At 35.7% G+C, this 144,179-nt stretch overlaps 4 protein-coding genes across 8 annotated transcripts in view; 2 read left to right on the top strand and 2 right to left on the bottom strand.

Moving 5' to 3' along the window:
* LOC113233842 (WW domain-binding protein 11) overlaps positions 1–27,292 on the top strand; it is a 191,685-nt gene extending 164,393 nt beyond the window's left edge. The window contains exon 5 of the mRNA XM_026469059.1: positions 25,700–27,292. Within this exon, the coding sequence (XP_026324844.1) occupies positions 25,707–26,603 (897 nt within the window). The 5' untranslated portion in view covers positions 25,700–25,706 and the 3' untranslated portion in view covers positions 26,604–27,292. The remainder of the gene's footprint in view (positions 1–25,699) is intronic.
* A 5,281-nt stretch (positions 27,293–32,573) lies between these two features.
* Positions 32,574–64,885, top strand: LOC113233735 (protein CLEC16A homolog). Of its 4 annotated transcripts, none has more exons than XM_026468922.1 (17): positions 32,574–32,960; positions 33,489–33,628; positions 36,250–36,398; positions 38,079–38,221; positions 39,029–39,115; positions 39,440–40,500; positions 41,149–41,151; positions 42,965–43,183; positions 45,824–46,010; positions 46,725–46,851; positions 48,065–48,221; positions 55,720–55,880; positions 58,388–58,546; positions 59,632–59,773; positions 59,938–60,037; positions 60,918–61,050; positions 61,686–61,802. In XM_026468922.1, the coding sequence occupies exons 1-17, from the start codon at positions 32,758–32,760 to the stop codon at positions 61,716–61,718; spliced, it is 3,204 nt and encodes a 1,067-aa protein (XP_026324707.1). In that variant the 5' UTR covers positions 32,574–32,757; the 3' UTR covers positions 61,719–61,802. The 4 variants fall into 4 exon arrangements, with proteins under 4 accessions (XP_026324707.1, XP_026324704.1, XP_026324705.1 ...); XM_026468919.1 differs by lacking the exon at positions 61,686–61,802 and adding an exon at positions 62,606–64,885 and having other exon boundaries at positions 32,578–32,960; XM_026468921.1 differs by lacking the exon at positions 61,686–61,802 and adding an exon at positions 62,606–64,885 and having other exon boundaries at positions 32,580–32,960; positions 48,083–48,221.
* Positions 64,886–77,235: 12,350 nt separating this feature from the next.
* On the bottom strand, positions 77,236–138,625 carry LOC113233742. 2 transcript variants are annotated; one of them, XM_026468930.1, is made up of 7 exons: positions 138,495–138,625; positions 137,749–137,953; positions 81,079–81,234; positions 80,418–80,570; positions 79,604–79,743; positions 78,772–78,985; positions 77,236–78,608 (listed from the first exon to the last, which is right to left on the bottom strand). In XM_026468930.1, the coding sequence occupies exons 1-7, from the start codon at positions 138,534–138,536 to the stop codon at positions 78,472–78,474; spliced, it is 1,047 nt and encodes a 348-aa protein (XP_026324715.1). In that variant the 5' UTR covers positions 138,537–138,625; the 3' UTR covers positions 77,236–78,471. The 2 variants fall into 2 exon arrangements, with proteins under 2 accessions (XP_026324715.1, XP_026324716.1); XM_026468931.1 differs by lacking the exon at positions 138,495–138,625 and having other exon boundaries at positions 137,749–137,846.
* LOC113233741 (glycerophosphodiester phosphodiesterase GDPD6-like) lies at positions 96,533–98,573 on the bottom strand. The gene is made up of 2 exons (XM_026468929.1): positions 98,561–98,573; positions 96,533–98,338 (listed from the first exon to the last, which is right to left on the bottom strand). Exon 2 carries the CDS (start codon positions 98,315–98,317, stop codon positions 97,196–97,198), a length of 1,122 nt encoding a protein of 373 aa, XP_026324714.1. The 5' UTR covers positions 98,318–98,338; positions 98,561–98,573; the 3' UTR covers positions 96,533–97,195.
* Positions 138,626–144,179: the final 5,554 nt, after the last annotated feature.

Below are 144,179 nucleotides of genomic sequence, written 5' to 3'. Positions count from 1 at the left end.
ATTAGGACGTCTCGGCGGCGGTTAGTTTTTCCACATTGACCCGGCCAAGCATAGAACCCAAGTTGGTGTGCAAGCCACCTTACAATGGAGGTTGTCAAAACGCCTCTAAAACGTCTCCTACTCATACGCCAGAGTAAAAAAGAAAACAATTAAAATACAGTTATAATTCCAAAATATTCACGAACTACAACACTCAAATTACGAGCAACCTGCTTTCTGGGATTATATCCGATGTATCTTTAATTGTCGGTAATTTTTGTTTTACCGTTGTAAATAACAATTTCATAGATAAACACTGAATTTTATACGCATTCCACTTTATCAACAAAAACGTAACACTCAACAGCTCTCAAGCTATCGATAAAATTGATCACTATAATTTTTGTTTTAAGTTGAGAATTATCGACATACTGGATTTTTTTGCTTCACTGTTATCGTCCTAAAACGGTGGGTGTGTGGTATAGGTGTTTTTTGCTCACGATCCGAAATTAACCGATTATATGACCAGCTCATTATGCGTAATCAAAACTTTATCTGTAACAAGTGCCAATCATTGAGTGTCAATGATCTCTAGTTATTTTGATATTAAATTTAAAGTTCATTATTATTGGTATTTTCCGTTAAACAGTTATTTAAAGTTTTATGTATATAGTTTCGAGACTTGGTTTTTATAATTATGATTAATTACATATTATTTCCTGTGCAGAGATGTACAGAGTTTTTTTTAATTACCCGAAACCACTTTATTAAGTTTCAATGAACTTGAATACACTCATTAATTATTTTATTGGCTTAGGTTTTCAATCCATTTGTTCGTCATCCGAAACTTGACCACTTTTTCGCATGCATGTTTGTTTTTGGTAATTTAATTACTAGAAATCTCTTTTCTTGATTTTCTTATCATTAAGTCAAACAAAATTAAATTTTGAGTGAAGAAAAACTTTTACACATTCCTTATAGTTGACCCTACGGTAAAAAAGCCGTTAAAACCAAAAAACAAAGATCTGTAAGCAAACGCACAGAGAAAGACTGCCATGCAGAGGTCCTGGGTTCGATTCCCGGGCCGGTAGAAATATTTATATGGCATACATTTATTTCTCTCATGGCTTACGGTGAAATTTGTGGTTGTCTACCTATGTGTGTGCACTAGGGAAACCCTGTATCGCGGTTGCCATGGAACCGCGATACAGGGTTTCCCTAGTGCGGGGCTATGAGTGTGTGCGTTGTTATTATTATTATTGGCTGCGGACTTGATCATAGCTCAGTTGGTAGAGCGGTCGCCCTAGATTGGCATACAGAAAGGTTCGAGTCCAGTCAGATCTAACCAATTTTTCTTTGTGTTCGACCTTTGTATTAATAATTATAAGAAAGTAATAATACAGAAATAACGACACAAATAACTAAATGCTATGGTAGGTATATTTAAACATCATAATATTCATAACAATCAATATTATAATTTTAATTTTAGTTTTCCCGTACAAAGTAAGACAAAAAATTGTTCAACCAATTTATTTCCATGTGGGTTGTATATAAGACATCGAGTATATAACCAGAAATAGAGACGAAATAAGGGTCATCTATACCTGGCAACTCAACAGGCAAATGGGCCTTAGATCACTTTTAAATGCAACTCTTGTTTGTACTGATGTAACAAATTAGAAAGCTGAAATAGTACAGTGCTAACAACTGACCTGTGTGTACGTCTCCGTATATTCCAAAAATATTCTGTATTTCTTGTAATAAAGTTAATATGAATGACATTTCGTCGCTAATTAAATATTAAATATGTAATTTTAAAATTTTGGTCCATTATAGCAAAGCTCAAGTTAAACTGGTCGATTTGAAGTGAAACAATTGACAAACAGTAATGATTTAGCAGCATAATTTTCTATTAAATTAAATGACATTTTGTTTCTATTTCTGGTCATATATTCGATGATATAAGATCAATGAATGTAATAAATAATATCACCAAAAAGTTAATGTCAGCTACTAGTTGCATTTTTAATTAGAGATAACAAACTGACATCGACTGCTGTCACTTTGAAAAATAGGTTGTCATATTTATTTAATAGTAATAATGAGTATGATTCACTTACCAATTTACTTACTGAAACGTATCAGTAAAAAAAGATGTTCGAGATTTTTTTCTATTAATCTGCTAATCAATATGTCATTTACATTTATTCCGTACACACTTTTTTTCTGTTGCGGTCTACAATCTTTTTTTCTGTTATTAAATTTTTGATTTTCTTTGAAATTATTACTTAGAAATTGTAAAAGAGGTATAGCTTGCCTTGATGAATTTAATTTGCATTGAGTGAATGACGTCGATTCTTTAGGACAACGTTATTTTGTTATTTCATAAATAATTAAGAACTTTGTATTTTAGATCATTGTCAGGAACACACTGAACGTCAGGTTATTTGTTATGGTAAAGGAATATTTATTTCTCATAAGAATTACATATTCTATTACTGAGAATCTTAACTATAAAATAAATTAAGCGCACAAACATAAAAAGCTAAAAAAATATATGTAGGTAGACAAAAATACAAGCGAACACAGATGTACGGCGGCAAAACGTACTAGATACGGCAACGACCCGTGAATGTTTTTATTACCTCTAATAAAAATCCATCTGTCTGTTACGTTTTACACCTAAACCGCTGAACCAATATTGATAAATATTCACTTATAGAGATAGATGGGTGAAGGACATAGGTTACTTTGTGCCACGAAAAATAAAACCTTAATGAGGTGAAATAGGAAATGAAATTTCTATGGAGAACCAATAAACCTGTGAAAATTAGTGCAGTACAGTAGGTTATTTGAAGTATTTAGTAGCGCTCATTGAGTAGAGCTCCTTGTGAAAGAGTTCGTCTAGGGAAGTACTGCCACCTTGCCTATTTCTGCCGCCAAGCAGTGATGTGAGTATGTTGGTGAAATTAAAAGCACATGCGACTTTTCAACTTATAATAACGCACACACTCAACATAGCCCCGCACTAGGGAAACCCTGTGTCGCGGGTGCCATGGACACACACATAGACAACCACAAATTACACCCAAACTCACGAGAGAAATAAATGTAGGTCATACAAATATTTCGCCCGGCCCGGGAATCGAACCTGGGACCTCTGCGTGGCAGTCCGGCATGGTAACCGTTCGGCCACGGAGGCAGTTATGCCTCACTTATGCCTCAGGGTGATGGGCAAAGTGACAGTGCCCCTCAGATCTTTGCGATTTAAGCTCTGAGTGGCACTGCAACTGTTACGGACATGCGTGTCGCTTACCATCAGGCACACGACTTGTTCGTGCACGTTTACCATCAGTTAATATCATAAAAAAAACTTTTACGCAGACGAAGTCGCGGGCGTCAGTTACTTTGCAATAAACTGTTAATAAACCTATATAACTATTTTCCATATACCCCATGATATCTATTTAAAAAAACTCTGGTCCATAGACATTAAATAAAAATCTTAAACACTTAATTTTCACAAAAACTGTTACGAAAAGTTGTTACTTCTATGTTTGTTAAAAGTTCAAGTGCTTTAGCTGAAACCTTTGACATACAAAAGCCACATGTCAATAATGTGTACTATATGAAACAAATTATGCAAGTATTTGTTTTTTTTTTTCACATTCATGACCCCGCACTAGAGAAACCTGTATCGCAGTTGTCATGGACACACACATAGACAAATCACAACCAAACTCACGAGATAGATAAATGTAGGCCATACAAATATTTCTCCTGGCCCGGGAATCCAACCCGGGACCTCTGCGTGCCAGTCCAGCATGGTAACCGTTCGGCCATGGAGGCAGTGTATTATGTGAAAATTTATAACTCCTATTTAAGCAGGAAAGTTTACGACTTCGAATTTCGTTCGTAAAATCCTTAAAACTCTATTTTTCTTTGTATCCTGAAAAGTTGACATTTTGCAGATGTTGTCTTATTACACCAAGGTATTATGGAGTTAACCCCGTCCAACTTGCATACAAAAGCCAGTCTTTTGCCAACAAAATCAAATATATTATGACTAATTTTTAGTAGCAGAAGGGCTCCTTGTGAAAGAGTTCGTCCAGGGTAGTACTGCCACCTTATCTATTTCTGCCACCAAGCAGTTATGTCAATATTACTGTGTTCCGGTTTCGAAGGCTAAGAATACTGGTGAAATAACAAGCACATGAGACTTATCAACATACGTCTCAGGGTGTCGGGCGCAGTGGCAGTGCCTCTCAAATCTTTGCGATTTAAAGCTCTCAGTGGCACTACAACTCTTATGGACAGGCATATAGCGTACCATCAGGCGTACGACTTGTTTGTCCCGTCACTTGATATTATAAAAAAAAGACTTATAAAAATTACATATTACGTGAGACTCAGAGAAATACGTTATTGTCCAAGATCTTTACCTACGGATCCAACTTGACCTATTAATTCTACGTTCTAAAGTCTACGTTCGGTTTTAGCTCGGTTTTAGGTAAACAATGTAACCATTACTTAATTTTACGGATAGTCAAAACTACCTTCACATGTTTCCATGACGCAATGAATCGTAGTTAATAAATATAGATTAGGCATTTTGTAATTAGTAGGAGTACATTAAAATGATTTCTGCTTATCACCAGTTGTCACGAGCCACAAAAAGGTGGGGACACAGTCAAACAACAGTTTATATTTTTTGTTTTTCTTTTTTTGTTACATTTTAATCTTTACTTACTGATTGATCTTGGCCAATCAATGTCGGATTATCTTTAGTACTCGTGCACAAAATAATTAATTGGATTTATTTTTTTGTACTACGTTATACTACATCAATCGAAAAGTGATGTGTGTAAAGGTACGGTATGTTTAGTCAGAGTTGTACAAACACACTGTTATAATTCTTTGCTGGAAATTGTATTTCTGTTGTTCATAAGAAAGGATTTTTCTTAATATCCGATCTCCTGATTTTTATTTATAATATCAGGTGTCATGACGCACAAGTCGTGCGTTTATTTATGCATAACAGTTGCAGTGACACTCACAGCTTTAAATCACAAAGATCTGAGTGGCACTGCCACTGCGCCTGTCACCTTAAGACATAAGTTGTCAAGTCCCTTGTGCCTATAATTCACCAGCATCCTCACTTCTAAACAGGAACGCAGTAATGTTCACAATACTGCTTGGCGGCAGAAATAGGTAAGGTGGGCAGTATTTCCCTGGACGAACTCTTTCACAAGGCAATCTACTGCTACTAAAATGTTCTGATGTTTTATATTAACAACTATAATAAACTAGTGTAGTAATTTCACAAAATATAATTGAATATTATGGCAGCATAACCTCGTTAGTTGTTAAGGGGTAACAAAAAGCTGCAACCATTACATTTTTATTTTTGACTTTCTTAGAAAAAATCCATTCCGCTGCTACATAGAAGAAATACTAAAAAAAACACTAAATGTGTGGTAGCGAAGAATGATACCTACTAGAATTATATCTAAAAGGAGAGTTTATAAGAGGTTAGAAGTTAGAAAATGAGCACTACCGAGGCTAAATTTTCCTTATTCCTGAAAGCCACTTCATATGCCCTTGGACAAACCCAAAGCATCAATTATGACTTGCGAGTTCTGAGTATTATTTTATGAACATGGATTTCGCGAAATCAAAAATTGAAAATCAAGTCATTGAGCGCTCCTTTTTTAAATCAAATTAATAAGTTAATGAAAGGGTTAAGTGGGTAATTTTCAAAATATCCAGTCATTAACGGTAGTTTTAAGAAATTTCTCAACTTTTGATTCTCTGTGCATTTACAATAAAGATAAAGAAAGATTTTAATTCTTATAAAGCTAACTTGTGATTGACTAGAGCGCTGGACTTTTAGCGCTTTTAGAACTTTAAAAAGTTTTAAAAGTTTGTTTAAGGAAGTACTGTCACTTTACCTATTTCTGCCGACAAGCAGTAATGTGAGCATTACTGCGTTTCTGTTGTTTCTGTGCTGGTGAAATTATGGGCACATGGGACTTGTCAACTTATGTCTCGCGGTGACGGGCACAGTGGCAGTGCCTGCTCAGATATTTGTGATTGAAAGCTCTGAGTAACATTGCAACTGCCATGAACAGGCGTGTCGCTTATCACCAGGCGCACGACTTGTTCGTCCCGTTACTTGGTATCATAAATAAAAACCTTATACTCTCCTTTAACATAAATAACGTAACTTATATTTTGACTGAAAAAAAATACATGGTTCTATTCAGAATTTCGTATTGTATGTTGTGAGGTAAAAAAATAATTTTCGTCGAAATTGTGTTACGTCCATTATTGTTGTAAAGAAATGATATGTGAGAGTGATAAAATTATGTATCAGTGATACATCAACTTACACAACTAAAATGAGTTACAAATTTACTAAAAGACTTTTAAGTCTTTTAATTTTATTCTCACTGCTTTAATAACTATTGAGTCGTTCCTAATAGGCTTTATTGCAATATTTAACTGTATTGCAATAGGCGCCACGCCACTTGGAGTAAAGATTTTACAGTAGAAAATACAGTATTGGAATAAGGTGCCACGCCATCGCCACCCCGATTATTCATAGAACAAGTACGCCATTCAATTAAGGTTATCTACCGGTCACATTTCTCACTCGGATGACCAACTGTGCTTTCTCACTAGTACCAGGGGCAAAATTGGCCCATTACAAGGCACGCAGTGTCACTGTTGTCACACGTGTTTCTCACGGCTTGATTTATGAAGTAAACACTAGATGTAGGCTTCACTGATGAAGATGTAGAGTCTTCTAGGTCTTGTACGTTCTTTATAATTATGTATTCTTGGAGATAATTATGTCAATTATATACGGTCGACTGTATAAATGCTGGATTTTGTTTTTTGTATTTATATAATAAGCTTCTTTATTATACAGTATGAACTTAACGTTACTCTGAATAAATAAAAGGAATTGAATATTATTTCTTTATTTTAGGATTTCAATTCTATATTGTTACTAACAAGCTTTTACGCTACGAACAGGTATTTTCATGTTTTATGAGAGATCTTGTGTGTATAACGATTGCCACGCTATCACTGCTATGGCGATGTTTGAAGGCGTGTTTGAACGCGTTTTCTTACCAAATCTGCCCCCTTTTTCTATATCTCTGGATTCTTACCGTATATCTAATTTGATACATTGTATATAGTTTAATCTCGTAATTGCAATGTTATAAACATAGACCTGATTAAGGCGGGCCTACAGTAAGTTGTAATCATTCTCTCACTTCATGCGTCATAAAATTATAAATAAAGTAAAACTACTTTAACAGTATGATAATAGAGTAGGTTGCGTATAATAAGATTTTCTAGAACGACGCTATAAACGATAAACACATTTACAACTAGTGGTTAAACAAATAATTATTTTACTGTTGCAATAAATTTGCAATCTGTATTGTGTATCCATCAATGCATATATATGGTTGCGTTGGTTTTGATTTATAGTTTAATTATTTTTAGATTCTATATTTTTCCTTTGTTTACTTTGTTTTTTTTATTTATAATTTTCGTTAAATATATTTTATATGACCATATTTACTGAAGGCGAAGGCCTAGTGACTTAACAGGGTTCCTTAGTTCACCCCAGCACCACATATTAAAGTGTACAAATCATGAGGTTCATTGTTCTGTTCTGCTGTAGCAATTTTGTGGTGGAAATAAAGAAATTTATTGTTATTGTTAATATCTATCTATTTTAGATTCTCGTCTCTCCCATAGCCTAAAAGATTAATTTTGAATTTTTAAATGGGAAAGGCGTAATTAATGGCTCAGTCAGCCGGGGTCAGGGACTCAGGTTCAAGAACCGGCGAACATTACGTTAACTCGTTTGCGGACAAAACAATTGAGACTATTTCAGTGGAGGCCACATCCCACTTAATGATGATCTCGTGCGCCTATTCAGCTTTCATGTGACTCTCGTCATGCGGGATGGTAAAGTTATTATTATTATAATGTTTCAAACATTCGCGGTCAATTTGAAAATATTTGGTAGCAGGTAGAGGTACTTTTCGTCCGTAGTTCGTCCAGGAAAATACTGCCACCTTACCTATTTCTCCCGCCGTAATGTGAGCATTACTGAGTTCCGGTTTTGAAGGGAAGGGGTGCTGGTGAAATTACGTGCACGTGGGTCTTGTCAACATATGTCTCAGGGTGACGGGCGCAGTGGCTGTGCCCCTCAGAGCTTTAAATCATAAAGCTCTGAGGGGCCACTGCAACTGTTATGGACACGCGTGTCTCTTAACATCATGCTTGGTATCATAAAAAAGTAATCACATGAAACGAAATTATTACTTGAGATGAAATTTCGTATATAGCTACGGTGTTTTTGCAAATTTTCTTGATGCCTATCTTGATCGAACGATCACAAAACAATTCATTGTCGCTCACAGACGTAAGGTACAGTTTTAACATACATGAATTATTTGCATCACAACATAGATTATGAAATTATAAATCGGACTATGTAAAAAAGCTGTTAGTTACGACCAATCGTGCTTGAAGGCACGATATATAGAAAGTATCGATTATCCAGCCTGTCGCTATACGGTACAAACATAAAGTATCACTAAAACATCAAGACATAAATAATCTTCAAGTGAGAACGCAGAGTAGCAATCAGCGCGAGTTTATGGAGCCTACACAGCCTTGCATTGCTACTGCAGATGACAGGGCTGGTATACAAGCGAAAAAAAATAATTAAAAAATTACATTTTGTAAAGAATGAGTTGATATTTAATGCTAGGTTGAATTAACCGTTTTGAAATGGGTGCATAAGTTAGCTTTTAATATCATTAAAAAACCTTTCGACACACCATAAATAGGCAAACGATGTTGTATGGATGTTTGATTTTCGCTTGGTTTGTTTGTATGTTCCGTGTATTAAAATTCATGCATTGAAATCGATAACGTCACTAAACGAAAAAGTCAACTTTTGGAAAATGGTCGTTCAAGCTTCCGTAACTAAGTCTAAATTTGAAAAAAACGCGGGTTTTCTTTTCGTGGCGGTGTCGTTTTGAATATGCAATATATTACCAATTAAGGAGAACCTTTCAAAGTACCGTATACGAAGAAACTCAGCTTTCAAAAGTCTTATATAGTTTGTTTAAGATATTGATATATCATGGAATACTCAAGCCACAGTTTAAGATAAAATTACTAAGCCGAAAATACAATTCCCTGAAAAACTGCGATGCGCTAGTTAGTGAAATCAGTCAGGAGAGAGAGACAATATCCGAAAAATTGCGCATTAAATCTTCAACTATACAGTTCTATTTATTCATCTCGTATCTACCTAATACGACGGTTTGTACCGGAAAAGTAAGCGGCCAGTTGTACTTCTGTATTTGAATTAAAAACCATTCGATATTTAAATCGGCACCAATCACACGGTCCTGATGGAAACTGGTTTCCGCCACCCATAAACAATAGCGGTAGTGAGAGAATATCGATAATATCGCAAATACGTTGCCCCTCGTTCAACAAAAGTTCTCAATTCTTCTGTCTGTGATTGCGTTAACTCTCCTTACCATTTACTTTAGAACACAAGACACGTAGAACTATACAGGGCGGTAGTAGCCATCAGTAAGATACGACTTTACCTAGTTACTAATATTACTCATTCAATCGATAACAAAAATTATTCACTCAGTCAACCCTATTAGCAGAGACACAAGACCAATGTTATATGAGTAATTGATTAAGTCCGTCCAGCTCTGACAGACACATTTATCTAGCAGATACGATTTGAGTCGAACAAAAACCATATCCAATGGTAAACAAGGAGTTATTGTCCTTAACAAATGCAAAAAACGTAGACTGAATTAACTGTAGTGCTATGTGTGTCAATGGACTTTTAACTTAAGTAGTTTGGTGGACGATTTGCCTATTGCTTAGGGCGTAGTCACACTAACTGCATTCACAATCGCAGCTTGAATGCAGTGTGTTTTCGCACTTACTCGTGTATCGTCTGCACCGGATTATTTGAATACGTATCGGGTATAATAACGATTGATGAAAATGACCACAAAAAAGGCTATAAAACTCACATTTTATTTTACAACATACAAAATCAAAAATGTTTATAACAAAAACAATAAATGAATAATAAAAAGCTATGGACTCCCTAGTATTTCGCGATTGGTACACATTGGAAATGACACTTTTTGTTTCGGATGTAAATTGCGTATGCATACGATATGTTTTAAATAATATCAACGTTTCGAGACCTTTTTTTCGACCATGAGACATATGCAGGTCCCAAGTGACGGGACGAACAAGTCGTGCGCCTGATGGTAAGCTACACACCTGTCTATAACAGTTGAAGTGCCATTCTGAGCTTGAAATCGCAAAGATCTGTGGGGCACTGCCACTGCGCCGATCGCCTTGAGACATAAGTTGACAAGTCCCATGTGCCTGTTATTTCACCAACACCCTTACCTTTTAAAACCGAAACACGATAATGCTGACATTACTGCTTGGCGGCAGGAATAGGTAAGGTGGCAGTACTTCCGTGGACGAACTCTTTCACAAGGAAATCTACTGCTACTAAAATTGTTAAATTTACTTCCTGAAAGTGGCTCGAAAATGTTTTGCTGGCGCTCGAAAAAATGCTGCCACTGCTACATAGTTATAAATACTAACCCTATTATCTTTGTACTTACGGAACTACTTACTTTATTTCTCTAATCTACCGATATCGCAGGAATAAAGTGAGTAAGTAGGTACGTATTCAATTATTTACACTGTCCTAGTTCCTTAAAATCAATTTCCTTTACACCTTTCGTCTTATAATTTTATTTACCGCTTTGGTCTGCGTGACCGGTCCCTAAAGCAGAGTCTAATTTACGATAAACGATTATAAACCGACTCACATCGTCGACGTAGTAGTTGGGTGTAAACGAACCCTGTTTAAATCCCATTACGCTATCATTATGTGTTTATACATCCGTCTGATCTGATGAGGCGTCAAAAATAATTTGCAAATTAAAATTCAAAAATAATTTTGATTTGCAAATTATTTTTAAGAGTACCTAGGTACTCTTGCACTAGTGCACTTAAATGTCACAGAGTCTTTATGTACCGACGAAAAATAAAATCAATCAAGGCTAATTTCATATTTTAGTGCCTTAAAATATATAATATACACTCTCCGCACTAAAAAAATTGAGCTTTTATGTTTCTTTCAAAATAAATAATGTTTTTTAAAGCAAGCATCACTAATAGTCGACTAATAAAACCACGCATGACTAATAGTCGGACACTGTAAATTTATATGAGACTGGTATCATGGCTGTGGCATCACAGTACATTTACTCAAATATTTTATATGCCCGTAAAAATATACATAATTTCAATAAGAAAGAAGATATCCATAATATTAACCTTAGAGCTAAGTCCAAACTCATGGTACCACGATTTCGTTTAACCAAGGTAAACATCTATTTTTTGGGGAACTGTATACGTTTTTACAATAAGATTCCGGAGCATATATTAAGTTTATTATTTCCTAAGTTTAAAAACTACATTAAAAATATTTTGATCGAAAAATCATATTACAAAATAGAAGACTACATGTTAGATAAAGATGTATGGAAAGACGACATGGCTCCAGAATCCACACAAATTTGATTCAAAGTGTATTCCATAGCATTTAAGTTTATTTGAAAAGAGCAATCCCTAGAGTTTCTTGCTCGTTCTTCTCAGGGAGGTCAGCGTAGTGAACGAGCAGTAGCTTAAATGTGACGTTTTCAAGTATAAATTTATTTTACCTATGGAATAAATAATCTTTGACTTTGACATTGGCTTATGAAATTTCAAAGACAAAGTCATAACAAACTACATATTTATATAAGATATAATTTCGCAGATCTAAATAAATTTATTGTTAAGTATTTATGTAATGTAATTGAATGTAGGGGGTGCTGGTGAAATTTCAGGCACATGGGATTTGTCAACTTTATGTCTCAGGCGCAGTTCCAGTGCCCCTCAGATCTTTGCGATTTAAAGCTCTGAGTGGCACTGTAACTCTCGTGGATAGGCATGTCACTTACCACCAGGCCCACGACGTGTTCGTCCCATCACTTGATAATTTAAAATTTTAAAAAAGAAGTTATGAACTAGGTATTTATTATTATTATATTAGTATTAGGCACATGAACATCATATATATGTATTTGACTATCAATAAAAATTAGACTGATTCATTTGACAATTACAGACGTACAAAACATTCGCTATACACTGCACCATGTACATAATAATATATATTCAATTTCACGACAACAACACTACCATAATTACTCAATGGTTTAGAAATAATTTTCTTTGATAATATATTTTTTACATAAATTGAAAATTAAAAACAAAAGCGAAAATACAAATAAATTAATACACATTTAAATACACATACTATATTCTGTAATACTACTTACTACTGTTATTTGTATTATTATATTATAAATGTGAAGTTAGCTTGTCCCTACATACAGACAAAGGGTCAGCAAACATAACCGCTTCACATGTACTTCTCAAATCAGTGTAGGTAAAGTCGTTCGAAGAATCTTTAAATCTCTATCCTGAAAAGTTGTCATTTTTCATGTGTGGCCTTATTATACTAAGGGTGCGAAATATTGTTCAAATATTAAAGTTTTAAATAGTTATAATATTGCAAAATAAGATGTACTCTAGAATTGAAACAAAGTTTAGTTATGTAATTATGTGTAGGGATACCTCTTACTGATTATGATTTCTTAAAATGTAAAACGTACATGTGTCGGAATGTAGCATGCTCCTCGGAGAAGCATAAACAGGACAATGACAGTCGACACCCTTTATATGGCCACCAAATTCCCCGAATTCGCCTCAAAGGTCGTAATAGCTTCCTGCGCACCACAAAAGCTACGAGTGGCCATACAACTGCCACTAGGTGTGCATTGTGAAAGCGGAAAAACCCCCCACCACCTGGTTTTATCATACCTCAAGAGCAATTATCACCAGGTTGCGATCTGCGGTGGTCCGTGTGGAAGTCCTTAAATCGTCTTCGTGTGTCGCTAGTGGGACGCTGCAGAGACACGATGTGTAAATGGGGTTTCTGGGATGCTGGTCTAACCCAATGTGACTGCAGTGCCCCAACATAGTTCATGCAGCACTTACTTGTGCGTCCTGATACCTGTACGAGGGAAGATCTCTACGCGGCCACGGACAGCGTAATGAAGGTAGCAACGTACTATTCAGGGTCAATATAGTCCTAAAATAAAAGAAGTATCGACACGATAATAATCTCAGTACAGAATACTAAAAAAACCGACTTCAAAAGTACGTGGAATTACGTCTATTTTCTAAGTTTTATTGAAATGAAAAACAGGAGATAATAAAAATCGGTTCTCGCTACTCAAAATATATTGAGAGAAAAACGCCTTGAATTGGAGAATAGCAAAAAAAAATTAAAATAATTGCTCCTTAAATAAAATTTAGGCGCTATTTATAAAAATTAATGTTCATGCGTGATCAGCAGATCCCTTAGAGGTGGATGATTTTCTTTAAAATGAAATGCGACCACTATGGAGGTACCCTCTTTCCAACAAAAAAGAAAATCGTGAAAATCGGTTCACAAATACCGGAGTTATCGCGTAACATACATACAAAAAAAACATGCAGTCGAATTGAGAACCTCCTCCTTTTTTGAAGTCGGTTAAGAAGAAGAAAATATAAAAGTAAGTTATGTTATTACAGTTGAAGGTGGAACTTTCCTTACGATTGCAAAAAAGAGACTGAAGCACAGACTTAATTAAAATACCAAGACGTTACAATACACTTAAGACGGAAGATTGAAAATCGTTTGAAATTCACGCTTCGCGCATTATTGAATTTAATCGGAGGTGTCGAAACGTGGTGTGAAAAGGCTTAATGCCAACGATTTTATAATTCGACATAACGTTACTTAATTTAACTAGACGAGGCGTATTATAGTTTTATTACCATAAAAACATCGTATAGATTAATAGATAGACAATCATTTTAAATTAATGGATTGTAATAATGATTGCTTCTTTTAATGTTACAAGTTTGTAGACAGGTAGTAAAATAAGTACAGATACATTAAGTGGTTTAAAATACGCTTAATATTATCCACACAAGATTCGTTTAGACGTGATTGTCGTTATATTGAATTACATGAAAAGCAATAAACATTCAATATAAACTATGTTTAGGGTCTTGTAAAATATACCAATAGATATTTTCAATAGATATCGGCAAATCAGTGAAATTTGAATGAATGCATGAATGAAATATTCTTTAATGGACATTAATTAATTACAGAAAAGTACAGTAATGTAAGAATCACATAGTAAGCTAATGTACTACAGGCGGCCTTATTGCTAAGTAGCAATTTCTTCCAGGCAACTTTAGGACAGAAATTTATAAGTTGGCAAGTGCAACCAATGAATATCTCCTAATGAAATTATTTTAAATAAATACACTACTCATAAATAAAGTAAATATAATAAATATTAAATGCATACATTATTAGAACGTAGACATAAATAATCATATATAATAATAAAATTACTGGTATATTTCTGTTGGATAATAAAAAAAAATAGTAATAATAATTAAAAAATAACAAAACAAGATTATACCTAACACTATACAACAAAGAATAAAATCAAGGGAACGGAGAACGGAGAGACTCTTGCTATATAAAATAAATATAACTCCAAGAGAAAATGCATATTCCATCGTTGTAGAACTTCTTTACATGTTTTCAAGTTTCAGTCAGGTCGTTATAAGGTATTATAGTCAATGTCACAATACAGTCGTAATCCATAATAAGCGGTATATAGTTGCATATTAATTAAAATAAAAGAAGTGTGAGGTAATAGCACACCGTTCTGTGTAATTTTCATGTGCAATAGAATTTATAAACGGTAGAAATGTTTCTGGTACACTGATTTAATGGAGAGTGCATTGAAATAATGAATATCTTTTTTTTTCGTAGACCGATTATCTTGGAATTTTTTTATTCGAAATGAACTACAGCTCGCTGTGTGAATAATTTCTATTTTGCAAAGCAAATTGTCGCTTCCGTAGTTTTTAGCAGCTCCTTGTGAAAGAGTTTATCGTACCACCTTACCTATTTCTGCCGCCAAGCCGTAATGTTAGCATTACTACGTTCTGGTTTTGAAGGGTATGGGCGCTGGTGAAATTACAGGCACTTGGCACTTGTCAACTTATGTCTCAGGGTGACGGGCGCAGTGACAGTGCCTGTTATGGACAGGCTACACAGTTTACGATCAGGCGCACGACTTGTTCGTGCCGTCACTTGATATTAAAAAAAAATCGCCACTGTACATGCATTGTATTGTAGTTGTGAAGTCAATCAATCGCGATTGGGACAAACTGACTATTTCTAGTGCTGTCCGACTGCATCTACAGTTAGCAATCACAACGTACAAGTACAAGTTGACATTTTGTATATACCGTATACTTTAACAGAAGTAGCTGCCTTCTGGTCACCGGCTTTAACGAAGTAAACAGAAATATCTAAAGAAATTCATTACAATGTATTACGTCTAGGAACTTAGTTTCGCTATTTTTCTAGTGTGCCGGCGATGCTACACTGTCAAAGTCTGCTATCAAGGTTTAATAACCGTCTGTGTAACAACAATACACTTACTAACTATGTATATCTTTAGTTTTATATTAAGTATAAGTAAATATCATTTTAATTTAGTCGGTTCACAAAACTGGATACAAATTCTTAAGTTAAATACAAGCGATCGGTTAACATTATAAGACGACAAGAGTGTATCCTTCTAGATGTGAACATAACATTTCGTATTTAAAACAAACAAAAAAATGCTTAAACAAAATTATTCTAATTTAAAATTTACATCTACTATTTATAAAAAAAAGACACTCAAGACTCATCGTGCAATCAGCACATAAGACATTGTCTTATTGAGTTCCTAGGTAAAACCATAGAACCAGAGAACGTATGTCAAAATCAAATGTGATAGCATTAGAAGAAGAGCACATGCGATACACAGAACTGTGCTGACTGATCATATATATAAAATTAAAAATATATCACATAACACAAAACGTGAATTAATGAAACCCTGCCGATTAATACGATACAGACAAATTTACGTAGGTACAGCCTCAGTAGAAAATGAAAGGTTTCATAAATAACTTCAACAATACCCCATTTATTAAACTTAATTTTTCTTAAACTACTTTAATAACCAGCAAACAGGGCAGCTAAAAAAGAAACAAAACGGTCCTATTTATCAAAGTGCATCATGATAAAAAGAGGCGCCTCAATAAAATTTGCCAATTAAAAAGATGCGCTGGCGCACGCCGACGTAAAAGGCAAAGCTAATTGTGATCGGTGGCTTGGACTATTCTAATGAGAATTTTTCTCTAAAAATGGAAGCAATAATCGAAGATAAATAAAATCGACGTTGTGGAATCGATGTAAATTTTAATCGATTTAAGATAAATAATCGGGGAAAAAGATAGAATAGGTCTTAATCAACATAATTTTCCTTGAATACCTATAATGGATTCAATGTAGGTACTTAAGAAAAATGCCGTAGATCCGTACCTATTCAGGCTACTTTCCTTTATTATATAAAAATATGAATAGATACTCTTTATTTATAAAATTTATGAAATCACTCGTTAAGAATGTTCAAGTAACAATATTCAAGTTCTTGTGTTTTAAAACTCAAGAACCATGTTAAATTAAAAAAAATCCTTATTATCAAAATTCAGTATCTGACACTTTTTTTGCACGTAACTTCGTAAGATAACTCTTGAAGAGTTACTTAGTAAAATGAGCCCCCTTTACATTGGCGGCAATTCTAGACATCGTGTGTAATATAGACCTACTACCTACCTACTATAACCTACTTTATGCAGTAACTTTTGCGTGAAACCATTAATTGCAATTCTTTAAACAGCTACATATTGAAAAATAAAAGAATATTTCAACGCCATTACCATTTCAATGGTAAGAAATAGTATAGGTTAATAGCTTGCGTTTTTTTGTTATTTATATCGAAGTATTCAATTTATCCCACTGGACCAATTTAAATTATGACTATTACCTAGTTTTTCCGGGGAACTACGAGAGGTTGATATCAGTCTATCAGATAAATCAAAATGGTGATGAAGTCAAAATTTGCACCAATATTAATAAGAAAAGATGGCACGCGAGCCATTTATTTTGAGATAACATAATAAAAGTTTATCGTGTATTTAACAACTGCACATCACACGAGTACCGCTTCGTTACAAAATGGAGCATTGAAAATTGTAAGGCTTAAAGTAAAGATAAAGGAAATATAGTACAAGACACAGGTTGATCCCACAAAGACGGTGGAGCGATGTCCACGAGGCATTGTCAAAAAAATCGTCTCTTTTATCATGACAGTGTTATCAAGTTGCAAGAGTGCCAGTCGTGAGTGTTTCAGTCGTGGGGTCTGTTGATGCTTATGAGGTGCTGGAGACTATCCTACAAATGGCTTTCTAGTCCGTCTTTCTGTCGAACTTTTGAAAGATTCTGGTGGAAGTTTTGACAACCGAAACAGTGGTGTATACGGCAATATTTAGGAAAGACAGAATATCATTGCTGCCGCAGCTTCTTTCGCTTTACTCGGTTAGCCAGCTACAAGCGCTTATCTTCTTCTTCTTCATACACTATAGTGTACATAAGCGAAGATAAGCATTATAATACTTGCCATCACGGTAAATGGATTTACCAACAGGCGTAAGGTACCCGCTGATAGTTGCCTAGGCTGCGCCACACCTTTAGTAAAGGTATGTTTTTGGGCACCATCTTAGGTGCTTATTAATTCTGATAATTAAAAGTCTTTCTTTAAGTACGAATATTAAGGTTTATTATAACGGAGAGATGAATTAGAAAAGAACAGGTACCAGTATAAAATGTTCTTTAAAAATAAGTTTTCTTTTAAAGATTCGTAGTGTAATGTACATTCTATACATTAGATGTAGATCCAATGATATTAAATGGCTTGCAAACCATATAAGGAGAAAGACAGACCAATAGTATTTATATGCCGTCTTTCCGACTTCGCGTTGTCGTTTAGACCATTGTTTCTACTTAGTAGAAAGAGTGATTTCATCGGCAACACTAAATTGGAAATACATAATATAATTGCTATGGGCCTGTCTTTCATCTTACCTAGTTGGCTGGCAGTACTTTGTTAAATTATGCGTTCTACCTCCTATAAAGTTTCCATGCCTACTACATGAACGCAAACCTGTGAATGGGGTAAAGAACCGACCTTGTGCATTCAGCAACCTGATTATATTATTTTATTTTACTTATATGGTCTGTGCAATGACGGCATTATGACTCGACTAATACATATTTATAACTCGATAATAGCATGTTAAATTGTATAAATAGTTGTCTATTAGTTAGGTACAGGAGGCATTTAAGTCCCACCTTTATTTAAAATAAAATATTGTTACACTCAACGAGGCTATCGAGATAAACTCCTTTAATATAAAAGCCTCGGTTATTTAAGTATATTCACAAATAGGTAAATTTAAAAACAAATGAGCAAACAATTGAAATATTCAATATTTATAATTTTTTTATAAAACAATATTTATAAAACCGTTTTGGGCCTTATTAAATAATATTGGGGTATTAAGGTCCGCAATAGAAATAAACTTTCTAAAATAGACGATTAAAAAGATTTCAACTTTGCACATTATACATTACGTTTAGTTCACATCAGAGAAATTTATTTATTTTGTAGAAAAATACTGTTTGAATCGTATAAAAATTAAAGAAAATTATTAAACTAAACATGTGTAAAATACTCTATTTTCCGGAAAATATGAAGCTAAAAACAACATAAAACGTTCTTTGGTTACAGCTCTACCTGCATAAAGTGAGCCTGAAAAATAAATCAAAACGTCGTCTTTATTGCTTGACCTTGCTTGTCTTGACCGGTGAAGACTACAAAAAAAAGTAATTAAATGAACTATTTAATGGTTTCGATAGTATGAATTTCCAAATAGCATTAGATATTATTGTTTTTTTTAAACTGGGTCATTAAATCTCATACTTTAAATATGGGCCTTAATACCCACTACAACAGCGTGCCTTGTAATCCATAGTCATTGCTGTAGTACAAGTTTTAGAAATACCAAACATATTTAATGTAAAAATAGATATATAATTATTATATTCTTACATTTCAGTTAGAGCTCCATATTTTGTGATCTCACTTAACGTGATCACAAAATATCGAGTAACTTATACGTTGTGTAAAAATACTGAAGAGACTTGAATTTTGATGAAAACTGTGATTATTTATGACAAACAAAATAATACGCAACGAAGCCGCAACGACTAACACAGACTTTTTGGATACTACAGACCAAATGGCAGCAAACCCAACCTGAAACGACTTTGCCAGCTGGTTGCATATGTAATTTCTATGTGTGCGTGATCTATTGTACGAATAAGACTATCATAAGTAATAGTGTTTAATACTGGGCCTTATTTCCGGTTGAGCCTTATATGCCTCACCTACCTTAGAATAAATAAGTGAGCTTTACAATATAGTAGCAGTATAGCTCCTTGTGCAAGAGTTCGTCCAGGGAAGTACTGCCAAAATACCTATTTCTGCTGCCAAACAGTAATGCTCACATTGCTGCATTTTAGTTTTAAAGGGTAAGGGTGCTGGTGAAATTACAGGCACATAGGACTTTTCAACTTATGTCTCAGGGTCATAGGCGCACTGGCAGTGCCCCTCAGATCTTTATGTGGGCACTGCAACTGTAACGGACAAGCGTGTCACTTACCACCAGGCACACGACATGTTCGTCTATTCACTTGATATCGTAAAAAAACTCTTCTAACTGATTAACTACATTTTTATTGAATTGAAATTCAATTTTTTTTTTGAAATTACTCCACTGGTTTGTTAAAATTATTAATACAAACTTCTTCTTTTAACTGATATTTACAAGTGAATATACATACTACTTACCTTTTTCCCTGTTGTGTTGATAAATAACCAGTAATTTTACATCAATTCATAATTTGTCTCATTCATAATTTATATTCATAATTGGTTTTCAAACGTTCTTCATTTGTAATCTAATGTAACTTTGACGTAAATAATCTTATAATGGGGGCTTTCAGCCGAAAAGTGATGTAACCTACATTAAATACTGTTTCTGCAATATTAATTGACACTAAACTAAGATAAAAAAATAATAATTAAATATTTTTTTTGGAAATAGCATCCAAATATAAAATAATTATGTATTTTAGTATCATTTAAAATTAAATTATAGAAAAAAAAGTTCATGTGGGTCACACCACTTTTGCACTGATTTCCTCAATTGTTATACGGACATAAAATTATCATTTTATTTTAAGTAATAAGTATTGCTTTATTTAAGGTTATAGACATTAAACCCACAATTTATTGAGTTAATAAGCGATTAGACAACTTAATCAAGTATACTAATTAGTAAATGCACATAAACTTGGTAACCTAGTATTTTAACTAAATTTCCCTAAGTTTCTACAGAGCTATTTAAAATGAACATTAACCTAGAACAAGTCGTAGGTTGTACCGAATAGTTTTTCCCTATTTAAATTTTATGTAACAACTGTCTGAATTAACAGTATCTATTATCTAACTGACATAAATTACTTTCCATATACTGACATAAGCGATATTTCAATACATGCATCGATATGAAAAAACAACCATAAATATATCACATAATATAAAAATCGTAACAATGAAATAGAATTGAATAACCTTCAATAATTGCAGCGCTGTCTTCTTTCTAAGACGAACGGATGTACTTTAGATTACGAACCAGTACATTCATTATGTAATAAATATTCGAAAAGGTTGTTTTTCGGACAGTATTGGTCAATTGAGGCGTTAGGTTTATGGGTGTTAGTGAAATTACAGGCACAACTTGTCAACTTATGTCTCAGGGTGACGGGCGCGGTGGCAGTGCCCCTCAGATGTTTACAATTTAAAGCTCTGAGTGGCACTGCAAATGCTATGGACAAGCGTGTCGCTTATCACCAAGCGCACAACTTGGTGTCATAAAAAAACGGAAATAAATTACATCCTCAGACTTATAACTTTATAGTTACGGGAGTATTCTAGCAATAGATACTTGGTTGAATGATTAAAGTGTTTTTTTTTGTAAAACTGAGCAGTGTACGAAACAAAATGTATGTATTTTTATCTGTGTATTAAGTACAAAAACCAGTTTAGTTATGTTGCAAACTTTAATACATCAGATCAGATATAATTATCACAAATGTCGTTTTCATTTGCAAAGTAAATTGTTAACGTCAACCAGAGAGATATCTTAATTCAGTAATAATCGTAACTTGCAGAACACTCGTAAAGGGCGAATTACGTACAAAAGCTGCACTTTAAATTCTTTTTAACGCAGAATTATTACGCACGCAGTACGACTATGTTTCTCAAACGAAAAAAAAACGATAAAGATAGAACTAAATACGTTTAATTTTTAAACGTGAAACATTAATGCGCTGTCGTCGCTTATCAAACAACACCGCTCGAGTAATTTCTAGTAATTTCAAAGGAGAGTGAAAAATCTTCACATTAATTGTTATTCTAAAATTAATAAAATATAGCCTTTTTGAAGCTATTATTAAGAATATCGTCGGTGTTTTGCAGGGCGTAAGCGACACTTTGAAAAAAAATTCAGGGGAACATGTTCTAAGTTTTAACGACTGTTTTAAAATAATATTTTCTCAAACATGCTTCGAAATGTTTGCATTACTTTCAAAAAACGAACACGGAAAGTTTGTCATTCATGGACCGTGAGACTTCTTTCCGGCCGCGGTTATGGCCTGCGAAGTATGTATGAACATCCATTAGTGCCCATTTTTCTAAACTTTTAAATCTACTTATTAATAAATGAACTATGTAAACATGCAAAAGAAAATCTCATACAGCCAATTGCCAAGTGTTCGTAATTGCATCGTAAATTAATCGTCATTTAAAAAAGTCGGTAAAATAAAGTAAAGTGCTTTTTTTGTTTTTTTTTTGTACGTATGTTACGCGATAACTCCGCTATTTATAAACCGATTTTGATGATTCTTTTTTGTTGAAAGGAGGGTACCTACATAGTGGTCCCATTTAATTTTGAAGAAAATCATCCGCCTCTAAGGGTGGCTGTTCACGCATGAAGATTCATTTTTCTAAATAACGCCTAAATTTTATTATAAGGAGCAATTATTTTAATGGTTCATTTTGCTATTTTCCAATTCTAGGCGTTTTACTCTCTCAATATACTTTGAGCAGTGAGAACCGATTTTTATTAATTAATATTTTTTACTTTTTATATAATACATCTTCTTTTTTAGTCTTCTATTATTTTCTCACATTGTTTGAGAAAATCACTATTAAAGACTCGGCGGGAACGGGGATAACTTGACTCGTATTATTACACGTCCTCCCTGGTGCTCGCATTACTAACTCGTACTCGTCCAGCTATCCCTTACTTCCCGGACTCTGCAATAATGTACCATTACATACAAAAATTTTCGAGTGTCGCTTTGTACAAAACACCGACGATATGTCCTATACTTAGTGATAGCAAATACTTATATTTGTGTTAGTTATAAATTGGTACTTGGTACTTGGTGCAACGGGCTGTTAGTTATAAATTATTATTATTATTTACCTTTTATTCTGAGTTAAGTACAGAGGTGTTGATTAGAATTTATTCGTAGAGAATACGAGGCACGACATTACAAATTGTTATTGTCACTTTTTAACTACGGAGACGCATTTCGGTGTACTTACGTATTACGTACGTATTAGCGCTATAAAAAAATGTATGACAATATTGTAGTAAAAAGCCATAGTAGCCTAATGGTTTGGTCTACCGACTCTCAAGGAGAGTTAGTGGATTCGACTCCAAACCCGCACCTCTTAATTTCTTGGAATTGATGTACAAATTCAATTTGAAATTTTATCAGGAGCTTTTGGGTGAAGGAAAACATCCTGGTGAAACCTGCACATCGAAGAAGTTTCGCAACCCTTGAAAAACGTGGGACGTCCCCAACCCACATTGGGCCAGCGTGGCGGACTGTGGCCTAAAGCCTCGCCTGAGAGGAGATTTGTGTCTAGCAGTGGAAATTATAAATAGGTTGATGATGATTAAATAAATAACGCACACACTCAACATAGCCCCGCACTAGGGAAACCCTGTGTCGCGGGTGCCATGGACACACATATAGACAGCCACAAATTACACCCAAACTCACGAGAGAAACAAATGTAGGCCATACAAACATTTCTCCCGGCCCGGGAATCGAACCTGGGACCTCTGCGTGGAAGTCCGGCATGGTAACCGTTCGGCCATGGAGGCAGTTATAATTATAAGATTATGCATTATGATTATCAGTTGGAATTTAGCTAATGTTGCATTTGACGACTTATTGGTAACGTATATCACTTCTTACTAAATCTACATTTGATATTATTGAGTTGTATCATTGTTGCAGCCGGTATGCGATATAAACTTTACCAATCACTCTTGTAATACAGAGTGACATTTTTTCAAGATATTCTTGGGTTTGATTTAGGATGAAGTCAGTATTTTTCGAGTTCTGAGGGATGGTTGTAAAAGTTGTTCGCATTAATGGGTTCAATCACCTACTGACATATCATGGAATAAAAAAAATGGCGTCCTGTATAAGTACTTCGATAGAATACGGATAATTTGTTATGTTTGAGAATCATGGAATATAATTACTGTAAAGTTGTAATCTCATTGTCGTATCACACCTTAAGTTTATTCATCCATTAAGAATGCCAGGGCGTATAAATTTATTACGACAAGCGTTTGCACAAATTACGACAATTCTCGTAAACACTTACTTACTCTATTATACAGAATACCTACTTGCTGGTATTATGTTTGTACCCGTTTATGTCTTTTTTATTTTATTCCCTACAATAAAATTAGTAGTAGCATAAATACTTCCGTGAATAAGCTGCAAAACCGTCTGTCCAACTGCGACGAAAACGACCAGGCGCAGATTTAACGTTAAATTGCGCGGATGAATTGCACACGCGTAATTTCGTCCGGTCGTAACAATGACAAAAAATATTAAAATAAATGCAATTACATATCTGTTTTATAAAAAAAAAAACCATCTCGAAAGTTTGAGACTATTATATGATATGATATTTGCTAAGTTTTATTGGAATCGAATAACGGAACATTTGATCTTCGAGGTTGGCGTGCTAAAAATGCCGCGAATTAAAACGCTGACATGATTCGTGACCAAGGGCATTTTTATAATCAAAACATTGCATCGTTTCACTCGTAAATCTATACTCTATTTTACACTTATTTATTTAAATAATTAATAAGGCTCTGAGAAGATGTTGATAAAGCACTGTTTGTATACTGTTTATCTCTCTTTTAAGGAGAAGGTATGTGTAGCGCGTTTGCCAGAACAACGTGTTATCTATGTGTATCTCGATATTTTAGAGATAACACATTGTTCTGGCAAACGGGCGATATAATCTGAGCTTTGTGATAGATGTTTAGATGAATAATTAGCTATTTTTATATGACTTATTATAAACTTTCAACTACCAAAAATTTGAATAATAATTAGGTACAACCTTTTATTTAAAAAACTGTTATCAAAAGACTGCTAATGCACTTTCTCTGTGTTAATTCTATTTGCCTAGTTTTATTGATTTCTCTTTTGATTTCATTTATAATTTGCCACCAAAGAGGTGGAATATTTTCTTCAAATTTGAATGGGACTACTGGGATACCCCCTTTCCAATAAAAGAGTCTTAGGAACAAATAGAATATACACAAAAAACCACACAAAAAAAATGCAGTCGAATTGAGAACCTCCACCTTTTTTGAAGTCGGTTAAAAATAGATGCTAAGTACGTTTTATTTGTAATATCAATAAACATGTTGTGTCAGTAGCTGTAATTTTATAGGATCACACAAAATTATACACATAGCTCCTGCATTTTAATTTCCATCAAGAATCCTATTTTTTGTTTCTCGAATGCCATTCTTATAATCATGGTACTTAATTGCGTCGACACCATATTTGGCCCGGCTCTCGTACTGATGAAATTTATTATTTACATGCTTGCATGTGCAATCGACTATTTTTAAAAGTATGCTTTATGTTTGTATGAATACTGAATTTATTATTATGTGAATCAAGCCTCGTAACTCTGTCATATGTTCGTATTACACTGATCTGTACAGTTTTTGACTCGTATGCACTAGTAACTTGATACCATTCGAAGATCAACATCGTAACTGTCATATTTATTTTATTTTATAAATGGGACTTTAGGGATCGAATAAGTAAAAGAACTTGCACTTTCAGCTTTTTATTATTGAACAATGAAATCCAATACATTATAAATGCAATGTGAAAAGGAACTCACAGTACACTGGATTAAATTTCCTTTTTTATAGAAATATTTAGCGAATTATAAACTCGCATATAAATCGTATATTAGATTGTTTCCAGTCACAGTTAAACTAGTTTATGTATGTACATACCTAGTGTGCCTATGTAGATTTATTTTCTTTGTTACAGAAGCACGATGGAGTACCCCACTTTGTTTATAGCTCTGGGGTTACTAATGCTGGCGTACCACGGGCAAAGCGCGCCCAGTGGAAGAAGATCTCGAGCTGCAAAGCTATCGGATCCAGAACATACGACTAACCGCGATAGTAAACTGCAAGACGAGTTCAAGGAAACTACAACAAATCCACCCAATCCACCATCCAACAGAAAAAATAAAGCCCTGAATCTCTTCGGATACTACCCCTCATTTCTATCATCGGGACTTGACTACAACGAAGACGACGACGATGACGTAGTCTTCGCTGTTAATGACGACAACATCGATGATGACGATCTCTCCCGAACCATTCCTTCGAGGCGGCGCCAGCAGAACAAGAAGAAAAACAGCAATGGAAACAGCTTCCAGAACGATAATATAAATTCTCTTCAGTATGACAACTCACCTATCTTCTATATTAGACTGCCTCCCACTCCTTATATGTTTGTACCGGGTTTGGGGTACGTGTCGCAGCCACCGAACATCGGCCCACCTATGTCGCCTTTTACCCCACCTGGTGTACCTCCTCAAGTAGACCCTTTTATTAACTTGCCTCTAGATTTTGTTTCGAACGGCAAGCCAACTGGCGTATACCAATGGAGTGGTTCTGAAGGATACCAACCTCAAATACCTCAAATGTCTCCCGTGGATCCCTTTGGATATGGAGCCCCACAACCTGTTATGCCACCATCTCGACCCAGCTACAACATTCCCTCATATTCCAACCCTAAACCTAAACCAGCTCCAACTAATTCTAAAGTAACCGATCTTAAAGGTCAGTACGTCTTCAACGGGAAGCCAGGCGACAGTGTCTACGTCCTTAGAGATACATACAACTCTATATACTCAGACGCCTTACAGAACTTCTACCCTTAAACATACGCTGTGAAAGTATAGAAATCGTATGACTGGCTCGTATCGAGCTGTTGTAAGTTATTAAGGAACACAAACAAATGTAAACGAGGGACCACTTACAATTAATGAAAGTTGAAAATCGAGAACTCGGAATGTTTCATTAAAACGAAGTAAAATGACTATTGAAATGACAATACTTTGAGTCACGCAAATATCAGTTGGGCTGTTATAATCCAGTACTTTATATTTAACTCCTTTTGTAATAATAGGTATGCCACTTTTTCAAAATAATCAAAATTATTCCACTAACAATAAATGTACCTATCTAATTTACGAACTGCCTGCATTTTACTTTATTTTTTCTTTTCTTATACTTTTACCTAAAAATACTCAGGTTGTAATGTATGTATACTAAACAACGAATATTTAATAGACAAATAATCAGTAGGTAAGAAAATTTTCGAAGGCCGGGCATAGCGCGAAATTTCAAAAAGATGTATGAATACTTAAAAAAAATTAAGAAGCACTTGATTTTACTTCAACGTCTGTTTCTTTATTTCTAAGCTATCAACTAATTAGAATAAGTATAAGAATAATTCAGTGATTTTAAGTAAATATGTGACTTGTTAAGATTTTGAGTCAGTTTTAGTGTTTAGATTAACTTTACATAATATTATTAACATTAAATTATTACGCTAATATTTATTATTTTGTGCTTTATATTTAATTTATTGTAATTAGTTTAGTATTACATTTTAGGACTCTACGTACAAATGGTTTAAAAATAAAAAAACGTCATCGCTATTTCTTTTACTTTGTTGACGAGGTTCTAGTTTTGTCTATTGTTTTAAACGACTGTTTTTTTTATCTGTAAACACTGCTTTAAGAGTGTGTATACTAATCATTTATATCATTTGTGTACGTCATTGCCCGTAAATAAGTATGCAGTTGACTGGAATACTCGAGCTGTTTTCACTGTGCTTTGTAAAATTAAAAAAAAATACTTCCAAGTATTTTCTTTCCTGCATTGATAAAAAATTTCGAATACTTGTTACCACCACTATACTCCGTAAAACTTTACCTTAATTCAATAATTCATGTCAACTTTATGAACCAGTGATGGGACATGCTCAGTGAAATCGATAGATGGCCTTTGACATGCTATAAAACAGTGTTACAATATTATGGTAATAGTTGAAATCAACTCACATCGTATATAATTAACTAATAGGGTCTGTCATACAAATAAGGGCGAAATCGCATGGTGCCACTATTTATTAAATTTTAATTTTTATTCCAAACATAATAGTACTATTATTTAGGTGTGCTATTGGTAAACAATGGATAAAAATAATCAAAAAATACACAGCTGAAAATAGCCAAAAGTAGCTCAACTTAAAAATTACCGCCAAGCCATTTCTCGACTGGATGAGTTGATCGACTTAGAAATATTATAAACCCAACACTTTTTACCGTCGGACATAACTTTATCGTGTTTTGTTTTGAAAAATATAATACTATTTCTTAGTTAACTATTAATTAATAATTGGAATTATTCAAAAGTAACGTATCAATAATTTGTGGATTTCAATTAAATGTCATATACTAATTGGTTTTAACGTAAATATTATGTAAAATAATTATTGCTTTGTGACCTATTATTGTAATAAAGCTAAATTTTAAGGAGTCCGGTTTGTTACCAAGCTATGATTTTTGACCATGGAGTGTGTAACCATTCCGAACTAACTGGGAAATAAAAAAAAATCACTGTGGCAAGACACCTGTGACTAGAGACAATCATTTAGGGAATAGATTCTTAAAATATATAGAATATATCAATAATGTTAGTGTCAAAACCTGTGTATTTGCGCGGACCTTGCGTGTCCTATCTATATTTTTATTAATTTTCAAAACCGAATTTATGAAGTTCTGATGTAAAAACGTAACAAGATCGAATAATTTTATACTCGTATCATATAGGTATAACATAAACCTCTATCGAATTTACACCTATCGTAAGAACAAAGTAGTCTTATTTATTTGAAAATGATGAATTCAGAAATAAGTGGACAGTTAGCTGTAATAAAAACGCTTTTTTGCTAAGTCTTGTTGGTAATTTTTATTTGTCTTGTTTCCTTTACCTCATTTCCTTTACACTTTTCCTTGGGTCAATAGATATACTTTACAATCATGTAGTCTATGCTACACACTGCTTTAACACAAAGAAAAAATCCTTTGACTGCAACTGAGCTGCGGCAACTGAGCTACAGGTAGAGTCAGCAGGTTTACGAAATTCTTCTATGTGTCTGTTATAGATCTTTATATTCGACTTTCAACGCCGCATTATATGTATTATAACAAAATAGTGGAGTAATTTATTTAGTTAATTTAACAAAGCTATATCTATACCCATCACAGTGGTAAAACATCTTGAAATTCAATAAAAAAAATCGAGAACACTGTTCTTTGTTGACCATGGTCGCCTTGTTCTGTATTGGTCAAGATGTTTGCAGCGAATGCTTATGTTAGACTAAGTGTTATTCTATATTATTCATGGATAATGTCACAGATCACATAAATTCTTTCTTCCGTGGATAATGTCAACGTACGTTGATTGAAATACCGATACAACATTCGATTCGATTGAAGCATTCGATGCGAATATTTTGTCAAACACAGCTTGGATGTGAATAGTCCCTGTTATGAATTGAAACCGAAAGTTTGTTGGATGTACCTACATCGTGGACAGCCAAAAACATTCTCTTTAAATTTAAGTTTGACTAAAAGAGGTTGTTTAAATCTTTATAAGGCAGACTACGACTGTGTCAAAATCATAGACTAAGAATATAGGTTACCAGTACTAGGTTAAAATATATCAATATACTGAGCGAAAATCATTCACAACTCATAGAATACATTGGCGAAAGACCAACTTACTAAACTATGGCTCAAGTAATATGTATAATACCTACAGGTTAATTACCTATATGGTTAAATTATGGTAACCGTTCGGCCACTAAGGCAGTTAACACTATGTAACTGACGTAAAATACAATATACAATTGTGAAATTATTTAGACATAATAATGTCGACTCATCCGAAGAACAGAGTCCGATGTGATTTTTTTTTTTTAATTTATTTAGTCAGTCAACAATTGTTACACCAATAAGTTAGAAATATACATGCAAAAGCTTAAAACTAAGTGCACAATCAGTTATAGACCGACACTACATGCACAATAAAATTATACAGAGTTAGAAAAAACTTGCAAGAGGAAAAGTGCTAACATTAATTCAACAATACAAATCGCTTACAGAAAGAAATAGTGAAATATATTAAGACTAAGTGAAAACGTAAAAAAAGTTAGGTGACACAGTTTCAAGACGGTGATGACATTACGCGCTTCGTTTTTGTTACCGAGAAGTAGTGTAAATCAATTGTTGCGCTATGATCATTATACAACTTGCTAAGTCTTGCAATGGGAGAATTCGCGCCCAAAACAGTCCTGTGAAGAGGTATGTAAAGAGGCTTAATGGGAAGTCTAGGCAGTTTGCGGGGAACATTAAATGATATGAGGTTTAGAACTGAACTGCATTTAATTTGATTATTTAACATTTTGTATAAAAACATCATATCTAAAATGTCCCGTCGCTTCTCCAAGGACAGCATTTGGAAGTTTGTGAGTCTTGATGTATACGATCGAAGTTTTTTAGCTTGTCCTGTGTAGAACGCTAAATGATTCACAAACCTCTTCTGTATCCTTTCCAATCTCAGTGAGTGAGTAGCGAAATGAGGACGCCACACAGTGCTACAATATTCTAGAATACTACGGACTAAGGTGTTATAAAGTATTAACTTTGTTTTTGGATTCTTAAACGCTTTACAGGTTCTGAGTAAGAAACCTAAGTTACGAGAGGCACTTTTTGTGGCTTTATCAATATGAGGTACGAAAGTGAATTTCTTATCAAGTATCACACCGAGATCTCTCACCATATCAGACTCAACCAGAAGTGTCCCTTTTATGTAGTAATTAGTGGAGATAGGTGAAAGATTTCTAGTAAATTTAATATGGGTACACTTTGCAACATTCAACTCCATACCATTGCTCTCACACCAATGTACCAAACTATTTAAGTCTGCTTGAAGAAGCTTGGAGTCATTGTCACTAAAAATGACCTTAGAAATTTTCAAGTCATCAGCTTAAATAAAAGGGGAAGAACTCCTAATAGTCAAAGGAAGATCGTTAATGAAAATATTAAATAAAATTGGTCCCAGGTGTGAACCCTGGGGCACGCCTGATGTTGCTCGTTGCAACAGAGCTGTAACCATTGACAACCACATAAAATAATCTATATTCTAAATACGATTCCAGCCATTTGTAAAGAGAACCACTAACGCCATAAACGGAAAGTCTTTTACATAAGATGTTGTGTGGCACCTTATCGAAGGCCTTACTAAGATCCGTATATATGACATCGACTTGATGGTGAGAGTCAATGGATGCTGAAATCATTTCCGTGAATGCAACTAAATTCGTTGCTGTTGATCGTCCTTTGACAAAGCCATGTTGGTGCTCATTTCAATATTTACTAAAATATACTTGCAAAATAGGACAAACTAAGACCTCAAAGACTTTTGCCAATGTTGCTAAGATGGAAATAGGTCTGTAATTATCTATAACTTCCACGTCTTCGGACTTGGGAATAGGTATAACACGAGCAATCTTCCATTGGTCGGGAAAACGACCTAACCTTAATGACATATTAAATAAAGAAGTGACCGGACCAGCTAATTTTACTGCACAGTTTCGAAGAAAAAAAGATGGTATATCATCGAAACCTGCTCCCTTTGTTACATCCAATGTTTGTAACTTCTGTAGGACACAATTTTCTGATAAAGTTATTACATCATATAGTACGACTGTAGGATGAGATGCATTTCAACTGGTCTGGTATTTCATAGGCATGCTGGTCAGGAGGTTCGTATACCGACGAAAAATACGTTGCAAACATATTACACATATCACTACCACTATTAGACGATACATTGCCATCTAAAGGCTTCTTAGACCAAAGGTCTCTTAAAATACTAGGATATGAACTCGAGCCTCCTCTTTTTGCCTTAACGTAAGACCAAAAATGTTTGGGACTGAAACGAATGGACTGCTCAACACGTTTCACATAGTTGTTATAACAGTTAGTAGCAAGTCTACGACAGCGTTTAGTTAAAACACTCAACTCAACTTCATCCATAGGATTATTGTATGTCTTGAATCTACGTCTAATCTTATTTTTCTCAGCTAGAGCTTATACAGCGAAAAGAGGATAAATACATAATCTCGTTATTCAAATTAAGACCTATCTATAGGTGTATTCAGAATTTTTATATATTATTTCGTTTTGGAAATGTAAAACGAACAACGGTCGATCTCATATCCACAGCGATAGAACAGTGTCCTGGGAATAAGCAGTCTTGCCCATAGGTCATTGTTCTACGGAAGAGTCGATACTACATATACGTATCTTTAAATTGTGAAAATGACTATTATTGATAATGAATAGGAATAATTATCTAAAGTTTCTGTATTATCTTCAAGATCAATTTAACATCACTTGTGTTCCCCTTGATTAGCCATAAAAATACAAAATTTGTTCCTTGGCTACTTATGCATGCCATTTGACGTTCATTAAACCAGTGATACTGCTAACAAGGTACTTGCGAAACGAGAATTATGCACAAAGTTGTTGTGAAAAGTCTAACAGGATAAAAACAATAATATTCTGCCGAAGCAACAACATTAAAACTATTATTATCGGTGGTATTTCGTTTCAACTTCAATTTTACAAGAAACAAACTTCTACTGATTGAAGCGTAAAGTAAAAAAGTAAAACGAAACGCAGTAACTGTCAAAATTGCGTTTGTGAAACACGTCGTATTGTCAAAATAAATTAAAAATATGGAGAATTTGTTTAAGAATCGACAAATTTAATATAGGAACGTAGCTTCTTTGCGAATTTATGTGTTTATCAGAACTAAATGCTTCAATGGTTGCGAAAACATGGGAACAAAGTGCTAATTAGTGTGACGTACCTCCATGGTGTTCAAATAAGATTGTAAAAAATGAGAAAATGTATTGGTTTCGTTGATTAATTCCATAGTACAAGGTGGAGTATAATGTTCCGGAGTCGCAGTTGGTTTGGGGGTGGTTGGGGAAGGCCCAAAAACCCTCATTCTTTAGAGAGACTTAAATATTTACATAACATCCTATCCAAGAATACTACAGTGTCAGAAGGCAATAGAAGCACATTAGTGGAGTCTCTACGATGTATCGCCGAGATCCTGATTTGGGGAGACCAAAACGATAGCTCTGTGTTTGAGTAAGTTTATGACTTAGTTCTATTGTGTCACTGTATCTTAAATCTGTTGACCTTGATGGAACATTTTTCTTTGCATTGTAACATATTTATTACTGTGAACATAAATAAAATTGTCTATATCACATTAAAAGGAATAACATTCTGTGAAAAAGGGATCTGAGTGTAAATATTTCTTAACACAGATGACAGTGTAGAATACCTAAATTAAAATGCGTAAATAATAAAACCTTATTAAAATCATTATTATATATTATATTGTAACAGTGGTTGAACTACTGTATTAAATATTTGTATATATACTGTATTAAAACTATTTACTAACTTTAAATAATATTGGAGATCTGAATGTTATACATATTTTATTCAATACAAGTAAATTTGTAACTATTACTTATTGCAATAAACTTATTTGTACCAGACATTTAAATTAGTTTCTTTACTATATTTGTAGTCAGGATCTGAGTAACTTCACTGTAATTTGTGTTAGGGAACTTAAACAAACAACAAATCATAAAATGTTGTTTTCAGTTTCTTCCTAGAAAAGAACATGCTCTCGTACTTCCTGAAGATTATGAGACAAAAATGTGGAGGTTCCTCATATGTGTGTGTACAGCTGCTGCAGACCCTGAATATTCTTTTTGAGAACATCAGAAATGAAACTTCATTGTGTATGTATAAAGTACAAATTAACAAATTGGACTTACAAACTACAATCTCTGACTAATTGTGATTCATGGACCATTGTTTATATTAAGACTTAGATTTATTTACACAAACATACTTTGATTTGGACTTACCAAAAACGGCAAGCTAAGCAAATTTTTCTTATTTGCAAAACAAAACTGCCTAAGTTTAATTAAGAAAATGTGGAGTGAAGTCAGAGTTTTCCTTTGTGGCCGTACAGTTACCATGCTGGTCTGCCACACAGAGGTCTCGGGTTAGTTTGCCGGGGCAGGAGAGATATGTGTATGGCCTACATTTATTTAGCTTGTGAGTTTGGGTGTAATTTGTGGTTGTCTATATGTGTGTCTATGGTACCCGCGATAAAGGTAAAAAAACTTTTTTTAGTCCCGCACTTGGCTAAATTTGTTTTGTAAATAGGAAAAATTTACTTAGCTCACCATTTTTGCATAGCCGAAATTATTTATTGTATAAATCTTAGCCTCTCAGCCTTAGTGTGTTATCATTTATGGCTGTACTTTATTGCTTCAACAAAGCAAATCTTAAGACATTGGGACACTTATGTCCACTTGCACTAAATTTGACTATGTCTTAAATAGATAAGACAGTCATGTGAGAGTGTCTTTTGCATCGCAAGCATTATTTTAAGAGGTACTTAAGTTAGGGCGTGTTCCCATTATGTCGGTATGACAGATAGTCATGCAGTTTAAAGTGTTGTGGCTTGTATATTTAAATGAAGTTGTTCACATTATAGTAAAACTCGATTAATTGTTTTTCACAACTTTTTTGACGTTACGACGACCGACTGTCAGACGATAAATAAAACGTCACGATGTAAATGTGATGACAGCTAATTGTAGCTTCACACAATTCTGTCGTGCAAACGACAAGGTGGTTGCCGTGAATCGATAAATTGGCGTCGCGATCGCGATATTGGGAACAGCTAGACACGACAGTCGTTCGACGATAAAGTAAACGTCCACGACTCAGTTACGACAGATAGTCGTGATATGGAAATAGGCTAGACGCGACAAGTCGTCTAACGATAAATTAAGCGTTACGACATAATGGGAACGCGCCCTTCGGTTCAACTCACTCGCGCAGAGTCGAAACGTCGCGTCGCGTTCTGTTTTTCAACTACAACGCATGGCGACGCGACTCACAGTAACGTCGGTCTGACGCGTTACTGCGCGCAAATAACGCACGGTGACCGCGCGGCGACTCGCGAAACCGCTCGACTTTAACCAAGCGTCTACCCGCGAAGGCGCGCGTCGAATCCATATTTGCATAACACAAATTGTACCTTAATATTGAGAAAATAGAGATGAATATGCTATAGGCGAATAACATGACGCGTCGCGACGCTACGACTGCGCCAGTGTGAGTTGAGCCTTAGTGTAAGTCGACATTAATGAAACATACAACATAACTATAACAATTATATTTTTATGCAAATTGGTGAAAAATAAAAAATAAATGGTTAAATATTTTGAACACAAACAAAGCCTTAACTTTAATTTTGACTTGCACTAGGTCCAATGTTTCGGAAAGTGTTCACAGTATATCCAGTGTTCTGCCTACTACCATGCCAAACCAGTAATATCAATTACTGCATTTGAAAAAATGTTGCAAAAAAGATTTTTCTGTTTTTTGTATTTTTTTAAGTTAACAACATAAAATATATTTTATGTTTAAACTTACATTGTACACAAGATGTTTAAGAATTCTATGTACCCATTATAAAATGGATTTTGCGAAGTTACTATGTCTACTAAGCAATGAATACATTGGATTTGCCTTGATAAAAGCCTAAATACTCAAAGTTGTTATGAAATTAAAAACATATTCTAAGACTTGCGTTGTTCTGGTTTGACATGAAAGTACAATAAGAAGACATTTCAGTTTAAGTATAAAACAGTTTTGTTAACAAATTCTGAGAGTCTAAAGTCTCTTAATATGTTTGATAGCATGATGGCCTCTGGCTCTGATTGGAGTCTACCCAGGTCAGGTTGCAAAGTTTGCTCTCATTTTCGTTCAGTTCCCGCTATTCCTAATTATTTGGATTAAAAATTATAGATATTTCAAGAAAAATTTGCTCTTCTATTCAATAATGAGATTGTGAATTCAAGTTACTGTGAGTTTACAAAGCTAATTGCAATAAAATATTGTGATTTTGAGTATCTACTTTATGATGTATTCTTCTGTCAGTTTACTAACAAGCAGCATAATATTTCATAATGTTTAACTAGTCCAGATAAAAACAAACAGTAAATTACAGTTACAACTGCGAATGCACTGTTATGGAACAAGTCATATTTATAGTTATTCTGAATGGTTTATAGTTTTCTAGTTGTGCATATATCATGTCAGCTACAGTTAAAAAATGATTAAAAAAAATAAAAAATGATTTATTTTCAATATTCTCATAACAAAATCATAAAATTACTGACAGCTATCTTATTAAAATTTATTTTATTATTGTGGTACTAATTCCACTTGCCACCTTGAGTGGGTGACTGGTGTGTTTTTAAACAGATTTTTGACATAAAACCAAGATTTTCTTATATATTACTTGATATAATTTTTACTAGGGTCATGCTTTTCACAGATTACCTTCTGAGCAATAACCATGTGAACTCAATAATAGTACACAAGTTTGACTTCTCTGATGAAGAAGTGATGGCCTACTACATATCCTTCCTTAAGACACTTAGTCTAAAACTGAACAACCATACTATACACTTCTTTTATAATGAGGTGAGTTTTTAGTGCTCTTTGTAAAGTTGTCACAAGTTTTGTATAGGCAATGAAAAACATTAAAAAATGCATTGTTGGTAAATTGGGTGGATCTATTGAGGCACTTAGTCATAATCATGGTGATGTTATTTAATGTGTCATGAACGGTTTAGTAATGAAGGCACATAAATTTAGCATACAGTATTTATTCATTAGCAAACATGTACATAATAAAATTTATAATACATGCACCTTGTTAGTAAAGCTAAAAACTTAAAACTAGGTAACAGACAAAGTAATAAACAAAAATAAAAACGTAAATTATTAGATTATCACAAACATAAAGCCTGTAAGAGAATTGCAACAATACAATGTAACTTAAATAGTTAAAAAACATGCAATTTCAAAACAAGCAATGAAAAAAGCATTCAAAATACCGACTTCTTAGGTATTCCCGATTATTGTACATAGATGAAACTACTTTTCGGATCTAAATTTCGTGTATTTTTTTTTCAAACAAACCGTTTCAAAATAACAACATAGGCAAGAATAAAATACAACAGAAATAATTTATTTTAATGAAATTATATGGATGCAAACAGAGAACTATAAAGTTTAATGTAATTAATTGAATTTCTATTCGAAATTCTATTAACAATTCCTTCAGTCTTTAGCCAAAATTGTATGTCTCTATATTTAAATATATTTAGGTAATACATTGCAAATTTTTCATGGATATATGAAATGATCCTGATCAATGCAATGCAATTTAGTTATTAGCACAGCCAACCTATCTCTGCGTTTTAAGTTGTGGGGTCGCAAATAATTACCACTTTCCATTTGCCTGTGTGCAGAAGTTTCTATAATCTACATTACTTTACGTTAGTCTCAAATGACTGTACTAACAATATTATGAAATGCTTCAGGTCCAAGCAAGTATTTTCATGGTCATATATAATATATAGCGCTAAATTTGAATGCGACGTTTTCATTATAATTTACAGTCGGATGCCCTAAGATACCTGACCCCCTTATTTTGTTTATGGGGGGTATGTTTTATGTATACCCTCAAACCCGGGGAGGCTCGAGGTTTATGTGAGACTAACCCGACAATTGGATGGAATATCTACTGAAACCCGCGGACTTACCCTCTTGGCCAGGCGTTGTGAGCGTCGATGTGGGATTCCGAAGTTTCACCATTACGACGCCCTCGGCCGTCCCGGTTTCCACCGGTTACCGCGCTAAACGAGGGTCCCAAGGGTACCTATCCCTCAAACGGGTGAGACTTGCAATGCGGAAGGGGGTAACCTTTAAATTAATTTTGATATGACTTCTTTATTGCACCATTAGTGAATGACCTCTTAAGAAACTTAAGTCAATTAAGTAAGAAATATATGATATATATAAGTAAGAAATTTAAGTCAAATTTAAACTTTAATTACTTTACATAAATACGAATTTAAGAGCTGAAATTTCTTTATACTTTTCTCTTGAATTCGTAAGAAGTTTCTCAGAACCAAAAGGTCGGCCAGGGGGTCAGGTATCTTAGTGCGTCGACTGTACACTGAGCATTTACGTGATCATAGGAACAATATTGTCAGAGTCTGAACCACTTCACATATTATGTAGGTACATTTTGAAGGAGCTTTAAGAGGTTAAATTATTTCCTAAAACATTCTATCTTCTTTAAATATGTTTTAGCACACAAAAGATTTCCCTCTGTACACTGAGGCTATAAAATTCTTCAATCATCCAGAGTCTATGGTGCGCATAGCAGTTCGAACGCTTACGTTGAACGTGTACAGAGTTCAGGATGCTAGTATGTTGCGGTTTATTAGAGACAGGTAAGTTTTTATACTAAGGTGTTGGGTAGGATTATTAATTACCCTGTAATAAACATCCACACGCTTGCGGTTTCTACCCTCTAATTGCTGGTATTATTAAAACCTGTCATGTCTTTTAACTGGTTTCTAGTTTGTCATGTGATACAGTGTATTACGAGCAAAATAAGACAAGTATGGTAACTTCATACAAGCATAGCAGCGCGGTTTGTATGTGTGCGCTCCCATGCCGTATACGGACGCACATATTTGTATAATTTCGCGATGCACACGCGTTGCATATAGCGCTGGTAATCCACGCGCCTTTCATTCAATACTTTATAGTTTATTGCAGACCATAATGTATTTAAGTGGTACATTACATTATGGTATCATAATACTACTACACGAGTTGCTTTCCACATCAAACCATTGATGGGTTCGGATCTCCTAGGAGACGGCTTATGCTTTCCGCTACGCTGGCCTAATGCGGGAACTTCACAGGCCTAGCAAGGTTCACAAATCTTCAACTTGCAGGTTTCGTCACGATGTTTTCCTCCATCTTCAGGTATTGCTACTGAATTCGGATTCGAACCGTAGACTTCTTGAATCAGACCCAACAATTCTCCCACTTGTCTACCACAACGCTTTACACATATCTGGTTGTTTACTTCGTTAGTCTCAATTTCTCGGCCGACCATGTGTGAAAATTTATTTTACGCGGTCTGGTGCCATAGTTGCTTATTTATGTAGAATCCCCAACACGTGGGAAATGAATGTTAACATTTTGGCCTTATTATTTGTTTTATTAACTTAGGTGCTTTATTTCAGAACTGCTGCTCCATACTTCAGCAATCTAGTTTGGTTCATAGGAAAACACATACTGGAATTGGACGCGTGTGTTAGAAACGACGCTGAGTGAGTAACCTTGAGTTTCTTTTGCAGTTTATGAATGTTTGCCGTATTGCTCATTTGCATAAGTAGGTGTGAATGTAATGACACTGTTTTCTATGATATGTGTTATTATGTGTGTGTATTATTTCTGCCATTCAAGTTCCTCTGTTAATCTCAGCATCTTCTTAGGATTGCTGTAGACTTAAAATCTTCGTGCTCCGAAATATTTATTTATATACATACATAATGACATATTATATTGCTTAAAATTATTGTACATAACCTGGCAAGTTTAGTGGCTATAGGTACATACATATACCTAATAATTTAAATGGTTCTACTTTCCAGCCACCAATCACATCAGAAGTTAGAATGTCTTGTAGCCGAACACCTAGATCACTTACACTACATTAACGACATTCTGTGTCTAAACATACCAGATTTAAACGACGTATTGACGGAGCATCTATTGCACAAACTACTAGTGCCTTTGTACATTTACTCTTTGACTTCCGAATCAGTGAAACGATCCGTGACATCATCGCCGTACAACAAAGATCATATTCAAAGTATAGAGGCTATAACAAGAAATTTAGAAGCTATATTGAAAGGCAAGTCGACCGATTCGCCAGTACTCGCATACCAAAGACACAGAATGGAAGATGAGGAATCTAAACCATCCGTGTCATGTGTAGTTAGTCTATTTCTTCTATCGCAAGTATTCCTGATAATAACGCATGGCCCCATTATTCACGGACTCGCGTGGATACTTCTGCAATCAGATTTATCAGTATTTGAGGACGGAGCAACTAAAATATTAGAAATGTACATTAGCAATGCAAAGTCCAATGTGAAATTGGAGTTCTCGAAACCACAATTGAGTCTTGAGAAGGCGCTGGAAAACTCATCAGGGTGCGAAAGGGACTATACCACTCCAGAGTATAGCGGAGCAAAAGCCTTTGGATATGATACAGATCAATCGAGTTGTGATTTAGATCCTGAATTAGTTTCAACATCTCTACCGTCCACGTCTCATATAAGTGATTCTTCGAGTATTGCGAATGACTCAACGGAAGATTTGCTCACAGATATACATTCGGCAAAGTCGATTGTTACGATAAAAGAAAACATGCCTGACTCACCGCTGCCGGACTCTGGAGTAGAATCAAGTTCGTCTAAACTAGAGCTAAACATCACGGATGAGGAAAAACAGAAGCTTTTAAGTGTAACAGCGATTACGTCGAGCGATAAAGAAAAAGTGACCTTAGAATATATATTAGAAACAGAAAACAAAGAAATAGAAAAGAGGCCTTTTCTAAAGACCATATTTGATTCTTTGGACTGTTTTGAGAATGACTATAAAGCATTGTTCGCGCTTTGTTTACTATTCGCTTTGATTAACAATAAAGGTGCGTATTTAGTATTTACGTTTGTTTAAAATCTTTAGAAGTGACTCCAAATTGGGGACCGAACGTGATCAGTGTGATATTGCTTCTTGACTTGATTCTGAAAACAAAATCTGAAGTTTTCGTTTTAAAAAATCGACTAAGTTTTATTCCAGTTTCCCCATTACCGATGGCTTTCTGTAATAGCGGCTATCTCAAAAGCAAACTAATTCATCGGCAATATGATTTAAAAAGTGAGGAATATATAAACTTATTATATGGGCCCAGGATTATTACGTGACTGTTTTGACCAATTAAAAGTTCGGTGTCTTATTAAAAAATGCATAAGTAAATAATTCACTGTTTTGGTTTGGGCCACTAGTCTTGAAAAGTAGCGAAACGATCAGTAAAAGAAGGTGTACTTTGAATAATAATATGTTAAAATATGGTAAGGGTTCCACATTTGAAGTTACTTCTAGTATTTTTAAAAGCTGACCGGTTCGTTTTCGATTTTTGACATTTACATTTGTTTTTTTAATAGCCTAAGGCTATGGCAAAGATCGAAACTAACCTTTTAGCTTGTAACTCATTAACATTTGTCTGTATGGTTTGTTCGTTCAACACTAAACTAATTGTATTTCTTGTCTTTTCTTTGCTTACCTGGGTTATTAGTCGGTAAGATATTTTATTTTCATGCATGTGTATTGGTCCTATATTTGACCTCCCCTTCTGGGTTGAATGCCAATTTCTATGCATATGTATGGAATGGTTAATTATCGTATCGTGTTTGTTTATTTATAGAATGTAGTAATCTTTATTCGACGTGTCGTATTTCCGATACTGTTTTATTGTTTGCCTTTTTATAAATGATATGAATGTGTGGTACTATATATCACCAATCCTAGCTATATGCCGTGTTTTTGATATTGTTGTCATAAACAAGACATCCTACGTTAATTGTGTGTACGTTAAGGGTGTCCAACGGCTATGCCACACAGAGAAAAGTACCTTAAATACTGTAGGTAGAAAATTTTACTGAAAGAAGACATATTTTTTATTTTAAAAACAAATCGAACTGCATTTTTAAATAATCGATCCCACCAAATGTGAAAAAAAAATACATGTAATTTTCTATACTTATCGAAAGACACAATCATAACGATTGTTTTCTTCTAAATAACATAGCATCTTAAATAAAAGGGAGACCATTAAATTTAACACTTCATTGAAATTTTGTTCAGGAAAATGAATAGCCTATTCTCTGGTTTTTCCGCGCTTACAGTAACTGACATTATTAAATATTACCAATAAAATTAAACAATTTGTCACGAGCTACAGTTTACGGTGAGAAAACTGCTAAACCTGAATTCCGGTGCACTAAAAATTTTTCCTAATGTCAGTTACTATAGTCCAGAGGTTCCCAAACTTTTTGTCCGGTGTATCACGTGCCAATTTTTTTTCTGTTTTGCGTAGACCTGACTTTCTACTATTGAATTTTTCACAAATTCATCAACTTCAAAAGTCTATTTGGCAGCTGGCGCACACTAGTGGATAAATAACTATATAAATAAAAAACTAATTAATATTAAATTTTATATATTTATTTAAACGATATCTTGTGTTGTGAACTTTTTAGGAACTTCATAGATAATTTATTCGTCTATTGTAGAATAATACATGCAATGTGGATTATTTCGTTCACGGAAAGTCAAATTTAGGTCACGACCTGCCTACATGGGTTCCACATTCGTGGACGTACATTCACGTCTCTTGGACACCCTATTTTTTCGCTGACATAGTCTTTTCGAATGAAGTGAATCCCTGGAGGTCGATGTAGAACACCATTTTGGTAATCATCGCTATATAGTCTATAGAGGAAATAAGATATACTTGTTTCTATGTAATGTTTAATACTTTTCTGTCTTTCGATCACGTTCACGTTTCTTTCTCAATATCCTATTATTGCCGTTCTAATCTAAAAATACATAAGTACACCTGACTCTCTATTTTTATTGGATTTGCATAGGTATAGTTCAAAGCCGGACCGACCCATAATCATATGCCCTATACCGATTAGATTACCGGATTAGAAGAGCGCTGTAATTCGTCACACATATAAATTTATATAATATAAAGCATAAGTAATATCCTAAGGCTTATTACGGCTCAATTTTAAATAAAAAACTTAATTAATTTCTTCTTTAATATTTGGGATATAACTCTATTTTGTAAGGCGGCAGTCCTAGGCGCAACAAATTTTCCCACACATGTCACATATTATTAAAAAGGATGGACGCAGATGATAGAGTGAAATACGTTGGTTTAAAGAGACAGTTTATTGTTCGGTCTCCAGAATATAAGTGATAAAATAATACAATTTAAAATAAAATATAAACTTAATTGCTAACAAAGCAATACGTACCATATGTTGCAGTTAGACTATAAATATCGTCTATCTACACTACACATGTTTGTTTATAAATTCCAGGAGTAAACACAGAACTTCTAGACACCCTTCTATGCCCAGAAATAGACGACAGCATAAGAAAACGCAGTGTGTCAACTGGTAGTACCGCAAGCCAGGGGGACAGGGAAACAAATGAAGATCGGACTACATCATCCACGCCATCTATAAGAGGCTTGCATAGTTTCAATGCGCTGCTCATATCTAAACTGTTGGCTATTGCTAACTTGAGTTGTAAACCTGGTAAGTGTGGTTTGCAACGTATACCGTATAACGTATAGTTAACCTTATTTATATGGATTATCACCGACATTATTTAGAGAATTATTTATTCTAAGCTTACGCTCAGAATTTAATTATAGATATACGAAAACAGCAGAATTTAATATTGTTCAGAAATTTCTTAAGCCCCTAAAACATCATATCGAAATTGAACCGTGTGCATTCTCGAACTTATAATACAAAACACATTGCATTTTCTGTATTAAATGCCATAAGCGTAAACAATGTTTGATTGAACAAAAACTATTATGCTGCCACTGCGCCCGTCACCCTGAGACATAAGTTGAACATTCCCATGTGCCTGTAATTTCACCAGCACACTTACCCTTACAAATCACAACGTAGTAAAGTTATTACTGTAGTCATTAGTAGTAAGTCATTACTGTATCGAGTTCTTAGGTTTTCGCGATTGTTACACATAGAAAATTAAACTATTTTTTACGGATTCAAATCGCGTATATTTGTTTTTTCTAACAAAGTTAAACTTAAACCATTTTAAACCATTTATTTGTTTATTTACCACATACAGTAATACGTACAGAACATAATAATATAACAAGGTCTTTACAGGTCTCATGGTCACGGTTGATTGTTATGTTGGTTTGTTTGAAAAACAATATACGCGATTTAAATTCGGAAAAATAATTTCATTTCTTACGTTACTGCTTGCTTGACAGCAAAATTAGGTGGGGTGGCAGTACTTCTCTCGACGAACACATTCACAAGTTCTATTGCTACTACATATAACATGATGTTTTAATACTATGATTTTCATATATGTATATATTTTTAAATACTCCACTAGTTCATATACAAATATATAATGTATCATATTGATACAAAGAAAAGTTCCTCCGATATGCCTGGACTCTAACCGGTGTCTGTTTCCATACAGGGGCCGTTGCTTTTAACCAAGTGAGCGAGTCAGCAGATGTTACGAATTTCTTTGCGTTTGTTACAGATCTTTTTATTGGGTTTAAACGGCTATTTTATTATACGACTTTGAAACTGGTATACTAAACGACATTTCTATATATAAAAATTTGAAATTTGAATTTTTAAGACAGGGGAAATCTGTTTCTTTGATGATTATCAACGAACGGAATGCTAAACTAAAAAATAACGTGGTCGTTCCCTTCTACAAATTCCGGCACTTCTCAGAATTGATTATATTTGAATATTTGTATTATTTATTGAAATTTGAGTACATTGGCGACAAATTGTTATTTCCTATTAAGTATTCGCTACAAATTGTTATTTCAAAAAATTATATTGTAGTTGATTTATTACAGGTATTTACGTATTTAAATACTTTAGCCATTTAAAAAATAAACATGAGACAACTTATATTTTGAAACGTTCAGAAGTTTGAAATGTTTGAAGTGTAAACACTGCCGAAATCGCTTGCCGAAGAACCGGCAGTCGACTCTGTATAAACTGCGTGTCGTGACCGTCAGGGTGGCTGGTCGCCTGTGGCATCTGGCACTGAGTGTGTATATTCAATAATTGCTGCCTTTAATATATTCAGAGAAATAAAAAAAATTGACCAGCCATTCTGACATAAAATAAACATAAAATTTTTAATCGTTTATATTTTTTTAACTAATGTAGATAGGAAGCGTATACTTTTAATTCGTGAAAGTAGCAAATAGGTAGCTATTATTGGTAATACATACTTCTGGAAAATCTGCTTCCTTCATGCCGAACAAAGCGGGGACCAGCCATCCTGATATCAGAATGGCTGGTCAATTATTTTTTTAAATTTCTCAGAATATATCAAAGGTAGCAATTATGTAGAAAAGGTATCAAATAGGTAGCAATTCTTGAATATACAGTCTCATTTCCAGTGAGAACTTCTCGTATCTCAGTGCCAGACGCCACAAGCGACGAGCCAACCTGACGGTCACAGTCAGTCGTCTCTGCGACATACGTGTCCAGCCCATTGACACTTCTGTTTGGCAATCCATAGGCCCACGTCGATGACTTTGGTTCACAAGCGTATTGCTTAACATTTCTTATCTTATCGCGTAGAGAACGTTGTCAACACGCCGTAATGTTATTTTATTTATTTTTTTATTTTATTTATTGAGGATTAACAAACAATTGTACATACAGATTAAAAATATCGGTTTAGCTAATTGTACAGTCAACCACATCATCCACAGATTGCTGCAAAAATATAAAATTTTCAATTGAAGCATAATCGCTAGTGTATTTTTTTTAAAGTACAATGCTGACAAAGAAAATAAGTTTAAGAAACAAGCAAACTTAATAACGTTACTAAGTACAATTAACAAAAAAAAAAATCGTTTCACAACCATGTCATACCCAATGCTTCAGTAACCGCCCTCTTAAAATTGTATTTGGACAGACCAAAAATGTCTACTTCCGCCAATAGCTAATATCGGAACATATTATAATATATAATTTTGAAATAGTCGCCTTAGAGGAGCGCGTATACCAGAATTTGACCTACAGGACATAAGTGCAAATATTCCAAAACGACGAGAACTTCGCATATGCGTATTTCTCGGCACCGAGAAGCACAGGACATTCGTTATGTCGGAATTTATCATTAAGTAGTTGTAAATAATGTTTCAGCTTCAAAAGTCCGATTGGTAACTCTTGAGTTGAGCGTGACTCTGGCACGCGTGGCCATGCAAGGTGCGAGCGGCGTCGCTGGCGATCGACACGTTGCGGCAGCCGACGCGTTGCGGCAGCGCGCTGCTGCCCTGGCTAGAAACTTCTACAAGTGTGACGACATATTCTTGGACATGTTTGAGGATGAGTGAGTACAACTACTAGTGAGTTTTCAAAGCAGTAGCTGTGCTCTACTTCTGCTTATTTGGCCTTTAAAATTTGCCAAACAAAAGTAGTTACAATAATTATTAATACAACGATAGAACACTAACAAAAATTCCTTGGATCCGGCTGGATTCGAACCAGCAGACCTTACGAATTTTTCTGTGCTTATTGCAGGTCTTTGTTTTGATTTTTAACGACTTTTACCGTAGCGCCATCTTTGAGAAATCTATTTGTTCACTCAGCGAGGTAGCTTTACAGCTACCAGCAGATGACTACAGATGTTGCTTTAATAATTGTAATTAAGTTAATTGTATGTCAGGATGTTTCACCAACGTGATATACAAGTATTTTTTGTGAAATGACTCCACTAGTTTGATATAGTTATTAATACAAAGATCAAACATTAAGAAAAAAATCCTTCGTTATGGCTTGGTTCGAACCAACGTCTTCTAGCAAACCGTGCTAGACGCTATGCCAACTACACAATACGGAACAATCCAACGGACCTTACAAACTTTACTATGTGGTTGTTCTATCTTTGTTTTTGGTGTTTAATGTCTTTTTTACCCTAACGCCCTCTGTGAGAAATATATGATATTTTTTCTTCAAAAGTGGTTGTAATTCTATTGTAGAATTAGCCTTTTAACTTTAAACTCTCTGTACATGTCATAAAATTGCAATATTTAATTTAATGCAGGTACTGCGAGATGAGCAAACGACCTCTGAACGTAGAATGGTTGTGTATGGACGCGGCCATTCTTCTCCCACCTACACGGACGCCAATGTCCGGAATTGCATTCGCCAAGCGTCTGCCCAGTGGAGAGGTATTATTTTAATATTATTCTTCGAATAAACGTAGTTCAGTCTCAGTAAAGTTAAACATAAGACCCGAAATCAGCTAAGCAAAGAATTTTCCATTAAGACGGTTGTATTACAAGCGCTATATAAACAAAGTTTGTTCCTATTTTGGATACTAATTAATAGAACCCAACAACTTTTGTAGACATGATTTAGAAACAGTTGTTTTTAGTAGAGCTTCTTGTGAAGGAGTTCGTCCAGGAAAGTACTGCCCACGTTACCTGTTTCTACCGCCAAGCAGTAATGTGAACATTACTGTGTTCCGGTTTTGAAGGGTGAGGGAGTTGTCAATATGACTTGTCTCATAGTGACGGGGGCAATGGCAGTGCCCTTAAGATCTTTGCGATTTAAAGCTCTGAGTGGCACTGCATTATGGTCGCTTACCACCAGGCGCACGACTTGTTCGTGTTGATATTACAAAAAAAATGTTAAAACTACAGTACTATTTTCTTAAGCCTGAGACTTCGGAATCTTTCGGATTTAACGGAAACAGCAAATATACATAAATTCGTTATTTAGAACTCTTTAATCCGTTAAAACATAATTTTATATTATTGTTTTACAGCATTGGAATCGTCCACATTCGTAAAACTCAGAGCTACGAAGCTTGGACTTTCCGAAATAATAATAATAACGGACACACTCATACCTTCACACTAGGGAAAGCCTGTATCGCGGGTGCCATGGACACACACAGAGCGACTGTGAACTGACAACCGGTACTACCTCAATTTTGACAACTTTACACGATGAAGAAAAAAAATGTTTGCGCCATTTATGTAGCATCAGGTTTATTAAATAAAATAAAATACGTAATGTATGTGTAATAAAAATATTTAAAAACGTATTTTTATGTAATAAATCAGATGCTAAATGACGCAAACAATTTTTTTGTTTACCCTGTACATTTGTCAAACTTGAGATAGTACCGATTGCCAGTTCACAGTCGACATAAATTACACTCAAACTCACGAGAAATATAAATATAGACCGTATAAATATTTCTTCTTTCCCGGGACCTCTGCATGGCAGTTCAGCATGGTAACCGTTTGTCCATGGAGGCAATTATTATTTAAATATAAATTGTCTAATACAAATTATAAAAATTACTTGTACTGTACACTTTTTATTAAATATTACTATTTTACGAGCTATTATTCCAAAAGCATTGAACGCAAGGGGTTTTATACTTCGCAGATGGAGCGTGCCCGTCGCGCGATAAGGACGTTCTTCCTCATCCGAGACCTGTACTTGAAGCTAACGGGCAAGCCAGAGACGCAGCTTCCGCTAACCAATCCTGCGCCATTCGTGCAAGTTGGAGATGTACTTGACCTTAGTGAGTATACCTACAACCTGATTTAAGCAACTCGTACAATCTCACCAATGATATGTTTTTTGTCTTTGTTGCTTTAGCAACTGTACTGAACATGTGAGGGCGGACTGACGTTAAACGAAGTACTTTAACATTATTTGCTAAACATTTACGGAATATATCAATTTAATGTTGACATATAGAAAATTCAAATACAGAAGGAAAGAAAGTTAATGTAATACATACATTGATTTACAAATAAATGGACGACGGGTCTAATACAAAAACCACGAAAAAAAATGTCCCAAGCCAACCTATTCGAAATTTAAATTGTAATGTCATCGCAGTATCGGGCTGTCAGTAGTACAAATGAAGACAAAAGCGGAGTGTCGCGCTCTGTATACGATTTTAGCGCCTTAAAAGTGCGGACACTTTTTAGCGCGGACCCGACGTCCACATAATTGTAGGTCAATGAATACATATGTATAGTCTGTTCCAATACATTGTAAACAAAACTGTTTGGTTAAAATTCTAAAGCAATCAGTCAATAAATCGAATAAGTAACACTCACATATATTTCGAAGATTTTGACTCGTATCACTTTTTTTTTATTAACTTTTAACGATATTCATTTGAATAGCGTCGTAAAATCATATTTGAAAAAATGGTAGTCCAAAAGTGAGGTTAATTTTCAACTATACAACTATGACTTGTTTGTGGCTGCATAGTACTGTCGAAAAAAAACATTCGGTTCATTCAATTAAAGATTTTGTAATCGATTAGTAAATCGAAAATTTCAATCGCAATCGAACAAGTATCTAAGTGTAAGGATTTGAAGGAGGATTTAAAATTAAGATTACGGAATGACTCAATTAAACAAAAGGATTCAATTAATTAATCGATTTGTAGTTGGCATTACAATTGGCCATTACTATGGTCGGGTCAGTGACTTATTTGTTTACTTTATGTTTAAAATGTTTGGAACGGAGTATACATATACAGAAGGTACATGGTTGTCGTAATTATTCTTATTCTTCAAATGCTGGCCCTCCACTACATAGATCAATGCTGCGCCAATAGATAGCACCTCAGAATATTACATGAGTTTTTGTATGAACCATGAACCAATAACTCAAGAACCAGATACAGATGTCGCGATGAGTACCAAATAGATATTTTTGTAACTAATTTGTTTTAAATTGACGAACTGCAATTTATCAAAGCTATTCTCAGTTTCTAGCATTAGCATTTAATAATCTGTGGTTTCTAGTGATAACAAACAAATCAACTAGATGGCGCTATTTCACAAATTTTTATGTACAGCCCGCTATTCTTTTATTTTGTTTAGGATTGGCGCCATCTACCCGTAAAATAGAATATAATAGAATAGAATACGTTTATTTGCCAGAATACAGTAATTACAAAGGTCTTAAGTAAAATTAGGTACATTGTATGCAACCTGCAAGCAGATGTGCAAATATTAATAGGATTCTATGTTTCTTTAGTCTCTATAGTTTCTAATTAATGTAATGAATTTGTAAATTCTAAGTATTCTTTATTACTATAGAAGCAATGTGTCAAAAGCCATTTTGTCAATTTTAATTTAAAAGTATGTCCTTGTAACAATTTAATTTCGTTTGGTAGTTTATTGTAAATAATTACATACACGTTGAAGCAGTTATTCTTATAAATTACTTTATGGCAACGAGGTTGGTATAAGAGATTCATAATTTTTGCTCTAGTTTGCCTTTGAATGACTTCACCGCGTGTTTTAAAATATTGAGGATGAGAGTTGACAAATACGCAGATATCCCCAATGTACATGCATGGCAAAGATAATATGTTCAGCCTTTTAAACAGCGGTTTGCAACTGTCATCGAACCACGAACCGCAATTGCTCGAATACACTTCTTCTGGACTTTAAACGCTCTTTCTAAGATTACTGAGTTACCCCATAGTACAAGACTTTTTTTTCGAGGGTAGGCGTCAAGTCGAGTAGACGCGATTTGCGTACGCCTTGGCAATTTAATTAATAAAAATTAATTATCTACATTTTTTCGACCAAAATATTATCTTAACTATGAAAGTTTAGTACATGTTACCTGCCTGCAGTCAGTGAGTTTCCTTTAACACTCAATCACTGCACTTTTACAACATTAACAATGGACAGCATTCAAAATAGTATTGATGCTTTGGCTGCAACATTTGCCTCAAAGTTGGCAGCAGTTGAAGAGAGGTTGCAGATGGTCTCCCCTGAGAAAGTGCCCTCCGTCAACTCAATTGCTGCAGAGTTTAAACAGCTCCAGACTTTTGTGGTGTCATCTTTCAGCAACATTCAGAAGCAATTGTCCATTCTGACAAATGAATGCGACGACATGGAGATGCGTAGCCGCAGGAAAATATTGTTATTCCATGGAGTACCAGACGCTAAGGATGAAGATACCCTTGAAGCTGTTACAGGTGTCATTAATAAGCATCTGAGTTCGCTATGCCTGCGGCCGGTACACATCAGTCGTGCCCACAGGATGGGGCGTTCTTCACCTAACAAACCCCGGCCCATTCTTGTGAAGTTTAGCAGTGTACAGATACGTGATGAGACATGGTTCTCGAAAACCGGCCTGAAAGGTACTGGAGTTACGGTTTCAGAGTTTCTGACAAGGAGGCGCCATAGGATTTTTGTAGCTGCTCGTGAGAAACTGGGCATTTCCAAGTGCTGGACCAGCGGTGGCCGCATTGTGGCCATAGGCGATGATGGTAAGCGACACTCTATTACGTCTCTTGACGACCTTGAGCGTATTCCGGCCGCAAATCATGCTCGGACTGTGGAGTTGCAACAAAGCAAACCAGTTGGTGGAGTCAAGGTGGCGGCGAACCCAGCTGGAGGCTCTAGGCCTAGACCACGGCGGGAACTTGCAAGAAAATAAGTGTGTTCGCTTTCTTTTGTGTGTAGCTTACGTTTATGATTTGTGTTTGTAACCTGTGTTAAAAAGGCTATATTTCTATTTTTATATATCTGCCGATCGCCGGTGTGTCGGGTATGACGCTCTTTTTCTAAATTTCATATCGGTACCTTTCACAAACTAGTAGTACCTTCTTTCTTACTTTCGTATTATAAAATTACATGTCTAACCACTTGTTTGAACAAAATCATTAAGTTTGGAATACTTCTGTCATATGACAGTTTTTTTTTGTACCAATTAATTGATTAAATAAGTTTAGATACGTCAAAACCATAACTTAGAAAGTGTATTCGAGAGTAATGTTGTCTCTTACTATTTTTACCATTATGTCCCTATTTTTGTCACAAAAACTGCTTTTTTTTTTCTCTCGTAACGATGCGTTCAGTGTGTTATTTTGTTCTCAACATTGTATGTTTGTTGCGTTCCGTTTTGTGTTTTTTTTTCTTATTCTTTGATTGAACTGTGCTTTAATTTTTGTTACATATTTTATTGTTTATTTCACTCATTGTTTTATTCTTGGCTGCTGGCGGGTTACAGATTAAACTGTCAATTTTAGTACTTATTACTACTTATATTATAAATTTAGTATATTATTATTATTTATTTATTACACCATGGATATCTCGTTATGCAATAATAGTGATTATTTTGTCTCTTGCTCGTCAGACGAGGACAGCTTTCACAGCTTACCCCCTTCCTTACATCAAAATTTGGAATCCATCTTTTCTGATGTGCCACGTAATTTTAATGATGCTCACATCAACGCACAGAGCATTCCGGCTCATTATCCTGACCTACTTGCCTCTTTTGATGTAAGTAATATTCACGCTATCCTTGTTTCTGAATCTTTTCTAAATTCTTGTCTCTCTTCTACTTCTTACTCCTTACCTGGTTTCCACTTAATTCGCAATGATCGATTAAGTTCATCTCACGGCGGGGTAGCCATTTACTTGCGTAGCTACATTCCCTTCAAAATTATTAGTAAATCTGTTCAACCACCACCTCCCAATACGGCTGAGCATCTTTTTCTTGAGGTAACGCTTTCACATGTAAAAATTCTTCTAGGTGTTTATTATAGTCCTTCTCTTACAATAGACTACTTCCCCTCCTTCGAAAATCTTCTTGAAGACTTGTTACCATCGTATGACCACACCATTATCATGGGGGATTTCAACACCTGCCTCTTGAAGAATGATGTTCGCACGAATAAACTTCATACTGTTGTCAATTCTAGTAATCTTCATGTTTTGCCCCTATCTTCAACTCATCACTTTCCTAATTGTTTGCCCTCTCTTTTAGATTTGATAGTGGTTTCCTCACTTAATCACGTCGACAAGCATGGTCAGTTTACTGCAGAGGCATTTTCCTACCACGATCTAGTGTACCTTTCGTATAAGGTTCGTCCTCCTAAGCCAAAGCCCAAAATTCTAATGCAAAGAAATTTTGCCAATATTGACATTACCAGACTGCGTGGGGATGCCAGTGCCATGGACTGGTCAGTTATTGAACAGGCCGATTCAGTTGATGAACAGTTGCAACTTTTTAATTCCTCGCTCATTCAACTGTATGATATCCATGCTCCTGTTCGTCCTGTGCGCGTCAAGCACCTTCCTGCTCCTTGGCTCGATGATGTTATCCGCAAGCATATGGGCATCAAAAACCGGGCTAAAATAGTGTTTAGAGCCGACCCGTCTGATGCCAATCGGGAAAAATATCATCAAGTTCGAAACCGCTGTAACACTATTATTAGAGATGCACAACGTCGTCATGTACATAAAGCCGTTGAAAACGGGGACCCAGCGAAGGTCTGGAGGTTTTTGAAATCTTTAGGTATTGGAAAAGTTCCTAATAGCAAAACTTCTATTGACGTTGACCTTAATCTCCTTAATACTCACTTCTCCTCTTCTTCTTCTATTGATAACAAGGTTAAGTCAGATACTCTGCAATTTCTTTCTGAATTGCCATTACCTAATATTCCTTCTTTTGAACTCAGCCAGTTCACTGTTGGTGATGTCAAGAGGAACATTCTCTCCATCTCATCGAATGCCGTTGGTTGTGATAGCATTAGTCGTAATGTGATCATTCCGCTCATTGATATCCTCACTCCTGTCATAACCAAAATCCTTAATACATCCATTTCCACTGGTACCTTTCCATCTGCTTGGAAAGATGCCCACATCATTCCTCTTCCAAAGAAAACGAATCCCTCTTCCCTTTCTGAATATCGCCCTATTTCCATTCTCCCTTTCCTCTCCAAGGTCCTTGTAAAGCTTGTCCATCATCAACTCACCCTTTTCCTTACTCGTCACAATCTTTTTAATCCTTTACAATCCGGTTTCCGCTCTGGACATAGTACGACTACTGCTCTTGTCAAAATCTCTGATGACATTCGACTGGGAATGGAGAATCATCAACTCACCGTCCTTACTCTGTTGGACTTCAGCAGTGCCTTCAACACCGTTGATTTCGACTTGTTGCTTGCGCTGTTTGATTCTCTTGGCATTTCTCGGGCAGTGACTGGCTGGTTCCGCAGTTACCTGTATGGGCGGCGACAGCGCATTCGTTGCGAGGATTCATTCTCTTCGTGGTGTAATGTTGTTGCTGGTGTACCGCAGGGCGGCGTATTATCCCCTCTTCTATTTTCTATTTTTATTAACTCCATCACTTCTTCACTTTCTTCTTCTTACCATCTCTATGCAGATGATCTCCAAATATATACACGGGCCCCTCTAACCAACTTACGTGACGCAATTTGTGCTACGAATACAGATCTTGAGAGGATCCTCACCTGGAGTCAATCATTTGGTCTCAGTGTCAACCCTTCCAAAACACAATGTATAATCATTGGCAGCCCCTGGTTCCTAACGCGTATTAATCCTTCCTTACTGCCACCTATCACGTTTGATAGCGTTCAAATCCCACTCAGTGCCACCGTTAGGAACCTTGGGGTTATTTTCGATAAGTGCTTATCGTGGAGGCCTCATGTCACTGAGTTAAGTAGGAGGGTGTTTGCTGCGCATGGGTCTCTTCGGCGTTTAGGTAATTATCTTCCCATTCCGACGAAAATCAGTTTAGCACAATCACTCCTTTTGCCTATTCTGGACTATGCAGATGCGTGCTATCCCGATTTGTCTGAATGTCTCCTCGGCAAACTAGAGCGGCTGCAGAATCTTTGCATTAGGTTCATTTTTGGGTTACGTAAATTTGACCACGTCTCCGATTTTCGCTCGAAACTTAGATGGCTACCCATTCGTCGTCGTAGAGATCTCCGCGTTTTATCCCTACTGTACACTGTCCTTTTTAATCCAACTTCTCCTGCTTATCTTAAGAGTTGTTTTGAATATCATAGCAGTACTCTCCCTCGCACCTTGCGCTCTTCTTCTACTCTTTCTCTGAACTGTCCTATCCATTCCTCAAAATACTTTTCCAACTCCTTCACTATTAGGAGCATCAAGCTGTGGAATGACCTGCCTGAGTCGATCAGACGAGCAAAGACTATTGAGTCATTTAAAATCCTAGTCAAGGCTCATTACCTTAAATTATAAATTCTACTCTGCTGTCTTATTTATTGGTTTTTTTTTTAATTTTTTTTTTTTATTTTCCTCTTCTGTGGTGATAATATATTTATTTGTATGTATTATATTAGTATTTAAGTATTTATGTAATTTATATGTTAGCAGATATTTATTATTTATTTCATTCATATATTATGATGTTTAATAATAATATCATATTTATTGCGCCCTCTATTATTATTACTACTTTTAGTTTATCCTATCACCCCAAGGTTGCCTGGCAGAGATTGCTATTTAGCAATAAGGCCGCCTGTTGTACACTGTATTTTTGATTGTGTTGTATTTTTGCTTGTTTATTGTGCAATAAAGAATATTGAATTGAATTGAATTGAAGACCAGACGTATTAGCAAGCATTAATTTTTATTTGATTTTGTAACACACAATGCCCTCTAATGATACATGATTGATATATTTGTCAAAGGTAAGAAATAATTTTGGCTCATGGTCAATATTTGAATAATAATTACAAGGAGAAAAAGTGACTGTTTCATACTAAAATGAATTAATTGATATCCACGGCCATAAACATAATTTAAACTTCTTCCAAGCTATTGATCAGCGTCATCTAGATATAAAAGATTTTGACCTTTTTCAGAGTTACGATCTTTAGTATTGAGGTTAGCAATCCTCTTGAGTTATTGATCCACGGTAAAAACAACTGATTAATACCATTTATTTATTTACACAATATATGGACTGTGACTTTATTTTTATACTAATTATTTGTTTATGGCTCATATTTCCTTGCCTGATCTCTTTTTTTTCTCTGTCTCCATCCTCCTAATCCTGTTGCCAAATTTCCTTTTTATACGTTTCTTCATTTCAAAGACAAAAATATAAAATATAAGTAGCTGAAACAATAACCGCGAAAAGCCAAAAACAAAATGCAATTGACCCGACAACAGCGAAATATTCGTAGTTTTTAGAGTTTTCCTGATGTGGTATTTACGACTTGATACTATAATACAATTTCATAATCATTGCAGATGACTCCGATCTCATATCGTGCGATATAATCCAAAAGGACGGCACGTGGCATCACCGTTTTTTAGCGGTAGATAACATTCAAATTATTCTCGTGGAACCCGACAAACAACGATTGGGTTGGGGCGTTGCTAAGCTCGTTGGTAGTTTACAGGACTTAGAGGTACGTATATGTTTATCAAAATTGTATTTACTATATTTTGAATCCATTTTTTTCAGTATGGGCCTTGTTATAAAAACACACTTCGCCAACCCGTTACGTAAATATAGATTTTTATTTTATTTTACGTATGGCACCGGTTACACTCGTCAGTCAATTTTATGTAATCGGTGCCATACGACATTATTAATAAACAGGATAAATAAATTTATCGTTACATCTACATTCTATAAGAACTGTGCACAGTAATAAAAAAAATATATAAATAATTATTAATGTTATCTTGTAAATAATATATAAAAATTGAAAAATGCCAATATTACACATTTTTCACTTAGTTTTTTTTTAATAAGTTTTCATTTTTTATATGTTATTTTTAACACAGAACATTATTTTCTAGCTAATATTCGTAAGTACCATAATAATATAGTTTTAAATTAAAAGTGTAATATAAAATGCTTGTGTAAAAAAATCTAATATTATACTCAATTTAAATCGAAAAAATAGTTTAATTGTCGATAAAGCATAATTATTATTGTAACATTTATGCGCGTACAAAATTCAAGGCGAATGTTACAGATCTATTTTTAACATTTTGCTAAATATGACCTTTGTGGTAGCTAACTGCCAGAGCGCTAAATAATGCGGCTCAAATTCGACTCCTACAAGGAGCAAATCAACAACCCCAGAAACCAAAATTTCTGTATTTTATATGTTCGGGGTGGGTGGTGTCTTCGGGAGTTAATTTCCTTGTTTTTCTTATTCATCTTATTCATGACCAACAAGCTTAATGTTGTGGTAGGTACAGCCCTCCAAAAAGGGTGTGTCCAAAGTCTGATTTTTACACGGTACCGTTAAGCTGTCTAAAAAGCTATTGTGGAGTTGGATTATGTTATGTGTTTAGTAAACAATAATTATTTGTCTGTTAGTAAGTAAAGAAACCGGAGAGAAAAATGTTGTGGTGCAACACTTGTTATAATAGACAAAAGGACTTGAAAATGTTTTTCTCTACGGACTATTACGCTATCATGTCATAAGTACTCATAAGTCACACAGATATCGCCGGTGGTGTTGTGTTCGCAAGAAATTTGTAGCTTTAACAAGGCATCCTCCGTTTTTGTACTCATGCAAAACTTTGCTGATAATTATGCGATTGCATTGCAATATTTGATTATTTTCTTTTTTAGTTTATTGACCAAAATACAGAACAAAATACTTATTTACTAATTACTAGCTTCGCTCACAAAAGGCCTTCCGGCTTTATTCGCTGCGAAGCAGTTCAGTCTAATTTAAGTAAAAATTAATATTAATAGAGCAAGAATCTTCAAAACTAACTTAATTACATCAAGCCAGGTACAAAAACATTCTCACTTACATATGCACATAATAACAAATTAAGCAAATTACAAAATAAAGTTTACATCTTCAGTTTTCAATAAATGTTACTTAATGTATGATTTACAGTGTTTGTTGTTTTGATAATTGCATATTTATTTATTTATTAAAAACAGGTACAAAAAGAAGAACTTAAATCTAGGCTGGTAACGGTGTAACAAAAACCATTTTTGGTTTACCTGTTCACCATCGCGGTAAATAAATTAAAAGTTACAAACTAAATTATTAAAAAACAATAGCAATAAAAAAAATACAAACAAAATAATAACGTGACTCATTTGTAATATTACCTAACTAAATTCTTGCTACTTAAACTGCAAGTAAAATAACAACAATGAAAAATAAAAAACAAAAATGTGGGTCAAAAATCAATCCCATCTGCTGTTTCTAGATTTACAATATTCACAGTGCACCAAATACATCAGACATTGCAGAGTTATTTTTTTGTAGGCGTAACACGGAAGTATTTTGTTGCGTTCTTTATTTTGCAACTAAACACTTTAGTTATTTAAAAAAATATTGTTTTAGTTTATGTTTAATGTTGTGTTCACTAATTTCAGTTTTGAGTTGTACAGGTAGTTCATTTATTAATTTAGGTACTTGATATTGCAATAATTGTTTTCCATATAAATTTTTATACTTTGGTATTTTTAATGTAATTTTTGACGCAGTTCGTGTGTTCAGTTTTAGTATAAAGATATTTTGTAAATTTAGATCGAAGAGGTTTTCCAAAAGCAGAATGTATTTGGACCTGATCGCGTATGGGTATAATTTTGAAATGACGTAATAACTCTAAGTCGTCATCTTGATATCTATTTTTAATATTGTTAGGTGTGATACTTTTAAGAATTCTCACTTGCAGTCTATATATAGGATCAAGATGCGATTTACGGGTGCTACCATAACTACTAAGTCCATAATATATTCTTGTTTCACCTAGAGCCTTATACAGGTACAGAAGCGTGGAATAAGCAAATAATAATATAAATTCCTTACTCATTTTGTTCCTTAATGGGGGTAACAAATATTTCCAATTTCTTTTTCCGTAATATTTATTGAATTTAGGCAGTATGAATTATTTTTGTTAATGTGGTATGACGTATTTAATTGCATAGATCCAAGGCGACAAAGACGACCCTCGTTGCCTGCACCTGACAATACACAAGCCGCGTGTGGGCGCGAGCGGTGCGCTGCCGCGCACGGTGCTGCTCAGGGCAAAGTTCAAGTTCGACGACCATATACGCAGCATGGCAGCTAAACAACGCTTGACTAAGGTGACGTTTCTCTTATCGTTATTACTAAAGCTTTAGTTATGAAACTAATGTATAAAAAAATTATGAATCACGCTATAAATCACACTCTTTAGAAACACGATTACTTGTAGTTTCCTTGTTAGAACCAAAAATCCAGAGTTATCTTTAAAAAACAAAATAAGCTCTTAGTACGGCGTAAATACTTCATGGAAGGTCATCAGTTTTTTAATAATAACAATACTACATCTTTTCTATAAAGTATACTGCGTACATTTTCAAAATGTGTATTTGTTTTAATTATACAAAAAAAAACCTAAATTCGCACGCGGTCAGCCAGCCCATACTAGACAGAGCCGCCACTTCCCCTTGTCCGCTTTAATCCTGCTTCGGCCGTCAGACGGCCAGGCTGTGTCGCTTGGGCTTTAAAAACGTATGCCACAAGCACACATACACGGTGCGCATAGAATACCTAAAATCACTTAGCGCCAGGAGCTCGGTGCCCTCTTAACGTAGTTTTAACGTAATTTATTTTTCACACTCTTTGCTGTACTGGTCAAAATGATTAGAAGATACCCGTGCCTAGCAGTGAGACGTATTGGTTGATAATGATGTAACGGATGGTTCAGATTATATATTTGAATTATTGTATTGTATTTTGTTGTATGTTTTTGATGTGAAAATGTTTGAGTAGTGTGAGCACAGACGCCATTTATGTTTGGGTCCGTAGAACTAATATTTAAAGCTATATTGTCCGTGCTGATCTATTAGAAACTATCTATTACTACGGTAGTATATTTGAAGAAAAGTTTCGTAATTTTAAGTAGAAATATAAAATAGAAAAATGTTTTTGCATTTATTATTATTCCGGGATTTCCGAGATAGGTATTAACCACTGCATGTGTATAACTTGTAGTTAAGGTAAATGTACTCTGCCTAACCTGGTATCTCGTAATAAATAAGAAAAAAGCTATTTTGGGTTTGGACCACGTATATCACTACCACGGCAGCCATATTACGGGAGCCGAACTATTCAACTATTTTTATTATTTAAGAAAGGCATTTCTAGGAGTTTCCCAAATATTTAATAAAAGCTTTCTCAATTACAGGGCCGTACTAAGTCCCGGCAAAAGAAAATGCACCAGATCGGTCGTCTACTAGAAGTGTCAGGCATAACGGCGCCTGCGCTCGCCCCGCGACATCGTCCACTTTTCGCCCGCCCTGGTTTGTCTGCTATTAGACGATCTTCAGGTACGTATTATTTAAAGTTACGACCTGAATGTATCGGACTGTACTAGCTGCGCAATTTTACTTGACTACGTAGACGGGCGTTATTGATCAGTGTCACTTATAAGGTATTCGATTGGCAATTGGTGTTACATGTCATTTGAATATACCATTTCTTTGTTATATAGGCGAAAGCGACGATACAGACCGTCGTTTGCGCAGACCCAGTGGTCACATGCTCAAAGACGGCATTGTCGTGTACCGAGAACGGACCACCAGCCGAGAAAGGTTAGTTTCCACTCTTATTCCTTCTACTGCAGAGATTACTACTGGCCTATAGTCTGTTCCAATCCATTATTTATTTAACTGCCTCCGTGGCCGAACGGTTACCACGCCGGACTGCCATGCAGAGGTCTTGGGTTCGATTCCCAGGCCGGGAGAAATATGTGTATGGCCTACATTTATTTCTCTCGTGAGTTTGGGTGTAATTTGTGGTTGTCTATGTGTGTGTCCATGGCACCCGCGACACAGGGTTTCCCTAGTGCGGGGCTATGTTGAGTGTGTGCGTTATTATTATTATTATTATTATAAACGAAAAATTAAAAAACACTTTGGTTAAAATTTTAAAGCAATCACTCATTGAATCGAATAAGTAACACTTTCACGTATACTTCGAAGATTTTGATTTGAAATCTCATCACTTTTGCCAACGTATTCATTTTAATAACATCGCAAAATCGTATTTGAAAAATGGTTGCATAGTGCTGTACGGAAAAAAACATTCGGTTCACTTAATTCAAGTTTTTGTAATCGATTAGTAAATCGAAACTTTCAATCACAATCGAACGAGTTTCTAAGTGTAAGGATTTGAAAGATTTTAAATTAAGTTTTCGGAAATTTTAAATATGTTTTTATAGGTTATGTAAGCAAAACCGCTAGTAAGACTCAATTAAACAAATCGATTCGTTTAATTAATTAATCGATTTGTAGTTGACAGTAGAATTGGCCATCACTAAACGGTGTATGGTCAGGACTTGTTTGTTTACTTTTTGTTTCAAATGGATTGAAATGAAGTATAATTGAGATATGATCATTGCTCTGTGATGCCGCAGTGAAGTAGTGACGATTAACAATCCCTAACATAGTTTGAATTTTTGTGTATCTACAGCAGCGTCTCCCGCAGCAGCAGCACCCACGGATCTCGTGAGGGATCGCCGCGCTTACGCTCCGAAGAAATACCTCTGGAGGACATCAAACGATTGAATAATGTTACTGCTACGCCGTCCACTGCTACCGTGCTGGTATAGTCGCACTTTTGAATAACATCACTATTATAGAACAGCACCACCGTTTTTTTAAAATACTGTACCTGCTAGTTTTATAATAATAATGTTTATTGTTAGAAAATAGTTACAACACACTAGTGAAGTCCCTGACACCTGAGCTAGGTTGTAACCTGTGTTACAGGAGTCAGTGTCAATATACTAATTTCAAAAGTTTCAATTGTAACGTTTATTTTTAATAAAAACAGAGCAGAGTTGTATTTCAGTCACCAATAATATTTAATTATCAGGGCAAAAGGAACTGAAGACTTTTCTGAGCTAATGAAAACATTGTTCCTCCCTCCACTTCGATGGATATTGAGGCTAAGCTTGAATAAAAAATGTCAGAATTTTTGATCGTCTGCAAGACGTCGTCTGAAGCATTTGTCAAATAATCTACGTGTTTGATAAAAATCTAGATTGCCAGCGTAATTGACAAACAAAATTGAAAATGCTGGCATGTTTTATCAAACAATACGTAAGTTGTCGCCTAAAGGCTTAGTCTGAACTACAGGTAAATATGTCAAATTTATTTGATGTTCTTTTGAGTCATTGTTTGAGGGAAACGAGTAGTTTGAAGTGTAAATTTGACAATCAAATTGTATCCTTTACAGGCTTTACACACGATGCCACTCGATTCGCGATGAAACCAAAGAGAAAAGAGAATAGTATTATGTAACATTAATAATTATGATATAGTCATCGAGTATATAACCAGAAATAGAGAAGAAATGTCATTTAATTTGTTTGAAAACTAATCTGCTATATCATTACGGTGACAACTGCGCTCCGATTGGCCAGCCAGTCCGAATTCGAAACAATTGACGAGTGTCGTCAAATGTTTCACTTCAAATCAACCAGTTTAGCTTGAGCTTTACTATAATGGACGAAAATTGAAAAATTACATATTTATGATGAAATGTGATTCCGTTTGTTTTGTAATTAGATGTATTGCTCTTTTTCCCACACCATCAAATGGAATAGCTCCCCATAGTTAGGGATATTATCTTTATTACAATAAATACAGAATATTTTTGGAATATACGAAGACGTACACACAGGTCAGTTGTTGACGCTGTACTATTTCATCTATCTAATTTGTGATTTCAGTGCAAGCGAGGGTTGATATTTAAAAGAGATATAAGACCTATGTTCCTGATGAGTTGCCAGGGATGGATGACCCTTATTTCGTCTCTATTTCTGGTTAGATACTCGATGGAAATAGTACAGTATAAGAGGTAGCTGAACTAGAGCAGCTGCTTAAAGTGAAATATCCATTTATTCATTATACATGTATGTATCACAACACAATACAGGTCAGGGTAGCTCCAGTTTGTTGACAAGTTTATGATCGTCGCTGATTGTTATAAGGTTTATTTTAAAATATAACAAAACAAAAAGGAAATGGTTTAAAAATGGTGTATTGGTAATTATTTAGAAGGTGTCTACCATCGATTTATTGTATTCTTGGTTAAATACATAAATTCAGAAATCGGCTGTCAAATAACAAACTTTTTATTTCAATCGTTGACAGAGCCAACCAAGCACATCGTCGCAAAAGAAACCACCCGTCATCGTCAAAGAAAAATCTGAAGAAACTTCGTTCATATCGGGCGAATCGCGGCCGAAACGGAAGGGCGCCGTTGAGACTATATGATATTCGCTACGTTATTAATATCATAATACTTTCACATACAAAATAATCACACTTGATGGTCATTGAATTCCTAAAACAAAACAGTCCAAACGCAAAGTTAGACGTGTCCGATTTAGTCTTCAATTATTGCTGAATTTTAAATAATGATGTAGCGGTGCTAGAGTCGACTTTTGACGTCGCAGTTCAGTATTGTCAATACAAAAAATTGCTTCTAGTTCTTCTACTGACAACACTAACATGGATATTAAATAAAAGTCGATAATAGTGAGGTCTAAATACACAGATATACCTTTTATGCCCTAAGGAAAAGACTGATATCATTTAGCATTAAACCGGGTCGGCTATATGATCATACCAGTGACGTCATGCTATGCTCTAGCGAGACAACCTGTGTAATTACGGGCTTAGAAATACTAGCGCCACCATTTCAATGTCCTAACTTCTAACTTAAGAAGTAGTTGTATTATACAAGCCAGATAATCACCGTTCCCGTCGAGGTATATATAGAGCTTTTCTCAATAAATTCAAAGAAATCATGCAAATGTTTACAAAAATAACTTTCAAATACCAACCGTACAGCTTTTTTAAAAAACTGCATTTTAAAAAACAAACACGCATTGCGCTGAAAGAACGAGCAGACCACTTTTTCTTTGGTCACTTCGATGTTGTACGCAATGACCAAATATTTATAAGTTTAACGCAGCGGTAAAAAACAGATTTCCTGGTCTACACTGGGATGTAATTTGTTTTTAATTTTGTGGTAGGACAAAAATCAGGCTCTGAGTTCATTGTTCAAAAGAAAAGCGAACATTTCTGAGCATGTTTGAGAAAAAATACTTTTCATTATACTATTATTTATGTAGACACATATGGACATTTAAATTATTCCTACATGAAATTTTACCTGTAACATAACATCTATGGTACATTTTTTGCGAAAATGAAAGCGAGAACGGATGACTAATACTGGGCCTTGATTATTATTGTCTATTTAATATCATCACTACACATGTGTACCATCGCACTATAGTCCATTTCACATAGGATGAGTCCAGTAACATTTTCAATTTTTGCGTAGCACGCATACTATTACCTAATCTCTCAACCAGGTTACAAAAAGAAATAGTAAATTTGTCATAATGTACCAAAACCAAACAATATTACATAATTTTAAATAAAAAATAGAGTATATTAAGTGGAAAGAAAATGAAATGTTAAAGATAAATCGCCCCGATAACTTGATGCGTAAAACTGAATATTTTATCCATAGAGATTTACACTATAAAATCGACAAATCGAATCGACTGTTTTGTATTTCGCGTACCAGTGCGTACGTTTCGTTGCAGTTGATTTTGTGCTTTTTTGCTGACTTTTTAATTTATTGTTGTTGATTTTTTATTTGTTATGTATTTTTTTGGTAAGTTAATAACATAATAATTGAATCCTTTCTATTTTGTTTATTACTTGTTCTTCAATTATTTCCTGTAAATCGGTTCTCTCTTCGTTACAAATTATCTCGATAAGATATTTAAATCTATTTTTGTTCGTTAGATTTTACATCATTGCATCTCTAGAAACTTCAAATTTCAAACGTCACTGGAATCATGCTATGGGAAATGAATTATAGTAGTATGAAAACGTCTTAATTGTGTCTTTGTGAGGCTAAGCGCGAAGCGCCGGTCACTAAATCTCATCCAAGCAACAAACGGAAAAAGGTAGCGGCGAGCGATTCTTGTTCCGCAAAAATTGAATTTTTAAAAGTCTTGCAAGAGACTGTAAAAAAACTGTCTGAAACTAAGGAATGGTATATAATTGGGTATGGCTAAAATTATATATAGATAGATAGAATTAAATAAAATGTCTCAGACTTGGTGTATTTTTATAAAGAAAGGTTATAAGGATCTCTAATTACGTCCTCTGTTTGTGATAGGAATACTTAGTAGTGACGTTGATTTATATTTTGAAATAATGTATTGAGGAGCCAATTGTGTTGTGCGTTTTAGTCCATTGACATGCCATATAGAAATAACTTCACTAATGTTGAGCATGGTCATAATAGGTGTATTATCTACTAAAGCGCAGTGTAGAAGAGTTGCAATGGCGTGAAGATAATAAAATAATAATAACAAATAATTTTTACAGTACAACGGTCATTCTCGGGCTAGAGTTTACTACAAAATTTCCGTGGCAATTTTTATTATTTAAGTATTCGATTTTTTATCGTACAATATTATTTAATATTCGAATATTGTATCGTGAAATATATATTAATAATTACACGATAATATACTTGAATATTTAAATAATAAAAATTGCCATTTAGTGGATTGTACATAAACTGACAAAAAACAAGAGTACAGGTCATCAATCAGTTCCCAAAATTTCTTTAAATTTAATGGCTAATAATAATAAATTTATTAATATCCGCGGTAGCCTTATGGTTTTGGACCCACCTCCTCTCAAGCAGAGGGTCGTGGCTTGCAGTTGTGAGTTTTTCGAAATTTAATTTGAAATTCAACATGAGCTTTTCAGTGAAAGAATTCATCGTGCAGCCTGCACATATCTGCAAAGCAATTTAGTGATGTGTGTAGTTCCCAAGCCGCATTAGGCCCGCTTGGGAACTACACACCAAGCCCTCCCATTGTGAGAGAAGGCCTGCGCCCAACAGTAGGTCAATAGGTATATAGGCTAACTACTAATATTATAATATTTTTTGTGCATCGATACTTTGAGAAAGAAAGGTAAAATTCAATTTGATCAAAAATTACCTGTTGTGGTTAGTTCAAATTTTCACTTCACAATCTGTCAATCTGTTTCGTCAAATAATTATTTTTCTCCAAAAACGTGGATTATCACGTAAACATAGTTATAATAATCTAAAGTAAGTATATGAACGAAATCGTTTATAAATATTTGTTTTTCATTTGTCTTGTATGGCTTTTACGCCTTTACTTTAGAATTAATATATAAAGGCATGATGCAACATTAGTTTTGGTTGAAATTAGAGGCTCCAACCACTAAGCAGCCATTGGCAACCAAAGTTGCCATTTATTAAATTTACCTGGCTGGGGCCACAACTTGTAAGCGTGTTGTGTGTCGGCTACCGAACATACTATTGGTCGCTAAAACCTATTCTTCTACGCTCCACATTCTATTCTTCTACGACACATCGAACAAAGACTACACCAGTTTATGCTTGGTTTGCTGATAGACTGGGTTGAGATATTGTTGCCTTAATTGTTAGTGAAACAAATGACACGTTGCTTGGTGTAGCGTAATTATCTAATTGGCAAATGTTGATGCGCTAAAGCCCTCTAATATTTGACATATCAGGCAACAAACACATTACTTGTTTTACGCGAAAATATTCAACTTAACTTCTGACTCCGAATTAGTCAGGCAAAGTTAGTCAGCACTAAATGCAATAGATCTCACCAAGGGGTAAGGGGGTACCAAAACAAACTAATTTTAGTTCGTAAGACAAGCAACATAATTGGCTTTTATATTGCATTTTATCTATATAAATGTGTTAGGAAATTAATGATATATAGACATCAATCGTCATAGTTATACAAGGAGTCTACAAAAGCCTGGACTTTTTAGTAACAAAATAAAATAAAAAATCTCTGTGCTGCAGCAGAGCTGAACAAGCGCAACAAATTTTTTGTCTTAAATCGAGTTTTTTGAAATTATTGCGCTAAGTCGAAAAATCCTTACAGAATGCCTACATGTCCGGACAAATTTGGACGGATGGTAACCTTACCATAAAGCAAAATATCCTATCTACACTGTTTAAAGTACTTTCCCTCCATGTACCATAGTCGTGGGATTCCCTGTATATTGCGATAAAAATAATATTATTAATATGTAAATACATTTTGACGAAATCATGACTTCATTTATACCATTTATACATAATTGTTTTTAGAAATAATTAGATCAATTAAAGCACAGTATTTCGGTTGTATTTATGAACAAATTTGTAAGGCGTAAATTAATTTCAGAAATTACCCTTAACAATCGTTTTATTTCACTATGTTCTATGTGTCAAAATATATGTACAGTGGAAGATTTAGCTACAGCATTAAAGTACCGGACATTTAGTGGAACAAAAAAGTGAGAACATAAAATAGTAACATTTATTTTTAAACAAAAAAGAATTGGACATACAGTATCAATTAAATTAACATCGACTTAGTACAGCCTCGATCTTTGTTGAATAAAAATAAAAATTAAACAAAATGATTTTTTTATAGATGTGACGAAGCATAAACTGCTGAAAATTTAAAAATTGTAACCGTTTAATTAACACTGCACTGGTTAAATGAAATTAAATAAACAAAAATTGATTTTTAAAGTTTACGAAATTTACAAGAATACAAAATCAATCTCGAACTGAACAAACCTGTAGCATGAAATTAAAACAAATGAATGAAAAAAGTGACAATCCACTAATTGTTTTATTTTCAAATTAGACCTAAAATGAAAAAGTAAAAGAACCGGCTAGACTTTTGAAAAAAACACTGCGTTATTTTGAGCATAATTGTGTTCCGCTAAATCTGCCAGTGTGTGTATGTTTGAAATTTAAACACTTTTAAATAGGTATCATCATTAATTTAGTTGTATTACAAGGTTCTATAAGGCAGAACTTTCAGCCTACAAAGTAAAGTACTGGATCCCTGGATGCCATTGTGATCTACTGGAATATAGATGAGCGAACACCGAGTTGTCCAATGTGGCACCTAGAAAGAAAACGCAGTAATGATAAATTAATTTCAAACCATGTTTAAATGATTAATAAATAAATAAATATATCTTCGAAGTGGAAATTATAAAATTAAGCAGCATCCTTATTCTCACCCTGTGACTGGTAATGCAATTTATAAAAGTAATTATAATTTATAACATAAATAGATACGTATTTTTATTAGTGGCGACGATGGTTTGATTAAATCAAATTTTGTAGATTTTCATTAATTGTCGCAACGATTTGTTGTAAATAGAGTGTTTTTCCCAATAGTAAACAATATTGTAGCGATGAAATAAAATATATTACGTGTTGTATTTTACGTTGTTTTTCTTCGATAGGTATCCCACATCGCTTAAGTAGTCTGCAATGAAACTATTTCTTCAAATCTACATCGCGTTTATTTGTTTTTTCAAACATGGTCACGGCTGACTGTTGAACGTTTGTTTGTTTCGAAAATCCGACCACCCGATCGTCGATTTAGTTTCGAAAAAATAGTTTCATTTCCTATGTGTAACTATCGCGACGCGAAAACCTAAGAACTCTATATACCTAGTCTATTCTTATAGAAATATCGATATCTAAGTAGTAACTACAAAAAAACATGATTGTACAGGAATTGAAAAAAGAACATAGTTCAGTTAGGTAAGTAAAAAATAGGCATTGTTATTAATGTTTTTGTTGTAATCTTTGACGAATGTATCTGTATAGATACAGTATGTATTTGTATCAGTTTGCAATTTTCAAATTTCCGTGTAAAGGTGCAGAAGTAAGAAAATTTAAACATCCAAATTTTTTTATTAGGGTATCTTGTCACTTACCGCCAATTTTAGTAGCAGTAGAGCTCCTTGTGAAAGAGTTTGTCCAGAGACGTGCTGCTACCTTACCTACTTATTTCTGCCGCCAAGCAGTAATCTGAATATTATTGAGTTCCGGTTTTGAAGGATACGGGTAGGGTGCTGGTGAAATTACACGCATATGGGACTCATGTCTCAGGTGACAGACGCAGTGGCAGTGCCCCTCAGATCCCGAAGATTTAAAGCTTTGAGTGGCACTGCAAGTGGTTTGGACAGGTGTGTCGCTTACCACCAGGTGCACGACTTGTTCGTCCCGTCAGCGTCACTTGGTATATTAAAAAAATATATTATAAATATTTGATTCAAAGATGACACTATTCGACTTCTAAAGTATTGTAGGCACTGATCTACCTGGTACAGAACCAGGGGGCCTGCCACAACCAATTAAAATAATAAAGTAGTAAGTAAGCTTACTGTAATGTTAAAACTATGATGTTTTATTGGCAGCTTTGTGACTATTCATTCACTCGGTTCGTACTATGACGCGAAGTAATATTGTTCTTATGTCAAATTTCGCAATCTTAAAATAGTTACACGGATGCAATGGAAACAATATTATTTTCAGTTTTCTTGCCTTAATATTCATTTGTAATGATTAAAAGTTAAGTTGAACTTCTTTATATACATATATCTCTTCAATATTTTGTTTATTTTTTATGTAATAGCACACAGGAAATGATTTTTCGTTAAATAAAAATACGCGATGTTTATTTCGTAAAATCCTCCTTGGCGAAACTAATGATTGACACTAGACTATAATTCTGAATTCAGAACGTGACAATCAAGACTCGGCTTGTTTTATTTATTTTTCTTCATGAAAATGCGTAAAAATAATTCATTATTACATATTTTTCGTTGTTTGGCAGTCCAAATTCTCTGAGTGTAAATAATATTAAGTAGGTACTTTAACATTATACTACGATAGGACGATTCGGAACATCAAAAAAGAAAGGGATGACATTATACCTACAGTTCATATAGCATTATATATTTCCTATTTTTAGTAAGGTATAGACAATATTGGGAAATCATTATTTCTTTCAGTCACTTTAGCAATAATCATTACTTGGTTGACAGGTTTGTCATGGTACGAATATGAGTAATATTATAATAAGCTTACTTTAAGCTTACATAGACATAAGATTGTTTTTGGAAAGGTTATGGTAGGCCCCCTGATATTTTAAGAACCAATTACAATGTGATATAAAGCAACCAGCAGGCCTAGCACAATAAGTCACGCCCTATCGTGCTTGCCCTAGTTATAATAACGGAAACAATGTATCTATGGCTTTCTAGAATAACGGCCTGTCTTGAAATACCTAATTTATTACGAATGTGGTTTAATTGTTTTAAAGTACTTATTTGGGGCACAAATCACGCGAATTGTTCCAATAGATCGGAAATTTTTCACCAATGGGAGCACGGGGCGTCTTATTTACAATAAGATTTAGTACCAAACAGCAGAGATTAGAATAGGTTGGGAGAAAAAAAAATGGCGGAATTTTGCCTCTATTGTGTTTAATAATAAGAAGTAATAATAAATAAGGAGAAAATGTTATCCTGTTTTGTGCTTACACCATCATTTACAAATTCAGGAAGACAACGAAATAAAACATCAACAGTCAATTATATTTTTCATTCTAATTTATTTGATTAATCATCTGCTTCTATACACATGATATGCACCAATGCCTATAAATAATACAAACGATGAACAATACAATGGTATGACGTAAATCTATTTACAACAACAAAAACTATCATATATATCCATTGCACACTTTTATTGTGTATTATTAAATATTAATAAATATATTTTTGAGCGCTATATGGCGGACTTTTTTTTTATAACAGAAATTACTGTCCATTCTAAAAAGGACGGTGATTAAACAGAAATGTGAAAATGAGCAAACTTTGGTATATTTGAATTAGGATTGTCTCCAGTAGATCATTTTCGAATTGTCTGTGTCAATTTCATTTGTTTCTATGTAAGAATCTATTTCGTTTTACGCTCTGTTTATTAAGAAACAATGTGGTACTTTTTACCCTCGCTGTAATGGAGACGGAAGAGAAATAATCGTACCATTGGTATAATAAAGTCGTGCGTGATCATATGTCAGAAGATCTTTTATCACTTAAAAGTAATACGACGAACTACATGAAAGAAATGATGAAAAAAATCGTCTGATCGAAAGTTCTCATTTTGCACATGTGGCTTTATCACACCAAAGGTTGCAAAACAACCATATATGTGCAAATTGGTTTGCGTCTCATTTGTGTGAAAATCAAATAAACTTATTTTAATATATACTAACGCTTATTTAATATAATATTCACTTGAATTAAATATACTGCCTATAACTAATTTCATATAAATCTCGTTTGTATTCACATTTTATAACAACATTTATACAAAGCACGTTTTATATAACAATCATTTTATACATTTATTGTGAATTCAGATAATTTTGAAGAGGTATTTACTTACAGGTAAATAATGTATGCTGTAATGTGCGCCTCTGCTTTGTAAGTTCGGTTAAGTTACTTTATGAAAAAGCAGCACGAACTAAGCACGCGTTTGTTTGCGTTTCCAAACATGTTTTAGTTGTTTCAGGTGAATATGATTTCAGTTTAATAATCTATAATTAGTGTTAAGGTTATGATTGTTATCAAAAATGATATTATAGAATGTAGTTTATATTAAATGGTCATTATATTAAGTGAATTGTTATATGAAAAAAGTATATATTAATTAAAATTATATTAAATGAGCGTTAGGTTAAAAATATTTATATGATACATTTCACACTATTGGACAGGGCCAAGAGCACGTCAAGCTTGACACGTAACACTTAAATCCAACTCTATGCCGCTTACGATAAGAACGATCCAAAGTGCAAAGTGTCAAGCTTGATGTGCTCTTGATTGTACCTACATGCGTCAGTTTGCTATAATACCGTCCTTTTTCAAACAGATTAACGGTCAAATTATTTTAAATTTTACAATGACTGGGATTTCCATCCCTTTATTTGCACCGTTCTTAAACACTGTGACTAACGTCGATAATGTTTCCTTCGACTTTCTACGTGAATTTCAATTCCCTTGTTTCATTTAAAATTAATTAAAATTCAAAGAATGTGAAAGAAAAGGTTAGTTAGAGTGAAGAGAGTCTTTTGGTCCACCTGTAAAGTACATTGTCCATTATAGTGGAGCGAAAAGGAGTGTGTTCCAGCAGCCAAAAATGTTTCTTAATATTTACATAATAATGATAGTGGGTCTCAGGCGCGACCCAGAAGACCTTTCTCTTAGCAAACCAATGGTATTTCGTTTTTGTGACATCTCAATTTTGGAATTCTCCACTCAGCTTTAATCGACAATGGGCGTAACCGTAGCTTAGGCAGACAAAGTTGTGAAGGAAAATTTTAAAATATACTTAACATGTATCTGCCATCGACTCGATTATTTCAAAACTGCATTCGCGTATCATCGACATTTTGGGGGCAGGAAGGCTTCAACTTTGCCGACAGTAGGTACCTACCATTATTACGATCGACGCGATATCCACACGTGGACAACCATTTGCACCGGTTAAAGGAGTCATCCCAAGTTTAATACAAATTAGGTAGTGAAGACTGAATGTTACGTAGACATTTTAAATGAAATTATGCTTTCAAAAGATTTAGGGAGGTCAGAAAAGTCAAAACGTGTTAAAAACCTTGTGTTGAAATATATAACAACAAATATTTAAATAAAATATAAGTATTTAAAATTTCTATATCTAAACAAACTTAATATTATTTTATATCATATTATTCGATCTTACTTTCAATCACTGCTCTAATTTTTATGCTAACTGTTCTAAAAGTAATATGTAAATTATTAAATTTTTATAATGATGCGTTTCGGTTATACCACGACGTGGGCATTGAGAAAGTGTGTTTTGCTATAATAGCATAACTATAAATTGTTTTAGTAAATTAATTTTGCCCCTTCCCTTGCCTAAATAATTGTTTTGAACTTTCCATGCACTTTTATTGCATGCACATCAAGACCACTTATGTAAAACCAAAACGCAGTCATTTAGGCCGATTAACCTGTACTTTAAACAAATCTAGCGAAACTAAACCTTGTAGGCAAGCACTTCAAAGGACACATGAAGCTGCACATGCAAGCTTATTGGAAGCACATAAATCACAATCAAAACGCAGAATTGTACAAGGCTAATAAACAAAATTATGTTTTACTTTTGTTAGCAAAGCGGGGAACAAAAGAACAGTAGGACTTAGTTTGAAACTGAGCGCCATATATATTCAATAGACCAGGGTTTCTCAAAATTAGTCCTGCGTATCAAACTTCTTAGACGACTGCGAACCCCTTTAAAAACAGCTATTGAAGAAAATACGGTTAAAGTTTTATTTAATTAAATAAAATTTATTTGACTGTTTTCACAGTCACAAAAAGTTTGTGACTTTTTTGAAGTTTTCTTTCTTTTTATTATTGTTATACTAAGTGACGGGACGAACAAGTCGGTAAGTGACACGCGTGTCCATGATAGTTGCAGTGCCATTCAGAGCTTTAAATAACAAAGATCTCAGGGGCAGTGCCACTGTACCGGACACCCTGAGACATAAGTTGACAAGTGACATGACAAGTTGACAAGGGCGCAGTGGTAGTGCCCCTCAGATCTTTGCAATTTAAGGCTTTGAGTGGCACTGTAACTGTTATGAACAAGCGTGTGGCTTGCCATCAGACGCACGACTTGTTCGTACCGTCACTTGATGTTATAAAAAAAAGCAAATTGAGTCGATTTTAGGAACAAATTTGATCAATTTCAATATTAATTCTGATCCAGAAACAAGTTGATTTCTGTATTTCGTTTTTATCATGATCACGTGTAAAAACCCATTCTCACATAGGTAAGTCATCACGAAGAGCTAATGGTAATTTACCGCTTTCCGTGAGAGTTGGAGAGGTTGGAGTCGTCTTCATGTATGCATACACATGTCAGACGTGCGAGTTAACCAGTTAGTCGCTATAACGTAAATCTTGTAACGAATCCCCTACGTCCAACTGGTGAACCCCTAGGGGTTCGCGTACCTAACTTTGAGAAACCCTGCAACAGGCGATATAATTTAACATCGAGATAAGAATATTAACATACGTACATATAGATTCAGTTCATTGAAGTTTGTCATTTACAATTGGGTTACATATTAATTTATTAACCTTGTCGTACAGAGTAAATGATAAATACATGGTTTTAACTGAACACATAGTTGTAAATATACATAGATGTATTCATACAGTAATGCAATATACATACTATTTATTGCTAAATCAATTAATAAAGATATTTAGTTATTGCATATTTAATTTTAAATTTGATTTAAACAATATCCTTTTACTACATTGAGCGTACACAGCCTCTCATAAATAAAATTTATTATGTATTTATTTTACTACTCTCGTATATACAAATGCTAAAGGAACGTAATATTGGTGCATTGTATTCTCTTAGTTACATAATATAACTTAAATATTTCAAATTATTAATTTATATACTGCAGCGTTTCATATTTACATTATTATTCTCTATTGTTTTATAATAACACGGAATTATGTTTTTTTTTTTCAATTCAAATATTTATTCACCAAGACAACTACCTTATATTGCCTAAGTAAGTCAAATTAAAACAAATGGATACTTAAATAATACAGGTATACATAATAATACAGAGTACTTATCGTCTTGATTTTTTAAGATGAACATTCATTTATATTTGAATCCATAAATTCGTTGATTCTATAAAAAGCGCCATTTTCGAAATAAGTTTTTTTATGACATGGACATTGTTTCAGTTGTAACAATTACTTTTTAAAACAAAAACATAATATGAGCCACTTTGAAGGCGCCTTTATATTAGACGCTTGTAGAAGCTGTGGCGCGGCAGACGCTCCAATACAAATTTTCATACAATGTCTAGTTTGCAAAAGTGACGCGTGAGTGGCGCGCCTGAGACGCAGCGGGTGCGCTTCTAAATATTGTATGAAAATTAGCGGCTCCAGTACCATAGTGGCGCCACTCCATCGCTTCTATAAGCGTTTTTTGAAGGCGCCCTAAGAAAATTTGTTTAAATGCATGTTAGACAATTGTCGATTTTAATTTACTATTTATTAATTGGGTATACGAGCAGACAAATTTTCTAAGCATCTATGTTAAGATGCAGCGCGGTGTACTCGCCAAAGTGTAAACATTGTTGTTGGTATGTAATAAATTACATGAAGAGTCGAAAATATAAATTCGCCTGCAGATAGATAAAAAATAAACCTATGAACCCTGTATCCAGTATGTGCGCTTTTATAATCGTATCGGCAAAAAGACGTCAAAGTGAACACCTCGCTATTAAATTAAATAGTCCAAAAATATAATTTTTAAACGCCTACCTGTATTTTCCGTTAATTCACTTTTATGTGGATAAATAATAATTAATATAGAGTATAGAATTTCCTTTAAAATCTATACACACATATTTTTTTTAAAAGGTACGAGGTTTTGACGGTAGAGATAAAATGTTTGCACGATTAGGGTGTTAAAATGATAGGTTTATGTATATTTTTTAATTTAAAATAACAATTTAAAACTTGAAATACATTTTTTAAAAGAAGTCGTTCTGGAACATGATATGAGAATTAAGACATAGAAGACCGAGAAAAGAAGTGGGGTATGGAGATGCGATGTCTATTACTTCGTAGTTCACATCAATTCGTTACACAAGCCCAGTTAGTCTAAACGAAGCTCATTATTTTTCTTAAACATCTATTTATTTACGTCTATTAGGTTTTATTCTGCTGTTTATAGTTTGTAAAACAACATTTAAATCTTAAAAATCGATTTTTTTATATTTAAATGTGTTAGCTACATGCCCATAGCTTCATTGTAAGTATCTATTAATTATTTTTCTGTTCTGCGTTTACTGTGATATTCATGTATTTATGAAGGTCAACACGTTGCACAAGAATGCGTTTAATGATCCATTAGCTTACTAAACTTAGTTTAAAAGTAATAACTTATTATTACTTTTAAACTTTCACGTTGCATTGTACTAACATTTCAAAATGGGAATAAACGAGATTAAAAAATTTTAGGGCGCCTTCAAATTAGACGCTTATGAAGCACTGCAGTGGCGCCGCAGAGGGGCTGCACCCGCGCCGCTAATAACTTTCATACAATATTAAGAAGTGCTGTCACGTCACTATCATGATACGCGCGCGCCACTTCCAGTCACAATTCGTGAGCTAAAGTTACTGAAGCACTTCTTCAAACGTCTAATTTGAAGGCGCCGTTAGAGTCAGTTCGTGACCACGGCCAATGCAACCTGGGCCCTGATTCAGAACTTTTCCATACTTTAACCGAGTCGTTCGATACCATTCTCGAATCGAAGGGCGCTTTCCGAGCTATTCAGTACATTCGAGTCAAACGTTCGATTCGTATTCGGATACCATATTGATTTCCAATAGCGTTTACGGAGTTAGTCGGCGAAATAGATTATAAGAAAAATAAAAAACCTTTTATATACATTTTAAGGTTGTAAAGGCCTAAAATATAGGAATGTATTAGTCTTGCATGATAATACTTAATAAAATTGAACAAAATCCAGACTTTATTTAAAATTCCATGTTACATTCTTGCTTTGTAAACAATAGGACGTTCGATAACTTTCATTCGATAACCGTGTTCTGAATAACGTTTGAAGACTTTGCCGGTCGAGATGTTCAAGAAATCGTACGGGTGTGACGTCATTTCGGTTTGGTTTCGATTACGACAGTTTGACGTTCGATTCGGGTGTTGTGAATAAAAATGTAAAGAAATCGTACGATATCAAATCGAATTGGTCGACAACTGAGTTATCGTACGGTTCTGAATCGATCCCCTGGTCGAAACGTGGAGATAATAGGTAGGTCTGTAAATACCTACCTATTATCTCCACGTTTCGACCAGGACACTCTTTTTCTGTTTTGAAATCTTTGACTATATTTATGGTTTTTCAATGAAACTATAGGCTCGCAAGTTATTAATTTAGCGCTACGGACCACATCAACAATATTAAATCTCCTCCAGACATGCGCGGCAAGATTGAAACAGAACATTACGTAACGGTAAATATAGCTGCGCATACATGATAGAGATCTAAAATTTTAGCATCTTTAATAGGGTGATTAGATCTAGACTTTAAAATGTAATTAGATATACGTATAGATAATACAGATGTGAAGGAAAACGAAGCGAAATGTCATCTTATCTCAAAAATAATCAATAAGTAATTGACCATTCTTAGATTTAAATAATCCAAAATAACTACGTACTTTAATCTGATTACAAAGGTATAATTGACAAAAAATTAATCAAAAACTTTTACAATAGGTACATATTTTTTTCTGTTAGTCTTATAGAAACTTAATTTCGATAGTTTTAAAACACTTTGCATTTTTTTCAAAGTGTTTTCTTCATAAATATATTCTAGCTAAATCTGCAGATATACATTTAAATATTTCACTACTAAAGGTGCAAATATTTCTAAAATATATAGTATATTTATAAACAGTATTTACTATATTGTGCCATATACAATGCACGCGTAACACACATAATGTATTAAGTTTACCGTAGTTACTTACACATAAAAACATGACTGTTAGACAGTATCACTCGCTATACACCAACCTTTATGTAATTAGCTAACTATAGTTATATATCATTGGTGTTATATGTAGGTCAAGTGCCAATACAAACAAAAAGAATTCTGGCGAACTACTGTTGTAGCTGATACATTTATGTATTACTTTGGAGAGTTTTCCGACATTTGGAGTACTCAGTAATGACATTTCGAGCTATTTACCTTGGCACTTGATATACGCGCATTTGTTGGACATAATCAAAACAAAATAAACTCACATACGCCGTAACACTCTATACATCAGTTAACAATCATTATTGTCAGTTATAACTCTATTTAATGAATTTTATATTTAATTATAAATTCGCGTCTAGTAATAGGCAGTTTTAACACAATTATGTTTAATTTATATTCACTATTTAGTTCCGAACGCGAACGAGGTGTGGTCTTTATTCGAGTTTCAATAAATTAAAATGTAACATGGACATGGCGGTCACGTTGCCGCGGACGCCGTATTTAATTATGTATATATATGATTGGTCTTTTGCGTAGCAATAACGCTTGCAAACTTTCGAAATGGCAAGACCCAGACTTCGCTGCGTGTCGGCAACAGTTGGCTTAGGATGGATGGAACTATCTAGCACATTCATTAACGCTACATAGTTAGATTGAACGTGTAAATGAGTAGACTACATCAAAGGGCGCTGTTGCGGGCCCCCAGTTCGATAGCACATTTTTTGTGAGATTTTTCCAAAGTTCTAGGAGAACTTCAATTATGATACGCAAATTTGTATTTCGTATAAAACGTAGATACACCTGCAGTGCGTAGCACTTTCGTAGACCTAAATATTTGTTTAAAGGCCATAGATAAATACAATGTAAAGTTCTCCAAGCACCGCTAAGATCTCAATGGGGCCAACACCAGCTCACTTTGGTCGCGGAATCAGTTAAAGTAAAATGGTTTGAATCGATTGGTATTAGCAAAGTAGATTTAAAATTAGATACGAAAGGAGCTTGCGATAATATCAAACGTGCAAATTATCAATTCGTCGTCGCTTAGTCGAAGATTAAGTACTTACCTAACGGAAAGTCCACGATATCACATCATTGATATCCAAAGCGATACGCCTAGAGTCACATTGTCCTGAGAGCGACACGAAATATCACTCGCGGAGCAAACGCATCCACACTTGAGTCACTAAAGAACAACTTCTATATGTCTATAAAAAGAACAAAATTGATATTCCAGCTATGTATTACAACGAGCTGTATAACCTGCATTTTACGCTTCTTGCGACTGAACCATCTGAACCTAATTATGAAAATGTGTTTTTTTTATTTATAACAAACCTTTAACAGATCCGATCACTCCGCGAGTAGCATGGTCATGAGTTCAAAGAAGGGGTATTGCGAGAACGCTTATTGCTTGGTTAGGAGCGCAGCTGCGCCGGACTTAGCACCAGTTCACCGTCGGGCCCGGCGAAGGAGACGTTGCGGGGCGGCGGTCGCGTGCGCGCCACACCCGAGGACATTGCCGTGGGCTGTGCAGATACAGCGGCTGGCTCTGCTTTCTCTTGCACCGCGATTTGTTGGACTGCGCCCTGAAAAGGGGTACTTCGCTTAAACTGACATCTTTTTTGAGCAAGTGGGTTGATAAATGATGATGATGGAATTGATAAATCCTTTTAAAAGTCGGTAGAATACCATGGTGATGATCATCCGAATTATCGAGTTAATTTACTCATCCGAATTAGCTCAGTTTACCTGCTGCAGATGAGCAGGTGCGGAATGCGAGGCAGGCGGAGGTGGTGGAGCGGCGGTGCGGTACCGCCTTAAACGCTCGTCCTCCTCGCCACTGGAGAGACTTGACACGTCGCAGGACGACGCGTCCAGGCGACGTGCTGGCGAGCACTGCGCAGGACCTGTCCTCGGACCACGAGCCAACGGCATCTCCTCGCCCTCCCCACACCCATCCAGTCTGCGATACAAACTTTTGAGGTTTAACAGATTGAGCGGTAGCAAAACATTGTATAATTATAATAATAGTTGTTTATTTTCTCCCACAAATATCGATAAAAAAACCAATTTACAGCCAGAATTTACATGTTAATGTATGTGAGAGACAGTAGCCTAAATTAGAAAAATCCTGTATCTTAGGCCTGGTCTTTAATTATTTAATTAGCTCTATTTTTCGCATAATACGTGAGTTTGTACAATAGGGAGTAATTTAAAAAGTTAGTGTTTTCATTTTTGTGCATATGTGTGTGTGTGTGTGTGTGTGTGTGAGCGTGAGAATGAGTGAGGCGTGTGATTTTTGTGTGTGAATGTATGTGTGTGTGTTTGTGTGTGGGTGGATCTGTGTATTAACAAGACTTTCATAGCATAACTGTAAAAACAGTGACTATTGAAGAATAATAAAGTTGCACGCTTGATTGTAAACTTTTTAGAATGGTATGTATCTACAACTCGAAGCGTGATTGACATGTGCCTACCGTAGGCTAATAACTGAAAATATTTTCACAAGAGAGAACTTGTGAGAGAATGTCAATGTTGACACAATTATTACACCGTTAACGTAGGTTAAAAGAGGCAATACCTTCTGTTCTCCTTGTAGTTGGTCCGGCGGCGGCAGCAGGGTTTGGCGAAGATACAGAAGGCGATTCGCAGCAGGCAGCACGCCAACCCAGCCACAATCAGCGACGGGCCCACCAACCGCAGTGCTGGCGTTTTGAAACCCTACAACGAAAATATCGGCAACATTCTTTCTCCCCAAAACAAAACGCCTTAAACAACGTTATAACTTTATCAAAACATAAAGGGAAGTAATAATTTATAGTTGGGAAAACATTGGCCCCCTTTTGAATCATGTGCAATTTAGTTTACTAATGACTGCAAAGGATATTTTTATTTTATTTACAGATATTGGATATTGGAGATACACGTCGGAAAATGGTTACCATTTGTTATTTTATTTATTGCAGGTAATCAACGGCGTTTTTTAAATAGTATTTAACAAAATACATTTTATTTGTTACTAAGTTCAACACCAGATCGCCACCTATAAGGTAGTCGGTAAAAAGAATTTAAACATGGAAAAATAACAATTGTATCGACTAAGAATAACAATTGGTACCTATTTCAAACTTGAGTAGTAGACATAATATGGTGCCTAGTTAACTGGTTTGTCAATTTAAATAATGGAGTCAGTAACAATGGTACGTTGTGTACATATTATTCATAAGTGTTCATTAATCCGCAATTCGCTATCTTTAGAGGAAACACGGGTCCACATCAACCTTTATACATCCCACTGCTGGGTGTGGACAGCCGGCAGTGGAACGTAATGGATTAAAGGAGATTTCAAAAGTTTAGGAAAATTTAGATTGAGTTTGTGGACCAAATAAACAAACCTTGTCCCCGGTGCCAACGAAGTAGACAACAAGTCCGACGGCAAGCGTGCCGAGTCCAGCATACAGAAGCCGTGCAACGCCCCATGGCTCCCCAGACGTGCCTTCCGGCTCCCCGTCGGAGTCCGATGATGAACCGTATGACGCGTCTCGTACCTGAAGATAAGAAGTGGAAAATATAGTGGATTACTTACTTATTGTCTTTAGACAGCGTGGTCAGGTTCTGTATTACGTTATGTCCACTGATACATGTTGTAGAAAGCGTTTGAAGGTTAATTCCACGTGGCACCAGCGTCTTTTACCTACGTGTATGCGATTACAGCCTTATATATAAGGTTTTCCTTCTATTTTAATCGCCTTAAAAAAAGGAGCAGGTTTTCAATTGGACTGTATTTTTTTGTGAACCAATTTCGATGATACTTTTTTTGTTGGAAAGAGGGTACCTCAGTATTGGTCCCATTTAAATTTGAAGAAAATATTCCACCTCTAAGGGTGGCAAACTAAGGGATGAATCCGGTTTCGCGCACTCTCCGGGAACCAATTGCAATAAAACTAGGCAAATATATGTCTTTCCACAAAAGTCGGTTCTTTTTATAAACAAGTTATTGGAGATGCATTTCCTGGTTGTTGTCGATTTATGTTGTCTACTCAGGATAAGGCTTACTCGATTGTTTCTCCGCCATTTGTTGTTGGGGTCGCGGCGTGCGCCCGGGTGGTCGCCGAGCACAGAGCACCTGCGCGCTGCGCCGCCGGCCCCGGCGCCGCCGCCGCCGACCGACAGCGCCGCCGCCTCCTGCCACGCCGCGCGACCCGCTGCGCACTGAAATACCACAACATTATATATACATTATATATATATAGAACCATCGAGTCTGACACTCTGCAACATACTGAAGGCCACATCTAAATATATATTTCGAAAAAATTGTTAGGAGAGTATGTTTTAGTATTTCACAACTGTTTTAAAATATTTTCGTCCCGCTAAATTTAATTAAAACCAAAATTGAATTTTAAAACAGGACATATATATCTAAAAACAGTAGTTAAATCTTTAAACATGCTCCCCTTTTTTTTTTCGAAAAGGCGCTTCCGCCCTTTCTTCAGAACACCGGCCATAGTAGTAGCGTCCAGAATTGTAATAAAAAAGTGTACACTAAGTCACTTTCCCAACGAAAGTAATTTTGTACATAGTTTTCCATTTTTCCATACTTTGAGTCTTATCGCTTTCTATTATAATAATAATAATTTATTAATTCAATCACAAAAAATATTTATTCAAGATTCAGATTTGGTTAAGCCAATCTTCAGTAATAACAGATTTCATCAGATCAGAGTGCACAATATGTACGTTCTTTCCTCAAAATCGGAATTGATGTGCGATGGGATCTAACGCAAATCCCAATTGAATCCTATCTAATATCGATAAAAAAATATCAACCTTTTCGTTATGGGCGGGCAAACGAGGGTGGGACTTGCCGATACCAGTCACGATTTCGATAAACAGAAAATAAGGACATATAGGCCAATTGGCAGTGGATTCGAGAGGCTGTCGTGTATTGGCTGGTCATATTTCATGATCGAACCTACCGTGAAGCCTTTTTTGTTTTTTATGAACTTGTAAGGATTACTAATGTTGTTAGATTTACTGCACTTAATTTACTGTTCAGTCGAAATCACTCATAAATATAAATAAATCTCATTTTTTTATACTTCGTAGAACAGAAAAAGTGCCTCAGTAATTATAAGCCTACGACACAGAGTGAGTTGCAAACTTTTTTTTCATAAAACAACGTATGGTTACCCTTCCATGCTTATATGTTTTTGAAATGGCAATGTTTGTAAGAAAAAATATAATCCTATTTGAACATGTAACAAGGGAACGTAGGCAACATAGACCGATACTTCCCCCACTAAACTTACCATATTTAAAAACAGAACAGAAACGAGATCACAAAATAAAAATAAAAATATACTTTCCTGCCAGCAGTGTATTTATAAGTGTGTACCTAATAAATAAGTTTGTATGTAGTATGCAGGTATTATATTTTTTCTTTAAATGCCTAATGCCTATTATGAAATAGACATTAATTTATTTTGTAATAACATGTACTTGTACTGACTAAATAAAGAATATATGTGTGTATACGTATATAAAATATATACACATAAAAATAAGAATATCGATATTAGTAAAGACTGTCTTGCCTCGCTTTTACTGTAGACCCAGATATCATGGCGAACAGTAGTTTTGGTAATGTTAATGTAAAGTACAAGAATTTAGTTCCTTAAAAATCCCTAACACGGGTCCAAATTATCTGTCGTTAAGGATTGATTTTAAGTTGATCCCCTTGCCATGTTAAAGGTCAGCCGTATCTCATATCGCGAAAGACTCTGAAAGCCTGTAAATCGATCGTAAACAAGCCCTCGCCGAAAGTGCGAGTGATGTATCAAATTACTGTTTAATATCGACTTTCCGTTGGTTATTTGGTGTCTCGTTTTTATAGCTTTAGTTAGGTTTGGTAATTGTCTCCAGGAAAGAAAATGTACCTTTTAACTTAGTCTATCAAACTTGATGTAAATTTTTTATTAATAGTTTTGGCTTGGATACAAGTCATTTGAGTCATGTCTTCGTTTAATTATCAGGGGGCCTACCACAACCTCTTAAAACAATATTACTTTAACCTTACATTGACTTTTCGTACCATAACGCGCTTAAAGTAAGCTTATTATAATGTTAAAACTAGATGTTTTATAGGCAGCTTTGTGACTATTCATTCACTAAGTTCATACTATGACGCGACTTTAACATAGATAAATGTCAAATTTAGCAATCTTAAAATAGTTACACGGATGCAATGGAAACAGTATTATTTTCAGTTTTATTGTCATAATATTGATTTGTAATGATTAAAAGTTAACTTGAACTTATTTATTTACATACATATCTTCAATATTTTGTTTATTTTTTATTTAATAGCACATAGAAGATAATTTCTCGTTAAATAAAGTACGCGATGTTTATTTCGTAAAATTATGACAGCGTCATCTATATGCTCCTTGGCGAAACTAACAGTTGACACTAGACTATAGTTCCGAATTTACAACGTGACAATCAAGACTCAGCTTGTTTTATTTATTTTTCTTCATGAAAATGCGGAAAAATAATTGAAAACAAGGCAATTTTAATAGATTTCATTATTACATACTTTTCTCTTTTTGGCAGTTAAATTCTCTGAATGTAAATAATATTAAGTACTTTATCATTATACTACGCTAAGACGATTCGCAACATCAAAAAAGAGATGGCATTATACAGTTTCCTATGTTTAATAAGGAATAGACAATATTGGGGAATCATTGGTTATTTCAGTCACTTCAGCAATAATACAATTACTTGGTTGACAGGTTTGTCATGGTACAAATATGAGTAATATTATAATTAGCTTACTTTAAGCTTACATTTAAATATGATTGTGTTTTGAAAGGTTATGGTAGGTCTCCTGGATCCTCAGTAATATTTTCCATTGTAGTTCTAATTCTAATACAATATGTTTTCACTTTCTCTTAAATAACTTAGTGCACTTAATTGGGTTTTTTTGACGTCTTTTAAGCGGCGGGAGTCAATATTTATGTTTTACTTTCACTTAAATCACATTATCTTCTATCACTTCGAACTTTGAAAAACTTTGAATTTGTAATTAGTTAAATTTTCAGGATAAAGTCTTTTGTAATTTGGTTTAAAATAAAGAATATATTTTTAACTCTTCATCGTTATTTCTTTCTTCGTTTTTTCTTCATAATGTACTTATAAAATAAAAATATTTTTTGTAAAACCTGTACTCGTAACTTCAAAAACCTTCAAAAAATAATTTGTTTAGGAAACATAAATGTCGGGATTTGAAACATAAGCACGTTGTATAAAGTCAAATTGTTTAGTTTAGTTTAAAATCTTACGCTTAAATTGAAAAGAGAGCTTATGTGGTATTTTAAAATATCTTAATGTATTTTAAAAAGCAAACTTGTACATCCTTTTTAACACCCACCTCTGCTAATACCTAATGTATTTCATTGCACAAATACAAGTAAACTACAGTTTAAATTTTATTGAATATCATGTTTTACTACAATGATATTAATTTATTTTTGTTTCATAATTCCACTAGTTTGTTATAATTATTAATGCAAAGATTGAATACAAAAAAAAATTCATTCGATCTGACAAGTTCTCCAATCTGCGTCTGTATCGCTCTAACAACTAAGTTACAGAACGAGTCAGTAGACCTTATGAATTTCTCTATGCGTTTGTTAATCATTAAAAATCTTTGTGTTTTAACGGTTTTTTTGCCTGATGCCATCTGCGAGAAATTAATGAAAGTTTTTCTATACTCAACCAAGTCGAAGGTACCAGCTACCAGAGGTTGAGAAAAGATGTTGCAGTATGAAATGCAATAATGATAATAATTTATTTTTGTGAAATTACTTTTATTCATTAATACAAAGATTAATTAATATATAAAACAATTCAGTCCTATCCTAACTCAAAATTCTATCATCGACAATGAGCTACAAGGGGCATAATCTTTTTTTTATGATACCAAGTGATTGGACGAATAAGTCATGCACCTGGCGATAAGCGACACACCTGTCCATAGCAGTGGCAGTGGCCCTCAGAGCTTTAAATCGCAAAGACGGTTGCCCTAAGACAAAAATTGACAAGTCCCATGAGCCTGCAATTTCTTTTTATTAAAAAATAAATGCTCTTTTGACGTCCATCTCTCCTAATGGAAAGAACCCGTGAAGGCGACGATGGAGCATGCACACCTAAATAATGCCTACATTCGCTTTCGCCTGGAAAAGGCCAGGTTATACCGTTCAGGGAACAAGTCTGTGGGTAGGGAATTCCACTCGAAAGCCATTCGCCATATAAAAGTGGAAGTAAAACACTTCGTGTGAATCCTTTGAATATTCACAACACAAGGTGAAACTATCTGGAAAGGGGAAGGCAGAATTAAATAGTTCCATTGCAAAAGCATTTAATTTAAATAGTAATGTCACGAGCACCCTTCAAAACGGGGAACGCAGTAATGTTCGTTTAGCTGAAAGGCAGGTGGCAGTACTAGACGAAATCTTTCATAGACGTAATCTATTGCTACTAAATTACGTGTACCATAACTTTTTATTGATACAAAACTCTCGACTCCTCTAACTTTTTTTTCATTTAGGAAAACACGTGAATCCAAAACACTTTACAACTTTAAAAATCTTTCAACTCGATTAAGGGCGGAATGAAAATGCATTTCTTTGTACAATTAAAGCATCGAGGTTTCGACTAGTGCACTAATAAATTACGGCAAGGCACGCTATCACGATACAAGTTAACGAATTGAAATCGATACAATTTAAATTATTTGCACCATTTTTCAATAAATTAGGTACAAATAATTTCATACCCTCGGTATAAAGTCACGTTAAAAGTGCTTTTATCCCATAAAAGTGATAAAAATTATACGAACTACATAAAACAAATTATGTATATATGTCAAATTTTATAACTTTCCTAAGGTATCAACTAATTTCATCCGCAGAATCTTTAAACCTCTACTGAAAAGTTATCATTTTGCAAATGTGGCATTATTACACTGACTGCCTCCGTGGCCGAACGGTTACCATGCCGGACTGCCACGCAGAGGTCCCAGGTTCGATTCCCGGGCCGGGAGAAATATTTGTATGGCCTACAATTATTTCTCTCGTGAGTTTGGGTGTAATTTGTGGTTGTGTATATGTGTGTCCATGGCACCCGCGACACAGGGTTTCCCTAGTGCGGGGCTATGTTGAGTGTGTGCGTTATAAAATATAATTACACCAAAGAGGGTGCGATTTAGTAATAAAAAATATTTAATCATATATTTCATTTCTAGTAGCTGTACAGAAAGAAAGAGCTTATCTAGGGTAGTACTGCCACCTTACCTATTTCTGCCGCCAAGCCGTAACGTGAGTGTTACAGAGTTCTGGTTTTACAGGGTAGGGGTGCTGGTGAATTAAAGATATTTGTGATTTAAAGCTCTGAGTGGCACTGCAAGTGTAATGGACATGCGTGTCGCTTACCACCCATAAATATTTACCACCACGCGCACGACTTGTTAGTACCGTCACTTGAAGTTATAACAAAAAAAAAACATATCATTATTAATATTGATGATAGTGTCTAATATATAATGTGGAAAAAATCAATGGGACATAAAACCTTAAATGCCTAAGATAGCTAATTTTACTTTAAAGGAAACATTCGTTTATTTTTCTTAATATGAATAACTGCAACTATTTTTCCGGATTTAAATCACGTATATTTGTTTTTTCAAACAAACCAACGTTTCGGGCCCTTTACAAGTCCCACCGTCACGACTGACTGAGGTGGTGCAGTCATCAACCAGTTATGTTGAATATTAATGCAAACCCATTGACCTTTAATGTGCAAGCCACCCAATTCTTTCACTATAGTTACAAAAGTTATAAATTAAATACCTTATTTCTAATTTTACAAAGAGACATTCCAATTTACGCTACATTACGTTTTACAAATTATTTTATTTTAACAATATGTATTTTTATTAAGTTAAATTTATTATTAATTAATAATGGAAATTAGAATAAATTTAAACATATTAATTAGTACTGCAGTCTTACGTCTGTTTCGGATTTTTCATCAGAGGAAATACTGGATACCAAGCTGGTGGTACGGATAAACCATCTTCCCTGTTGAAATTAGGATGTTTTTATAATTTCAATGGCCTCTTACAGCATCCTGAGTAGATAACGGTCTTCTTTTGCAAGGGACCGAAACGTTAGTTTGTTTGAAATAACAAACATACATAATTTAAATCCAGAAAAATAGTTTCATTTCCTTTGTGTAACAATCGCGAAAACCTAAAAACTTGATATGGATAACTACATTCACATAATGTTTTAATTTTTTTTTTTGCACGCGATTAAATCCCGATTTTAAAAGAAAATAATGTGTGAAAATCGTGAAAGAATAAATTAATGTGACATCAAAAAAAAATTGAAAGTACAATTTCTTCGAAAAAAATTCTACTACACAATGTGGAATTCATAATTTTTTTCCATCCTTTATGGGAATTCATCATTCAAAAAAAGAGTGTCAAATGGTCAAATGTGTCAAAACAAAAAGGAGTCTCACTCAAATTCTTGTGCAAAGGATATAAAAAATAACCCCAATCTACCGATTACCATCACCTTATTTTGGGCGGAATTTTTTTATAACCTCGAGCTGGCAATAATCACTAACGCCATGGTGGCAAGTCACGTCATTTAAAAAAGTTAGGTGAAATGAAGGAAATAAAAACGTAGAAAGAACTTTCTTTTTTAATTCACTCAATAACGTAGAATTCTTAAAAAAAAATACAAATTTAAAATATTGGTGTTGACTCAAACCATTAGGAGGCACAAAGTTAGAAAAAAGCACAATTTTCAGCTATGAAACAGTACTGGATAGATTTTGAAAGTGGTACAGTGTTCAACGTTGCAATATAAACAATCTGTGCTCTTTTTCCAGGCGTTGGCTGTCGATATTTTGTTCACTTTACTATTTGACACCACCAAACTCTACAAGTCCATGTCCGTATCTACTGCAATATAAAAGTGATATGACCAAACTCAGCGTTTAATATACGCGAATATGAGTACGCAATATTGCAAACGGGGATTAAATTAATTTATAGGTATCTACTTGTAATTCCTATGTTTCCCGGTTGTAGCGAATTATTAGCCTGACAACCACTCCAATTGCTTGGTCTCAAACTGATAAATTCCTTGTACTATTACTATGAATTCACTCTGGGGCACTTTCCAGAACACCCAGACGGAACCAATTTAGAAATGTTCATTTTTCAGTTTCCGGGAATCGAACCCGAAACATCCACATCCAGCGGCCACAATAAGCAACACGAAAGATTAAAAACGTAAGCAAATATGCAATGTTTGAGTTTGGAATTTTAGTTTTTACGTTTTATATTAAAAAAAAATATTTTGATGAAAAAGTATTATTTTTTCGAGGTTAATTTGTATTTGGATATTCGCACAGGTGAAGTAAAATATAACATTTAGATAAATTTGTGTTACAATTTTCGTATGAACACTCATAATAAAACAACTGGTGAATTAGTATCGAGCACAGAGACACAGCGGTAAAGCGTGGGTATCTGGCTCCGTATTGCTGTCAAATAAATAATACTCGATCATATTAAACGACGCATGATTCGAAAGAAGCTTCATACTTGACATTGTAGTTTAATTTCGTCGAGTATTACTTATTTCACACTAATTGTTTCGGAGAATGTCGAATGGAGAACGAAAGATGACCCCCTGTGTCGGTACCTTTAGTGAATACAGAAATAATGTTGCAATATTGCAATCATTGCAATATTATTTGTGTATTCTAATACCATAATACACTCAGATCCAGTTCCTCACTGGCAGCACAGTGAACGTTTCAAAAACAATCACCTTAAAATTTTATTGAACAACTCAATAGTAGCTCCAATGCGGAAAAGCACAAAAAAATGATGCGTTTGTAACCACTTTTTACGAAATTGGAAAGTTATTAGTTAAATTTTTTTTTCTTCAAATATAAATATTAATTTAGCCATATATGGTAGTCATTTGAGTGCCTGAGGGTTGGCAAAATATTTATTTAATTTTGAGGGTATTAAAAATCTCATTACAGTCGCTCGACCATTAGTTGTGAAACAATTTTTAATATTATGTAGCGAGCTATTTGGGTCAGAAGGGTCGCAACCTTGGCAGGGCCGTCACCAGGTCATTTGTAGCCTTAAATGTTGAAAAGTATTAGATTGTAGTGAGGCGCAGAGTGATCAATATATATATTGCAATAAATTGTGTAACTGAACGGTGTCCCTTTAATATATGATACTATGTTACTTAAAAGGAATGAATCCGTATAATTGATCCTTTATATTGGCACCATAAAAACACGTGTCTTTTTTTTCACATTACGTCGGTTCGAATAGCAGGTGAGGCAAGTAACTTATTAAAAATATTTGAATGCAGAATTACTTATTTTTATAATAATGTCTCCATGAAGCAAAATATCCCATCTACAATATTTAAACTTGCCCTCCGTATTTCAAAACGGTGGGACACTCTGGCTACCTCGTTGGAACGCATTCTAGACCATTTTAAAGTAGGTAAAAAAAATGATTCCGTGTTCACTTTTTAAGTGGGTATTTTTTCTAAGGTTGTTGGTTGACCGTCTTTAACTTGTAATTAAGAGTATTGAATGTTACGATGTTTCACTTATTTCTATGATATTCAAATATTTTTTGTGAAATTACTCCTACTACTAGTTTGTTATAATTATTAATACAAAGATCGAACATTAAGAAAAATTCCTTCGATTCGGCTGGATTCAAACCTGCGCCTTCAAGCAATTCGTGCTAGACTAATCTAGGGAATAAACCACCAGACCTTACGAATTTTTCTATATGCTTGTTGCAAATCTTTGTGTATTTGGCTTCTAACTCTTACTACCTTTTCTGCAAATATTAGGTCACTTAAGAGGTAGTACCTACCTCTACTCCTAACTATACCTAACTCTCTAATGTTAAACTACACTATATTATGGTTGTAATATTTTCCGAGAGAACCCCTAGACTGAAGCCTGTTCAATTAATTGCGTCTATTAGAGCACACAATGGAACTACTGCCCAATACGCGTCTGGTTAAACCCTCAGAGGGGAATACATCATGCGCGCTTATTTGTGTAAAAAGGCCATTACTAAAACCATTTTATTTGCCTCTGATATGTGGAACAACTCACGCGTACGGGTTAGGTGAATTATTATAACAATCATAATTTGGAAAACAATGTAATTATTACCATTATCATGCTCGTCCTGATCCTGTACACAAGTCTTCCCCAAGAAGACAACATAGAAAGACCAATTTGGTAATGTTTACTTGTTACTAGTTGCAAAATGCAACTACCGAGTTGTAACAATAAATATCGACTACTAAATCTGATGTATAAAGAGGCGTACCTTCAGATTCCGATATATTATAGCTTCTTCTTTTTATGGTGTCGATGACTCTTTTATTACAGGCATGACCTCTTACAGGTATTAGGCCACGAGGGGCACACGAGCGAGTACTATATGGACTGGACGAAGAAGTCGTGTGCCAGGTGGTAAGCGACACGCCTGTCCATAACAATTGCAGTGCCACTCAAAGCTTTAAATCACATGGGTCAGAGGGGCACTGCCACTGTGCCTGTCACCTTGAGACACAAGAAGACAAGTCCCATGTGCCTGTAACTTCACCAGCACCCTTACCCTTCAAAAACCGGAACGCAGTGATGGTCAGATTACTGCTTGGTACCAGAAATAGGTAAAGTGGCAGTACTTCTCTGGACGAACTCTAACACAAGGCACCCTGCTGCTAAATAAAAGCTGAATCTGAAGAGTCCCACCAGGGTGTGAAGTCGATTCACCTTCCACAAGGCCACCGTAGATAACAACCTATTATTTATTAGTTATCATGCTTTTAAAGACATTATGTATTCAATGGAAAATATGACCTACTAAACAACTACAAGTACTCGAAACAGCTGTTTTTTACGATTTCAGAGAGATCCCCAATATAAGAGTTTGGATTCGTATATGAGCATACACTTAAAAAGAAGGACCTCCAACAATGAATTACTTTTTGTTGAACTATGTGGCATGGCTAAAATTTGGGCGTGACGCTTAACAACATTTAAATTGCCTCTGTGGCCGAACAGTTACTATGCTGGTTTGCACGCAGAGGTCCCGGGTTCGATTCCCGGGCAGGGAGAAATAATTGGCCTATATTTATTTCTCCCGTGAGTTTGGGTATAATTTATGGTTGTCTATGTGTGTGTCTGTGGCATGCACGATACAGGATTGCCCTCTAGCGCGGGATTAACAAAAAAACATTGAAGATAAGTTGTCTCGTAATAAGAGACGAAGGGCACTATAAACTCTAATTTTTTATCGTTGTTTATAGCCAAGTAATACATTCTCTCATCTGACAATAGGTATAGTGTAGTATGTAAGTAGTTAACAACGAAACGATTGCTTGCTTAGAAGTCCCTATTCACTATAGCCTTGAAACGCACATTCAATCCCAACACATAGCTTCAAACATTACAAATAGAAGAGTCATTATTATTCTTTTTTCGTAAATACCAAATTATCTTTTCCCTTGGACAAATTTGAAGTCAGCGTTATGTCTCATAGAAATTAAAGGAATATGCTCTTTCTTAACTGCGCGTGTAATTTTGTTGTCATGTACAGACCTTATATTGAGCTGTTGACATTTTACGTGTTTGTCTGGACAGCCTATTTGGAGGCTATGTGGTTTTGTTATGGATTTGGCAATGAAAATAGGGCATTATGAAAATTATTTACATAGTAATTTAGTAGGAGTAGAGCTCTTTGTGAAAGAGTTCGTCCAGGGAAGTACTGCCACCTTACCTATTTCTGCCACCAAGCAGTGATGTAAGCTTTATTGCGTTCCGGTTTTGAAGGGTAAGTAAGGGCGCTGGTGAAATTACAGGCACATGAGACTTGTCAACTTATATCTCAGGGTGACGAGAGTAGTGGCCCAGCTCAAAAGCTGCACTGCTACTGTTATGGAAGGCGTTTCGCTTACCATCGGCTCACGGCTTGTTCATCCCGTCACGTGGTATCATAAAATTAAAATAAAATAAAATAAAAAATACAAATCGAATACATAGACCTAATAAAAAATTCGTACCCTCGTCGGCAAAAGTGCTCTCACATAAAATGAATAAAAATAATACGAACCACATCAAACAAATTATGCATATATATGTGATATTTTTAACTCTCCTATTTAAGCATAAAAAAGTTATCGACTGATTTCGTTCATAGAATCTGTAAACTTTGACATGAACATATGACTACGCTGTACCCTTAATTTTTGTTTTTAGTTTGTATTTTTGACCGAGGTAATCACAAAAAAATATATATGAATATCACGGCGGTAGAACATTGTGAAATTCAAAAAATCAATAATACATTGACGGCTCCTGTGGTGGCTTGCACACCGGTTTTCGTTGTGTCGCCATCTTTGAGGTCCCGGGTTTGATCCCCGGCCGGGTTAGTGTAGAAAACGAACTTTTCTACACTGTCTCGGGTCTGAGTGTTATGGTACTGTCGTTGTTTAGGATTTCACTTTCCCTTTTGGATCAGAGCAATGTATGTGATGACGTCTAATAATTATATCCGTACCTGAGAAGCATAACACTGGTACTCCATTTTTTACGATTTTGAGTTTTTAACGGTATCCTACATAATTTTTCGAGCTCTATCGACTTTTAAAACTGTGTCTACGAAATTCGCCATAGGTACTGAGTTCTTAAAAATATTTTGATGTAAGACCACTAGCCAATACGAATCATTTTATTGTAAGTTTGGAGTTACAGTGTTATGCTCAATTTTAGTATAGATACAGTATAATGTTATAAGATAACGAAAACAAATTATTTATTTTATTTATTGAATGAAGATAAACTTTCATAGATTTCTCATAGATGGCACTACGGTAAAAAACCGGAACAAAGATCTGCAACAAGCACATAGAAAAATTCATTGGGTTTGCTGGATCGTTCCGTAGCTTAGTTGGGAGAGCGTCGGCGTGGTATGCTGACGACACTAGTAGAGTATTTTCCATGCCATTTAGAGTATTTTGCATTTCCATTATACCAAACTAGTAGAGTAATTTCACAAACAAATAATTGAATATTACGGTAGTGACACATCGTGATGTCAATAAACTTCATAATACAATGCATTGAATACTTTTAATTAGCATTACAAAATTAAATGAATTTGGTTATATGGGAAAAATTAAACAATTACAGGCATTCGTAAATCGGGAGTTGTTTGTAACTTCACAACAGTATTGACATCCTACAATATACATGCTAATGATTGTTTTGCTAAAAAAAGGAAGGGGCATTGCCCCGACACTGACTTTAACCATGTCCTTGGTGTTAGTTGAAAAGCATTCAAAATTATAGCCAAGCAAATTAGCAATTTACACTTGAAACCAACGATATCTCTGTTAACGTTACCACCGGGTGCGATTGTGGTCAAACGCAAGCCTTTAAAGTAAAAAAAAACCTAACGCAACCAAAATATTACTTGTTGTTGGTATTCATTCTACTACTACTAGTCTACTGTACTACCTACGATACTGATACTCTTTGACAAAATTCAACACTAAAACAAAACACTATTTATTATTATTAATAGTTTGGAATATAATAGTTTCCGTCAATGCTCTTGTCTATAGTAGATTGAAGTCTTTGCTCGAAACCGTGAAATTCGCTAAACTATACAATTAATTCATAAGATAAGACATTCTAGTTGCTAGCTGTAAATAGTTCACATTTATCATTTACAACATTTAGCACACTAAACATCAACTTTGGACTACTGTTATCTCAAGCGACAAACAGTTGAATTTCAATCTTATAGCGTTACACTTGGCGACTTTTAGCAGCGATGCAAACGCGATACAAACGCGATGCACGTTTTAAATTAATTAACTAATTTAATGTGTTTATTAATTTCACTTCCCCAAAATCAACGAAGTGCCGTTCATGGACTTACTTAGTATAATTTTACGTTTTAGTTTATGTCTAATTATTAATAAGTTTTTGTACATTTTTAGAAGTCGGGAACAAAGAAATTGTAATATAGTGTATTTTAGAATGGATGCGAGAACACAACGCAATTGATTCACTTCGACCGTAGATTAGGTAACGTTCATGTACATGTTCACGTACGTTCCATTTTAAGTATGATTGAATCTTTACCCCTTTACCTCTCTTTACCTAAAGTATTGGTTATTTTATAGCACATACAACATTAAAGCTATAAAATACCCAATCATATAACCTATTAAACAATAATGACATAAAGTAAAAAATAAAACACAATGTGATAAAAATGTTTAGACAATATTTAAATGATAGATACGAAAGTTACCAAAGGAACGTTTTGACGAGAGACCTGCCAATGTCAATGTCACTTTGAGATTGAGAACAGTGCGACCATTTGTGGCAGATTTCTGCCATTCGGGTAGATTTAATTTTTATTCATTTTCAATGCGGCAGAACATGTTAACGTTGTATTAAATGTGGCAGAGTTTGGCAGATTTAGGAATATTCAGCAAGTTCTTTATTATTTTTAGGAACAAACTGAAAACTTTTTGTTTTCTGCTACTACGAACAAACATCTGAAGCGAAATACAGGACAATGTTATAAACATAACCTACATCAACTTTTTAACCACAGTTTCTACAGGCTGTACTAAATTAGCTTTTTCGATGCTTTGATAATGAATCACAAGTATTGATAGGTCTCTTTAATGCACGTCGTCAAAAACACTGGGTCACAAAATATACGGGATGTCGCCATCCTTCTTTACAATTAACAAAACAGAATATATTGCATATACAGCTTTTTCGTACATAATTATTCAACATAAGCGACTGTATCCATGCAGTCGCACGTTCGCATCGTTGCAATTGCGCGTTCCACGAACGCGCGTTTGAACCGCTGCTAGAAGTCGCCGATTGTTACCACTCTTAACTGCCAAACTTGATGTGCTCTTTACCCTGTACTATTGAACCCCTTCCATGGATTTTCGTCATTCTAACAAGCCGAAATTTTATAACAGCCTATGACAGGTGGCGCTACGACAAAAAAGCCTCTTAAACACCCAGTTTAAAAATCCGCAATAAGCACGTAGACACATTCGTAAGACCTGCTGACTCGAGACGTAGCTCCGTTGACAGACCGACAGCCACGTTGAGGCGACTGACGCTGGTTCCACACCAGTAGGTAAGAAGGGATTTTTCTTTGTATTTATTCTTCTCTATATCAATAACAAACTAGAGTGTTTTCACAAAAAATAGACAAGTAACATAGGTAGTAAAACATTATATTCAGTGAAAAAAAATAACCACCTTTTAAATAAATTTGAAAATCAACGAATCGCTTATTATAGAAGCTGAATTTTTATAAACATACATTATAGATATGTGACTTGTCAACTTATGTTTCAAGGCACAGAAATCTAAATAATTTGTTTACAACAAGTTATTTAGTTTTCTATGTCTCAGGGTGATGGGCGCAGTGGCAGTGACCCTCAGATATTAGCGATTTAAAGCTCTGTGTAGTACTGGAGCTTTTACATGTAGGCGCGTCGCTTACCACCAGGCGCACTACATGTTCGTCCCGTCGCCGGTATAATAAAAAAACTTATAACATTGCCCATTAAATGAATTTATGGCGACTATCAAGTATAATAATAATGGTTTATTATATCAACACAATGAGCTCGATCTTATATTAAAACAAAACACTTAAGCTGCTTTTCCACCGGCGAGGCGAGAGAGGCAGCGCGAGGATAACAAAATAGTACCGAGTATTAAAAAAACCGACCACAAAAGTCATTAATAACATAAAAAAACATACAGTCGAATTGAGAACCTCCTCCTTTTTGAAGTAGGTTAAATTACACTGTTTAACGTATATACAGTGTTTTTTTAAATGGATTCGAAACCATAGACGATTCAAGGAAAATGTGTTAGGAACCATTAAGTCTTTTTTTGTGAATACAATTTTGGCATAGTCAATTTTTTGGTCAAACGAAATTGTCCATAAAAATGAATAAAATTGATCAAAATTTTTTTTAGTGCTGATCGACTCAGTTTTATATAAGGATCACTTCATTGTAAGGAACAAAAAAATCGGGAGCGCGGAAGTTAATCAAATTTAATAAAATGTTTTTCACACAAAGTGAATAAAATTGACATTTTTTTTTGTAATGTTGATAGACTCAGCGTCTTGTAAAGATGATTTCATTGTATGGGACGAAGAAATTCAGGACAGCAGAAGTTGGTTAAATTTAATAAAACGATTTTTCATACAAAATTAAGGAAATTGACATATTTCTCATATATATAAGAAACTGAGTCTATATGCTCATAGACTCAGTTTCTTATAAATTGTTAGTTACTGAGCCTCTCAATTATAAGGTTATCACCAGGCCCTTTTATCTACCAAAACATAGCGGCACCTACGTGTGTTTTAGCAACCAACTATTATTATTTTTCGTTATATTGACTAAATGGCGTGAAAATGTTCTCAACAATAGTCGTCCTATGTAGTAGAAACGTCACTAATTTTCCAGCGCTCATAAGCGCTAGCTGTTCGTAACATGTACTACATAAATATTTGCTATCCTGTAGCACCGAGTCACTGTGCTAGATTTCGTAGCGGGTCAAAGGAAGGAAGTTAACGAATGGAGGGATATCCACCTTCGTAGCTATGAACTTCTAGTGCGTTTTTATATCGACTTATTCAAATGTTAGGTTATAAATATACATTCGAAGTATCTTTAACTTACTCATTTTAACCTTTATTATCATCTTTGCATTGTTTAAATTTTCAATAATAAATTTAATGTTCTATTCATAAAGGTACAATGAATAGGGTACAATAAAATTTAGATAATGGACAAACAATGTCGGTGAGTATATTTTTACGCACTGATACCACTATGTTAAAATCAAATGTTAATTATGATTGTAGTATGTTACAAACGTGGGCATGTTTTCGGTGTTCTATATTTAGTAATGAATCCAGCAGCACATTTTAGAACGAACAAACACGGCTTTGTTTACTTTATATGCATCGCCCTCGAACACGTACTGGTATATCAGGCTGATCAGAAAAGAGACCATCTATACCCGTGGCAAAGTAAGCTTCCAGTTCAGCACTTAAATCACCAATTGCAGCATCTGACACGTCTTCACTTCGAAATTCTGCAGGAAGAAAACCATTTTCAGCGCGGTAAGTATACGGATGCACCTTTAACCCTACCATATGAGCGTCTGAGACAAAATTAGTAGGTGTACTAAGTCTGTTTGCATCATCCCGCGGTATAATATAGGACTTATCCGGGCCGACTGCTGCTGCGTATTTCGCTACTTCTTTTAGCCCAGCTGGATTAGCCATGTCACCGTAAGTGAGCCCCGTACCAAGCACAACCTGATCATACGGCTGTTTCAACTTATCACTCTCATACAATTGCAGTAACCGAAGTTCAGTCAAATTTTTAAGTTCTTTCAAATTGTTCACTTCAAATGACTGTATGTAAACAGGTGCCTGAGGTCCGCTGTAACCATTTCTGTGAAACGTATCGACAACAAGTTGCTCCATTGGTAATCCTAGGCGCTTGAAATGTGTACTATGTTTTATTTCTGGGTAAAGGCCAATTTGACGATGTTGGCTAGCCTCCATATTTTTGACTAAGTCGATGATTTCCTGGAAGGTTGGTACAGTGAAACTGCCGTTCATTCGAGCGTTGCCAGGTCGAATATTCGGTATCCGTTCCTTACACCGCAATGTTTTTATTTCAGCAAGTGTGAAGTCTTCTGTGAACCAGCCAGTCAGTTCTTGATTGTCGATAGTTTGGGTACGTTTGCGAAGAGCGAATTCAGTGACGTGAGAAACATCTGTAGTCTCGCTTAGTTCACTGTCGTGTCTTGCTATTAGGTGACCATCTTTGGTCATCACGAGATCGGGTTCAACGTAGTCAGCACCCATAGTGATAGCAAGAGCGTACGCGCCAAGAGTGTGTTCTGGCACATAACCACTGGCGCCTCTATGGGCTATTACAGTAGGGCGGCACGTATCTGCTGCTCTTCTGGTATTCTCCTGGCAGCATTCAATTGTCACTGGCGTCGCGAACACGGCACGTGTACTAATGACGAGAAGAAAACATATCCGTGTCTCGTATCTCATTTTTAACAAGGTCTTCAAATCCTAAGCAAGAAATGGAGAATGTTATTATAATATACACCTAAAAATTTAATACACATCAAGAAATTAATTGATTTTCTAATCACAAGATTATCATTTAAATCGCATTATTGTTACAATCAAATTAATAATTACTTTGTTCAAAAATTAAATGCATTTACAATTAGAACGATATTATTAAATATAATTTATCAATAAATGTTAAAAAATATTTTTTATACATACGTTGTGATTGTGCACACTCGCGACGTGTAAATAAAGACACAATAAGTAGTAGATTCACTGAGCTCCTGATAAAGTGGAGTACAGTCGAGGAACAAAAATGGTTACTTTGCATAATACATTTCGTATAAACAGATGTTACGGTGTACAACTGAGCAATAATAATAAGTGTAGTGATCAAGGTAGAGGTTTTTATATACAATGCACTTGAGAATATGGAAATCTTCACGATCAGTTACAAATCAATCTTTATTCTTCAAGGTAAATTCCAATTTACTTTATTTCTAAACAAGTTGACGTCAACATATACTACGTTTATTCAAGACACTGTAAAGCATTGTTATAAATTGTTTACTTGTAAATTTTTAGTAACAGTAGAGGTCCTTGTGAAAAAAGTTCGTCCAGGGAAGTACTGCCACCTTACCCATGTCTGCCGCCAAGCAGTATGCGAGCATTACCATGTTCTAGTTTTGAAGGGTAAGGGTGCTGTTGAAATTATAGGCACATGGGACTTGTTAACTTATATCTCAGGGTGACGGGTGCATTAGCAGTGTTCCTCAAATCTTTACGATTTAAAGGTCTGAGTGACACTGCAATTATTAAGGACAAGCGTGTCGCTTACCACCACGTGCACGACTTGTTCGTACCGTCACTTAGTATTATAAAAAAAAACTTCAATTCTACATTGTAGCTATCTTCGTTCTGTACACTGAAAAAGGTGTTCAAATACGCGTACAAATGTGTGCAATAATACATGTTTATTAATAAGGTGGCTAACTTTGATACCCGACTTATTAGTAAACATGTATTATTGATTATACAGATAACGTTATACTACTTTAATGTCAGTCTATGACGTTAAAAGTTGTAACATTAACACGGCCATTAAGGAACATTCCCTGGCCTCCAGATTGTTCTAACTACAGTGCGATTAGATAATATCATATCTATTTACAATTAACTACAATGTGCGCCTCCCTCGAGGGGTCGCTAAGGACATAATACTTAATAATAACAATAAATGCGCATTTGACCTCCATCTCACTTGACGTAATATGCACACCTAAATAATGCCTATTCACTCTCGCCTTGAAAATGCCGATGTTATAGCGGTCTGGGAATAAACTGCATGCAGGGTATACCTCTTCTTAGCCGTTCGCCATTTTTAAATATGGAAGCGAAACGCTTCGTACAAATCCTTGGAATATCATAGCATTGGAACCCCAGCCTACCTCTAGTCCTCCGACGATGGAAACGGGAAGGCGTTATTAAATAAGACTGCGAATACAATTCACAATTTTGTATGGCAAATTGTACTGCACCTCTAGCGGTCACAAGAAAAAATAATAATGTATACATGACCCACGAGAGCTTCTCGATATATATTGTTCCTTACAACATTGTCCCTATCTACTAACCCGAGAGATAGGGTTTTCCGGAGAGACTACGAGCTCGACGGCAATCCAGGGTACGGCGGGCGTCCGGTCCAAGACCTCCGCCAGTTATACGTCTTCACGGGCGTCTCTGGCGGACCCGGACTTGGGTATCGACTCGCCGGGGTTTGTGGTTAACTGCAGGGACGAACATGTTCGTCTGCCCCGGTAGCATGTGACCGGGGCGTTCGTCTCGAGCGCAGCCTGTTCAAGCGAGCTTGCATAGGCCATAGTGCCTTTCCCGCGTTGATAGGGAGGGGCACTATAAACAAAACGAATGTAGAAATGTATGGGACTGCTCCTTACAATATCTATCGAACCGAGAGATTGGGTTTTCCGGAGAGACTACAGACTGGAAGGCAAGGCCAACGGCAGACGACTAGAGGGTACGGCGGACGCCCGGGCCAAGCCCTACGCCAGTTATACGCCTTCAACGGCGTCTTTGGCGGACCCGGGTTTGGGTATGGACTAGCCAAGGTTTGTGGTTAGCTGCAGGGACGAACACGTTCATCTGCCCCGGTGGTGTGTGGCCGGGGCGTTCGTCCTACGCGCAGCTAGCGCGTCTTAGAGGCGAGCAGATGCGCAGGACACGTGAGTTGCCCTTTAAGTCGGTAGCTATATCCGGACATCGGACCTTGTAGCAGGACACTGCTACTTGGCATCTCCAGAACTAGCCCGGAGAACTAGTAACGGATGAGCTTGACATCTTTCGGGCCGTCAGGCCGCTTAGGAATTTGGGAACTGTAGAGACGTCGTTCATTCGGCGTCGGGAAGAGTGCGTGGCTCCGCTACCAATGAGAAGATTTGGTAGTCGAATTGGAGTCGGTGGCTCAGCGGTGGCAACCATTAGTCGTGCGGAGCACAATTTAAACTAGTTCATTTTCGTACCGCATTCGATGTACCGCACAACATTTGAAACATGTCCGACAGTTAATACTGTTTTTTTGATTCAAACATGTTGCTATGTCGAAATGCTATACATACGATGTATTTGGCCACAGAAAAGATTCGAACGTTTTGCAATAAAAAAAAACTACTTTATTACAAAAAACAAAATAGTTAATTGCTTCTCGAAATATCGCGCACAAGAAGTGTTAAATTGACAAAAAAAGTTTCATTTCATTCAATCATTGAGGGTTTTCTTTTGTTTTTTGTTTTGTTTTTTGACCATAACATTATACAAAATAATTTTCTCTGAACTTTCGTCACGTCACAAACCCACGGTTTCATTCGACTTCTATTAACGCTGTCTAAGGCTTCTGTAGTTTATTTTGATATAATAATACACCGAATATGTTTTATTCAATTTATGTAAAACAAAAACTAAACTCCAAACTACTCAAAATAGTAAACCTGAAATCAATGTTCAGGAACTCTGCATTTTCACAGAGATTTTTCTACAGAGATTTCTTTACGACAAATTATGTCAACAAAAATTTATATCGTAGTTCGCCATTGTTCTTTCTCTAAGTTCTAGAACGTCATCGCAACGACTTGGCAAGATAAGCTAATCTTCAATAATTGTAAGTTTTGTATAAAAAGACCTCAAAAGTTTGTGGAATTACATCTATTTGTCAAGTTTTATTGAAATAGGTTAAAGGAAAGTGGGTGATATCCAATAAAGCGGATTCATCCCCCAATTTGCCACCTTTCGAGGAGGAGTATTTTCTTCAAACTACCTTTTCCCATAAAAAAACATTATCGAAATCGGTTTACAAAAGTACAGTCAAATTGAGAACACCTCCTTTTTTTAAAATTGGTTAAAAAGATCCTTAATTGAAATTTCCCTTTTACCTTTTGTTTACAACTTTTTTTTATTAGCATTTCGTCTCAAATATTACAGAAATCATTTTCACAGCAAAATTTTGTGCGCAAATTAAGACTGGAACAAGATTTGTCTTCACAATTGTACACGGGAGATAAGTAACGAGTACTATGATATCTATGAGTACAGCGCACTTATCAAACCTGACATGTCAATCGTTTGTCATTTATTTATGCGGCAACCGTATGATGCCACCGGTGCGCGGTGGCGTGATGATTAGGTGATCGCTTATCGTGTTAGGCCATATCGCCCCCTAGTGGGCGTTAAAGAGTCCTAGGTCAAGCCTCAGAAGCAATTGGGGGGCGCTGATGCTGTCCAGGGGGTGCCACCGCATTTGAACAAAAAACTGAATTATCTGTGGAAACTACACTACAAATCGAGTTCCCGGTTGACTGTCAAGTCAAATCAAGTCAACCGTGACTATGGGACCTGAAAACGGCTCGAAATGTTTGCTTGTTTAAAAAAACAAATATAGGTACGCGATTTAAATCCGGAAAAATAGTTTCATTTCAAACTACACTACAAATATATACATTTTTTCCTTGTGATTTTTTGTGTTAAGTTAATATAAACATACGTGTTTTCATTTATTTTTTGTGGTGGTTGAATTTTTTTTATCTTGCCTATGTGGACGGTGAGTCTAAAAGGAGTGTTAGGTGGTTCTCAGACGGTGACTAAGTATAAAAAAGACGAATTATTCGGATAAAATATACAAGGTTAACAATTTACTGATTTTTTTTATATCATTCTTCTGGAGGAGCTCGGGTGGCACGAGCAAAACCCCATACCCGTCACAATCGAAATAAGCGCCTAGACGTCAAGTTGCGAATAATGCATTCGTCATTTATGTCTGTAAAGAGCGGGAAATTAAACTATTGGTAGTTTCATTTCCGACTCTAAGGACAAATGTCCACGATACGTATCACCTTTTTTTTTTTTGACGGGGGGGAGTCTCAGGGGTTATGTGGGGACTCTCTCTCCAGGCTGGAGTGCCTACCCCACTAAAAACCCCCGGGTTTCCCTCTCGCCGGTTGAGTCGGCGCCGTGGGATCAGTGAATATTCACCACGACGCCGCCCGGCCGCCCTAGCTTACGCCAGGGCTCCCGCGCCAACGGAGGGGCGAGTCGGTTGTCCTCTGACCCGCCCCCAGACGAGTGAGGCCGTGCAATGCAGGCTCCGGAGTCCCTGTCCAGAGCCCGCTTGTCTCACTAGAACGATACGTATCACCCTAAGGCTCAACTCACACTGGCGCAGAGTCTAAGCGTCGCGTCGTGTCGACGATTCCATATTTGCAAAACACAAATTTGTACCTTAATAATGGGAAAATAGAGATGAATATGCTTTAGGCGAAAAACATGACGCATCGCGACGCTGCGACTCTGCGCCAGTAAGAGTTAAGCCTAAGGGTCGCTTTCAATTACCACAACCACGCGGTCCGATGTTGTGATGCATTGAAACGAGTAATGCAACATTTATGTTATATATTGTAAGGTTATATTTCTTTAAACAAAAAATGAAAAAGGAGATGCAGCGAGCGGCCCCGTGCGGCCTCGAGCTGGGCCGAGCGCACCTTATATAAAATGCAATGTAATATTATTATGGAATATAGGCTCAGGAGCTGCCTGTTTAAAGAAGGTATAACGAGAGAAACTGTTTTTCTAGATCAAATGGTTTAGGTATTTACTATGAATTAACGGTTTTAGATATAAATAAATACTGTACACCTAAGGATATTGTCTAAAGAATGTGCTAATTCGTTACACGATATGTGTACTTTATCCGTTCATATAAATTCCCGAAAACAGGCTAAAATATTTAACTTTGCATATATTTTTTTTAATGATTTTTTTTAGTGAGATATATCTCTTTGGAAGTACTACAGAGAACCTGCAAAATTTTTGTTTTCAACTGAAGCCCCAGTGGTTTAACGACACGCCGCGCCGCCCGCTACCCCATCAGCCGCCATCGGGCGCTGGTCAACGTCGGATCTGTATCAAATTTTCTGCGCCTGTTCTTATTTTATTCATATCAATTTGCAGCGCGCATATTGAGGGTCGCGAGAGACGTCCCTCACACCTCACCTCCAAAATCTAGGCTCGCCTTAAAATCAAAAGACGATTAGTCATTCTTTTTCCAAATTAAAAGTTCTGGTATATGTGGCCAGTGGTTAATATTAGGAAACTGAAATAGTACAGCGCCAACAACTGACCTGTACATATGTACGGCTTCGTATATTCCAAAAATATTCTGTATTTATTGTAATAAAGATCTCCTCTCACACTGGGCGCTGTTCCATTCGGTGGTGTGGGAAAAATAGCAAAACATCTAATTACAAAACAAACGAAATCACATTTCATCGATAATTAAATATTAAATATGTAACTTTGCAATTTTCGTTTATTATAGCAAAGCTCAAGACAAACTGATCGATTTGAAGCGAAATAATTGACGACACTCGTCAATTATTTCGAATTCGGGCTTACCAATCGGAACACAGTTGTCACAGTAATGATTTGGCAGACTAGCTTTCAGACAAATTGAATGACTTTTCGTCTCTATTTCTGGTTATATACTCGATATATGAACATTATCATAATCAAGTAAACAGCTACATTATCATTGTATCAATAACATTACTCTTATTATACTTATTTTTCATAAGATTTACTTATTATATTTATTGATTAATGTAGTACCTACATGTTCTTGCATGTAGTTGCAGTATGAATATACTTTTTGCCCTTGTATATACGAGGTTGTTGGTCGTATCTTTAATGTCAAGTACCCATGTTCGAAATATCATTTGCTTTATCGGTAAAGGAAAACGTCGTTACGTAGCTTGCACGTCTATGGAGGTTCTTTAAAAACGGAAGGAAGTTTCTTCCTAAGGTTATCTAAAGGAAAATAGAATAAAAAAAGAAATTAGCAATATGTCGGGTAATAATTACACAGATAAAAATGTGAGTGAAATATACAACATTTTGTTTGTGATAAAGTAACTGATTTCCGTCTAAACCCACTGGGGCATAATTATTACAACAACAAGTAATAAATTTAATCATATTTTTCTTGATAGAAGCCGCGGTAGCCTAATGGTATGGCCCTGCTGCCTCTCAAGTAGAGGCTGTGGGTTAAAAACCTCTAAGTTTCTGGGAGATTATGCTCTAAATTTAATTTGAAATGTATAATGAGTTTTTCGGTGAAGGAAATTAGCGTGATGAATCGTCGAAGACTGGATCGAAGAATGTTTGTCTCTAACCATTATCATGGTGGACTATGGCCTAAATCCCTCTCCTATGAGGAGACCCGTGCCCAACAGTGGGGCGTATATCGGTTGATAATGAAGATTTTATTGATTCCAACAAGAATCTGGAATGGGTAAAGTGATTATGGTCCAATTTTTTTAAGTGCATTACGATGTTTTTCCACTACATGACGTTTTTTTCTTCTCGTTTTTAGACTATGAAAATTTTAAAATCAGTACGGCACGTTATTTCTGTATACTAAGCCCCCGTTGACACGGCATTGTATTGCACGTTTTTTTTTGCTGTATTCGATAAACGTATTTAGCGATGTGTGTTTTTTGCTGCACTTACGACGTGTGAACGGTTCTATTCACTAAACCCGTTACAAAAAATAATGTATATCACCCTCTGTGCAGGATGTGTAGGTATTACAACGAAATATGTTCTGATTGCGATATTTTTAACTGCAGTGTCCCTTCTTGTAAAAGGTCACTTCTGCTTTGTTGTAAGATGAATAATGTATTCTTTTTGTATTGTTTTTTTTTTTGTATAATAATAATTAATTTAACGTCCGTGTAAGTTCTTTTGAATGTTGAGCACAGATATTAATATACCGTATTAATTTTTAAGTGTTTTTTTCTATATTATTTGTCTTTGATATTTGTTAAGTATTGTGCCATAAATAAAAAAAATATATATATGTATACTGTATGCGCTGTTCGTTCGGTTCGAATTTATACTTCAATAAAATGTACAGTGCAATGACGTGTGAACGAGGGGTAATTATTTTACAGTGTTATTGTAATTTTTTATATATTCTTTTAATTCTTTCTTTCGTAAATTGCGAAAAGATACAATATTTTATTATGTTGTAAGCAAAAGTTTAATTTCTTAAAAACTAAACTATAAACTGAACTATCCCAGAAATAGCGCTTAAAAAATTACGTTACAACTATTTAATAAAGGAGCTACAAGGGAACTCCAGGCCAGATTAATAAAAACTAATAAACACGAACTAGTTGCAGAAATATTTTAGTTATGAACCAATTTGGTAAATAAATTATACAAGTGACAATACAATACAAATATTCTTTAGTGCACACTGGGACAAGTACCAAATAATATACAAAATAAAAAAGACAGGTGCAACAGGCGGCCTTATTGCTGTATAGCAATCTCTTCCAGGCAACCTTCGGGTTACAGGAAAAACTGTGTGATAATAATTAACTGGGGGCGCAACAGAATACGTATTTAAAACACATATTGCACATACACAAATGATAATAATAATAAATAAATAAAATACTTAAATAAATAAAAATAGGATTATATAAAACGTGACATAAAAACTGTCGTCATGTAACCATCTACGTTTTTATTTCAACCCTTTCCGAATACTTGTATTAAAAATTTTATAAATCCAAAACACAATCAGTTCAATCTGTAACATTCTGACTGATCAATACTGATTATTCTTAAGGCCCATCATCTAGGTGCTAATTAAAGTAGTGCGATAAGAGTTGTGGTTAATGAATCAATCATTATGGGGATCCATATTATAGGTTTTACCTCAAACTCAAGTTCAAATGATCTTTATTTTATACGTAAGCCAATTATACTTGAAATCACCATACTGATTAAACTCTACTGCTCATTCGTACGGCAGATTCCCCTGAGATGAATGAGCAAGAAACTCCAGGGGTTGCTCTTTTATTTCTCGTATTAATGTTGTGTCTGTCACTATTTTTCATAAATAAATTACTATTTTTCATAACTGAGACACCAGTGTAAGAATGTTAATTTATTTAAACTTTTCACAAGTCGTGCTATCCATAACTGTTGCAGTGCCACTTAGAGCTTTTAATCGCAAAGATCTTAAGGGCACTGCCACTCTGCCTGTCACCCTGAGACATAACATAGACATCGAAACCGGAGCGCTGTAATAGTCACACTAATGCTTGGCGGTAGAAATAGGTAAGGTGGCAGTACTTCCCTGGACTCTCTTTCACACGGAGCTCTACTGCTACAAAAAAATTTCTGTCAAAGATACTCTGGGGTCCAGATTATAAATTGCCCCAATCGCACGTTACGTATCCGTACGTAGCTTGGGCGCCAGTATTATAGCAATGTTTACTTTGTATCTACATTTGCACAAACCACCATAATTGTGTAAGCTATTAGAAATATTATATATTCTATTATAAAAAATAAATTGTCTCACGCCGCTTAATTTTCTAACTAATTAAAATAACTTTCACAGAACGAGGAGAAGAGCAGTCTCTTCTCCATTAATCTCGGTTGATGATGTAACTAGCAGCAGAACAGCAGACCTCACCTATAACAAGTCCTTGGCACAAACAAAGTGATCACACGTCAAAATCTTTGTCACATAAAAGTCGTGCTACGTGAAACAAATTATTAATATGTTAAATTTTATAGCTATCCTACTTAAAGATAAAAAAGTTGTCGATTAATTTCGTTCCTAGAATCTTTAATTGTTTCTCCTGAAAAATTGTTATTTTGCGTATGTTGCATTTGCATAGCGTTATTACATTAATGGTTCCAATTATGAAATCCATCCTAATAATAAAATCTGAAATCCAACCGCCTCAAGCTGCTAGCAAGGCTGATTATTCGCTAACCTGTTTGCGGCCAAAACAGCACAGGTTAGCGAATAGTCAGCCTTGCTAGCAGCTTCAGGCGGTTGGATTTCTGTTTTTTTTTTTATAATACCAAGTGACGGGACGAACGAGTCGTGCGCCTGCTCGTAAACGATAGGCCTATCCACTACAGTTGAAGTATTTTTTTATTTATTAGGCACACCAACAGTTACTACAATATTTCATGTAGGTATTAATACATTTCAAAAACTTAGTTAAACGGAGTTGGAAGAATAAAAAATAATTTTAAAAGTAATAAAAAAGAAATAATTTAGGAAGAGTATTTTGTAAGTAAAATATATAATACTATTCAGATATTAAATAATAGAGAATGCTATGTGCCCGAACCAAGAACAAAAAAAGAGTCAACTAAAATATCTGCATATTTGAAGCAGGCAACATATAAATTGACATACGAGCTATGGGGGAATTGGAATCTAATACTGTTCTACGACGAGGTGGGTGAAAGAGCCTTATGTGAAATCTGGGATCTCTGGCGGGAATCTTAAAGTTTAAATTACCAAGCAGTTGTGGGCAGTCAACCTTATTGTGAATCATTTTCGAGCATTAAACCGCAAAGATCTTATAGGCACTGCCACTGCGCCCGTCACCCAGAGACAAGTTGACAAATACCTTTCTAAGCCGGACCGCAGAAAGCTCACATTACTGCTTCGCGGCAGAAATAGGTAAAATGGCAGTACTTCCCTGGACGAACTCTTTCGCAACGAGCTCTACTGCTACTAAAACTCTGTGGCGTGTCGCTTCCAGCACAAATACAGAAGGCGGTCCTGCTCGATACGGCACGTATTGTACGCCGTTTCTTGAACCTGAGTCCCCGACCGCCTGTGCCATTGTCGGGGAATATCACCTCTCCCATTTAGAAATTCAATATCAAACTTTTAAGCCTTGGGAGAGACGAGAATCTAAAATAAATGTAATAATAATAATAATAATAGTGGTGCGAACTATTGAAAAGTAACATTGTAGTAGCAAATGATATCTGATTAATAGACGATTCTGGAGTTGAAAATTCAGCACTGTAGTAATAATAAAATGTTATTATATTACCTAGAGTCATTACTTATTAGTATATATGTCTTTTTATTTATTTTATATGTGTACATTATTAGTATACAATATGTATTGTATTTATTTGAAATTCTGTCATTACAATATATTCTTTGGTTGCACCCCCCTTTCCAACTCTTAAATTTCTATTCTAGGGTTGTCTGGGAGAAATTGCTATTTAGCACTAATGTCGACCGTATACATCAGTTTATTCTATTATACTTACATTCTTGTTATGTGTTGTCATTATAATTATCTTAATATGCAATGAGAATATTTCTTTATAATGACAATATCTTATCTAAAATAGCAAGCCCATTTGTGCAAATTCGTACACTATTGTACAGTACGCTGGTATCGTTCAATTAATATACAGAACAATGACTTGTTTTCAGCAGCGAGCAAATATTATAACAAGTCGACATAGGGGCTGTCGCTCTATTGACTCCATACGGGTGCTAATTTGATTGTTTCACGGGTAATTTGACGTATGACGTGACTTGATATAGTTCAAATGTGAAGGCTAGTTACAGGGTGTTGAAAAAATACTTATCCATGATCCTGAACAATATTTCTTTAGGAGTCCAAATACAATTTGCAAATTTCTTTATCTTCTTTCCTTGTCATAAACAATGCATTTGTATTTTGGTAACTGTCGAGATATTGGCGTCTAAAGTACTTTTCGCTGAAAAATGTTAATTACGCTTGTTTTGCTTAAAATAATGCAAAAAACATAGACTGAATTAACTGTAGCGCCATGTGTATTAATGGACTTTTAACTTCAATAGTTTGGTGGACTATTTGCCTACTGCTTAGGGCGTAGTCACACAAATTGCATTCACGATCGCAGTTTGAAGGCAGTGTATTTTCGCACTTACTTGTATATCGTCTGTAGCGGAGTATTTGAATATGTATCGGGTAACAGCAATTGATGAATATGAATGATATGACCACAAAAAGGTTATAAAACAAACGTTCTATTCTACAATATACAAAATCAAAAATGTTTATTACAAAAAACAATAAATGAATAACAAAAAGCTATCGACTCCTCAGGTTTTCGCGGTTGGTACACTTGGAAATGACACATTTTGTTTCGGATCTAAATTGTTTTCAAAAATAACATCGTTTCGAGATCTTTTTTTCGACCATGAGACTAGCATCGAGTATATAACCAGAAATAGAGACGAAATAAGGGCCATCCATCCCTGGCAACTCATCAGGCAAATGGGACTCAACCCCTCGTTTGCACTGAAATCATAAATTAGAAAGCTGAAATAGTACAGCGCCAACAACTAACCTGTGTGTACGCCCGCGTATATTCCAAAAATATTCTGTATTTATTGTAATAAAGATAATATCTCTAATAATGGGGGGCTGTTCCATTCGGTGGTGTGGGGAAAACAACAAAGCATCCAATTACAAAATAAACGGAATCACATTTCATCGGTAATAAAATATGTAATTTTCCAATTTTCGTCCATCAACAAAGCTCATGTTAAACTGGTCGTTTGAAGTGAAACAATTGACAGCATCCATCAACTGTTTCGAATTCGGGCTGGCTACTCGGAGTGCAGTTGTCACAGTAATGATTTGACAGAATTGTTTTCAAACAAATTATATGATATTTCACATTGACTTACAAATAAATGGACGACGGGTCTAATACAAAAACCACGAAAAAAATGTCCCAAGTCAACCTATTCGAAATTTAAATTGTTATGTCATCGCAGTATCGCGCTGTCCGTAGAACAAATGAAGACTAAAGCGGAGTGTCGCGCTCTGTATACGATTTTAGCGCCTTACAAGTGCGGACACTTTTTAGCGCGGACCCGACGTCCATATAATTGTAAGTCAATGATATTTCATATCTATTTCTGGTTATATTTTCGATTATTACGGCATTCATTAATTCAATCAGTAACGATCGGTGTTGCCTTATTAAAATCACTACGCATATTATCTTAATTTTTACCTGATTTAATCAGCAATTTAGTCTTCAAATTTATTTTTATAATGTGAAATATTATAACTTTATAAAATATTTTATATCAACTCTCATAATGATTATGAACTAGAATAGCACCACCCCCTTCTTGTCCTGTGGGTGTCGTAAAAGGCGACTAAGGAAAAAATTGTCAGAAGAAGACGGGCAGCAGCGTCTTCTACCCATCTTGACCAGAACTGCGATCGCCAACCCGCCTGCCAAGCGTGGCGATTATGGCACAACCCCCCCTATGATACACACACCAAAGAATTGGCCCCTAGTCCCCGGCAGTCCTGCTCTTCCTAGTCACGGTAGCGGCTTTGGAAACAGGGCATGGGGTGCGAAGAATCCCCGGGGGAGACCCGGCTACCATCAACGACGACGACTGGACCTGGCAACCTACAACACGCGCACATTGAGGACCGACGCAAAGCTCACAGAATTGGAAGAAGCTATTAGTAAGTTACGCTGGGATATCATTGGGCTATCTGAAGTCCGAAGAGAGGGGGAGGACTCGATAATCCTTAATTCCGGCAACTTACTGTACTACCGGGAGGGCGACCAACAGTCCCTTGGCGGTGTCGGGTTTATTGTCCACAAGTCCCTTGTTAACAACGTGATTTCCATCGGAAGTGTGTCGACCAGGGTGGCATACCTGATACTCAGAATATCAAAACGATATTCGTTGAATGTCATTCAGGTTTATGCTCCGACCTCGACACACCCAGATGACGAAGTGGAGGCTATGTATGAGGAGATCTCAAAAGCCATGCATAGCTACAAAACCCACTACACGATTGTTATGGGGGACTTCAATGCAAAGTTGGGAAAGCGTTGCGGTGATGAACTGAGAGTGGGGCAATTTGGAGTTGGACAGCGGAACGCCAGAGGCCGGATGTTGGTTGATTTCATGGAAAAGGAGAACCTCTATATGATGAACACCTTTTTCAGGAAATCTCCAACTCGTAAGTGGACCTGGATGAGTCCGGACGGCAAAATAAAAAATGAGATTGACTTTATCATGTCGACGAAAAAGCATATATTCAATGATGTCTCTGTGATCAACACCGTTAAAACAGGAAGTGATCACCGGTTGGTACGAGGCACATTGAATATCAATATCCGGCTGGAAAGAACTCGACTGATAGAGTCTACGCTCCGACCAATACCTGCACAACTCCAAAACCCCGAGAGCTTTCAGCTCGAACTTCAAAACCGCTTCGAAGCCCTCGAAAACTGCATAGATGTGGACGATCTAAACAACATGGTGGTGGACACTGTCCGTACGGTTGGGTCCATGTTTTTCAAAACCCACCGTACCAGAACAAAGAAACTCTCCGACAAAACACTTCAACTCATGGAATATAGAAATGAAATGAGGCTACAGAACTCAGAGGATGCAAGTCACTAAAGGCGGCTAAATAGGCAGATATCGAAGTCTTTGACTAGCGACATACGCCAATTTAATACAGAGCGTATTAAAGAGGCCATTGAGCGGAACAAAGGCTCCAAGGTATTCGCGAGAGATCTGTCTATTGGGCAAAACCAACTGACGAAGCTAAAGACTGATGACGGTAGCATCATTTCATCTAAGCCTGAAATCCTGAGGGAGATAGAGAGTTTCTATCGACAGCTATACTCCACGAAAGCACCTGTTGAAAGCAAGGTTAGAGACCCCAGAGCCAAGCTTACCCGACATTATACCGAAGATATCCCGGACGTCAGCCTGTATGAGATTAGTGTGGCTCTCAAACAACTCAAGAACAACAAAGCGGCGGGCGATGATGGAATCACTACAGAACTTCTGAGAGCGGGTGGCAAGCCGATACTTAAAGTCCTCCAGAAGCTTTTCAATTCTGTCATCGTCGAAGGTCAAACGCCGAAGGCATGGGGCAGAGGCGAGGTCGTTCTGTTCTTCAAAAAGGGTGATAAAACACTCTTGAAGAACTATCGGCCAATCTCGCTTCTGAGCCATATCTATAAGTTGTTTTCGAGAATTATCACGAATCGTCTCGTCTCGCTTTGACGACTTCCAACCTCCCGAACAAGCCGGTTTCCGAAAGGGTTTTAGTACTATAGACCACATCCATACGCTGCGGCAGGTTATACAGAAGACCGAGGAGTATAACCGGCCACTTTGCTTAGCGTTTGTGGACTATGAGAAGGCCTTTGATTCAATCGAGACCTGGGCGGTGCTGCAGTCTCTCCAAAGGTGCCAAATAGACTATAGGTATATAGAGGTGTTAAGGTACTTATACAAAAATGCCACTATGTCAGTCCGATTACAGGATCAGAGGTCTAATCCTATCCAACTGCAACGAGGCGTGAGACAGGGAGATGTGATATCTCCAAAGATGTTCACTGCTGCGTTGGAGGATATTTTCAAGCTTCTGGACTGGAAAGGACTTGGCATCAACATCAATGGCGAGTACCTAACACACCTTCGATTTGCCGATGATATAGTTCTTATGGCTGAGACCTTGGGAGACCTGAACACAATGCTCGAAGATCTCAGTAGTGTTTCCCAAAGAGTGGGTCTTAAGATGAACATGGACAAGACGAAGATCATGTCGAATGTCCATGTTGTACCCGCTCCAGTAAAAATTGGGAGCATTACACTCGAAGTTGTTGACCATTACGTATACCTGGGGCAGACAGTCCAGTTAGGTAAGTCCAACTTTGAGAAAGAGATCTCTCGTCGAATCCAGCTCGGATGGGCAGCGTTCGGGAAACTCCAAAAAATCTTTGCGTCCAAATTACCTCAATGTCTCAAGACGAAAGTCTTTGACCAGTGTGTGTTGCCAGTGATCACATATGGATCAGAAACGTGGTCCCTCACTATAGGCCTCATAAGAAGGCTCAAGGTCACTCAGCGGGCAATGGAGAGAGCGATGCTCGGTATTTCCCTGCGTGATAGAATCAGAAATGAGGAAATCCGTAGGAGAACTAAGGTAACCGACATAGCTCGAAGAATTGCTCAGCTGAAGTGGCAGTGGGCGGGGCACATAGCTAGGAGAACCGATGGCCGTTGGGGCGGAAAGGTTCTTCAATGGCGACCGCGCACCGGACGACGCTCAGTGGGTAGGCCCCCCACCAGGTGGACCGACGATCTGGTGGAGGTCGCGGGAAGCCGATGGATGCGGGCAGCGCAGGACCGATCGTCGTGGAGATCGTTGGGGGAGGCCTATGCCCAGCAGTGGGCATCGTATGGCTGAATGATGATGATGATGAATGATTATGGAGATATTTTATAAAAAAAAAATAATTTATAGACTAAATTTCTGATTAATAGAGACAAAAAATAAGATATGCATAATGATAATTTCCGTGGTAGTTTTCATATTATGCTTCTGTCGAAACTCCCGCCACTGCTGTCGCCACTCAAATTGAGCGTCATGCAATTTCAAGTGCTTTTATATTTGCTTGTCAAGCAGACTGAATAGTACTTTTCCTACTATAGATGAGAGAGAGAGTAGTAGAAGTTTATAAAAAAGAACTTGATAAACGATATAAGCATTTAAATTGTAAGTAAAAACCTTCGAAAGATAATTAGTAGATTACGCCATACGCGAAGAGCAGAATATCAACAAATTGCAATGTCAGTTGAATAGTAGCTCGATTTCTAGCCACTGTCGAGCAATTACTTTTAACTTTTAGCAGAATACCACACGTACAAAATGCCATGCCATGGTCTGCCTGAGTCCAAAAGGGTATTCGTTGTCCAGAAACGCGCGCTACGAATCATAGTAGGCATAAAAGGTAATCAGTCCTGTAGAAACCTTTTTTGAAAGCACCACGTGATGACATCGTATTCACAGTACACTCATGATGTAATGTTTTTGTGCGTAAAAACATAAATATTGACGAGCGATGCACAGGCGGAGGCCGACTATTACGTAACATAGGAATACTGAAAACCGTTGCTCATCGAACCGACCTCGCAACGAGAAATCCGCGAGTAATTGGGCACCGCTTTTACGAACACCTACCCACGAGTCTAAAAAGTGTTACAAATGACGAAGTGTTTTGTTCTCGGCTGAAAGACCTTTTATTGGATAATGAATTCTACAGTGTAGAGGAATTTCTTTTAAAGAAATTGTAATTATATTTTTCATTTTGGTAACGTCCAACGTATTTAGAAAATATTTAAATTTTTGTTTGTATTTTTGTATTGCGTATTTTTCTTTATTTCTCTTTTAATTATTTTATTTTATATTAACAATAAAATTTGACATTATACATATTTCGAATTGTAATATTATGAAATTGATAATGTAAAATAAATTATTCTATTCTATTCTATTCCGCGCATCAGTTCCGCGCGCGCCAGCGATCGATCGTGACGTGTTTGTGTCGCTATTGTGCGGGCGCGAAGTAGCCGTTATTTTAAACAATGGCTTGTAACGTAGTACAGTGTATACATTGTAAAATTGTAATTAACGAGGTGTTGGCATTTATTTGTAACGTCATGGATGAGGAGAGTATTACCAGAATATGCACCACTGCTTTCTCCGAAGAAGAAATTGTTAACGCAAAAGATTTGCTGTTTTCTTCCATACCGGCAAAACAATGTAAGAAATTAAGAAAGCGGCAAGGAAAAACGCTACGTAATGTTGGTGACATTGTCTGCCTCCTGAAGGAGACGGATCCCGAGGAAATCCCCATTTTTGTGGCGAGAGACCTTCAAAAATTACCCCCGGTTCATTTCGATCATGTAGATGTGACCCGCCTTCTTAAGGATATTGTGAGGATGAGGAATGACATAGACCGAATTGGTGAGGAATATGCCACAGTGGTAGAACTACAGAAGTTACGGACGGAGCTTGAGGCACTTAAGAATGCATCGATCGTCAACAACTTTCCATTGTCCCGTAGTGTCAACAATAAGAGAGGTGCCTGTCTTTGGTCGAGTTTCGAGTGCGATAGTGGGCCCATGGGGCTTGCGACGGGCTGTGAAGTTAATAACTCGGCAATAAAATCTGCATTACAAGAGCATCGAATTGTTTCTGCGCAGGAGGGTGATAAAACACAAAAATCACCGCAGATATCCCCGAGTGCAAACCTACCGCCTAGTAAAAAATGCTCAGCTGAGCGTTCGATGTCCGTCACCCCGCCCCCTGCTGGCCCGCCGCCGCCGCCGTCTGCACTGAGTCACGCCGTCCCTGCGCGTACGGCGACGGAGGCCACTGTACCAATCGCCAGTGTGAGATACACTGCTCGTCAGGTGTGCTCGCAACAATGTGCAACCGATGGGAAAAGCTACTTGGACGTTGCGCAAAATGGAGTTTGGAAACCTCGTATACAAGACGAGGAATGGACGCTCGTTCAGAAAAAGAGATTGAGGAATCGCTTTGTAGGAAAATCTGGGAAAGCAATCGTTGATGCTGATTCTAGGTTTAGAGCGGCTGATAGTAGCGTACCGATTTTTATTTATAATATCTCTAAGGAGGCGTCAGCGTGTGACATAAAGAGCTACATAAAATCGAGTACCAACCTAGATTTGCAATTGGAAAAAATAAATATGAAAATAGCAAAGGAATACGATGCTTATAAAGTCTACGTACCTAAAAGTAAGCTTGAGGTGCTTTTAAATGACAACTTCTGGCCAGACGGCATTTTATATCGTCGTTTTGTGGAATTTCGAGCTCCTTTGAGACGAAGTTATCGTGAGAATGGAGATCGAAAATCATCAAATGGACCATAAAAATATTAAAATGATTAGTTACAACTGCAAGAACGTGGTTCGCTCTGTCGATGATATAAGGAGACCATGTAGCTTGGCGGACATAGTGGCGCTTCAAGAGACTTGGCTTCTTCGACACGACATACAGTACCTGGGCAGCATTGACGGCGATTTTTCTTATACCGGTAACTCTGCCGTCGATCTAACTGATGGTGTCCTAAGAGGTAGGCCGTACGGAGGTGTTGCTTTGCTGTGGCGGAAAGCCGCGTTTCCTTCAGTAACAGTGATTAATTGTAATAGTGTGCGTCTCAACGCAATTAAAATAAAGCTTCATGACCAATCGATAATAGTGCTATCAGTGTATATGCCGTGTGATAACGAGGCTAATTTAACAGAGTTCACTCGGTGCCTTAGTGAAATACACGCAATAATCGAGAGCAACTGTGTAGAATCGGTCTACATTCTTGGGGACTTTAACGCGCATCCTGGTGAGTTGTTTGGCAACGAGTTACTAACTTTCTGCGAGGAACAGTCTTGGTCATGTTTAGACATGGAAACTTTAGCTAGTGACACTTTTACGTATGTGAGTGATGCGCATGGAACACACAGGTGGCTCGACCACTGCGTGGTTACTAGTGCGGCTCGCCGCACTATGGTCGGTGTGGAAGTGCTGTATGATACCTATTGTTCTGATCATTTCCCGTTGCTCATACACTGCAACTTGAATATTATTTTGCCTAAATATACTAAGGCTGTCACTTCTTGTAATAAGATAAGGTGGGGAGAAAGGGACGACGGACAGAGGGATAGATATCATAATTATTGTGACACACGACTAAAACTACTCGATTTTCCATTGGAGTTTACTGAATGTGGTGACAAATTGTGTAATGATTCTAGTCATAAGTTATTGTTAAATAAAATGTATTGTGATATTGTGGGGGTGCTAAGAGCTGCGGCTGAGTGTACCTACAGGGAACCCGGGCGGAATAACCATAGACGTGTGCCAGGGTGGAATCGACACGTCAGTGCCGCTCACGGTTGCGCTCGACTTTGTTTTCAAGCTTGGGTGTTGTATGGGAAACCTAAGTGTGGGGAGGTCTACAATAACATGCGCGACTCTAGAAAACATTTTAAGGCCAAATTAAAATTTTGTCAAAATAATGTAACACAAATAAAAATGGATATTCTGGCAGAACATCATAAAAAGAAAAATTTTGGACGGTTTTGGAAAACAACAAATAACTTGAATCCAAGGTCGAGTCTGCCTGTGAGTGTGGGTGGCGTGCACGAGCCACGGGACATAGCTGCCGCGTTCCAGTCCCATTTCAGAGTGGAGTCGCCGCTCGGGCGGGTGCCGCAGGTGGTCGATGCTGGGGGTAACCCCAAGGACATTAGTGTACGCTTTTTGGCTGAAGATATAGCTACTGTTATAAGAGGGATGGTTAGAGGCAAGTCGCCGGGTCACGATGACCTCAGCATCGAGCACTTAAAGTACGCTGGCCAACACCTACCAAGGGTCCTCTCGATCTTCTTCAACTTATGTGTATGTCATGGTTATTTGCCCGACGATCTAATGTACACGGTGGTAGTACCAATAATAAAAAACAAGACGGGTGATGCTGCAGATTTGTCTAATTACAGGCCGATTTCACTAGCTACCACTATAGCTAAGGTGCTGGATAGTTTGCTTGACAAACAGTTGGATAAGCACCTCCACCTGCACGACGCTCAGTGCGGTTTCAGTCCGGGTCTGTCTACTGAGAGTGCCATCCTCTGTCTCAAGCAGACTGTTCAGTACTACACTGCTAGGAAAACACCAGTTTATGCTTGTTTTCTGGACATGTCCAGAGCCTTCGACCTGGTTTCTTATGACAAACTGTGGCAGAAACTGGAAACTGAAACTAAACTACCCCATGAGATTGTGACAGTTTTTAAGTATTGGTACAATCACCAGCAGAATAGTGTGAGGTGGGCAGGAGAGTCCTCAGATGCGTATGGGTTGGAGTGTGGGGTGAGGCAGGGGGGGGCTGACTTCGCCCCGTCTCTTCAATCTATACGTGAACCAACTTATCGTTGGGCTCAGCGGCGCCAATGTGGGATGCTCTATAGACGGAGTATGCATAAATAACATCAGTTATGCTGACGACATGGTGCTGCTGAGTCCGTCGGTGGGTGGTCTGAGGAAGCTACTGCGCATTTGTGAGTCGTATGTGGAGGCCCATGGGCTCGGATACAACTCCAAAAAGAGTGAGTGTATGGTGTTTAAGGCTGGTACCAAATGCTACTCTCCCATGCCCATTACTCTTGGTGGAGCTGCTTTGAACATGGTACATAAATTCAAGTATCTGGGCCACTGGGTCACCGACGATTTGTGTGATTGTGAGGACATCGATAGGGAGCGTAGGGCGCTGTCCGTCCGCTGCAACATGTTGGCACGTAGGTTTGCACGCTGTACAAAACAAGTAAAGCTGACGCTCTTTAGGGCATATTGTCAGAGCTTTTACACGTGCAGCCTATGGACCAACTTTACGCGGCGGGCGTTCAATGCACTGCGCGTACAGTACAACGATGCGCTCAGAATTCTGTTGAAGATGCCGAGGTATTGTAGCGCCTCCACCATGTTTGCAGAAGCACGCGTGGATGACTTTTATGCTGTAATACGCAAACGGAGCGCTTCATTACTTTCTCGCCTTCGGACCAGCACCAACGGAATTCTGGGCGCGCTGTCCAAGCGTTGGGACTCACCCATAATGTGTAGGTGGTTGCAGCTGCATGCCAGTGTAGCGCCCGTTATTTTTTAATATTTATAATATTTTTAATTATGAAATTTTAATTTTTAAGTTTTTGTATTGCGATTTTACATTTTTGATTTTAAACTTTTGACTTTAAATTTTTGATTTTAAATTTATTATTTTAATTTTTGATTTAAAATTTTTAATTTTTGCTTATTAATTATTGATATTTAATTTGTGTTCTTTAATTTAAAATTTTATTATGTATTTCAGTAAGTTTAATTTAATTGTTTGTTAACTACACATACTAACATTAGTCTATAAGTGAAACTGTAACTAACACCATGGGTCTATGTTACCTGAATAAAGGAATTTAATTATTATTATTATTATTATTATTCATTGTCACTCTTTCGACGTACAATTAAAATGATTTATAATTAGCAGATGTGTTTTACTAAAGAAAGATGTTCAATACTATAAGTAGAGTCACCCTTTTGACACCTTGTACTATCATAGAAGGTTGTATAGAAGTTGACAGTAATGAAGTAAGTAAAGTTTTATTGTGGCTGGCAAAATATTGGACATTTGTACCTAACTTCTAATCATTTGTATTTTGTTCTCACTAAAAAGCATGCATGGGTATACGAGTTATAAGTAACAAAACAAATTTTTATTATTACAGATTTTTCTGTACATCGCTGCATATCATGTCAGTAATAAACATAAAAAAGAGGGTAAGAGGATATTCCACTCCCTCTAACCGCAACCCGATCAAGGAGTCGCATACGGCACTTACATGAATCGCTTGTTGTGAAAGTGTAATTAAACTGTTCTTTCTGTCATAAATACTACACGGTATGTCTGATTTTTCAATAGCAGATAAGTCTAGTTATATTTTCCAGTAACTTTAATGTGAAATAAGTTAGGATTAGGTTATTTGTTTTCAAACGTTAGTCTTTTTAGTAAGGTAGGTATAGTAATATTAATTTATTTATAGCTCTTGCACTCAGGAATGTGTCGGGAATGACTGCAAGGGTAAAGAGGATGTGAACATATCGAACATCCTTTTAATTTAAAATGAGCTTAATGTAATCGGTAACCAGTTATTTCTGACTTTTTATTTCTCTCGCGAGTGCCAGTGACACTAACGCCGCCTGTGAGGCGGTCATTCGTTTGCTTAGGGTTATCGCAACACGAAAAGTTTACATCTGGACGAAAATGTTTCAACTGCTCTGATTTTACATTTAAAGCAAATAAAACTCACGCATGTAGGGTTCTTAACGTGATACTTTCGGCTTTGTCGGTCATTCCGTTCCACCCGTATATTTATTTAATTAGAAGACTAAATTGCTGATGAAACGAGATAAAAATTCAAAAATGCATAGTAATTTTCATAATAGTTTTAGTAAAGCAACATCGATCGTTAGTGATTGAATGAATGAATGCCATCACTGCAATTCCATTGACGCTCTATTGAGACTGAACTGCCATTCGTTGTCTAAATTTGAAACCTTGTAACTCTATTTTAAATAAATAAATAAAAAAATTTAAAAATTTACAGAATAGTCCGCAGTTTGTTAGTAGTAGTAACTTTATACTATATTAGTAACCATTGATTAAATGGGTATAAATAATCTGGAAATTTAAATCATACATAAATTAAATCAGCTGATTCAAAGATTAATAATAGTTTTTGGACGACATCCCGTTTTTACTCTTCAAGCGTAATATCGGGCAAATAAAGCACAAATAGCTAACTATGAAGCCGCAATTGCCGCGAGAGAAGCGAGTGGTTCAAAAATAGAATTCTTAGCATAGCGAGGGTATCAGGGCACGAGACGCAAGACAAAATTTGCTGCAGAACGAAACACACAACCTTTCACCTCACTATAGCGAGGAAAATGATAGATGAAAGAAAAACAGTTGAAATTAATTATCGTTGTGAATTTGATGTCAACAATAATAAGAGTAAAATATACCAACGGATTTATACTACATAAATAATGTACGACAAATAACGTATTTAAACGTGTCATTATAAGAAAGAAAGCCTTTCCAAGTTAGTGAGGTGAAAATATAATTTCTAAACCCTTTTTAGGTACAAAATAAAGGTGTAATCATAGTTGTCATATTATAATTATTTCTAGTAATACTGTTTTTTGTGCCTACTCAAAAGTTCTCATTAATGGAGTTTATGAGGTTTACGAATTTAGCCGACGCATTGCAACTAGATTTTAGCAGAATAACAAATTTCAGTAATAATCTCAGTGGAATCTCAATGGAATTACTAGAGCTGGGTCTGATTTCACTCAATTCTCTACATTTATCTGCTTATATAAATGTCTGAACCGATCACACCTTGAAATGCTAGCTCCATCTCGGATCCATTTTATAAGAAACACAGGGATGACATTGAACGAATTCCGCGCAAATATCTCCGTGCCATTAGTTTTAAACTGTATAGGACATGTAATAAATCTTACCACGAACTGTTGAAGTTCTTTCATATTCAGGATTTGCGTCAAGGCGTACTCTCCTTCAAGCAATGACCTTACATGGAATGTGTCACATGTGTTTGACTGCAGTGAGCTAACGAATGCCCTGTGCTTCTCGGTGCCGAGAAATACGCATATGCGAAGCTCTCATCGTTATGGACTTTTTGCACTCACGTCCGCTAGAGAAAATTCTGGTGTACGCGGTTCTCTAAGGCGACTATTTGAAAATAACATTGAGCTAGTGCTGGAAGTAGAATTTTTTAATCTGTCTAAATACAAATTTAAGAGGGCGGTTACTGAAGCAATGGGTATGACACTGTAGTGGATTGTGAAACTGTTTTTTTTTTGTTAATTGTACTTAGCAATGTTATTAAACTTGTTTGTTTCTTAAGCTTACTTTCTTTGTCAGCATTGTACTTTAAAAAAAAATACACCAGCGATAATGCTTCAATTGAAAATTTCATATTTTCGTAGTAATCTGTGGATGATGTGGTTGATTGTACAATTAGCTAAACCGATATTCTTATTCTGTATAACTCACTATGTACAGTTGTTTATCGTACCTCAATACAGACTGACTGACAGTCAGACTTGGGGCTCTGAATATTGATATATCTTTTCGCAATAATGTTCTGATTAAAACATAGTTTATTTTATTACTTGTTTCATCTGGAAAGATAATTTGGTGGTAATACACTATGACCTTTTTTTACAATATCAAGGGACAGGACGTACAAGTCGTACGCGGTGTTACATAACACGCCTGTCTATAACAGTTGGTAGTGGAGTAATAAACCCTAACCTGACTTCCACCAGTTATGGTCAATAATCATACAAGAGACGGACACCTGAATTGAGAGTTAATTGATTGTGTCTGAGGTAATTCGGCGTGTGAACGACAGGCGTAATTGACAGTTGCGAGTAGTTAAATGTGCGGAAGGTAATAGCGGTGGGTATTGATTATTAATTGATTAAAGCCACCCAGATTAAGGTCAACCAGAGACAGATTCAGGCATAAATAGATCCGAAGAAGAACGAACATTATCGAGGCAGCCAAGGTGTTAGCCAGTAGAAAGATATTTAGTAGCAGTAGAGTTCCGTGTGAAAGAGTTCGTCCAGGGAAGTACTGCTACCTTACGTATTTCTGCAAGCAGTAATGTGAGCATTACTGCGTTTTGATTTTGAAGGGAAGGGTGCTGATGAAATCATAGGCACATGGGATATGTCAACTCATGTTCCAGGGTGATGGGCGCAGAGGCAGTGTCTCTCTGATCTTTGCGATTTGAAGCTCTGAGTGGCACTGCAACTGCTATGGACAGGCGTGTCGTTTTTCACCAGGAACACGACTTCTTCATCCCGTCACTTGGTTTCATAAAAAAAAGAAGTGGAAATGGGCAGACAATGTATACCGTAGACAAGACCACAAATGGGGTAGAAGCCGATACGCTAGACTGACGACCTTGTCAAAATGGCGAGGCAAAATTGGATGAAGAAGGAACAAGCCAAAGAAGCCTATGGAAGGCACACCTTTCCAACTCTTAAATTTGTACCCTACGGTTCCCTGGAAGAAACTGCTACTTAGCAATAAGGCCGCATGTTGCATATTGCAGTAATGTAAATATCACAGAGTTAGCTAACGATGTCGTTATTGCAATTTTATAATGTGCAATAAGGAATATTCCATTCATTAATTCCTTCAAGATCGGAAGGAATGGAGTGCTTTGGAGGAGACCTACACTCAGAATTGTATGGATTGCAAAATAATAACATTAACTATTAATAGAAGGAGAGATTATTAGCAAATTTAAGTTACAACCTTCGTTTAGTAACAAATCAGCTATAAAAGCGATAGTGAATTTAAACTCACGCAAATACGATTTCACTATAATAAGTCAAGGCATTGTAAGCGCCACATGAGTCCACAATATATTTATTGCGGACTCATGTGGCGCTTACAATGTCACTATCAAGCAAAGTTACGCGCCCTTAATCTTGGTCGCGTAATTTCCGCTTTGCAGAGACTAGTTGAATTTATAACTCAAGCGCTCGCTTTCTAGTATAACCTGGAGAAGGTACAAGGGGAACACATATCGACACTCTGGTTCAAGCAGTCGTATAGTCACAAGCGTTTACAACTTGCCTAGAAAAACACCTCACTAACACGACGTGTTATTATTATATTACAACAAAAAAAAGCGCAAAGTCCCACGCTTAACGTAAAAAGTTTGTTCATATTTCAGGACATCTGGTGCGAAACCCTTGGACCTTGACTCAGTGCGCGTGTTAAGTTCCCATTAGAGCTTTTTATAACTCATAATTATTAGATAATTCAGAGTAGTAACATCGAAGTGCGATTACGTCACTATTCTCGTTCCCCTAAACATTTTTATTTTTCAAGAGACGTTAAGGTATTAGTCTATATCTGTAATAATTTTACTGTTTTAATACTTTGTATTTAACTCTTTAAATAATTAATCATAACAAGTGGAATAAATGAAACAAGAACTTAAATATAAGGTGCCGATCAATTAACCTAATTGGGTGCAGCATTCGCCTCTGTATGATTCTTCTAAGGGCCTATCCATATGAGTTGCATTCCAACAGCATTGCAAATGCTAAATAGCATTTGATATGTAATCGGAACAACTGCACTCTAATTTATTCCTGGTGGTGTTCGTCCATTGCAGTGTAGTTGACGTTCTGCATAAACACAATTCTTTTTTTTTCATAACGTCAAGTGACGGGACGAACAAGTCGTGCACCTGATGTTAAGCTACAGGCCTGTCCGTAACAGTTGCATTGCCACTCAGAGCTTCTAATCGCAAAGATCTGAGGGGACTGCCACTGCGCCCGTCACCCTGATGTGCCTGTAATTTCGCCAGCACCCTTACCCTTCAAAACCGGAACACAGTTGAAAGCGTGTTGCTAGCGAGTCCTGTTGGTACCGCTTTGGCTTGTCCTATGGATTATAATGAAGCTAGGAGAGTAGTAGGATCCACAGCCTCCGCAGCCTCCATACATCTTGCTTGGTAAGTTTAAAGTTCAAAATTTAAAAGGATAAAGAAATAGTAGTAATAAATCTAGTTCTATAAATATTGGTCCCGTTTTATTAATATTTGTGATCTTTAAAATGTTTATCGCACAAGAGATTTTTGGTAATTTGTAAACGGTTCAAAAAATTAAAGAGTAGACGTGTTCGCTGCCGCGATCGCGCAGGGAGGCCATGAAACGAAACAAATTCAGAATGGCGAGTCAAAGGAATTATTAAAGAACGATTTAAAATTTAAAAATGACTGGCCAAGAATCGGAAAAAAGGTGATAAGAAGGTGGGATGACGATGTAAGGAGGTAACATCGTCACACAGTAATACTCACACTACACACTACTTCCCTGGATAAGCTCTTTCACAAGGAGCTCTACTAGTACTAACTCCAATTCAAACAGCATTTCAAATTCTATTTCGAGCCAGCGCCAACAGCATCTTGATCATGATGGCAAACGGATCACTGCGCTATCAGTTGGATTACAAATAGGTAATGTTATATTGTTTGTCCATTCTATTGTTTGTGTACACGTAGTAACACATTCAAGTATAACAGCTAACACAACACGGGTTAATAATGCCTTAACAAATTAAATTTTATTATTATTATTTGCAGTTAAATTGCAGTTGAAATGCAATGCGTGTGTCTGTTTAACGGTACTCGATTTTATTGCACATAAAATTAATTCTTGAATCAATTTCCATCTGTTTAAATGTCTTATGAGAAACTTCAACGTTTACAAGGGAAAAACAGCTACTAAAATTGTTGCTTGAATTCCAAATATAGTCGAAAATTAGCTCGTTTTCAATTTTTTCGTATGTCATTATATTTATTACAATTCATAGTAGTTCAATAAGTATTTAATTCCATTGCCTTTTTCTAAAGGTTATGAAGGCACTTTGATTTAGAGTTTGTCAGTCATCAGATCGATCGATCAGATTGGCATCTGCATAGCGAGGCCTTGACACGGTGTCACTACCCTCGCGTGGTTTCACTGGTGCAAGCGATTGTCACAGTGCACGCACTTCAGCTAGTGAACATTTGTTAATTTCAGTGTTAACTGTGGTCTTGCTTTCATATATCTAATGAAATATTTACTTAATTTGATTAATCTTTTTATTTTTGATTATTTGCAGTACAATTTGTTAATATAAAACACTTAGAAAGCGTATTGTACCATAGCTTAATGCTGTTGAAGCTTTCATTTACGTTATTTAATTACATTGATAGTCTTGCAGAAATTATGACCAATATAGTTAACGTTGCTGATCCTTACAGTAATAAATGACACGAAATATCGAGTACAAAATGTAATGTTATTGTAAGTATATAAGAGTAGACAATCCCGAATATAAATCCTCCTCATTAAAAATTTAATAACTACTCTTCCATGTCTTTTTATTTTTAAAATTCTACTTTCTGCTACCTTCGCTTTTTTTCTACTATAGTTGACTTACTACGAAAAAAGATATACTGTGCTAATCCTGTAGCGAGCAGTTGTAATGCAGTGGTGTTATCACAACGGAAATCTTATCTAGACTATTATATTTTACTATTAATTCATATTTATAATGAAACGTACGCGAGAAGTTTTCAGGTTTGACTATGTTTTATTAAAGGTTTTATGAAGAGCGGCATAGTTCTTAACCAGTGCACATGTCTTGACATCGAATTCAAATCAAAGTATTATCTAATATGGCCATAATAACATTAATCTACCTGACCTTTAACAGTTTTTAAGGCCTTGGCGCATTTTCGTGGGTTTCCACCATCCACTGACGACGCCTTGATGAATATAGTTGCAATTTTGAGTCTTTTGCAACCTGTGGCATTCTTTTAGGATTTTTTTATGTTGTCAAGTGACGGAACGAACAAGTTGTGCATCTTATGGTGAGAAATACGCCAGTCCATAACAGTTGCAATGCCACTCAGAGCTTTAAATCACAAAGCTCTGAGACATAAGTTGATAAAACCCTTCTACCTGTAATTTCACCAGCACCGTTACTTTTCAAAACAGGAACGCTCGCATTACTGCTTGGCGGCAAAAATCTAAGGTGGCAGTACTTCTGGACTAATTCTTTCATGAGGAGCTGTACTTTTACTAAGCTTGTGCAATATTCGGCTAGACATGTTACCCGGATTGAAGTATAGGAAGAGTCAGAACTATCACAAGTAAACATTTACATTTAAGCGGCGGTTATCACTTTCTGTCTAACAATATGTCGATTTGAATCCTATAAAAATCCAACTGTAAACACGTTCCAAGTTATAATAACCGCTAATAGCGTTTCTTGTAAACGATTCGAGCGTAAAGTTACTATATTATTAAAATAAATTAGTCAAAACGATAGTTTGTCCACATTCGACGTTCCCACGCCTGCTAAGTCAACCCTCGTGGTGGCGACGGAAATGAGCTGCAAGAAACCATCAGTTACCCTACTCGATTAAAAGTTATGGTACTATAATACAGTGTCAAACCCGTAGTAACACTGGACTTTGCTGATGGGTTGCCCAGGTGAAAAAAAAGTTACATTAAAAAGCATAGCTCTCGCAGTTATTCTGCAACGCCTCGCCATAAATTGGAACACCCAATTCAAATAAATATACGTTTTGTTACGTACAAAAAAAATCTAAACTCATATAATTGTAGACAATTACTTGTAAAACTAGGCTATTATTGTCAAACCCACGTAATTGTTACATTTTTTGTCTCTCGGGACAGGCTAAGGCACAATTTACACTGCAGCAGAACGGAATCGAATGGAAGTGCAGTCGCTGAAATGATCAAACATTCACGCGAATGTTCGAGCATTCCAGAGACGTAGCCTTGAGGCTGTAGTATCTCGTCGATGTTTGACGTCACACTACGCCTGCCTACGCGCCACTTCCCGCGGATTTCTCGCGAATCCGCGAGCATTCTCGAGCATGCGCGAGAATTCCGCGGAAGACACGTGACGTGATTCTTGGCTCGCATCTAGTGTCTACGTTACACAATCACTATAAAGTTCATTACGCTATGCACAATATAGTTATAAAAATTCACTTATATTCCTTTCCGCCGCAATATAAATTGAGCCGACGCCTTACGCTAATTAGCCATATCGCTAAATCTGAGATTTAAATTTTTCTTGAAGAATTTAATTTTCCGACACTTTCGCGCGGGAAATCGTTATGTATTGTAATAAGTATTCTCTGTTCGGCCATTTTGTCTGAAGTCCTTCAATATTCTGACGTTTATTCGCTGCCTTTAAAGTGACCATTTCAAAAATCTTTTATTTTTTAAATTTGAACTCCGTAATCGGAAGAAACTCGCGTCGCGAAGTGGGCTTTTTAATATTATTTATTACAACGATTGTAAATACATTCCATTTCATTCCATTTATAATTTTTATGAAGAACTTATTCATAGATATCATGGCATATATAAATACAACACATTTTTTAACTTCCACGCCCGTGTGATGAAAAACATTGTATACCACACGTATTGGGCGGAAAACCAATTACAAACATTCGGGTCGTTAAATTTGAGTGTCCCTCTGTTCGCAACTGCTGACTTACAGCCCTTGCAACACAATGTACTATTAAGTAGAGGATGGCGTAACTGCCAATTTAATATATAATAATTTTGCAAAAATCAATAGTTCAGAAGTTTAGTTTTTTGAAAATTTGTCTGCTCTCTAACTATAACCACTGTAGTTTTAGTACTATTTCACTAAATCTAAAGAAACTCGGTGTGACATTAGTATATAGCTAGCACATAACACATACTCAATGATATTTTTACGCATTGTTTGAGAAAAGGAATGTAAATTTTAATCGAACAGTTTTGCTTTAAGAAATAAAATTATATTTTTCTTTTTAATAACTTAGTGCATACGTTGCATAGAGTTATACCAGTAATTGTTTTCCTTTCACCTTTCAACCATCAACATCTAATAAACGTTAGTTGGGCGGAATTATTAAGCTCCTTTAAACAGCTAAAGAGACACCTGGGGGCCTACTATAAACCTTTCCAAAAACAATCTTATTTCAATGTAAACTTAAAGTAAGCTTGTTATAATATTACTCATATTCGTACCATGACAAACTTGTCATACCAAGATATGTATTATTGCTAAAATGACTGAAAGAACGAATGATTTCCCAATATTGTCTATTACTTACTAAAAAATAGCAAAGAAATAACGCTATATGAACTGTATAATGCCAACTCTTTCTTTTTTGATGTTCCGAATCGTGTTATTGTAGTATAATGTTAAAGTACTTAATGTTATTTACACTCAGAGAATTTTAACTGCCAAAAAAAGAAAAGTATATAATAATTAAATCCATTAAAATTACGTTGTTTTCAATTATTATTCCGCATTTTCATGAAGAAAAATAAATAAAACAAGCTGAGTCTTGATAATCACATTGTGAATTCGGAACTATAGTCTAGTGTCAACTGTTAGTTTCGCCAAGGAGCATATAAATGGCGCTGTCATAATTTTACGAAATGAACATCGCGTACTTTTATTTCACGAGAAATTATTTTCTATGTGCCATTAAATGAAAAATAAACAAAATATTGAAGAGGTATATGTAAACAAATAAGTTCAACTTAACTTTTAATAATTACAAATCAATATTAAGACAGTAAAACTGAAAATAATATTGTTTCCATTGCATCCGTGTAACTATTTTAAGATTGCTAAATTTGACATAAGAGTAATATTACTTTAATGTTAAAATCGCGTCATGGTACGAACTGAGTGTATGAATAGTCACAAAGCTGCTAATAAAACATCATAGTTTTAACATTACAAATAAGCTTACTTTGAGCGTGTTATGGTACGAAAAGTCAATGTAAGATTAAAGTAATATTGTTTTAAGAGGTTGTGGTAGGCCCCCTGGAGCCCACAGAGTCTATCTTCGAGCTTTCTATAGAATAAAGCATTTCATAGGGCAATAAATGTGTTAAGTAATTATGTATTATCATTACGCCTTTCTGAATTTACATATGTAAACGTTTGCATTTATAGGTACTTCCGATCATGCCAGCTCAAAGCTGCGTGGCACAACATTCTTGATATATTATTATGACATCTTCCTGTATAACATAGTTTCCCAAAGTGATCCGTATCACCCCCTAGACGGCACTGAAGAGTCCTAGGACTTCTGAAGCAATTGAGGGGCGTTGATGTTGTCCAGGGGATGCTACCACAATGGAAAAAAAACTTTACCTATCTACATAAACTACACTATACACATTTTTTCCTTGTGACTTTTTGTGTTAATATAAAAAATACGTGTTTTCGATTTATATTTTCTGTGGTGGTGGACGTTGAATTTTTTTATCTTGATTAAGTTTGCCAAAAAGTTTGGGGAACTATGGCTACATAAGGTTTGACACGTTCAACCACGCGATTTGTTGTACATTATTTATGTAAGTAATATATTTATAATACCGTTGATATATTTTATTCTTAATATTGTTGACATTATATTGACAACGATAAGTAATTTTATTTAAGTTTATATAAGTAACCATTTTCCTCGCTATTGGGAGGTGAAAAGTTGTGTGTTTCGTTCGGCAGTAAAGTTGTTTTGCATCTCGTGCCTTGAAACCCTCGCTACGCTCAGGATTCTATTTTTGAATTTCAATCTTCGACATCTTCGCTTCTTTTCTTTCTTTAGTTTTTTTTTTTTCATAAAATTAGTTTTTTTTGTTTTTATTCGAATTTTGTTTATTTTTTTCACAAAATTCGGGGAGCATAATATTAGTAAATAAATATGACTGTTTTTTTTAATTTTTTTATTGAATTGATATTCAATTATATTTTATGTGAAATTATAATTCTTAATACAAAGATCGAACACTCAGAAAAAATTCCTTCGACCCGGCCGGATTCGAACCGACGTTTTCTAGCATACCGTGTCAGACGCTAAACCAACTAAGCAACGGAACGAACCAGCGGACCTCACGAACTTTTGACTCACGAAAATATGACTGTTTACAAAAATAACAGAAAATAACCAAAAAATTAAGTTGCTATGCCAATTTTATTCTTTGGTTATTTTCTGTTATTTTTCATTGTAAGTATAGATCTGTTAATAAGGTAGTAAGTTCAAACGTACAAGCGTCCTCCTCGACGACCCCCGCGCTCCCGCGATTGTATATAATTTGTTATCGCCATAGCGATTTTTGTAAGAACGTAAAATATGATGAATTATAAATACTCGTGGATCATGATGCTAGTAATATGTAGTTATAGTCCATGGGAAGTTTTAATATTTTAAAAAATAACCCTGTGTATAGCATCGAAAATTATTTCCCTAGTTTAAAGTCATGATACATGGTATGATTGTGTTCACGTATAATAAGGTCTAAAAAGACCATGAAATTGAAATTCTTACGTCATTTCAATTTGCATGTATTTAAGTAATTGTTATTACCAACCAGTTACCTACATTTACCTTAAAATTATTCAGAAGCCTACAATTTTTAACCACGTAACGTTTTCAGTAATGCATAGTAGTTATTAGCTATGTAAATCTGCCAATTACGTTTCGCTTATTTACAAGTACCTATGTTTATTTTATGAATTAGAATATTTCATGCTCGGAAAGCGAGTGCCTTTTTTTCATGGCATTGAATGCTTTTATAAATAATTAATTATGTTGGCTGCATTTTCAAATCGTTTTTTCTGACTGAAAAATTGCTTTCCACAAATACTATAACAAGTTACATTGGGTTATTTGCAAATCGATTTTCTGAGAGAAAAATTGCTTCTTAATAATGTTATAACCATCAACCAACTGCTGGGCACGGGTTTAGACTATAGTCCGCCACGCTGGCCCAATGCGGGTTGGAGACTTCATGCGTTTTCCGAGGACTGTGAACCTTCTTCAACGATGTTTTTCTTCACCGAAAAGCTCTTGATAAATTTCAAATTACATATTATTTATATAAATACAAATTAAATATACGTACGTAAATTCCGGGAAGCTCAGAGGGGCGAGACCGGATTCGAACTCACGTCATCTGCTTGAGAAGCGGTAATTTAAAGTATTAGGGCTACCAAGGTTTTTTAAACTAATTTTATAATAAGTGATATTGGGCGCATTCAAAAATAGAACAGATGGAAATAATTACGTACAACAACCATTGACTTACAAATAAATGGACGACGGGTCTAATACAAAAACCACGAAAAAAATGTCCCAAGTCAACCTATTTAAACGTAGTGACATGTAAAGGAATATGAAAAAGCTTTTAAATTGTAATGTCATCGCAGTACTGCCTAATTTTGCTTGCTTTGCTGTCAGTCAAACAAACGAAGACTAAAGCGTGAATGACGCTCTGTATACGATTTTAACGCCCTATAAGTTCGGACACTTTTTAGCGCGGACCCGACGTCCATATAATTTTTTAATTGTAAGTCAATGACAACAACAGAGATTGTATAATAAAAGAAACAATTGAATTTTGCATCATTACCTTCATTACGGGTATTTTCGGGTTTCAACAATAGCAACACTGGGGGCAGCAGGGTATCAATACTCCAACCGTTCTGAACGAGCACACTCGCGGTCAAACGACCCGATCAACTCTTCGGCCGAGTATCGAGCAGTCAACAGCCTACAGTATTCACTATCGGGTATATTTTTGTTGGTGATTTGTGACTGTAATTGCGCTTGTGTTATTTATTTTATTAATTTTATGCGAAGGAAGGCTGGGATAATTAACTGCAAAAAAAATTTACTTCCATTTTTATCATACGCAAATAGTTTTTCTGGCAGAAAACACATGTATACGTATAGAAACATCACAGTATAACTAATTGTAACTATATACAGTCAATGCCAGGGCTTTATATTATTTGATAGACTGGTTTCGAGCTACTAGCCTATCTACAAACCGTAATAAAACCCTTAGTAAGATCTTAATTCAATACTTGAAATTTACTTAACTTATCTTTGAATATTTAATTTCATTCATATATATTAATACATTTTCCTTACAGCTCTTGGATATCAATTTGAAGATTGGTGCAATAGTTGAAGCTCTAGATGTGAAAACAATGGCAGAGCAATGGAAGGCGTTCTCCATTATATGCGAAAAGTACTCGACTAGTTTGAAAGATAAACGCATTTACCAGGATTGTATAAAAATTCTAAGCTCTATGATTGAGAATAATTTGAAATTTGCTGTTGAGGTTCGTATCACAGCGCGTTGGTATTGATGTTCTGTCTTTCCGGTTTAGAGTTGCTATTTAAACCACTGCTTCTACTAATTATCTGTCAAACTTAGCCGGGTTTGCTATTTAAACCACTGTTCTTACTAATTACTGTCAGCTTTTTGATTAATAATTGTCGAAAACACTATATCTACAGGCGTTTGTCAGGACTTCCCATGAGATGGATGATATCATTGCCTAACTACTTGCCAACTTGAATATGCACGTGGTTTTTTTGGAAATACGCACCGTTTTTAACGTAAGTAGCATAAACTTCATTTTAAGTGCTGTTGACTGTGCGAAATCCGGAAGGCATTTTAGTCGACTAGATCCTTAGTACAGAGCATGTGTAATTTATCTTGTGATTTAGGGCGCTCCTCATAATAAAACCTGTTCGTATTGATGGGTATAATAACCTACAAAAATATTGTCAAATTAAAATGTCACCAAGTATAGACATTTAAGGATGATTAGAAAAGAATTATAGTTCAGTTCCCACACATGATTAGCAGCAGGTATGTACCTATGATACGAAAGATTCAGCAACTTATTATAGAAGGATTATAGTACAATAAAATTAATTAGGCGACTTTTTCTTTGTGTTACTATATATTACTGTATTATATCAATATGTGAGTTATGCGAAATTTGTTCCTGTGTTAAGGCCAGATAACGTCAACTATCCTTTTCATTTTTTATTCAAAATCATAATAGAGTCACAGTTTGTATTGCAATCTGAATTTGAAAAAGTGATCGGAAAATAAATCGCGAGCAAACATTTGGAAAAACTAGAAAATGTCAGGACACGTATTTATTTCTAATTTTAGTCCGGACTAGACATATGAGTATAACACCCTTGAAGTTTACTACATAAGGGCTAGCACCTAGAGTTGTAACGTTGTAAAGTTGTAAACAACGGGTTGTATTCAACTTAATAGAATATGTAACATGCCTACATTCACACTTATCGCGCTGCACAAACATCGTACATAATAAACTGGTACAACCTATCGAGCTGTATAAAGCATGTATACACTCTTATGTATATATTTCAGTCGAACGTGAAGTCCAGCAGTTCGACGTGGGTGCGCCTCATTTGTGTGGAAATCAATTAAAGTAATTTTAATACATATTAATATTAATATAATAATTTATATATATTAGTAACGTAATATTTAATGCATAATATATACGCTCATTTAAGATAATTTTCGATTGGACTAAATTCACTTCCTGACTTAAATTCACAAATCTCTCTTATAATAAATAATATTCACATTTTATAAGAATGTTTTGTCAAGCTCTTTTAACAATCATTTTATCGCAAAACGAGTATAATATATGCTAATTAAAATAAGATATAATATCTATAATATATCCGAATGAGATATAATATATATAATATCTGCTAATTAAGATATGCTGTCAATTAAGATAATTTTTATGAGGTATTTACCTGTACCTATAATGTGCGCCCCTTTCGTATTGCATTGCATTTCCGAACAAGTTTTAGGTAAAATTCATTTCAGTTTAATAATCTATTAGTTATGTGAACTGAGGTTTACACCTCATAATTGTTATTTAATATGCGTGAATTATTGTTATCAAAAATGAAATTATATATTGTAAGTTTATATTAAACTTAGTTATATTAAGTGAATTGTTATATGAAAAAGTTTGTATTAAATAAAATTATATTAAACGAGGGTTAGGTTAAAATATAAATATAATAAATATTTATATGATGCACTACACCCGTTCGACGTATAAGGGTTAAAGGTGATGGTCTATTTAACTTATCATAAATATAAATTGTATTACTTATGTAGGTGGTCAGTATTCCCTTCGTGAATAAAATTCATTATGAGGAGTATACCCAGCTATTAATGTAATTTGTAGTTTAGTGTTAAAACAATAAGATAAACGTAACATTTAAACATAAAAAATCTACCTAGAGCTTGATTAAAAACATTTTTATACACAATGTTATTTGTAAAATAATAACAAACTCGCATTTAACTATATTTTTTTCATTTTAATATGTTATACACCTGTTTTTTCTATGACTTTTTACAAAAGATAATAAAATTACCAAAAAAAATTATTTTAGTTCTTGTCGTACTTACTATCTGACACTTTTAGCTCTGTATTTGGTAGTAAGGTAGTACTTTCAAATGTGCAAGTTCTTCCCCGCTCCTACATTGGATGTTAGCGCTATATTTTGTTGCCGCACAGAGTTATCACCATTTAGAGGGATCTTTTTTTGTACGAATGTAGGTAATATCTGATGGATTATTAAAAATCGTAGAACAACATTTGTTGTTTATGTTCTAAATAGAGTTCTGGGAGGTTGTTAGCATTTTACAAATTACTCTGTATAGTCTTCATAAATGTGCAGTGAATTATGTATATTTAGTTAAATGAAAAACACGGTCCTAAGTATCTAGATTGTGTCCTAAATATCCAATCAAATAATTTGAAAAATAGAATTGAAGTTCGATTCTACGAGCCGCGCTCAGTGGAATGTTTTTTCAAGGAGTAGGAGTATAAGAAGCCGAAAAAATGTACATTTTCGGTAGCATTTGTACTATACTCGTTCAAGTATATTTTAATTCAAAGTAATTGTTGGCGATTTGCATTGTGCCATTCTTCGCCGTAACATTTTCGTTTTGGCTTGGCTTGGTTGCTTTTCAAAACTATAGGTCCATTTTTATATTTCACTGTTCCCATTAAAATAAAAACAATGTGAGTTATGCATAGATATATGAAAACTGCGGGAGGCATTGGAGTGTAACAGAGAGAACCGGGTTTCATTTTAATATCTTCAACCGTTAAGTTCACTTCTTTTTCATATATACGATACAAACAATTCCTACACAATCCTACTCCCAAACTTACATCTACACACAAACTACTACCCACGCTACGGCTAAATTTGATAACTTATGTGCTACTTAAATTATTATTGAATTGATATTCAATTATTTTTTATGTGCAATTACTCTACTAGTTTCTTATAATTATTAATACAAAGATCGAGTATACAGAAAAAATCCTTCGACTGACGTCTTCTAGCATAACGTGCCAGACGCTATACCAACTAAGCCACGGAACGAACCAGCGGACCTCTCATAGAGTGCGCTACGACCAAAAAGTCGTTGAAAAACCAAATACAAAGACGCGACAACAAAAACACACAGATAAATTCGTGAGGTCCGCTGGTTCGTTCCGTGTTGGTATAGCGTCTGGCACGGCATGCTAGAAGACGTCGGTTCGAATCCGGCCGGATCGAAGGAATTTTTTCTGAGTATTCGATTATTGTATTAATAATTATGCACTACTTGTTATTGTTCATTTTCACGAAATAAGTAGATGTTAAAAAATTGAATATAATCGATAACGCGATTCATTTCTCCTACCTTAGGAGTCTGGGATCGCATCACTGTGCTGTTGACTATTTTGTGACCATAAACTTATTGTTTTTATTCAAAACATGTTACCATGCAAAAAACACAAACTACTGGGCCAACATCAATCTACACAACTACGACATACCCAAGAAGCAGGAGGATATCGAGGGAACGGTGCGATACCCTTGGTGGCGACATTGCTGGGTAGCTCTTGCTTGATCCCTCTCTTGAGCCTTTGTTTTCTTCTCTCCCTCGATTTGGCTCTTAGCATAAGAGCTGCCTGCATACTTGCCAGTTTTGTGGCCGTGTGAACCGCGCACAAGAAACTCAGCCACCGGCTAAGAAGCGTCCGGCAGGCCACACGGCCGAAGCACTCCGCGAGCACTATTTTACAGTGACGTATCAAATTTTTATCAACACTGTTCTTTTGTAATTGTCACTTTTATCACTTTATGAGTAAAGTTTTAAATTGAACACTCGCGATTTTAGATTTTAGCTTTAGGAAAATTAACGCTAAGGCTAGCGCGACTAATTTTACTTTTATTAGCGTAAATTTTATTAAAATTTAAAACAGACTTACAATTTTTATGTACAATTCAAACATCGATATCACTCTACGTTAGTTCCATCACAGAATTGATTACTTTCGATATATCTCACTTGTAGAATGCTTTTTAGAATTGAGTAAAGATAGGCACGAGAAAGGCGCGAAACTACTTATATTTTATTTTTTAATAGCTAATTGAACCTTTTTTAATTACAGTGGTCGTTATCTTATAATACGATATGTTTATTGTGTGAAAAGAATAATGGAAGCAAGCGCAATTTGGCGATTTTTGTTTTGTATATTTTATTTTGTTTAAATAGTTTAATTTGTAGCACTGTCACTCATGTTTCGTTCCGCACATCAAGTCGCAGTCTCTGGTTCTTTAACACCTGCCATCGGACGCTACTCTTCCCTAGGTGTCGCTTTTTCATGGCCGGCCCACTTTTGACACTTCACTAAATAATACTTTCCAGTAACACATGTTATTTCTGACTGTCGCACCACTACTATATACTGCTCAACATAAAACCAACGAGTCGTGGCGAGCTTTAAGGGACTTAGGAATTAAAAGGTGACGGATCAGCGACACAAACACTAAAACCTAGTTGCATTGTCTCACGTCCTAAACATACGCATGCTTTTTAAAACAACCCGTACCTACATACATTTTAACATAAGGTATTACAAGTACCTACTTACAGGTATCTATGGACCTAAATCAAGTTGTAACAACCGCTATAAAATGATAAAATACACACAGCACACAGATTACTTATGGCTAATTACAATCATGCTTAAACTAGTATACATAGAGACATGGACACGACATTTACAGGCATGTAAGTATACCTCGACGACGTCGCATGGCGAATGTGGCTCGGAGAGGGCAGAGAGGGGGCGGGGCGGGTGGACGTTTGACGGCGGCGCGAGTAGGCGAGATTCCCAGTGCTGGCAGGAGTATGCGCGGACGCCGGTGGGCGCGGGGTGGACGGGGGTGCTCGGGCTCGACGGCGCGGGCTGGCGGCCGTGCTGGCGCGCCTGCGTTTGATAAACCACAGCATTTGAAATAATCCATTTTTTCCAGTCTAAAGTCGCGTATATTAGAATAGAACTCCCACTTATTGTTTTACATTTTAGACACTTTTACGGATCATGTATAAGTGTGCTAAAATGGGTTTAAGTTTACAGAAAGATGTTAAGGAATACCATTACTACAGGATTATGTTTGTCATTTCAGAGACTTGGCTTCATCAAGTGCAAAAAACAAATTGACCGTGGGTAATGTCAGAGAATGACTCTGTTGAGAGTGTATAACCACGTACACACTATGATTTTTGGTAACATAACATGCAGCGGTTAGGGCGTTTACGCACTATATCCGATTCGCATCGAAATGTCACAGGGATTATTTTAACTCTAGGTGTACAAGGGATATACGTATTTTCTCGGAATCGAATAGGACTTAGTGCACAAGGGACATCCGAAGTGGGTCCGAGTTCCTTAGATTTGGATTTGGAGAGACTACGATAATACGAAGAATACAGATGTACCCGGCTTAATAAGAATGAGGATAAATTACCTTTCGGCCCGCGAGCGAGGCGCCGCCCGCCGCCGCGTACATGCACCGCGGCCGCTAGCAGGCGGCTAGCGCGGCGCGCGCGCACAGGGCGACGCGTCACTGCGCGCGCCCAGCCCCCCCACACCGGCGCCGCCTGGCCCGCCGCATCCGTCCTCTAATCACCAACACCTATACACCGTAACATGATTAGAAATTTGCACTATAAGCAATCAGCTGCCAGTACAAACCGTCAGCATGCTTCAACACGTGACCATATAGGTACTGACAAAAGCTTATAACTTAAATGAGTAATTTTTAAAATGAACATCAAGTCTTATCCTTACTTTAATTTTACAAATAGAGAATTCTGAAATTAAATTACTTTACAAAATCAATTATCTTCTAAATTACGATACGTATTAAACGCCCCTATAACTCTAAAACAAAGTGATAACACAAAACTTCACACGCAACATTCTGAAACACGAACTTGTCTTAATACTTCAAACGGTGAAAACATGCAACAGAATAATAACTCTATCTACAAACAAAGTCCTCAAGGTCTGTCAAAGTATAAAATAAACCATGTGTTTCATTTGGGCTTTCGGAAAGCATTCCGTTATTGAATGTTTACAGTTTTATTCGTCGGAGGCATGTTATCTTTTTACGATTTCCGTCCCGTGAGTCGCATACAAAAGATTAAAGATTTTTCACGTGAAGAAGTTTTTCGAGAAAAGAAACTATCGTTAAACCTGGTAAATTGAAAATATTTATAGTCTCTTCAAACTATTTTACAGTAATATATATTTTCAGGCTCTACAGTCAGTCAGTCAATTACTACACAATTACTACCTCCGTGGCCAAACGATTACAATGCTGGACTGCCACGCAGATCTCCCGGGTTCGATTCCCAGGCCGGGAGAAATATTCGTATGGCCTACATTTATTTCTCTCGTGAGTTTGGATATAATTTGTGATTGTCTATGTTTGTGTCCATGGCATCCGCGATATAGGGTTTCCCCTAGTGCGGAGTATGTTAGTAAAAATGCATATATTAGCGAGATTTTTAATGTTATTGCGAGACAAAGTGAACGCTTATATTTTAAGCGAGTTCTTCCGTCATCATCTTCATTTTCGATCATATAACTAAGCATTTCATTAGTATGGTATACATACTATAATGAAATTAGTAAACCATATTGTATTGCAACAAAATTGTAGGGGTAGTAAACAGTAAACTTTTATACTATTATATAAGTAGGCGACCGCGGTGGCCCAACAGTTTGCACTGTGAGCGCTCTATCAATTTGGGACGTGAACTTTTCCAAATTGGTTTTGGATTGTGTGCTCTAGGAAGTGCCCCAGAGAGAATTAGGTATATTGCTCTGGTTTCCATTATACAGGGAACTTACTAGATTGAGACCAGAAAATTGGTATGATTGTCTGGTTCATTATTATTATTTATCTATTGTTAAAAAACGTTTCTTTTTACGATAACAATTGACAGGACGAACAAGCGTGTCTGTGTTTAAATCGCAAAGATTTAAGAGGCACTGCCACTGCGCCCATCACCCTGAGACATGGTGACAAGTTCAACGAGCCTGTAATTTTACCAGCACACTTCAAAATCGGAACCCAATAATGCTCACTGTCGGCAGATATACGCAAGATGGTAATACTTTTCCAGACCATTGACTTACAATTATATGGACGTCGGGTCCGCGCTAAGAAGTGTCCGAACTTATAGGGCGTTAAAATCGTATACAGAGCGTCATTCACGCTTTAGTCTTCGTTTAATCGACTGACAGTGAAGCAAGCAAAATTAGACAGTACTGCGATGACATTACAATTTAAATTCAACGTTTTAGCTTTTTCATATTCCTTTACATGTCACTACGTTTAAATAGGTTGACTTGGGACATTTTTTTCGTGGTTTTTGTATTAGACCCGTCGTCCATTTATTTGTAAGTCAATGTTCCGGACGAACTCTTTCACAAGGAGCTCTCCTACTACTTACTATTCACGTTTGAACTTAAACTATCCACTGTATATTAAATGCTTAAAGGTTATATTTAATACTAAGTAAGTCAATTATAATACTTAATGACATGACATTAATAGACTAATCAAACATACGAGTAATAATTATAACTTTAAAAAAAATAGACCTCAAAAGTTTGTGGAATTACTGTTTCTCAAGTTTCATTGGAAATCGGTTAACGAGAGATGGGTGAAATTCAATAAACAGGATTCATCCACTAATGAACCACCCCTAGAGGTGGAATGTTTTCTTCAAATTAGAAAGGAATAGTACCCTTTCTACAAAAAAATAATCATCGAAATCAGTTCACAAATGTCCGAAAAACCGCGTAACATAAAAAAGTACAGTCAAATTAAGAACCTCCTCCTTTTTTAAAGTTTGCTAAAAATATAAAATTGATAGGTATTTTCCTAAACAGAGAATTCAAAATTTTATAGTGATACATAACCTTTATACAAAGGACCTGAACTTAAATAATCTGCGGCCAGGTTTACAGTGTCAAGTTTAATGGAATAAGCTAACTGAGGGCGCTGGAGGCCCATGTAACCTACCCTAATCTAAATTAATGCACAACAGTAATTCTAAGTGCTGATTATGTACAATGTCAAGGTATTGCGATTAAATTTTTTATAATGTTGTCGAACTTTGTTGAATCATGTGGAGGAGGAGAGGAATAGAAGAATATAATATCGGGAAATGTGACGATGTCAAATCACATTACAAAAAAGAAAGCAGGAGGTAATTACCTTTTATATTGAAGGAAAAGTGAAAAGGAGAATTTAGAAAGAAAAAGAGTTAAGGACATTGAAAACACCTTTGTGAGTTAATTCCAATGCACTTTTACGAACCTCCATTAATATCAATCCCAAAAATGATTCGTTGCATTATACATGCATCCGTTCTTTTTTTTTCATTTCTGTTTTTTTTTTTTTATTGAGGGACAAACAGTTACACATATATAAAAAAATACATATTTTAAAATTAACTTATAAATAAACCCATAGCCCCCTAAATATACATTAAATAAAACAAAAAGTAGGTAAACAGAATCTGATACACAATAAACAACACGGAAGAAATAAAAGTGTGTATGTGGTCTATGATAAACAATTTCAAGTTATATATAGCCACAGACATATAGACATAACACATACAACACAAAGAACTCGTGCACAGAAACAACGGAACAGAAAAAACATATTCAGCAATATGCGTATTTCGTCTTGCGAATACTGCAAGAGTGCACACAGAGGTAACTCGCTGCGCTCAGGACCGATCGTGTCATTACGTAACGGAACACAAGTCGTAATTGAATTGAAAAATAATTAGTAACAATCATTGACTTACAATTATATGGACGTCGGGTCCGCGCTAAAAAGTGTCCGCACTTGTAAGGCGCTAAAATCGTATACAGAGCGCCACACTCCGCTTTAGTCTTCATTTGTTCTACTGACAGCGCGATACTGCGATTACATTACAATTTAAATTTCGAATAGGTTGACTTGGGACATTTTTTTCGTGGTTTTTGTATTAGACCCGTCGTCCATTTATTTGTAAGTCAATGCTAACAATGCATTGAGTGAGAAAAAAAAAAGTTAAATAAAAAGAAGTATAGTCTTTGCAATCCATCAGTGATTTAATTTCTTATTTACTTATTTATGTTATTCTTTTATTTTTTATGATGCCAAATCATGAGACGAACAAGTCGTGCGCCTGGTGGTAAGCGACACGCCCGTCTATAGCAATTTAATTCGTAAAGATCTGAGGGGTATTGCCATTACTCCCGTTACTTTGAGATAGTTGGCAAACCCCATGTGCCCGTACTTTCACTTAACAATGGTCACATTAGTGCTTGGCAGCAAACTCTTTCTCATGGAGCTCTACTGCTTCTAATGTATTTGTAATTGTATGATCCAAGTTTGTAGAAATAAACGATTTAATAATACATCATTATATTGATCTACTATTTCGCTTGAGAGTGAAAGCTAAATAAATAAATAATAATAATAACGCACACACTCAATATAGCCCCGCACTAGGGAAACCCTGTGTCGCGGGTGCCATGGATACACATATAGACAACCACAAATTACACCCAAACTCATGAGAGAAATTAATGTATGCCATACAAATATTTCTCCCGGACCGGGAATCGAACCTGCGACCTCTGCGTGGCAGTCCGGAATGGTAACCGTTCGCCCACGGAGACAGTTAGATGCACGCGGTCGCTGCGCGGCGCTTCTTAAAACAGAGAATCGTGGGTTCGAAATCTAGCGTGCACCTTTGAATTTTCGAATTTACTTGCGACATTTAATTTTACATTTACCATGAGCTTCTCGGGGAAAAAAAATTCAGATGTAAAAACACACTCGTAATATGGGTAGTATGGGTTCACGGTACAGTCTATGCCCTAAGATACCTGACCCCCTGACCATCTATTTGGTTCTGAGTAGATGAGTGTGAAGAAAGGTGTTAAACAATCTTAACCTTTAACCTGTGAGCCATAAGATTTATTTTGGTAAACCATACCAAAATGAACTCATTATATGGGAATGACGTTTAAAGAACCTTGTTAAGCCAATTTGAAATTTAACTACATTACATAAATACAAATTTTAACCAAAAAGCTGGCATTCCTATGCGTAAGAAGGCTCCCAAAACCAAAAGTCGCCTGGTCCTCTCCTGTACGTCTGCGTAGTCTGGGCAACAACTAGAGAGTATCTTACATCGATTACGGCAAATCCTTCCACGACGATGGCAACCATTAATACGGTAAGAAAAATAATTAAAAATAGTTGGATTTCTAATATGTCAATCGTTAGAAAGCGCTAAAAACAAAATATAAAATAAAAAATAAAATAAAAAATAAAATAAAAAATAAAATAAAAATAAAAATAAAAATCATTTATTTCGGGCGACATTGACCCATTGAAACAAAAATACATTTCAATTAAAATAAATAAAGTTAAGTTCAAAATAATTAATATAATCGGAATAAAAATCGTTCAAAGATTTAAAAAAAAAACCAAAGAAGTTAATTGTACATTTTAACAAATGTAAGTGACTTCCGCGTCACGCTATCTGAGTACGTACTGAGTCTGCCAATATTGCCTCCTTAAGCTGTTGCAAACATTTTCAACGCTGGCACAGACTCAAATAATAATATCTTGTATAGTCGGGAGCGTAGCAAAAGCGAGGAAAAATTTGTGAAGATAAACAGGAGCTCAAGATAAGAAAAGTGACTCCTTTTATTTGTTAACATTTCATGTCTACGGATAAAATACAAGTACAAGAGGCCTTATATAAGTTCATGGGCATTATTAGAAGTGGTACTGGAAGTACCATTTATCAAAGCACATTAGGTGAATTATAGGCACATGGAACTAGTCAACTTATGTCTCACAGTGACACGCGCAGGGGCAGTGCGACGAGGAGTGATTTGGCAGGCGTGAAAACGTTGAACGTAAATAAACTACCGTTTTGACTAGTTTATTTAATAATATAGTAACTGTACGCTGAAATAGTTTACGAGAAACACTATTAGCGGTCATTATAACTTATACCTTGTTTACTATTATATTATTGTTTACTAAATATTGTATAAAACGTATTTTTATGGGATTCAAATCGATAAATTGTTAGACGGAAAGTGATATCCGCCGCTT

This window comes from Hyposmocoma kahamanoa, unplaced genomic scaffold, assembly GCF_003589595.1.
Source record: "Hyposmocoma kahamanoa isolate Upper Pololo Valley unplaced genomic scaffold, ASM358959v1 80, whole genome shotgun sequence".
Lineage (NCBI taxonomy): Eukaryota > Metazoa > Arthropoda > Insecta > Lepidoptera > Cosmopterigidae > Hyposmocoma > Hyposmocoma kahamanoa.
The sequence above is the reverse complement of the archived record's forward strand: the minus strand, read 5'-3'. Positions and strand labels throughout refer to the sequence as shown.

What these genes read in the sequence shown, in the direction of transcription:
- LOC113233742 (XM_026468930.1), bottom strand. Translation starts at nt 138,536, where the DNA reads ATGTACGCGGCGGCGGGCGGCGCCTCGCTCGCGGGCCGAAAG. An exon ending in CCTCGCTCGCGGGCCGAAAG is followed by an intron (nt 137,954 to 138,494) that starts GTAATTTATCCT and finishes TATCAAACGCAG; the next exon opens with GCGCGCCAGCACGGCCGCCA. An exon ending in CACCTGCTCATCTGCAGCAG is followed by an intron (nt 78,609 to 78,771) that starts GTAAACTGAGCT and finishes ACCCCTTTTCAG; the next exon opens with GGCGCAGTCCAACAAATCGC.
- LOC113233741 (XM_026468929.1), bottom strand. Translation starts at nt 98,317, where the DNA reads ATGAGATACGAGACACGGATATGTTTTCTTCTCGTCATTAGTACACGT.
- LOC113233735 (XM_026468919.1), top strand. Translation starts at nt 32,758, where the DNA reads ATGTTCCGGAGTCGCAGTTGGTTTGGGGGTGGTTGGGGAAGGCCCAAA. An exon ending in TGTGTTAGAAACGACGCTGA is followed by an intron (nt 39,116 to 39,439) that starts GTGAGTAACCTT and finishes TCTACTTTCCAG; the next exon opens with CCACCAATCACATCAGAAGT. An exon ending in AGCGTCTGCCCAGTGGAGAG is followed by an intron (nt 46,852 to 48,064) that starts GTATTATTTTAA and finishes ATTGAACGCAAG; the next exon opens with GGGTTTTATACTTCGCAGAT.